This window comes from Lepidochelys kempii, chromosome 9 (assembly GCF_965140265.1).
Source record: "Lepidochelys kempii isolate rLepKem1 chromosome 9, rLepKem1.hap2, whole genome shotgun sequence".
NCBI classification, from domain to species: Eukaryota; Metazoa; Chordata; order Testudines; family Cheloniidae; genus Lepidochelys; species Lepidochelys kempii.
In genome coordinates, this window is record NC_133264.1 from 37470727 (window position 1) to 37614905 (window position 144179).

Sequence of the window (144179 nt, forward strand, 5' to 3'; positions counted from 1 at the left end):
TTTTCTCTCTGGTTTCATATCGCCGTGGCATCTGAATGCCTCACAACCAGTGATGTTATCCAATAATTCCTTGTCACAGAGAAAATTATACTTGTTACAGGGAGGGAAACTGAGGCACTAAGGAGCTGTTTTTCAGTTTCTGGCTCCCTACAACTGTACTTAACGACAGTGGAGCTCTAAGTGCTCAGTAACTGGAAGGTTCTAGTAAGTGAATTGTCCAAGGTCATCTGAGAAGTCTGACATCTGGGAATTGAACCCAAATCTCTTGCAGTTTGTACTGCAAGAGTTTATACCTTTCTTGCACCAGCAGTAAGTCTCCAGTCTATATACCCAGCTTCTTCTGCAAAAGATACTACATTTACTCTTAGCCACAGTATCCATTACACTAACTTAGCATTCATTGCCAAAGGAAACCACAGTTATGTGGTTTACTGCAATAGATTATTTTTCTGCCTCCCTTTGCTTGAATACCTCTCTCTGACACCATTGGAAGCCAATAACAAGGCGAAACTTTCAAACTGACGACTTTTAGAGAGGTTCAAAATTAGTTTGTCTCACTACTGATCCCAAACAATTATTGCTAGCACAGTCCACTGGTCATGGATAGAGCCTCTCTTCATTAGCTTTGAGCTCTGGCCATAAGTGGGAGCAAAACTGAGAAATGACTTGCAACTTCGGGAGGGAAGGATCTTGAAGATTCTGTATTTTGTACAGGTGAGAGACCCAACGTGCTGAGGGTTGAAGGTACAGACTTGTCTATAGAGTAGAACTGGTCAGAAAACATGAGATTGGGGGAGGGGGGGAGTTCAATTTTTTGTTTCTTTTTCCAGATAACTGTTAGCAGGCTGATCCCTTTTATAACACATTTAGAATTCAGTCAAGCAGCAGTAGCACCTAGGCAGCAAAATGATTGGCTCTTGTCAAGGTTAGGTGGCCAATGATGGGAACAAAACAGAAGAGGTCGTGGGCCTTCTTGCTTCTTAGACAATTCAACCTCCTTGTAACATGGGTTCTGGGAAGGAGTGTCTGCAGAGAAATTGTCAGCCAAAATTAAAGCTGAATTGTATTAGGAGATCACAGTCTGAGTAACCGAGGATTTACTATTGTCAACTGAGAGGCTTACCAATGGATCACAATATTTTACTGTTACCTGGGATTTCCAAGTGTTTAGACCAGTTTCCTGTCTTTGGTCTAAGTAAATACTCATTATCCAAACTCTGGAGAGGAGGATGTTACATTTTATTCCTTCTCAGTATATAATCCCCAAACTGACCAGTACAGTGCATATTTCTTTACCAGTTACCAGATACTAGTGCTGAGTATGAAAGAGCTAGAAAAATAAAGACAAACCTCTTCACAGAGAAAGGGAGCGTAGCAACACCTCATCATGCATTCCCCTTACTGCTAACATTACGGTAACTACCGTATTCATCAGAATACCTGCACTTAACATTTCATTTTCCTATCAGCTCTCATAATTCAGAGGCGGGTGTGTCATAAATATAAAGGGAAAGGTAAACACCTTTAAAATCCCTCCTGGCCAGAGGAAAAACCCTTTCACATGTAAAGGGTTAAGAAGCTAGGATAACCTTACTGGCACCTGACCAAAATGACCAATGAGGAGACAAGATACTTTCAAAGCTGGAGTGCGGGGAGAAACAAAGGCTCTCTCTGTCTGTGTGATGTTTTTGCTGGGAACAGAAAAGGAAGGGAGTCTTAGAACTTAGTAAGTAATCTAGCTAGATATGCGTTAGATTCTGTTTTGTTTAAATGGCTGATAAAATAGCTGTGCTGAATGGAATGGATATTCCTGTTTTTGTGTCTTTTTGTAACTTAAAAGGTTTTGCCTAGAGGGATTCTCTATGTTTTAATCTGATTACCCTGTAAGGTATTTACCATCCTGATTTTACAGAGGTGATTCTTTTACTTTTTCTTCTATTAAAATTCTTCTTTTCATTGTTCTTAAGATCCAAGGGTTTGGGTCTGTATTCACCTATGCAAATTGGTGAGGATTTTTATCAACCCTTCCCCAGGAAAGGGGGTGTAGGGCTTGGGGAGGATTTTGGGGGGAAAGACGTTTCCAAGCGGGCTCTTTCCCGATTATATATTTGTTAGACGCTTGGTGGTGGCAGCAAAATAAAGTCCAAGGGCAAAAGGTAAAATAGTTTGTACCTTGGGGAAGTTTTTACCTAAGCTGGTAAAAATAAGCTTAGGGGGTTTTCGTGCAGGTCCCCCACATCTGTACCCTAGAGTTCAGAGTGGGGAAGGAACCTTGACAGTGTGTATTTAATGTCTACTTAGAATGTTTTTCCCTCATCTATTACGAGGTCTGACTGACGTGCATTTATTTGTTTTTACAGGTGGAAGTGGGGATAATGAACTGATGGGGATAGCAAGAGGTTGGGATTCTTGGGTCTTATTCCCACTAACCTGCTGGATGACCTTTGGAAGGTGGCTCAGTTCAACCATCTATAAAACAAGTATACAACTTACTGCTCTGATGTCTTGTGAGGTTTAATAGTTGAGTTCCTCTGAAATTTGCTCTATATAGTAAGTGGGAGGAACTAGAAGTTATCTGATATATATCCCTCTACCCTAGTCTATGGTTACAACTACTATTTCTATTATGGATTAATGTCTACATTAAGGCAACTTCTGTCCTTGGGCAGTTTCTACTTTTGGATAGATGCCACTATTGTTTACAGTTTCAATGATTCTTAGCTTTGCCAAGGGGCGCTAAACAAGCACAACAGGAAATCAGAGAGCCAGGCTCTAGGTTCCTGCTTCACCTGGGAGACTGCTGTGCACATTACAGAGCTTCTTGTAAACTGGCAACCTCCCACCTCCACAAGTCATGTGACAGGAATCACCTCAGCCTAGTTGTCCTCTGGGAAGGATCACCAATCAGGATGGGTAGGGGAGGAATGGGGGACCATCACAGCCCTGTATGTGGAGTGACAGCCAGCATAGCTAAGGCTATATGGTAGGGGATTTGTGTAGAAATGTGTGTACACACACACACAGTGTCAGTTTACTTGTTTGTTTTTCTTCTCACTATCAAATACAGCGTTTGCTAACCCCCTTCCCCCGCCCCCTCATCCACACACACACACAGAAAATGTAGTTTGACAAAAGTAGGATTAAATTGGATTTTTGTGCAAGCAAACTCTGTACATGCAAATCTCCACCATCTTGTTATTCTCTCTTCCCCTTCTGGTTGGTTTGTGAAGCTCCCTCTAGTGCCTGTATATATTGCAAAAGAAAAGGAGTACTTGTGGCACCTTAGAGACTAACAAATTTATTTGAGCATGCATCCGATGAAGTGAGCTGTAGCTCATGAAAGCTTGTGCTCAAATAAATTGGTTAGTCTCTAAGGTGCCACCAGTACTCCTTTTCTTTTTGCGAATACAGACTAACACGGCTGCTACTCTGAAACCTGTATATATTGCATGTCCTAGCTTCCTCCCTATTCAGGGAGCATATGGCTTAGAACTAGAATGCAGACCAGGAATGTTGTTTCCCTTTCTTCCTTCCTCTTGTCCCCAAATCAATAAGGCGCTAGAATCCCCCTACCAGAAGAAAAGGTTGCTAATTTTGCATGTAGGTGGTAGAGAGAGTGGGCGGTTTGGGTCCATAAAGTGAGTTTACCCTTGGGCAGGGGTTCTCAAACTGTGGGACACAACCCTGTTTTAATGGGGTCGCCAAGGGTGGCTTAGACTTGCTGGGGCCCAGGGCCGAAGCCAAAGCCTGAGGGCTCCGGCTCTGAGTGGCAGGGCTCAGGTTACGGGCCACCTGCGTGGGGCTGAAGCCCTTTGGCTTTGGCCCCCCAGCCCCACCCAGGGCGATGGAGCTCTGGCAAGCTCAGGCTTCCGTCCCCCCTCCTGGGGTCATGTAACAATTTTTGTTGTCAGAAGGGGGTCGCAGTACAATGAAGTTTGAGACCCCTTGCCCTAGGGAACTGACAACAGTAAAATTTTTAAAAAAGATAACTAGTCAAACACATGTAGTATTCAGAATAGAGGGAACCATCCTGCTGGACCAGACCAAAGTATATGGTGGGAGGAAACCTCTTCCTACTCCCAGCTAGTGATCACCTTATGCCCAGATCTACTGAGACTTATAACCCATCTCCCAGCCTAGCGTCACCACGGAGACTAGATTTTGTTTCATTTGTATACACGGACCGAGCAATAGTCAGCAGGTGTAGTTCCACTATTAAATGTATATCAGAGATGAAAAACTGACAAATCAACTGAAAATGAACTTCCTACTGTGCAAAATCCATTTATCATAATTGCACTTACTGCTGAAATGGTGCACAGGGAGCGAGTGCTCTCTAGTAGCATGGATACAGCTTTATACATCAACACCTTAAACTGAACCTGGAAAAAAACGACAACACATGCTCCATACACAGACCACCCCTTGGTTGCAGCCAGCTGCTTTTTGCACTAGCTGAAATTTCCGAATAGGCCTCGGAGATAGCTCAGAGACATTTCCACTAATCTAAATACATAAAAAGTCATTTGTAGTTACTAATATTACTTAAAAGTCCTGGAGCAGTTGACTCCCAGATGGAAAATCTATAACTGGGGGATCTGGCCCCATCATCTCTGATAACAAGATTTTTAAAAGGATGGAGTTATCTCCTTCTCTCCATATGATAAATCTGACAATTATTGAACTTCACCTTGTAATTGCATATGCTCATTTAAAATCAGTGTGGCAATCCAGTGCCTGTGTGGAGCTACTTAAGGCAGTCATTACCAGTAATAGGAGCTTCTAATGCTCCCTTTCCTTACAAACCCATGGACGTCTGATTGGTGCCCTCCCATTTGTGATTTCACACAGGATGACAGCCACCACAAATATTTTGAAAATAACTTAGTAATCTTTAGCTGGCAGGACAAGAATGACAGTTTTCACACATCACACTGGCCACTCTGGCACTACGTTGTATAATCAGAGAAGCCAGCCTGTTCTCTAAGCCTATGAGAAACAATGCAACAGCTGAGAGCGAATTATTTTGAGACATAGTGTTGATGTAAAAATTGTATATGCACACACACACACACACACATATATATACACACCAAACATAAAAACCTAACTTCCCCAAAATGAGGCTTGCACTGCTAAAATCCTGGGTTCTGTGGCTAGTGATCCCTTTATCGATATATTTGTGCAGAACGGGCACAGTGAGGCAGGAAAAGTATCATGTATATGTACACAGAACATGTCTACACCACGGGCACCCCAGTGGCACAGCTGCAGCTATGGTGCCCTAGTGCTGTATTTTAGACACTTCCTAGGGTGACAGAATACTACCCTGACTGTTGGAAGCAAGGGTGACGGAAGAATTTTAGACTAGGGCAGGATTAGATCACCTTAACTAGATCACTCAGCGGTATGAATTTTTCACGCTCCTGAGTGATGTAGCTAGGTCAATCTAAATTTTAAATGTAGATTAGAGCGCTGAGGAAGCCAAGACATATTTGGTGCTATTGTTAAGAGCTAGGTTACACCTTAGTATGGGTTGAGTTAAAACTTCAATGAGACTGATGGGTAGGAACGCACCCTTCAATTAAGATAGTTGTAAGACCCATTTAAGGGGCTGACACCTAAAATAAGTCCTAACAGACTCTGCTGGGAAACTACCATCACTTGGGCTAAGGGTTTGACTAGGGATTGTGATCAGGTGGGGAGTGAGAGAGAGAAGCACAGGCAAAAAGCAAGAAAGCCACCAGTAGCCTATGAGCACAGTGTGACCCTGGGAAAATCTAGAGCGAGAGCTTTTGGGTCTGTTGTCTAAAGAGGCTTGGAGCTGTAAGCTAAGAAGCTGTTCCTTTTGTTCTTGGTTCCTCCTGTATTTGGAGAAGGTGGACTTTGTATATTCCTTGTAAATAAGATTGTATCAAAGGGAATACCAGACTCCATCAATTTCTACTTCCAACTGGAATATCCAAAATTTGACTAGTTACTCTGGTTGAAGTGCAGCCACACTATCTTTGGCAAGATTACCAGCAAGCAACAAAGCCATGTAGCACCATCTACAGAAGTAGTGTTTGCAGTGTGGGCATTTGTTGAGCAAGAACTAGACCTTCTATGTATGTCACCGAACAGTTATTAGACAATTTTTGTCCATCACAGCCAAATAACTGTGGATCTGAATCAGTGACACAAGGTATTAAACTCAGGTGTGTCTTAGGTCTGCCTGTGTTAGGAATCATCTCCCACCTCTAATGCCTGATATCCAATCACAGAGAAATAGCTGCATACTAGGAGAGTTTCTAAAGAAGGCCTCACTTCACAGTTGGTCACATACACTGCAGAGGACCATGTGAAGTCATAATAATGAGCATGTGTGTTAAACTGAGCAGTAGAGAGGGAGGGCAGGGAATGTGCAGGATCCTTTCCAAAATTATTTTTAAATAAAGAAAAGAGAAGTTTTTCTACTATTTTGATCCAATCCTTTTAAAAAAAAAAGATTTAGTACTTGGACTAATGGCTGCAATGTCTTACTGAGACACTGGAAAATCAGTACCACACAACAGAGACTGAATATTTTCACTTGATTGTGCCCAACAGCTGTGCAGGAAAAGAGCACATGTAGTTTGAGGAAGAGAGGGGATTTACTTGAGGCTATTTGGAACCCTATTATGGACTTTTTAGGTAACACAGTTGTTGATCCTGAGACATGTTTTTGTTTATTGCCACCATGTTCTTGGCTATAAATTGGCACTAACCTCATGCTGTTTTACACATGAGGGCTCATGCAGGGTTGATTGTGACTTGATACCACAATTGTAGAAGTGTTAAACCTCAATTATGCTTGGTTCTAAGTGGCATTTAAAATTGTTAGCTAGTGCTGTTTAATAAAAATAACCATAATCTAGACTAGTTATGCAGAGGGATTTTCTACTCTCTTACATTTAGGCCCACTATTAATCACTGCTACCATAATTAAAGGTTTGCACACCGAATTAAAAAAACATTTAATTTTCTGTGGCTAGCATATTTATGCGGTTTGGTAGGCTTTTTTAATTCTTCTTCCAATCTTTATTAACATCTTGCTGGGATAGTTGTAACTACAGAACATCTACATTAGTGACCATAACAGGTCTACTGTGGGAGATTATAGGTTTACTGCAGATGGAGGTGGCAATGGATTGCACAGGTCATGGTCACGTTTCAAACGGCAAGCCATTTCCCTGCTATATCAACCAATTTCAAAGATTAATAAAGATGTGTGGCAAGTTACAAAGTAAATAAAACCCACCAAGCTTTTGGAAATATATTTATTTTAAAGTTTGAGGCAAACCAGGTAGGACTTCTGGAAGAGAACAGTTTGTAGGGGTTGCATAAATCACAGGCAACTGAATGCTACAAAAAATAGAAATGTCCACATACTTTATAAATCCAAGCCTATATATATATAATAATAAAAGATTGATAGCAAAGAATAGCCACCGTTCAGAAAAGCAATATTTTAACTAAAACCATATGAAAGACCCAGCTAAACTTAAGCCACTTTTTGAGTCTAGTTGACTTAGTGTTATGAGTTAAGGAACTTCCACTTATTGTACCTTTTTTCTGCTTTAGTCCCTTCCACTATGACATGAAATAACACCTCCACAGGGCTTCAGATCTTTTGCCTTCATGCAGCCCTATATCATAAAATTCCTTTATTGGAAGGTGTTTTAAGGTACTTCTTGTGGTGTAGCGGTGAAGTGCAGCTTGATTTAGCTACAGTCTTCTATACATTTTGGTACTGAAGTGTTCATATTTACTAAACTGCTATTAAATTTTGGGTAGGCTGTGTGTGTGTACACAATTCTAAATTCAGTTAAACCACGGCCCTTATGAATCTAAAGAGAAGCACTGTATTTAAAATGTCAGCTTGTATCTCCTATTCTCCTGGAGTGGTTGCTAACTTTTTCTAAAAGCAAGAATTGCTTCCAAGTCTATTCAGTGGCGATCAGGGCAAAGCCATACTGTTTGAATACATTAATCTAAAACTAGCCAACCACTGGCCATTCGCCCTATTTACATTCTTCTTCTACATTTACTGCTGCTCACAAATTTAAAAAAAGCAGTGGCCAACAGGAAAGAGTGATGGCTCTACTTCTTATAAATTATCTAAGAAAAAGGCCCCCAGGCCATGCTTTCAGTTCTAAATGCAACAGTATAATGTGTAGGTTGGCACATTCATAATATGGGGGGGGAGAGTATAGGAGGAGTCAAGGTCCAGCAGCATTACCCATTTTTTTTTTTTAACCACAATCACAGCTGAACTTCTAGCAGCTTATTGGTGCAATCTGTAATACTTTTTAGTAGCCTGGAAGTCACAGCAGCAGCAGACACCCTTAACTATTAATGGTTAAGAACATGACTATTCTTGTGTACTAATGCAAGATACATAGAAGACAAATAATAGTGGAGCCTAGCATCAGAAATGTATGGCCATTGTATCAGTGTATTTTATGGTCACTTGAATATTAATACTCAGCACTTTCCATAATACACTTCAAACACTAATTAGTCCTCACAACATCCCTGTGAGGTAGGCAGACATTATTGTTGCACTTTTACAGATGGGGGAGCTGAGGCAAGGTGGATAAGTGACTTGCCCAAGAGGGGAATCCATGTCAGGTGCAATATTGATTCAGGAGAATGTGGCTCCCAGTTGTGTACTCACTTCCCTAGTTGAAGCATAGCCAAGCAGAATTTTCAGTAACACTTCAGTCACATTTTTGGTATGAAACACAAAAGAAAAAAAGTTACCGGTAGTTCTTTGAAAAATTCCAATAGGTAAAACAAGTCTTAACAAGGAAAGCTGTCTGTACGGAGAAGACGGATTATGTCAAGTAGCAAGGACAAAAAGTGTCATAAAATTTCAACATTTAACAATTAAGAGCAGTCACAAGGGAAACACACACATGTAACCTTATCTAGGTTTATGGTTTCTGTGCATGTTAATTCCCAAGGGCATCTATTCAGAGAGCCTGATATGTTAGTCAGCAGGACACTTCCACTGAATCCATGCCAGTTTTAAAGTGCAGCTTCATAGCAGCATCAGGCCCTACATCATTTCCAGCCATTTTGGTTTTGGCTAACCACCCACTTAGCCAGGCTTAATTCTTTCTGATCACTTCTAATTTCCTGCTACCTTCCCTCTGGATTTGCCCCCCTCAGCAACTTCTTCCTTTGGCTGCCCAATTACCCAGGAGAACACAATATTGAGCACTGATAGGCTGGAGAGTGAAGCTTTAATACAGTGGTTCTCAAACTTTTGTACTGGTGAACCCTTTCAAATAGCAAGCCTCCAAATGCAACTCCCCTTATAAATTAAACACTTGTTTATATATTTAACACCATTATAAATGCTGGAGGCAAAGTAGGGTTTGGGGTGGAGGCTGACAGCTTGCAACCCCCTGAGGGGTCCCGACCTCAGTTTGAGGACCCCTGCTTTAATACTAGATTGGCAGCTTCTTCCCCACATGAGGCCTCCTCAACCGTGCTGCACACACGTGCATGCTTTTTTTTCCCCCTCCTTAATAGTAGTATTTTCACTAACCCCAATTCCTGACCACTGTGGAGCTGGTTCTGTCCCTGCAGCAGAATTGCTCTCTCGCATCTGCTACACCCTACATGGCATGCATAAAATAGAATCCCTTACTTGAAGCGTGGGAGACCAGCAGGGATTGCAGATGCCATGAGGGGAACCTACCCTATCTCCAGCCATGTGACCATCCCCTGAGTGATGTTTCCAAAACGGAGGAGTGAAGGACTGAGGCTGAACCCTGAGTGACACAACACTGATACTGTAGCACGTGCTGACTTTTTGGAAAGTAAACAAAAGCCATATAAACAGGAGTTCTTGTTTTTGTACTCGTCATACTAACCACCTGGATCACAGATCTGTAGCTGTGGGTACAGACTAGCCAATAATTTCTAATCTTAAATTATTTACATTCAGTGATTCCTTGGGATATTCAATAGTAGGTATTTTACACCAATGCAGAAAGGTCAAATCTTTACCTTTGTGTAAATTTTTTTGTATCTCTAACATGGTTTTGCCGTAAATTATTTCTAACAATGCACTGCACTCATATTAATCCTAATAGCTCATGCAACAATGGGACAAGCACTGTAGCACTGAAGCCAACAGAAGAATATGTTATAAATTTGTAGGGCACTTCTATTTCCAGTCGTCGCCTGGCTTCTAGATCGTTGACCGAAACCTGGTACCTAGAACACAACACACGGAGGGCCATGCCTTTGATGAAATAACGTGTAACCAAGAGAATAAAAATCCCTACTAAGAACTTTGCCAGCACCACCATCATCATCTCACTGATTGGAGGAAAGCTGAGGAGGAGAAGACTTTTGTTGGGATAGTTTGGTGCTGCACATAGGTTATTTAACCAGAATCCTATGGTTGCTCCAGCTCCTGCACCAAGGACAGTAGTTGTGTCTGCTCGGGTAGGGCTGTAATTCTCTAGTTTGGGATAGTTGTAACATAGGAGAAGGGGCACAATTATAGAAAGTATAGGGCAGAATGGACTAGTTAACATCAAGTGGTCTATGATATCCCATGCAGGATATGTGAGTGCAATTAACGCAGCTGAAATCAGAGTTCCACCAATCACATCCTGTAAACACGGGAAATTAAAAAAAAAAAAAAAAAAAACCTTGTTAAAACATGGAAGTATAAACAAGTTATCAGACTATCAAGCCAATTTTTCAGTTCAAAAGTGGGGAGTAAATTAGGAAGGTGCAGTCTCTTTACATTTAAATTTCCTTTTTTATTTTTTAAATGTATACTCTAAGATTGAACACGCTATGTTTTTTTCCCCCAAAAATACAGTTAACTACGAAGTAAAGCAGTAATATAGTGAGAAACAGGAACATTAACAGCATCAAGTATCTTATTTTTTCAAATGAACATGTATCCTGTCCTTCCTCCTCCTTCCCCTCCCCCCCACACCAGTCCAGTGCACTAATAATGAATTACTTGCCAAAAAGAGAGGTAACAGAGTGTTCAGCTAAAAATGTGATCCGACTGGCTGCAATTCCCTCAGTGCTTCATAAGAGGTTATACAGCAAAACAGACCTTTTATCTTGGCCACATAAAGATTCTATCTACCCAAATTCCCACTGCAGTGTCAGTTGGCTAGTGTTTTTCACTTATTGCCCAATGATAAACTGCAGCATTTCAGTACTGGCTGAAGTCAAAACTGCTGACTTCCAAATTCATGCCTAAGTACTGAGCTAACTGCCATCCTATATGTTTTTAATAGACATTTCTGGTCTCCGCTGTGTAACAGGCCATCATCATAACTTCTGACAATCATCAGCAATTATTTTCTGAGTTTACTTTCTGTTAATTACAATTTTTCAGTTCATGATTTAACAACACTGCATTTAACTTTGTTATTCTGGACTCTTTTAGCACACTTCAGACATTGACACAACCCTGCAAAAGCCCGTTGGTTTGCACACTGCTTTTTAAACAAGGGAGATAGGAGAAGCGCTGTACAGGGCCAATGTACTCAGTGGGCAGAGCTTTGCAGGCCCTACATTCTAGAACACTGCTACAGGTGATCAGGATGAACCAGGTTGGCCACATTAATGCACATTTGAAGCCCCATTTCTTTAGATATGAAAGAAACCTTTCCCTGAGCAAAGGAATATATTAGCTAAACAAGTGTCCCTCTTTCAGGCTTAATTCATTGTTAAATGTAGTGTTGTGTAGCCAGAGTCAAGATCCTATGCTGAAGAGTGGATGTATAAACACAGATTAGATACACAGATTTATGAGAGACAAAACAAAGTATACATTGGCCCTGATCCTTCTTGTCTCACACATGTGAGTATTCCTCTTGACTTCAGAGAGGATTTTTTCCTCCTGAGTAGGATAAGCAAGATTTTACCCATTGTCAGGGTAGATAAAAATCAATGATCTTTAAAAAATAAAAAATAAAAAAAATCAGGTTTTTTTATTGCTTTTTTTCCCCTCAAAAAGCATTTTATCTAAAGATAGTTTTAATTAAGATACATTATCGCTCAAAGACATCTCATCAGGGAATAGGGATCATAAATTCTAATTCTATAGTATGAGACAATATATTCATGTAATGTTTAAGAAAAGTTTTGTAAATGAGTTCCAATAGTTCCTGGATTAGGGGACCCAATCTTATGGGGTTCCACAGGCTTCTGTATAGATTATTTAGGTTAATCTTTCTATCTACCCAATGGGATTCAGTGCTCAGGCTAGAAGATACAGTCAGAAATGCTTAGTTTTGCAGTTCTCAAACTATGGATTTGTGTCTCCAGAGGTAACATGCTTATTAACAGCAAAAATGTTTTAAAATAAATAAATAATATAGAGAGGTGAGAAATAACAGACCTATTGCCCCTCTGCAAATTTGTGTACGCAGAGTCAATCCCTTACCTCTTTCTAAAAGTGCAAAGTTTCAAAAAGTCCAATGAAGAGAAGATTGTTGGGGCGGAATAGATCTGGACAAGGAGAAGTCTGGATATAGAGGTGAGAAGCGAGGGAAGTATGCTTGTTTTGTTAAAATATTATGTTTGCCATTGAAGGAAAAAATTCAGAATACTTAATGTTATTTTAGTTAAATAAAACAATTTAAATATCCGTTTCATGATGTTTTCCTCCTAATATAGCATGGCAAGAAAATCCTCCAAATATTAATGATTAACCTGTTGTAGAAAACCATGATTAAATCGAGTCTTCCTGATTAGTGATTTAAACCATGATTTAAATCAATTTGATCTAAATCAAATCCACCCTGCCCCTTGTACACTTGCTTTTTGAGAGCCAGTTAACTTCTGATAATTAATTAAATGGGAGAAACTATTTGCATGACTTAGTTTCAGGATCTCTATTAAAACAAGTTTAAACAGCAGATTTCTATTAATTCAAACCTTTCCCCACCCATAATCCCAAAGCTAATTTCATTCCATGGCAAAAGGATTATGATTTCTTCTTTTGCACAAGCAGGAGAAAGGTTATATGGTTCCTTTAACAAAAGAAACTTTATATTAAATTTGAGGGGGGAAACAACTGCAGAGATATGAGACAATGTAAAATATTTAAATGATGCATTTCTCTAGTTTGGCTGGGCACAGGCTCCTTTAGGCAATAACAATGCATAAGAACTCTTCTTATAGCCGTAATTGAAGTCTGGATTGTTAGTTAATTGCCTGAGGCAAGACCATGGAGGTTAAAACCTAATTTATTAAGGGAAATAAATAAGCTGCTTTGAGGACTTTTATAAAACTGTTGTCAACAGTGATACTGGGAAAGGAGACACATGCTACCCTGTGACAAACACTCTTACTGAAGTTTTGCAGCCTGCTGCAGGTAGGAAGGTCAAAAGCAATACAGACATTATTTTCCTCATAAATACTGTTCTAGTATCATTATCTAGCTGAAGAACCTGCATAAATAGCGGACTCAGTGTAATACTGCAAAAGCGCGAGTCAAGTAAATACTAAAAATTCCCTGGTTTCACAAGATCATAACTTTCTGAAAAGTTCTTTACAATTGAAAATTTCTATGCTTGGTCATAGCCCATAGGTGAATTGTTTTTGAGCAAACTCCATTTAGAATCATCAAGGCTGGATTTTTTTTTTTCCAGAAATATTTTGTGACAAGCACATAACTCAAACATGGGTGAATGTTAGAGGCTGAGAATTTTCACATGCTAGGTTCCAAGCAAATTTGAAATTAAAAAAAAAATTATTCAAAGAATCATTTTTGCATATGCTCAGTACCAGTTTCCATTAAGTTTAGTATTACAATTACAAGAAAATTATGTAAATACATAATATTGATGTTGCTTACCAAGATGCAACTTGGCATTGCTGTTTTATTATCAAGGATCCACAGTAACTGTAAACTGTTATCAATAAAGGGATTATTAACACTTAATATGCTAATGCTCTACTTGATCTAGCATAGAAGGTCCTGGCCTGAGAATCAGGATGCCTGGGTTATATACCCAAGCTAGACTTACTGGGTGATTTTCCTCAAGATCACTTCACCTCTTCATGCCTCTTTCCCCTCCCATCCTTTGTCTGTCTTATGTATGTAGGATGTAAGCTGTTTGGGGCAGGGACTCTCATGTTTGTAAAGTACCCAGCACAACGTGGTCCCAATTTCTGTTGCTCAAAATATAGAATCTGATCCTGAAATCGCAGCGTTGTCTACTCTTGCAATTTTAGTCATCAGTTGTGCGACATTTAATGCTTGTCTAAAAACTCCAGCTCCTGGAGTCTTGGGATTGTTTTAGAATCTCAGCTTTCATTTAAAAAAAAATGTTTAGGAAAACAAAGCTTGGAAAAACCAGAAAGCAAATAAAAAGAATCCAACATTTGCTTTAAAAAAAACAAAACAAACAAAAAAAAACTACTCCTGACTTTTAAACCAATCATGATTTTTGGGCATGACTCATTATTTTTTTTTTAATACTTGGGGTTGGCAATACTGAAGCAACCAGAAAGTCACCAAAACCTCTCAGTAAATTCAGTGTTGTTGTTTTTAAATAGTTGTAGTTTAATGAATAGCCAAAAAGAGAATCAAGCATCAAAATCACTTATTGCTGTCAAAGCTCAAAAACTGAATGTACACAAATCCAAGTAAGTGGAGAGAAAATCACCAGAGGACCCCTTACAAACAGATCTTTTTATTAAACAACAATAATAAGTTAGACTTAAAGGTCTGAGTGAGTCTAGCTTGCCCGGGCTCAGAGAGTCTCAGTCGTGTCTGCATAGGGAATGATTAGTCACAGTACTTGTCTGTAAACATGCAATGACTTTCTGCATGGTAATAAACACACCTCTTTCTGAACCATTCAGTCACATTAGGGGTGCAAGTCTCTGCTCTAAAGCTGGTGCTTTGGACTGCTAGTAGAACGTGGTTGATAAACTCAGAAATATTGGCTGATGTTGCATTGTCTAATTAACCACACTCATAAACCTAACCAAGAGAATATTATTTACTCATTTGGAACACGGGGTTATTTCAGGCAGAGCTTTCATACTCAGATAACTATATATGCAACAACTGCAACCTACAGTGGTGCAAGCCTAATCTGAACAATAGATGCATGGGAAGTGGGGAAGGGCCTAATGTGGTATTGACTTTGGTAGCATTCATGCCATACGAAAATCTGTAAAACATTTGCAGTGAATAAACTTCACTTCCCTCCATCCCCCATCAAAAAGAGAGGCTATGATGTGACTTTAAAGGATGGCTATAGAAATCTTAATTCTCCTTCACCTTTTCCTCCTACATTCATTTTACTTGTAGTTTTTCTTTTATGAGTAAATGCAATTTATTTTTGTCTCTATTTGCCAACAGTTAACACTACATAGAAAGAAGAGGAGTACTTGTGGCACCTTAGAGACTAACCAATTTATTTGAGCATAAGTTTTCGTGAGCTACAGCTCACTTCATCTGCTGTGAGCTGTAGCTCACGAAAACTTATGTTCAAATAAATTGGTTAGTCGCTAAGGTGCCACAAGTACTCCTTTTCTTTTTGCGAATACAGACTAACATGGCTGCTACTCTGAAACTACATAGAAAGCGATCCCAGATACTAGATTTCAGGGGCTGAGAGGAAGGAAAGGAAGGTGCTGATGAAAAAGGGTTTAATTGGTTGCTTTAAAAAAACTGAGAGAAATACTGAATTCAATTTCTGCATTCAGGTGCTGGTCATTCTGTTCAGAGCACTCTTTTATTTAGAAATGTGCCTATACAAATGCCATATTTGATCAGCATCAAGCTGGGTGAAACACCATGGAAAAGAAATCTAAGTTTAAAGATCAATGAGATGCAAGGAGAAAAGTTATGCACCTGTTTGTGGCTCTTCATTAACCAAGACTGCCTTTAATTAGCTAATTAGTTACCTAAACTGCAAATATTAAGGCTTATTGGCACACTTAAATCCAAAAAGCTTCTTATACTTTCCAAGGTACATTTCTCCCCCAAATCCTTAGTGGTAACTTCAAGGAATACCTTTGTAAATCTGCATGTGGATTTATGTGAAGTCAGAGATTATTAATTCTTAAAGAATACAATGTAAAAAGGAAGGACTCAGCCTTAGGGGAAATAAGCATATGGTAAAATTCATCCATTTTGCATATGAATAGCTTCTCTTTCCAGTTAATACCTATTTTGCTACCTGCACTATATGATCACTAAAGACTACTTACATTTGGATAATAACTCCTGAACAGAGAACCTCTATTTACTGTGTTGATTAGTTAAAGTTTTTCCTTTGTGCACACTTTTATTCTGTCAGTCATTTCATAATGGAATAAAAGCTTTGTTTCTTATGGGAAACTAGATGAAAAAAATTTGGACTGAAATAATTTGGTATGCTGTACGATAGTGCATATACCAGATGTATTTTCTTCCAGTATACTTTTTTGGTGGGTTTAATTTTGTATGACTAACCTGAGATTTACCTACATGCGCATGTGCGTGTTCACACACACACACATACACACAATTACGGCATGACAGACAAGACTGAACTCCCTCTACAACGATTATAGAGATCTTAACTTGTACATGATTTTTCTGATTAACAAAGACAGTTTTAAATCTTGATCCCAAAGGCTAATAATACTGAGTAAAAAAAATTTTAAGCACCTGAGTAACTTAGAAGCCCAAGACTCATTGAAAGGTTCCTAAGTCCTTAAGTCATTTTTTGAAAATGGACCTTATGCTCCTAAATCATGTAGGTGCTTTTGAAAATATTACCTACAGTCAACAGGAATTTCTTCTAAATATGAGCAATAAACAAGTGAAGCTTATCATTCAAATACATTCTCTAAAAGCTCAACATTGTATATAAAAAGATGTTTATTACTATTTAGATTTTTTTTATTGGGCCAACTTCTATTGTGGGGGAGTGAGACTAGCTCTTGAGCTTACACAGAGCTCTTTTTCAGGTCTATCTTGGGGGGAGACCCATGTCTCAAGAAAGCCAATCCTATTTCATCTTGGGTATGCTTTTGCTTACTTTAATTCCTCTGATTGTTTTGTTTGGATATGACATTCTACCACACTGCTTGTCCCAAATTATTGAATAATATTTGCTACATACAAATATTGGACTGCCTTTCCACGGTGGGTGAAATGACCCATAGTTTGTATGTCAGTTTGTAAACCACTGAAAATCCCTTCAGGACTAATGGTGCTATCGGGGGGAAAAAAACCAAGATGTAACAGAGAATATAGGTGCATATTGTGGGATGCATATTACAGAACATAATCTGCTTCTTTTCTATGTCTTTGTAATTGTATAATCAGCAATAAATACATCAATCTTAGATCTATATTTCTTACACAAATTATTTACTTTGTTTTCAGAGGAAACTTTTTCAGAATTAAATAACAAATTACCTTTAGACTTTTCCTTATATACTGGCCAATATTTAGAATAGTATAAGATGATATTGCTTTTTAAATCATGACTGTATACATTGTGAACTGCAGTACTGATAACCTGTTGCAAGATTAAATGTGGCTCTCAAGTGACTGTCTGCTTCTACCATCTCATGTCGCTCCAGTGGTGCAACTGGTTAGTGTACAGTACTTATAAAACCGTACTTGACTGAGCAATGCTGAGGTTGTGAGTTTGAGCCTCACCTGGAGCAGGTGTTTTATGGGTATGGAATTCTCTGGCCTGTTCGGAGGAAGTCCAATGAATCCAAACAGGCAAGAGGGTCCCTCTGGCCTCAAAAATCAATGGACACTCACAAGGGGTGTGTGAGCTTTAAGCAATTAATGACTGTAAATAGCTTCCCTAGCTGCGTGTTTTGGGGGGGAGGGATAGCTCAGTGGTTTGAGCATTAGCCTGCTAAACCCAGGGTTGTGAGTTCAATCCTTGAGGGGGCCATTTGGGATCTGGGGCAAAAATTGGGGATTGGTCCTGCTTTGAGCAGGGGGTTGGACTAGATAACCTCCTGCGGTCCCTTCCAACCCTGATATTCTATGATTCTTGGAGACAGGAATGTATGCATTATGGTCAAGGGGAAACTGAGCTCTGCTCTGATCACTAATGCAAAATGGGTTAGTTTGATGCATTAGAAAATTCCCAATGCTGGCACTGAAGGGTTAAAAGGATGAAAGTCTTCCCACTGTGTACGTTTAGTGTTGTCTGTGATGTGATTCCTTATGCCTCTGTGTTATACTGTCCCACAAATGAAAGTCAGCATGCATAGTTTTCAAATCCTAGTAGATGTAGATGAATTTTGTCCCCTCCCCCACACCTATTCTACTGATCTTTAGACAGTGCACCAAGTCCTGTTTGCCTCACTCCTGCAAATGAAGTAAGTGATCAAGGATATCAGGAGTTGGCTCAGTTTTCAGGCACAGAATCTGGGGGAGATTTTCATAGATACCATTGGAGGTAGGCCCCAACTCCCATTGACTCTTGATTGGAGCACCTAATTGCCCTTTATGCCTTTTAAAACTTCCTCCTAATTATGGAATCTCTGCAGAAAAGTTAATCAAGAGTTTGGTTGTGCCTTTGAGTGACAGTTTCTCTGATTTACATACAGAACATCACTAATTCCTACTTTGCTAGTTCTTCACACCCTATAATTTGCAATCCCCCAAAAGAGTGGCATCTCCCCACTTCTCAACCAAGGTTCATTATTAGCAGATGTTGTAGAAGTTTCTCATAATAGTAGGGGTGCTGGAACAATTTGTATAGTGAGGGTGCTGAGGGCCATTGAACCAAACTTAAACCCTGTATATAATGGAAACCACTTCAAGACAGGAGGTGCAGCAGCACCTCCAGCACCCCTAATTCCAGCACCTATGCATATTAGTTAGGGCTTCTCTAGACTAACAAGCTACTCTAGTTAACTATACTAGTTAAAGCAGTACAACCCCCTAGAGTGTAAATTCAGTTATTAGTAAAAAGATGCTTTTACACCAGTATAGCTATTCCCATCCTGTATGGGGAATAACTATAATGGCGTAAGTCACCATAATCCACATTAGTCCTTTTGCAGGTATAACTATTTCAATAAAATAAACACACACACAAACCACCATGCTCCTAACCAAAATAGTTCTACCAGTAAAACTGCAAGTATACATCAGACCTTAGATTTCCTTACTTTTACAGCCTACAGTACAATGCATTTATTACATTGTGTGCTATTATTAAAACTCAAAGAAACCAAGTAAATCTCAGTGGTTTGAGCATTGGCCTGCTAAACCCAGGGTTGTGAGTTCAATCCTTGAGGGGGCCATTTAGGGATCTGGGGCAAAAATTGGGGATTGGTCCTGCTTTGAGCAGGGGGTTGGACTAGATGACGTCTTGAGGTCCCTTCCAACCCTGATATTCTATGATTCTATGAAATGCTGTGTTGCAATATTCTTGCTAATTTTTGTAAATTACATGTGTTCATTCACTTGCTAAATTTGAGGAAATTCAGTAAACCTCAGTGAATCAGCATGTTTTGTGTGAATATTTGCTTGAAGAAAATATTCATTTCCCTACAGATGTGTTCATGCACCTTCAGTGTTAGTTTTCCATCAATAGTCCAGTGGGAAATTTAGGTGGACAAAACCTTTGAGGGGAGTAAACTGAACTCAAATGTGATCATTTGTACCAGAAACCCGATTCTAAGAATTATTGTTTCTGCTTCCTGATGAACATAAAATGAGACCTGTGTCCAAACTTGGATGTCGAATACTGAATAATTGCACTGAACCACTTGAGGAGCAGTTTTCAGACAAAGTTATTCATAGAAATTTGGCAAATTGTTCTCAATATTTTACTCATTATCCCAGAAGAATCTTAAGTTGCACGTGGCCAGTTTGTGAACAGAAAGAGGTTATATTTATGAAATAATTATTCTATGTGAATTATTTCCTCAACTCCACTCACTCCCATGCCATTTTTAAGACGGTTTCAGAGTAACAGCCGTGTTAGTCTGTATTCGCAAAAAGAAAAGGAGGACTTGTGGCACCTTAGAGACTAACCAATTTATTTGAGCATAAGCTTTCGTTGGTTAGTCTCTAAGGTGCCACAAGTACTCCTTTTCTTTTTAAGACGAAGACTCTACGGAAATATGTTTCTCGCTGTTAAACTAAGGAGTTGGGGTTTAGAGGCAATCTGAGATAGGCACAAAGGGCTTTTTCTTTTTTACCCCAATTTAGAAAAGTCTCTTTCATTATCATGGAACACCAACGGAAATATGCTAAGAATTTTTACTGATTGACTTAGGGTCATCAGTTAAATCTAGACTGGAGACATCCTCTCTTTTTTTAAGACATTGTTTTGATCCAGTAAGGTTGGAAGGAAAGGTCAGGCCATATCTCATGGACAACCACCATTTTATTTATTTATTTACAATGCATCAAATTTATGTCTTCATTACAACTAATACAATTACTTTATTCATAATTCAGAATATACTTCATTACAACTAATACAATATTTCTTCATATACTATGAATGATGTATTATGCAAGTTGAAAATGTTTTCCATTCACTGAATTTCGTATTTAGAAAAGTGCTGCACATCTCTGCTAACTACATACCAATTACCATAAAGCTTCCTGTTATTATGGAGGCCACTAATGACTCCCTAATTAAGGTTTACATTGAGATGTGTACTTAACAGAAAAGTGCTATTTCCCATATGTCATAACCTAACTTAGCTCCACATACCCAAAGAGATTTAACTGAGTTCTGCCTGCACTGAAGGAACAGAAGTAAGTGTCCAGCATGCCTCACTGATTTGGCACTTCAGCACATTACATTTACCTCCTGACTAAATCAATCACTACTTAGTAGTTCTGGAATGCAATCGTGAAACTATCACACACACAATACTGTTACCTTGCTTAAGTACATTTCCTATCAATGCAATCACTGAATGGCCAGGACATCAACAATTAAATGGAGATTCACATTCACACCAACCTCCTCTCACCTGCCTTTTTGCCCAAACACTGTAATACCCAACATTCCACCAGGCTCCTCAGCTGCATGACACATTCTTTTTCAGTTACATATTTATCAGCCAACGTGCAAACATCCAGTTTCTCAAATGCACTCAAATACACAAGTTTAACCCCAAATTCAGCTACATTCAGATATCTCCCTAGAGGAAAATGTATAATGAGTCATTTGTACATGAAAAAGCATGTGGTCAGAATTCAGGTTGTGCATTTGTGTGTGGTTATGAGAAACTGGATGTGTGTATTACGGTTGGTTAGGTATTGGAATTCAAAGGGCGTGTCTTGTGGTGCTGGAGAGTGTGTTTTGGGGGCAGGTATGCACAGTGAGGTTGCTTTGGGTGGAAATATTGCTTAACTAACAATTTCCTGGATTTTTAATGATTGTGTTTGAGAAATGCATTTAGGAAAGTTTTTAAGTTGAAGTTCACAATGCTTTGTGCATGGGATAACCACAGTGACTAGTGCTGGCGCTCCTTCAGAAGTACTAGCTAGTGGCCTAGTCTACAGCCACCTTCTACTTAGTCAAACTGTTAATCAACAGAAAGTAGCTTATGGCCATGGGAGACAGAGCTTCATGGGAGCAGGACCAACAATATGGAAATCGCTAGCAGTTAAAATACCACTTACCTTTCCACATTCAGAGAGAAATGCCAATCCACCTTTTTGTCCTACTGTTCCTAGAAGTACCATTTATGCACTAAAAGAAAAGGAGGACTTGTGGCACCTTAGAGACTAACCAATTTATTTGAGCATGAGCTTTCCTGAGCTACAGCTCACTTCATCGGATGCACTGTCACTGCAATACTATTTCACACACCTAGATCTGTGTGTATGTAAAACATACCGTTTAAAATATATTTTTACATAAAACATTCCAACTTTCCCTCTGGTTGGTAGGGAAGGAAGCCAGAAATTGGCTTTTTTTATGGCTTACTCATAAGATGTGCTTAGATACTAAGGGGACGGCTGCCAGTAAAATGACACAGACAGAAGGACAGTATATCTTTACCCTTACCAGTACAGTGTGCATTCCAGTGTAAAGTCTGCTGAGACACACCAGAGTAGAAAATACAAATGCTGCCATTAGTCCTAGCACAAGTGGGTACTGTAGAAAGAAAGAGAAATGTTACCAGCATTCAGATTAAGTACATATACTGTCTGTCAGTACCTCAAATAAATTATCCAATGGCCATCACCCACATGGTAATCTAGAATCAGCTCTCGAGTTCTAACGTTCCAGAGAGCTAATGTGTGTCAGAGTTATGCATTCAGGTACTCTCAGGCTGAATGTTGGCAGCACTGTATCATGCTGAAAGCTACTTTATTACCTGTAGCCTGTGGAAGGTCTTAAGAGTCCATTTTCCCCCACTGGAAACTAGGCCTAATGATGGCATGAATGATAAGGCACCTGTAGTTTTTTTTTTTTTCTTAATGGGTGGGGGGGGCGGGATGGCTAGCCTAAAACTGTAATCCAGTTATTATAGCAGTCTAACCGGAATACCAAACTTTCTTTTGTCATTTAGGGTTTATATAAGGTTTATTCATTTTATTCTTTCTCAGAATGGCCTTACCAACATGGAATCAACTATTTTAAATTATTTGGTAAAGTATTTTCAGATTACAGAGAGGGGAGAAATGCTTGGTAGAGAACTAGGTTAATGTATTAGCCTTTCACGCCTTCATTCAAATCCTGGCTTAGGTCATCCATGAAAATGAGTCCGATGGCCTCATCTTAGCTCCAAGGGGACATTTGTCTGTATAACAAAAGTCATCACTCGATTGGCACAATTGACTCAGGAGAGTGCCATGACTGGATGGATGGTATGGGGTGATTGTAGGTCAGGTCAGAAATGCTTTTGCAGAGCTGTACGTTTGACAATCTATTTATGTGGCCTCATAGTAAATGTAGTATCCAAGACCCTCCTCTGGAAAGCTTGATCTGCACACACTGATCTGACTCCCTTTAATGCTGTTTTCCTTTCACTTTCCTGAGCCTCGGATTTATCTCCTACATAGAGTATTCCCAATTTATTCTCTCCTCCTCACGTAGTTTAGGGGCTGGTACAGATAAATAATCTATTATTGATGAAGGATTACTAATGATCAATTGCAGCTCTAGGTGACATCAAAGGAATGTACCAGCAGATATTTTCTAATAGAAACCATTTAAAAAGTTGCTTTATGGTGGTCTGTATTTTACAGCAAGTACAATACGGCTCTTCAGAAAAATGTAGGTTGCAATATTAGTGCACAAATTTATATATGGGGTGAAAATAAAGTACTGTAATGAATAAGGTAGTATGGATGTGTACTGCTGTCCTCTGCTGGGCAGGGTCAGAACTACCTAACTGGGTGCCTTGGCCCGGTACTGCTAAAAGATAAAGAAGTTTTCCTTTAGTTCCAGAAGTAGGGCTTAGCACAAGGGTGGGCAAAATACGGCCCCTGGGCTGGATCCAGCCCGTCTAACATTTCTGTCCGGCCTGCCATGACTAACTTTTCTGTTCAGCCTCTTCTGCCTCCTCGCGATCTCCGAGTCCGGGCCACTAAAAGTCCCAAGGCGCAGCAGGGCGCTCAGGCAGGATGCCTGCCTGCCACGGCCCCACGCCGCTCCTGGAAGTGGCCAGCTGCTGCTGGCACATCTCTGCGTGCCCCTGATGGGGTGGGAGGCAAGTCTACACGCTGCCCCCGCCCCCAGCACTGTCCTTACAGCTCCCATTGCCCAGAAACCGGCCAATGGGAGCTGCGGGGGTGGTGCTTGCGGGCATGGGCAGTGCACGGAGACCCACTGCCCTCTCCCCTCCAAGGGGTGCACAGAGACATTCCAGCAGCAGCCGGCCGCAGCCGCTTCTGGGAGTGGCATGGGGCCATAGCATGCAGGCAGCCAGCCTGAGCCCTTCTGTGCCACCAGCCAGGAGCCGCGTGTGGTAAGTGCCACCTGGTTAGAGCCTGCACCTTGCACCCCCTCCTACCCCCCCTCCCCTGCCCCAGGTCAGAACCTCCTCCTGCACCCGAACTCCCTCCCAGACCCTGCACCCCAATCCCCTGCCCCAGCTCGGTGCCCCTTTCTGCACCAAACTCCCTCCCAAAGCCCACACCCCTCACCCTCTCCTGCACCCCAACACTCTGTAGCAGCCCAGAGCTCCCTCCTGCACCCAGACTCCGCACCCTCTCCATTAATATAGTAGAAATGTGCGGCCCGCGACGACTTACCACAATTCATAGAGTGCCCCCCCTGTGAAAATTATTGCCCAACCCTGGTTTAGCAGGAGTAAGACCAGAGCTCTAGGCATGCTGTCATTATGCACTCCTTATAGCCATGTTATATACTATCGTGGCAAATGTGAAGTTCTAAGTGGTCCTAAATTTGCGACAGTTTCTTCATTTTTAAAGAACAGTAGCACATGGCCTGCTTTTCTAAGGTGCTGAGCTCGCACACCCCCTGGAAATTAATGGAATCTGCAGGTGTTCTGCAGCTTTGCCAATTGGGTCACTATACTAAGATTATGTCCTCAATAGAGCAAGAAGAAAGACATGTTGTGCCTCACGCTCACATTGATTGTACACCCTCACTAGGCACTATTCAAGTGAGTTTCTCTAGTTCTTGTCAATACATGGTAACAAGGAGAGGAAAATCCACACACAGCCTGACTCTTCAAACCTGAATTTCCCAATGAGTCTTTTTGATGAGGATTCTCCGAGTAGCCCACAATAATAGTGAGTGTGCAGTGAACTGGACAGTGTGACTTGCCCATCAGGTCTTGGTAATATTTTCCAATAGTACATTATAAAATATTTTAATATCTATTAATTTGTTAAGTGCAACAGGACTATTAAAGAGATTAAATTTTTAGAGGAATTTCACAAACATATTTCTTCTGCATCTGCCATTATCATTGTCAATGGCAGTAGAGAGCCCCTCTGCTGTCCATGGGACTCTGCAGTTCCTCATGTGCAATGTTGAGCTCTCTTAAAACACTACTCTGCAACTGATCCAGTGTAACTATTTCACTGTAACTGTACAATACAAGGCATACTTCATACCAGGACTGTTGTGAAGAGTTCCTTCTGTGTGATGAAGTGGTCAGTACCTAGTGAAAACACAGAACATTTCCCTGAAGCTTAACACAATTAACAAAATCCAACAATGACACTGAACTAGTGCCATCCCAGATGAGTTGGGAAATTTTCTACAACAGTTCTTGTCATATCTAGTATTAACCCACTACAACAATGGAAGGTAGGAGTGAGTGATGATGGAAGTATTGGTGGGTAAAAGCATTGGACCTTTTCATGGTTGCTGCAGTTCAATGGGATCAGACACATGCTTGTTCCTCCCTACCTTGTTTTGGTTTATTGTTGCAATACAAAATGTGAAGGAAATGGATGTAGCTGCCATGGCATGGGTGGATGGCATTCCATATTCTGCTCTCATTTCCAGCTTCACAACAGGAGGTGAATGAGGACGAGGCCATTTCAGGATGTCCTTAGTGACTTGGCCTATGTACATAGCAATCTGGGGGAAAACAGTGCACACAATTAGCTAAACCTGTTAAGGCGAGGGAATTCTCACTCCACTCACCCAAAGGCCTAATTTCAGTCTCAGCTATGTGGGCAACTATTACAGCATATAGTGTAAAATCCATTAGTTTGAGATCAGAATTTATCCCCTGAATAATTAAAGAGTACTTCATTATACTGGCACATGAGAGGAGCTGCAGTTTTACTGCACAGTGTTGTCACTGGATCAGATCTCGGATCAGAAAGATGTTACTCAGAAGAGGTACAGCATGGATAAGCAAATCACAGTTTGAGACAAGTGGTTCCCATCCTCCGGCATTTGTTTCCTCACCACTAACACATTATTAAACATTTATTTTAAATGTCAAGGTTTCTCCTCCTCCATTCACAACTACTCGACTCTGAGCAAACAGGCAGATTAGAGACTTCCTTATTACTTATTTTTCAGGCCCATGAAATTATCAGGTTTCATCTTTGAAATGTACACTGTAAAAAAAAAATAAACTGAATTAATTAAATTAAAATTAATTAAAATTAATTAAATTAAATTAAAACATTAAAATTAAATTGGTTCTCCGCAAGGATTAATTCCACCCTGATGTTTGGCATTTCTCAATTCTGCCAGCCCCACAATGTGGCATTTGAGGCACCCATAGGCATTGGTGGATATACTGTTTTAACATCCTTGGGTGGACGCAGCGGAGACAGCAGGATAGGCAGCACCATGTTTTCAAAGTTCCTCCTCCTGCCAGACTTCCCGGTAACAAACTGCTTTCATGCACTGCTTGGACAATTCCAAGTAACTGAGCCACTTTGTAATACCAGAAAGAGTTAGGTCAGGGAACTATTAATATGTTATTAACCACTGAAACACAGATGTTGTTTGAAAGATTTTTATTTATCAAAGGGAAGAAAAAAGTTATCCTCTCAAGCAGTTACTGCTTGTAAGCAGGTAGAAAGACTAAAAGAAAAGACATAGCTGTTGTCAGTGAAGTCCCCCATCTCCCCAGATGGATAGTATTTGTGATCAGAAAATAAAATAAGTTAACATAGCAGAAGACAAACATAGACTCCAACTTTGGGCTTCCACTCAGCCCATGGCCCTGGGTGCAATATGTGCTCTTCCCAAAAACAGGATTACAAGCTGCCACTCTTCAAGCCATCTGAGCATTTGTGTAAGAGGGAGAAGCTAAGCAGAAGTTAGTTCTTTATTCATTAAGGATCAGGTAGTGCTGCAACACCCTTTCCCAATTACAGTGATGGAAACCTGAAGGCCCTGTGCTCTCTGCACCTCTGACTATGAGGTTACTATATAAAACATTGCTTTTGAAATAAGTCTGCTTAGAATGTTGGTATGTCCTTTGCTGCCAGGTGTCAGCATTTTTAAAGAATGGAAAACAAGCTTTCTTTAGCCTTTTGCCATGAGGATGGTGCAGCTAGAGATATGCAAAGTAAGCCTCATAAAACAAAATAAAAACTCTCTACATAAAAATTAGATTCCACTGTGACTATCTATCATGGAAACTATTCAATTACCGTATAAGATGATTCTTTGTTCTGCTCTAGCACTGTGTGATGAGAAGTTTTCTTAAAAGCATAATTTTTTAAAACTGGTCTTGATCATGAAATATTTATAATAGTGCTAAGGTTGTTTTTATTTCATTTTCTATTTCAGAAGTGATTTCTCCTTATAAGGAGAGGCCTTGAGACTCAGGAATCTGCACTCAATCTACTTTTGAAAACAAAATCTGGCCTATACAAGGTAGCAATGAGACCAGACCATTATATGACCAAAATGTCATAACCAAACATCCCCTGAACTTCGGGGAAACAAAGTTCTGGGTCCTATCTCTGTTGGAGGGGACAGACCCTAGTAAAAATGATTCCCTTGAGGTTTTATATCATTTAACCCCTTTGTTGTCTCATGAATTTGTATATGTGGCCAATTTAACACCAACAATATGGCCCTACTGATCTTTTCCATTTCTCAGTAGCATTCTGGGAGTGGGTTTTAAACTGCAGTGTCCCAGACTGTTCACAGCATACTGTGGGTCAAAGGGAGAAAAAATCCTAGTGGATTTCTGTGGTTTAAAATTCTGTACCATTTCCAAGCAGAGATGCATTTCCATAAGCCAATTAAATTCCAGAACTAAAAGCAGAAATTATCTCTGATGGGTCGAGAAATATATTCCACTATTATTATGAAGCCTACTGTTTTTGGCATTAGCCTAGAGATAAGGCAGGGCAAGCCAGGCTGAGCTGGATTATTGTTGACATGAAAGCAGAGGTTGGAACTCCCATGCAAATGCTATATAATGAATGGAAGTAATTAAGTTTCATCGCTAATGTTTTTTAAATGGCAGCGTAAACTAGAAAACACGTCATGTTAAAATTTAAAAGCTCATGCTGCTACCACTATATATTAGGCAGTGGAAGGCTCACATTGAGCCTTTGGGTTTGTGCCCAAGAAGTCAATGTGCCTGTACTTCCTAGAAAAGTGTAATAAGGACAACACTGTATTGAGGGCAAAGATACTGCAAGTCTCCTTTAATCCAAGCTTTCTTTAGGAAGGTTGAGGGTGATGTGGGTAAGTCAAGATGGGGCAGAAGGGAACCTGGAGGCATGGGAGTGGTTGTACCAGGATAAAGATCTCGACAGTAGGGCACTTCATCTTCAATCCTTGACTTGACTCACTCGTTTTCAAAGTGTCTCAGAACCTGTGATGGCTGTGGAACAAGTTTAGCAGAGCTAGAGATGGCCACGACCATAGATCAAGTAATTGTGGGACTGGTTACGGTTACAAGGTCACAGGAAAGTTAAACAGGTTCCTTTGTGATTGGTTCACATCTAGAGAAGGCTGGGAATTGGTATTTCTGTGGCCGCTCTACAGATGTTGATCTTTTTTCACTCTAAATAGAACATGTTTGCTCCCACTTCCAGAAGCATCTCAGACTCCACACAAGGACAGCTCTTGTAAGAATTGTAGGTCAAGTTCTGTTCTTGGTTATACTGATATACGTCAGCAAAAGAACTTGACCAAGAGACAGTCAATCTGAAAAATATTCTACAGCAATGACCAGCTAATATAGATGAATGCAGCAAGATAGACACGTACAGTTGGTTTTACAATTAGAAAGTATACATCATAAGAGTAAGCTCTTTATATATTTTCTTAGGGCCTTCTTATGAATTTTCAACATATCTCCCAGTTGTCTTCACTAGACAAAATTAGGATGTTAGTGGGGCTGACTGTAAAACATTCCTACTGTTCCTGATCTTGCCTATGGCAAAACTTTGCCAATATCACAAGAATCTTTAGAATTTCTGTAAGTAAAATTCATTCCAGCAGACCCCACATGCCTGCAAAACTTTCCATCCAACAATCTCTCACGGAAAATCTGCCTACAGGCCCACACCTGAAAGTTTAGAAAGGAAAAAGGAGCAGGCTTTGAAAAGTTGGGTGAGAAGACAGAATTTGTCGTCATACAAATATACAGGAAAAGAATTAGCCAGAGCCACACAGAAAGAAACCTTTCCCCAAGCGAAGTATCATTTCCCTGCTTTGGTACTCCATTTTCATAGAATCATGGAATATCAGGGTTGGAAGGGACCTCAGGAGGTCATCTAGTCCGACCCCCTGCTCAAAGCAGCAGGACCAATCCCCAATTTTTGCCCCTTATCCCTAAATGGCCCCCTCGAAGATTGAACTCACAACACTGGGTTTAGCAGGCCAAAGCTCAAACCACTGAGCTATCCCTTCCCCCAAACTGTTTCTGCCCAGTTTCGAACTGGGGACCTTTCGCGTGTTAGGCAAACATGATAACCACTATGCTGTGGAAACTTGGCTAAACACTTTTGCTTCTTTCCTGTGTGGCTAGTGTTCAACACGTTGCTAGCGAACTATGGTTTTGGCTTTAACTGCTTTGCTCCTAAGTTTATTTCTAGGATGCACTCTGTTCTGTTCAATTTCTGAGTGATGCAGATCAAATGCATGTTTTTTTTTGTTTTTTTTTTCAGTTCTGGTGGAAAACATACAGGCAATTTCAGCATAAATCACTTTAATTTGCACATTAATAAATGTATTTTGTTTGTCTTGGCATGTGGAATTTTTCTGAACCTAAAGACTCCTCTTTTCCATTACTGAAGTAAGAAAATCAAGAAACATAATGGATTGTGCAAGACATAATTAAGTTGAGGAGACAGTTACAAAGCAATGCATGGGGATTTAAGTTGAGTGATTCATGAAATGTGGTGGGAGGAGCATGGCTAATTCCCTTTAGGTAGTTTTGAAAACTTAAGGAAGTGTATCTAAATGCAAGGTACCTCACAGTATGGAGCTGTTTTGCTTTTACAGCATGGTGTTTTTAACTCTTTCATGCCTGAATTATTTGCAAGTCAGGTTGGGATGCAAATTCCTAAGGAAAAATGGGTCTGCTGAGGTTAGTATAGAAACAATAGAGACTGGATGCTGGCAGGAGGGAGGTATGAGGAGCAGAAGGAACTCTGAGGCATCTGGGAAGTGAGAAGGTAGGATGGAGTCATGTCCAAGATCACAGTGGAAGGACTAAGGCAGCTAAGAGTTGGGCCAGGTGCATATTCAGAGGTAGAGGGGGAGGGTTGAGTGAGAGTCAGGCTTTTTTTTCCTTCTCTTTACATAGTAAGGCACACACAGCACAACTTCTCAGCGATGTCCTTAATTGCCTCCCTCACAGGGGTGTCATGGAGCCTCATTAATGCTTGTCATGTACTTGAGAGGAAGGATGAGTTTGTGGTGGAGGCGCTGGACTGAGACTCAGGAGATCTGAGATCATGTCTCCTTTCTGGCACAGATTCCCAACATGACCTTAGCCACATCTCTTAATCTTATCATGCCTCTGTTCCTTATCTGTACAATGGGGATAACATCTTTTCTGTATGAGTTTAAATTGTACACTCTTCCAGGCCGGGGCCAACTCTCACTCTATGTTGTCCAGTGAGTAGTACAAGGCCCCAGTCTATTATAATACCCCTCAAACTCCTACCCCTCCTTCTCCCAAATGGATCAGTTACAGCAGTGGTTCTCAAACTCTTGTATTGGTGACCCCTTTCACACAGCAGTCCTCTGAGTGTGCCCCACCTCCTTATATTTCAAAACACTTTTTAAATATATTTAATGCTATTATAAATGCGGGAGGTGAAGCAGGGTTTGGGGGTGGAGGTTGACAGCTGTGACCTCCTGTGTAATAACCTCACAACCCCCCTGAGGGGTCACGACCCTCAGTTTGAGAACCCCTAAGTTGCAGAATAGTAAAGAGCTGGGTTGAAGAAGAATATGTTGCAATTAGAAGAAAATAGATGGTCTAGCACACCTTGCAGGACTACTGTATTATTGGTAGCTTGTTCCATAGTCGAAGTCCGAAGGGATCATAACAATACCCTTGTTCTAGCTTTCAACAAGGGGCATCATGACTAGACGTGTACTTAGCACGGTTGGTGAAATGTCAAATGGTCTGGCATAGATCTTCACCGAAGCCTATGATTTAGCTTATGACTCCCATAATTGACAGAATGCCCTTCTACAGCTGCAATATTATAGCGTTTTATACTATTAGCACTGCATTTGTACATACTGCTGAGAAGGGGGCTGCTGAGGGTTACAGGAAAGAGGGTGGTTTTCTCCCTCCCCCCACACCCCCAAGTCAAAGTTTTTCATGTCCTTCTGTGAAAAGGAGTGCTCTGCTCTCTCCAAGCTACAATGCAGGTGTGAAGACACTGAGCATCACATTGCAATCATTTTATTTTCGTGAAGTCAAAGCATGTTCAGAGTGTTCTTACTGAACATTCATCTCTGCTATTTCAAAGCCAAATTTCTTCAAACTAGCTCACGCTCGCGCTCTCTCTCTCTCTCTCATCAGGACTATGCATGTATTAGGTCTGCACTTTTTTAAAATGAAAGCTGTTTGAACTGCGTGCAAGAAGTATAAAAAATTACTTAAGTGAAAGTTGTCCCCTTCACTTCCATTCCACACTGAGAATTCAAATAGCTGAACTAATTTAATCAAATGGTTTACTTCTGCATTGAGACAAGTATGTAAAATTTCAGCCCCAAAGGCAATTTTTAAAGTAAGTTATAAGCAGCTGAAAACAAGACTTCAGAATGGAGAAGCTTCTCAATGGTAACATTAGTCATTGGTGACAGTTGACAGCCCTGTGTTATGTGATACCTTTTATAACCCTGATGCATCAGGTGATTGAGACCAGGAAATAAAGTTTAGTTTCTTGTCAACACCTTTATTACATCAACCATAATTACAGTGTTACTACAGGGACATGACAAATCATTAAGAATCAACTAACTGCAGCTGACATTCTAGATCTGCATCATGAGTTTGTCTTCATGTCAAAAGGTGGTCAGCCTCCAAACCTACATTCTCTTGTGTGAGTTTGCAGCAAGGTCAGTGAGGGGAACCCAACCTGTGTGAGAGGAATACTTGAGAACTTCCCCTGGGGCCCAGAATTTCTGTTGGCGGGCCTGCTTGACAATGAGCAGCAACAACAAAAGGATAGTAACAGCAAGTCATGCGTCACCTCCAGCAGTCCCAGCCCCTTCATCTGAAACAGCCACATGACCAGCGTCAAGAACAGAATGAAACTCCACAGCAATTCGCATTTTTAAATAGTGATACAAAGAGTAAATCAGCCAGGATTTGAAATTTGCTTTGTTGTAGTCACATTAAGGTACTCTCCTCATCTATATCTGCGGACTTTCTTATCTGTGGATGTCCCATTCCTCCACCATTTGTTGGATCTCCCAAATATGGAGTGACCTAGTGGTCTACTCAACCCTTATGTGATATGATGAGACCCCAGGAAATGGTCTGCAGAATCATGCTGTTAGGCTTTTCAGATGGTGGTTTAAACACTGGCCTAATTCTGTCCCATTTGAAATCAATCAAACTCCCATTCACTTCAATGGAAGCAGAGTAGGACAATGATTAGCACTCTTGAAATTCCCTACCCTTAGAATTAAGCAGTGCTCTAGGCTTTCCATTAATGTCATTCCACACAAACAAACCTTGGCACTCACAAGATCCTCTGCTATTTTAAGAATTGCTACTTTAAAAAAAAAAGCCTAGTACTAGTTCTAACTAGTAACTGTGAGGTCTGTTGCAAAATACTCCCTATCTTTCAAAATTAGTAATCAAAACTAGTTCAAACACGGATAACGTAACCCACAATATACTATTTACTTTGACAGCTCTTGTTTTAATTCACAGGGCCTCAGTGCAATAGAAATGGTATTTTGTCTTCTGTAGAGATTATAAAGCCCCTGGAACTCCCTTTATTACATTGCTGCTAAAATGGGAGACATCACTGTATTTGCTTGTGAATTGCTGAGTGTGGGTTGTCAAGGCTTAACTCTGTTTTTATAAATGTATGTTACTCAAAAAGGCACTTATTTTGAATTTCTGTATAACACCCAACATATTTTCTAGACTGTATTAAATATGCATTTTTTGGGAAAATCCTGCCTTGAGATAACCTCACCCCACCCCCACCTTGATCTAATGGAGTAGGTACATTGTGTGGGAAGATAGGATGGACCCTTTGTGCATTGCAAGAAAGGAGGCCTGGAGAAGGCTGAGGGATCCATTACTGTGCAGAAGCACTGGTCAGTGCCACATTTTAAAGGGGGAAATGTAGTGGCTGAGAGAGCCATTGCAGCACCTTAATTTGCAGGAGCAGCTCTGTAGCATCTCCATAGCTTGAAAGGCAGAGGGTTCCTCCCATCCATGGGTGCCAGAGTTCTCCATTGTGCAGCTGGCTGCTTGACCTTTTATCCGGGACTAGTTTTACCACTTCTTATGAAGACAATAATGAGTGCATGTCTTTCCATCAATACTTACTTGTAGGTTTTTTTGTGTTTTCAGCATGTATATCAGTGTTGATTATCATTTCAGTCCTGCTTTATATAACCAAAAAAGGGTTTTCATGTATCTTAAGTTCATACTCAACTAAATGATCCTGCATTTTAAATAGTTCTCTCTCATATGTCACCATATCAGTCATTGCCTTTAACTGTTCTTCCTCTGCAGGATGCATGCAAATTGTATCGACACACAAGATATCCGTTAAATACCTCAATGAGTGGGAAGTGCTTTTGAGATCTACTACTTTTAAAAAGAAGCTATATAAGAGCTAGGTATTATTATATACACACTCCTACACACATATACAAAGTGTGTGTGTGTGTGTATACACACACGCATATGACATATGGTGTGGGAAGAGATAGGGAGTCTAAGCTCTCATCCCTCATATTGTTACGGTGGTTCCATAGAATCATCACAAAAGTCCCACTTGAGTAACTATTGAAGGGAAAAAGTCTGAGAATACAATAGAGAAAATAATTCATCTAGACAGTGGCTGGGTACCTTAATATAATAAGTGGCACTATTTTTGCAGCAGTTTCTTCTGTGAGAATATGTAATTTCCCATTTTACAATATTTGCACAGTAGTGCCAGGTTTCTGAAGTTGGTTGTTACATTTGCGAACTCTGGGGTGACTACATCTAATCCTAATCATTCTGTTGTGCAGGACATTATCCTGATATAAAAACAGCAACCTACTTCTAATTGAGGTCTCCAAAAAAATCTACTGTGAGAGCTTCGGTATGTGAGCTAGAAAGGTCCATTGTTCCTCAGATGTCTGAAGACTTGGCAGAGCACTTTGATCTATTTTTATACTCTGAAATATTCTTTTGCTGTCTAAAAAAGAAGCCAGAATGCATCCATTATATTTTATTTATTTTCAGCTTTCTATTTTGAGTTCTTATTATCTGAACTATTGATCCATTAATGAAAGTCAAGAGAATATCTGTGGGGTCAATGACATTGGTGAATTTTTCCTTGAGGCTTCTACTTACTCTGACTGCCTGACTTTGAACCTGTGGGTTTGCCTTTCTTTCTAAAGCATTTGTGTAGACTGGCACCAGAAATCCTGCATATCCACTCTCTTTCCTAGATTAACACACTGCTATTAGCAATCAGGCTGCTTTTGTTTTAACCTGACTGTTGTATCTGGACAGAAGTGACTTTAGAGCATCAAACACATTGGAGAGTGAAAATGTAAGGACTGGTGTCATTTGCAAGTGATATTTGCTACAAATAAGCTGGTTAAGAGAAGGAAAGGTAGAAAGACAAAACCTGTGAAAGCAGTCTTTATTTTTCAGATTTATAAAATGGATGTCTGACTCTAGGTGCACGAACAGAGATTAAAACAAAAATCTAGGATGCATTGCTTTACAGATCACCCTATCTAGCCTCCTCTGGCAAAAGCCTGAGTGAGTAGATGAACACTGTAACCCATACATTTAACTGCTTGATTCATTGAGAGGGAGATCTGAAATTGTGAAGAGACTAAGGGAGTATATTCTTTCAGGGGTATATCTGATTCCTTGTGCCAAGCCCAAGAACGAGGAGGGGTTGGCCTAAGGAGAAAGCCTAAGGTTGTAGACCTGTTCTGTTTTGTGGGTACACAGCTATTAGTCTCTGCACTGGCTACCGCCTACCTCCTCAGAAAGGGAATTGCTGGTGGATCCACTTAAGAGTAGATCCACTAAATCCCCAATCATCCGCCTTTCCGTCAGTTTACCCCCTACAGATCTCTAAAGAAACAAGCAAGGTGTCCTCGTGGACATGTTATCCATGATGCCTACATAAACCCTGGCATTCTCAGCCCCACCCCAGAGCCCACACCCCCAGCCAGAGCCCTCACCCCCTCTAACACCCCAGCCCCCTGAGCCAGCCCAGTGAAAATGAGCAAGTGATGATGGGGAGAACAAACAACGTGGGGGGAGGCCCTTGGAGAAGGGGCGGGGCATGGGCGGGGCTGCAGAGGAGGGGTAAGGCAGGGGACGGGGCAAGAGTGTTCAGTTTTGTGTGAGTAGAAAGCTGGCAACCCTACTTGGCATGAGGGTTTCCTGGTACAGTGATTTCCACAGACTGGCTACTGGATAAAGTAGTGCTTTCTTTTACATCAGTTCTAAATGAAATGCTTATTATTTTCATCAAAGCCACAGTCACCTCCAGAAAGTTAATTATAATTCACTATTCCCCCTTATTGATCGTACCAATTTTACACACAACTCCCACTTATTACTTCATTCCTCTCTCCCCATCTCACCTCTTCCTTGTTGCCCAAAGCTTTACCTCCTTTTTAAAGGATGATCAGAAACCAACGGTATTACTGAAACAAGGAGCAGCCTCAGACAACTGTGTACTGGTGTGCCATTTCCTCTAGCTCTTTTTAAACACGTGCCCTGTTACCTGCTTTTTATATGGGTGATTTGCAACAAAGAAACAGAGTGCCTGGCAGTTGCTACAACTGCTGAAGCCACATTTCTGCATCTCACCCTTATTCATTATCCAAGTTAAAATAAAAAGGCCTGGGAAAAGAATCAAAGTAGAAAAGAAGGGAAAGCACCATTAACTCTTCCAGTACCCTAACCTTTGTAATAAGCATGGAGTTATGAAATACGATTATTTCATAAGAGGGCTATTTATCACACATAGTAGTCACCATCTAGAGAGGCAGAGCAGCAACCTTTCCATGACCTTTTCGCAAAGAATCTTTTACCACGGCTAGCCAAGGGCTTCAGGGCAGTTAACCAGTTCAAACGGTGCAACTATTGCTCACGGTGTCTCTCTAGTTTCCCTATCCCTCTGTGAAAGGGTGAACTGCTTTAGGCATAACATTACAGCTTCTGATGAACAGAAGATAAAAAAGCAACCACCTTTTTAAGCTACATTCTTTCTTAGATTCCTTTATTTGTGAATCAGAGGTAATAGTTTAAGCAAACACTCTCAAGGGAGTGCAATATATAATCTGCTTCCTGTACACATTTATTATGTGCAGCACAGATAGCGAAGCCTATATAAAAGGTTAGCTGACACTGTCCATTACACAACCCTGTTTTCAGTTGCTTATAACTTTGTTGAACCATTTGGGGCGGAAGTCTTCCTTGCTGGGTGTTTCCCTCAGGTATTTTGGTTTTTGTTTGTTTGAAAAGTTTCAGCTAAAATGGTTCAATTTTTTCTAAGACTAAGTTTAGGACAAAATGTTTTTGCCCGTGGTTGCATGTGGGTTTTGGGTTGTTTTTTTTTAGAAAGTCTCCCAGCTCTTTTATTAAGAAACATTAGCACCTCTGTATTTTGGAGCAGGGACTTGAAATTTGACAGTGAGCTCCACCTCACCTACTCAAGATTTTCCTGCAACTAGACAGTAAAGGTGTGTCAACACCAGATCAGTTGCGTCATTCAGATAAACTGAAATTTTTCATCTGACGTTTAGCTCATGGTTGGTAAATGTCTTATTCCCCATATTTCCTCATAAAAGCATCAATTTTTTTTTTTAATTTTAAGAGGAGTAATTAAAGCTGCAAACTGTGGGCTGCTCATAAAATGGGAGATTTTTGTCTCAGAATACTCTCCCAGATACAGTGTCCATTCAGTACTTGGCCTTGTGGTAGAGCTGGAAACCTTAAATGGACACCCAATGCTGCATTGCAAAGGTAGACCCCCTTTAGTCTTTGAATAAGGCAAAAGTTCCTCTATGGCCCTCCAGCTCTAGTTCAGACAGCCTATTTTTCCTCCAGATAAAGGAGATATGATTCTGTGGACTGATTACTTCCATGCTGGACAGGGCTGTTCTGTCTTCAAGATGCTTGGAGAATTAGCTCCCTAAATAAGATGCATTTTCAATGAACTGGGATTATATATATTCCAAATATACAATATAGGAAATATTGCAATAGAGACAATATTGGCACCTAGAGGCCCTGGTTAAGAAAGGTGCCCCCACTGTATTGTGTGCTGTACACAGGTGTAATCAAAAGTCCTTGTCCCCAAAGCAGCTTACACATTAGGCAAACATGAGAATATAGTGGACAACTCAGAAATTCACATTACTGAAAATGAGTTAATTTGTTAATGCTCAGGGAAAAGTGCCAAGGTTTTCTAAACAGAGCTAAGATTTAACTATATACGAATGCTCCTAGCAAGAGATCTTGACCTTTGCCTAAGAAGTTCCTTGACAGGCTGAATACTGAGGGTCTGATTCTCTTGCTTACACTGGTTTTATTCTGATGTGGCTCCACTGACTTCAGTGATTACACAAATGTAAGTGAGAGGAGATAGAGTTGAAGGTGGGCTGGAAGAAGACCCCATCCCTGACTCAGGCTTACATTCTAACTTAGACCAATGATAGAGTTCAGATGCATTAGATCTTGGGTTTACCAGAAGACCTAAACTCAAAGTAGGTGAGATAACTGGTTTAGATATAAAAATAGTACTTTTTAACAATCTAAAAGAAATTTTTTTTTTTTAAAATACCCACTCTGAATACCTTTTTATTCCTTAGCTGAGAAAGAAGAAAAAGCAGGAGCTATTTTGTGATTGTGTGAAGGAAAGACAAAAATAGAACCCTTCTGCTAAGGAGACACTTGTAGCTGTTACACCCAAAGAGAAAGTACTGTCCCAGCTGTACATTTCCCAGCTGTACATTAGGGTCGAAGCCTAACCCCCTATAGACTATGAAAGCATTAACATTGTCTGCAAAAGGGCCAAGATTTCACCATAATGTCATAAACAAGCAGCCATTACTTTCTGTCCTTGACTTTCCGCAGGGTGTGTGTGGGGAATAGACTTTGGAAGATAAGAAAAAAATACACCTTTGCAATATTGCACTTCTAAATTATGTGTGCAAGGTCGGTCCATGACAAACAAAATAACCAACCCATTTAGAATCGAATATTTTCCCTCAGGTGCTTGGCTGGCTGGTTCTTGCTCATGGTCTAACTGACTGCCGTATGTGGAATTTTCCCTCAGGTTAGATTGGCAGGAATGTTGGGGTTTTTCCCTTTCTTCTCAAGCATGTGGGTATGCTTCACTTGCTGGGATTATTTTGGTATATCACTACTAATGCACCTTGGTCCCTCCTATTATCTGCCCATAGCACATAATAGGGTCCTGTAGGCTAGGGTGACCAGATGTCCTGATTTTATAGGGACAGTCCCAATTTTTGGGTCTTTTTCTTATATAGGCTCCTATGACCCCCTGTCCCAATTTTTCACATTTGCTGTCTGGTCACCCTACTGTGGGCAGAGGTGACAGTAAGCCGGTCTGGTCCAGTACAATGCACCGGTAAGAAAGTGCCAACTGTAGCAACAGGGCCGCTGATGAGGTAGGGGGAGGAAGGGGCAACTGCCCCAGGGCCCGGCGATATAAAAGGGCCCCGGGCTCTGGCAGCAATTTAAACGGCCAGAGCCCTGGGTCCTTTAAATCGCTGCCGAAGCCCCAGGTGGCATGGGCTGGACAGTGCTGAAGGGCTGGCTGGGGAATTTTGGCCCCAGCTCTGCCCCTTCTACCCAAGGCCCTGCCCCTTCCAGGGACCCAGAGACACCCCCCCTTGCCCCCGCACCTTGCCCAGGACCCCGGCCACCCTGCGTACCAGTAAGTCATTTAAATTACTTTCACCCTTGCCTGTGGGCTGTAATACTTTGGTCTCATTTCAGTTGTTGGGTTTAGTGTGCACTGTGCAGGTGGTGGCCGCCTGTGATATACAGAAGGTCAAACTAGATGATCTGGTGCTCCCTTCTGGCCTTAAATAAGTGACTCTAATTATTACTACATGTAATAAAGCAGGACAAAAGCCATTGTGAGAAGAGAATAAAAAAGCAGGATACCTTCCTGGTGTACTTTGTACAATTCCAAAGCTATATCTTACTAAATAACCCTCTAATGGAAATTTGGTTCTTTTGAGTTGTGCATCATTCAGTTGTTTCACTTTAAGAACATCTTAGTTGTGAATATGAAAGAGTAACTTATCCAGACAATGTTCTCTAACACAATTTACTCAAAATGAAGAATGTTTTTTAAAAATACAGTCAAACACTAACAAGCCTTGTGTTAAAAATAACTAAGTTTCAGATTTGCATTAGATTTGGATATGCTAGTTTTCTTTAGGACACACACACAAGCCATTCAAAACAAAAATGCAAGGAAACTACTGAAATCTGTTTAAACTCTGCAAGGAGTTTTAGTCTTTAATATGATTTCCGACCTGTCTGATCCAGCAGCGTTATTAAGCTACCTTGTCTTGGGGACCTCTGCATTTCAAACAAATTCCTCATTTAAACAAACTTTTCTTAAACAAAAACAGAAAAACCCCACCTCTTTTCATAGCCACTCAGATGAGAAATTTAAACAAAGATGAGGAGGGCTGGCCTGTAACTAGGTGGATTTAGTTTGTTTGTTCAAAGGGACAGACAGCTGAGACTAGGTTCTATGGAAATGTGCATGTGCAGATTTCTAGTCATCAAGACAGAGAGCCATTTTTCAGATTATAGTGGTAATTCCAAAGAACCAAAATTTATTTTCTGTGTGTGTGTGTCAAGGAGGGCAAAAATGGGAAACATCCCTTATTGTTTCACAGTGATTCTAAAAAGGCCAAACATTTTTGTTTGCAACATATCCCCTTGGGATTCTAAATTTAATATTTAACTAGATCCAAAGTAGAGTCTACTTGGAATCAGGAAAAAATCAAAAGAGGAAAGAGTGGCTCTGGCATGCTACTGTATAGCGAGAGCTTGTGAACGTTCCTATTTTTCTGTTCTTTGTTAATTTTAAGGCAGCATAGATCCAAAGTGAGAACTCACTCAAGTGCTTTGCAAGCAGAAGAATAATCTGGTTCAAGGGAGACTTTTCAGCAGAATTTTTAAAAGGGCTTTCTGTAGAGGATCCCCAAAATCAGACACTCAGACGACAAGCTGAATTTCCATAGGAGGATGTGGACGCTGCTGCTTTTTGAAAAATACTCACAGTAGTAGATACACAAGTTGTCTATCCACTCATGCTTAGCTGGGTGCTCAGACATTGGGCTTTTCACAGCCTCACTGGTATATGATTTCATTTGCAAATGAAATTTAGTGTGGATAAATGTAAAGTAATGCACATTGGAAAAAATAACCCCAACTATACATACAACATGATGGGGGCTAATTTAGCTACAACTAATCAGGAGAAAGATCTTGGAGTCATCGTGGATAGTTCTCTGAAGATGTCCGCGCAGTGTGCAGCAGCAGTCAAAAAAGCAAACGGGATGTTAAGGAATCATTAAAAAAGGGATAGAGAATAAGACGGAGAATATCTTATTGACCTTATATAAATCCATGGTACTCCCACATCTTGAATACTGCACACAGATTCACGGGGGAGGGATAGCTCAGTGGTTTGAGCATTGGCCTGCTACACCCAGGGTTGCGAGTTCAATCCTTGAGGGAGCCATTTAGAGGTCTGGGGCAAAATTTGGGGATTGGTCCTGCTTTGAGCAGGGGGTTGGACTAGATGACCTCCTGAGGTCCCTTCCAACCCTGATATTCTATGATTCTATGTGGTCCCCTCATCTCAAAAAAGATATACTGACATTAGAAAAGGTTCAGAAAAGGGCAACTAAAATGATTAGGGGTTTGGAACAGGTCCCATATGAGGAGAGATTAAACAGGTTAGGACTTTTCAGCTTGGAAAAGAGGAGACTAAGTGATAGAGGTTTCTAAAATCATGAGTGCTGTGGAGAAAGTGAATAAGGAAAAGTTATTTACTTATTCCCATATAAGAACTAGGGGCCATCAAATGAAATTAATAGGTAGCAGGTTTAAAACAAATAAAAGGAAGTTCTTCTTCACTCAGCGCATGGTCAACCTGTGAAACTCCTTGCCTGAAGAGGTTGTGAAGGTGAGGACTGTAACATGGTTTAAAAGAGAACTGGATAAATTCATGGAGGTTAAGTCCATTAATGGCTAAGGAATGGTGTCCCTAGCCCCTGTTTGTCAGAGGGTGGAGATGGATGGCAGGAGAGAGATCACTAGATCATTACCTGTTAGATTCACTCCATCTGGGGCACCTTGCATTGGCCACGGTTGGTAGACAGGATACTGGGCTGGATGGCCCTTTGGTCTGACCCAGTATGGCCATTCTTATGATATGTTCTCAAGGTACAAGTATTCTCCCCCACGTACCACGGTCTCCTTGTGGTACAAGCTCACCCATTGCTCCTATCGGGTGTCTGCACAATGCTATAACAGTCTCTCCAGCATCAGAATGGATAGAAAAGTGTCAGGGGGGTGTGCGTGTTTAAATGACATTAAGGCTGTGTCTACACTATGAGCCATGGGTGTGAGCTCCCCTGCTTGTGTACACATGCTCGTGCTCATCTTGTAGCCACAGGAGCATGGTCAGTGGCAGCAGAGACAGAGCTTAGCTGTGCTGAGCACAAACCCTCTGAAACCAGTGGGTATGTACTCGGCCCAGCTAAATTATGTCTCCACTGCTACTGTCTGTGCTACTGTGGCCATGCTGCTATTTATACTCCTGCTGGCTCGATGAGAGCTAGGGCAAGTACATATATATGAACAAGACAATCACAAGCAAACTCATAGTGTAGACCTGGCATAAAACGATTTCAGCCATTTGCTGTGCTGGAACATGACTGAGACTGAACATGAAGCAGATAAGGGTGGGGGGAGTTTCTGCACACTGATGCCAACATTTTCAAAAGCTTTGGCAGGATCAGAGAGTCACTTAGGAGGCTAAGTAAAAGTTGGATTCCCAAAAGACTTACAAACTAGCGCTTGACCACACTTAAGTTGCCTGAGCACACATACTGTTCAATGGGATTTTCAAAATTACTCCTACATTTTATATACAATAATGAGGCCTAGACACCCCAGTGTAGTGCGCATTTTAAAAAAGCAGGCTATTTTCAGACACTGCCAAACAGATGATGTCAGAAAGAATGAGGAGGAGCAGTACCTGGAAGAGCCCATGAGCAACCTTGGGATTTCCTGAAAATACTGTTTGGGCACCCATTTCTCAGACCACACCTCCACCCTGCCCCAGTGCTCAAGCCACTGGGTTCTTAGATTTGGACATGACCAATACCAGCTTTGAAAATTCCCTGGATTGCCACAAAGCCACTTCCCACACTTTTGAAAACTTCAAATTTCCACCTTACAGACCTAGAAATAAACTAGAGGGAAAATTCGGAAATAGGGAAGAGAACAGACAAAAGTCTTACTCTATAGATTATTAGATCGGTCTTTCCTTGGGTCCTCTTGAGAACAAACTGGGGTCTTACAAAGTCTTTAAAATTCAGTGGCAAAAAGTGATGTGCTACATTCATCCCTGGTGTATTTTGACTGGATTCAGTGGAGTTACACCCAACAATGAATCAAGCTCAACTTCAGGAGAAAGGCTATGTAAGTTATTGTAACACTGGTTTTGTATATTATCTGATCTCTCCCTCAAACTGAAAAATGCCAGCAGTTTGCAGCTCTGATGAAATAGTGACTTTTTGTTCCAAGAAACTCTTTCTTCTTTCTTAAAGAAAAACATAGCAGGAGCCTGTTCACCAAGGTCTGAATCTCTAGCAAACAGCTTGTTGCACCTTAACACGCTGGAAATGCAACATCAGGCACCTGTTGTATGAAGACAGATAAAGCATTATTTGCTTTAAGTGTGGGAACTTTCGTTGCACTTTCTACTGTGAACAGATAGTTAATTCCCAGCACTTGCAGAATCATTTCAAAGTAATACAAAGCCGGGGTTGGAAGATAATACTACTTCCATCTATGGATCACTTATTTTGGTCCCCAAGTACTATAGAAATTTAGTAGGTAACCCAAGCTTGGTACTACTTTATTTTCTTAGACTCTTCACTTCTTTGGGGCGCTCAAATTTCAAATATGGGCACCCAGGTGGTGCCCAAATATCTGAGTGGGATGCTCAGTACTGCCTTTCAGTATGCAAATGACTATTTACATGTGGTGTGAAGCACAGTTTTACACATCTAAATACAGGATTTGGATGTCCTGTCTGGGGACCTACATTTGAAAATTGGGCCCACAGTGTGAAGTGGCAGTGTTCATCAGTAGCAAACGCGGTTGCGTTTATCCGCTTGTGAAAGAGTCTTCCCCTGGAATGCTGAGGACACATTAATACACAATAAAATGTGTTGGCTTGGCAGAATCCAATTTTAATTTTTATAATTTTGCCAGATAATTCTGGTTTGTTTTAGAGGTTTTTTTTAAATGCATCAATTGTACACTTTCACAGTTGTACAAAATTATGGGTTTAAGCATTTTTTCTGATTTGTACCTTTTTCACAGTTGTGGGAAATTAAAGGTTGTGTGTGTGTGTGTGTGTGTAAAAATTATTATTTAATGATAGCAGATGGTGAGATTCAAAAAGTTTAAACTTTAACTGTTCAAACACAAATGTCAGCATCACGTGTCAAAATATACAAAGTAAACATCCTTAAATCAAACTACGTTCTCAAGCAGTGTTTTTCTTGCTTTTCCTATCTGTAAATCATCATCAATGGAAATATATATATTTGTCTGTGTATGGTGAAATTGGCATTTACTGACCAAAACTCTAATCCTTCCAAGCCAAAACATACCACAATGAAATCACAATTGATTAATAAATAAGTTTTCAAAGTGGTGCCCAAGAATCCAACAGCAGTAATGTCAATTGGAACCACGAATACAGTTAAAGTCCAGTTTGTTAATAAATATTTACCCTTAAAGTCAAAACACATCATTTACAAGTCTTGTAAATACCAACAGCTTTCAACTACTGTTCCATTGCAAGGCAACGTGTCATGCAAACGGTCTCATTAATTGAGAGAGAGAATCTTCTCCTACCCACCCACAAACCAGGGACCATGTCCTCTGATAGCATAAATCAGCACAGCCTCACTAACTTAAGCATACAACTTGATTTCATCTGCACTGATCAGGCTGTTATGGTTCGCTAATCATGGTAGCTATCTCAGTTGTTCAAGAATTGAATTGAGAGAGCTTCTTAATGTAGGCAAGGTCATAGTGGGATATTTTTTACTAATTTCACACGACTTGTACAAAATTCCCCAGATAAAAGCTCTGTAAAACTAGAAGTAAGATTGAATACTTATCTCTAACTTAAAGGTAAAACATTACAGGGATGGTTTAATTATTGCAAGCCCAAGCTTTACACACCCAAGCAATTCAGAGTTAACGCTAAAGCTAAAAGGAACATAAAAAGTTAAGGTATGGAAATGCACAATTAAGGCACCCGAACTTTTATTCTGTTTTCCACCTTCCTCCTCCCCTCTACCACTTTCTTTGGCACCCCAACATTCTCCTATCCCCACGTTCCATGATGCACACGCTGATTCCCCTCTCTCTCTCTTTCCTGTCTCCTGTATTCCTCTGTAGTTCTGGTGCAACAGGTGCTTTTTAAAAAGAAACATTTAGGATTAATGGTTACTTTTTGCTTTCAGTTATGAAGACTGACAAAAAAGCTTTTTCAACGAGTGCTCACAAATATTCTACAGAGAACTTCACACAGACTTGTCTTCACTCCCACTGAGAGCAATAGGAGACAGTAGCAGACTGAAAGAGGGCAATTCTGAATGAAATTCTTGCAAGAAACGAACATTAATCTTAATTCCCCTCTTCATCCCCCACTCACCCCTCTGAAATGTAGCCTATGCACAAGAGTTTAGTATACTGATCTGTATTGCTAGTCATGTTGCTTAATGCACTGCTTGAAAGTGCTCAGATACTAGTGATGAGGGCAGTATAAGAACCTACATACAGTAGAGATTCGGTTTGGCCGAGGGTTCAGAATCTGGGTTTGAAGTCAGACTGGGACTAATGGCTCAAGGGTCACATCTCTAAAATCTCATTAACTGTTTAAACATTATTTGAGACCCAAATTGCAGAAATATCTTGCAAGAAATACTCATCTTATGATATCTACATTGTTTTGGCCCACATCCAAATCAGATATAAAAAACAAGACCACCTGGTTTCAGGCATGTTCAGATGAGGGTTTTGAATCCAAACCCTCCTACATTTACCTAGGGATATAGTGGGTTTTTCCATCACTTGAACTCTAAATCAAGACTGGATAGCTTTCTAAGAGATGTATGCTAAAGTTCAAATAGAATTTATGGGCTTGATGCAGAAATTCTGGGTGAGGTTCTATGGCTTGTGTTTTGCAGGAGGCCAGACTAAACAATCACAGTGGTGCATCCTGATCTTGGAAGAAAATCTATTTTTTTCTATTAAATTAAATCTATTAAACTAAAGATTTTATCAGGAATTCAGATCTGAAGTATCAATCACAACCTCTTATTCTATGAAAAATAAGTAAGTTTGTTTTTAATGTGGTTTTTGTGGATATTTTTGTTCCAATTTGACATTAATGGTCTTTATTTAATTATCAGTTTATATAAATATGACGCAGGATTTTCATTTTTGGCAAGTCTGGTCCCAGTCTGCACTCCCAAGCCCCCCAGTCTCACACTGAACTGTGCCCCTTCTGAAACCTGATTCCATTTCTTCAGTTCTACTCATCAGAATACATACTGTATACTGATCAGGAAGGCCAGCTTGTTCCTCAAATGCCAGCTCTTCAGTAAATACCAGCTTATCTCTGTGACACAAAGGCAACCTCAAACACTCCCCTGGCAAAGTCCACATTGCTCACATATTCTGTGTACTTCCATAGGTGTCAACATACTACAGGGTCAGAAAGCGAATATAGTACACGCACACACACATATATATGCATTGTGTACGTTATTATACACCCACACAGGTGCACACACAACACAACAATAAAAAGTACTGGGGTAACTGTTAATCTTCCTTTGTTTTTTGTTTTGTTTAAATGTAATCTTAAGCATATTGAATGACAAGCAGGAGGGGAAAAGTGTAACAAAGTAGTTTCTTGATCTGTCTCTGAATATGTACCAATATGCAGTATTCGGTTGAGATAAATCAGCTGAGATAAAATAACTGTCCCAAACTTTCCCCTTATGAACTCAAACCTGTTGTGAGACTCAAAGACGTTCAAGCAGGTTTGTTTGACATGTCTGCTTCAGCCAGGAATTTAATCTCATGACAAATGCTGTTCAGATTTCCAGCCCAAACTGTGCGGATTCAAGAGAATTTGGATGAATCAGAGAAGGATTTTCAGGTTCTTAGAGCTTAAGGATGGGAATCAAGACACCTGGATTGTTTTCACAGCTCTTCCAGCCTCTTGCTAGGTAACTTTGAGCAAATAATTATCCCCATTTTAAAGAGAGAGGTAACACCTATGTATCTGATAGGATGCTGGTGATTAATGTTTGTCAAGTCTTTTGAGATCCTCTGGTGGGTGGTATTATAGCAGTGCAATGTATTGGTTTACCCTCCTAATGAATGATGGATTATTCAGATGGATGGGTGTTCAGCACAGTATCTAAACCTTACTGTCCTAGAGCATATTGCAGAATTCTTATTTTTTCCCACAGCCACCATCAGCCTCATTGTTAACTGACTGACTGAAAGAGGAGAATTTATATGGCTGCCCAGTAACAATTGGTGGAGCTGCCAGGAAGATTTTATCCCTCACTGGCATTCAACTATGATAAGTACTGTATGCTGTGATCGAGGATGACTTGTGATTAAAGCTGGTCAAAAAAAATAGGATGTGTCAGGAAATGTTCCAAATATGTCAGTCACTGTTGTTCTGCAGGTCTCAAAAAGGGACAATTTTTCATTTATTCAAAATTTTTCATGACAATTGTTGTTGAACATTTTTAGTTTAAAAAAATGTGTGTGTGTTCTTTCCTTCTTCCTTTATTGTCGCCGAAAAAGGGAGGGAAAAGAAAAAAGAAAACCTGAGGCCCAATTTTTTGTTTTTCCAATTTTGTTGAAAAAAAGGAAATCTCTTTAAAAATTTAACTTCTTTACAAAAAGATTCTATTTTTTATAAAAGGCTGTTTTTGATCACATAATATTCAGTTGTAAAATGTCAATCAGCTCCACTCTTGTGTAAAATGCAAGCTGTGTGGTTTCATCAACAGGGAGGCACTACTTACAAAAGAAACTGATGATGGTTTTGCAAGAACTTGATACTGTAGAGGCCAATAACACTACTGTTGCACTCTTCATTGGAAATCATGTACAATCTAATTAACTGAGACCTGGAACCGTCCAAGGGCAAAACTGAAAAACGATTCAGAGAAGCTACAGATCATTTCAATTTCTTAGCTAATGACTGATCCTGAATGTAACAAGCATAGGTTGGGCATAGAAGAGAAGATGAACGGATGGAACACAATTTTCAGGGCCTTCCATCTCCTCTCGCATTCAGAATTGAAGATGCCAACTTCTGCCCCATGACTGTATTTGGGAAGGAGGTTTCACCACAGATTGTTGCATCAAAATAGTGGGAAGTTTTGACAGTAAAATCATGAAAGACAAGACAATGGGATTTGAAACTGTCAGTTTTTAAAAGATCTGCACTCCTGCCAGTCAGCTCAACACCAATCGAGTCTGTTTGCTGCTCAGTCAGAATGGTTTGGTTAAAACTTTATAACAGGCCAAGTGCTGATGGGGATAGTAAGTAGGTAAAAATGTACCATTATCCAAGAGCAGATAGAAAAGACTGATAATTCTAACTAGTTAATAGGGCTGGAGTCTCAATTAGCATGTCTGTGTTTTACTTATAGAATTGAAAGTGTTTCATTTTGGCAACATATGCATTGTTTTTGTGGAACAAACAGGTGGACAAAGTGAATCACGTAGTATGTGTATTCTGCATTTCATTTAATAAAACATTCCTGTGCTTTTTTTCCCTACAACCAGGAATTTTTTTTTCTTTGGTCCAGTTGGGAAAAAAAGTAACAACCCTTGTATATCCCATTCCTCTAGACTACTGTATGCTACAGGAACAAGGACCCCTAGGACAGGTTATAAAGGCCATGGGTAGTGCAGTGAATGCTGTTTATTGTTCAAAGGCTGTATGGCTTCACAACAAACCATCCAGTTGCATTTGCCAAATGGAATATATAATAATGCTTAGTATTCATAGTCTTTAACTAAATATAATGAAAATGTTTAAAAATAAAAACCTGTGAAAATCCATATTTTAAGTGTAAGCTTCCTTTTTCCTTTCATTGCCAAAGCCACAATGTATCACTTAGAAGTCAGAAACAAGCAATAACGGTAGCCCGTACAACCTAGTATTCTGACCTTGAATTATCTCTTGAATTCCACAGGGCTAGACCTGGTCAATACTTGGATAGGACCTGGTTTTCTTTAAAAGTGTCCCATGAGGAGATGTTAGCAGTTCAGTAGGAATCACTCTTCCCTCTGAATATCAAACCAGTGCCTATGTGTGGAATTAGAAAGTATTGTGATGCTGGAAGTGTCATCTGCCAAGGGGAGCAGTGGGGACAAAAAAAAAACTTAACTGGCTTCAAGACTGAGCTTGATAAATTTATGGAGGGGATGGTAAGACAGGACTGTCTACCACTGCATGTGGCCCACTGGCAACTTCCAGGAGCAAAAATCTCCAACTGCCAGAGATGGGCCACTAGATGGGGAAGGCTATGGGTTACTACAACGTGCAGGAGGTCAGACTAGATTATCATGATGGTCCCTTCTGACCTTAAAGTCTGAGTCTATCTTTTGACTGAGATGTAAAAAAGAGGCACTAATTACTTATTACAAGATTCTATGGCACTTTTCCAAAAAGAGTGGGAGTATTCCTGACCAGAGCCCAACTCTAATTATATGCTGTCCACCTACTCCTAGTTCCAGTTGAAGAATTTATTGTCTATAATTATAAGCAAAGAATGGCTGTTATCTTCCACTCCCGAAATGGTTGGATTTTAGTGGAAGACATACATAAGGCATATTACTTCCGAAGATATTTTATGGTGCCTTTCATTCAAAAAATATCAGACAGCCATGATAAAGACATGGAGAATTCCCATCAGAAAGGGCTTAAATTATATCAGTAGTTCCCAAACTTTTCAGGGTTGCATCTTCCTTACTCCTGTCCACACACCCATCAGCCAAGGCCAGGAGCAGGGCCACAGCTCCTGGGGGGTGGAGTGGAGTGGGGAAACATGGATAGGGTAAGGGGGCCGAAGCTGGGGGCAGGTTTGCGGCCAGGAGCAGTCTGCAGCTGGGGGCCAAGGCTGCAGCCAGGGCCAGGCGCATGGCTGGGACCCCGGCTGGGGGCGGGGACAAAGCAGAGCTGGGAGCAGAACGAGGCTGGGTGATGCTCCCTCACTGCCCCCTGTGGGGGCTGGCCTGAGCCCTGCTGCACCATCCCCCCCCTCCCTGAATGTCCTTCCGTGTCCTTTTAGGGGGGTGCCCCCTAAAGTTTGGTGACCACTGCTATACATCACAGACAAGTTTTCACTGACACTAAATTTCTCCCAGGCTAGTCTGGATGAGTGGCCGGATCCACTAATCTGTCTGTAGGAGATACTACAGAAAATAGCTGGATAAAAAAAAACAAACCTCACCTGCAATTAACCAAACCATTCACAATGGTGAAATGTGAATTTCAGACCTGGTTCAGCGTCACACCCAATCCAGATAATACATTTCTCTAAAGCTACTAACCAAATTCTTAAATGCTCCACTTTCGTGTTTAAAATGAAAAGATGTCCCTCCCTCCACCCTGATCAGATTACTGCTGTACAAATAGGATTGTAGTATTACAAAGAAAGAATTAATATCAACAAAACTGCAGTTATTAATGGGTAACCAGGCACGTTGTTATTCTTGTATTAACTCTTGTTAGCACTAGCCTGCAACTGTACCACTGTGTTTTGTGTTTTTCAAACATCTTCAAAAGTTATCAGACTGAAAATGGAATTAAAGCCTGCTCATTTGGGGGTATGATCTTATACGGACCGTGCACCACTGGTCACTTAACTCTTTACCACCGACTTCAATGGACACAGAATCAGAGCCCTTATTCTTTGTCTGAAATGAGATTATGGATATTTCTTTATTCAAATCCAGGCTCTGGATTCCCATTTTTCATGCCTACACACTGGATTCTGCTAGCATGAGGAGTTGGATATGAAAAAGGTTAAGTGAAAGAGATAAGGGTAACAGAGAGAAAATACTGCTGTATAAACTGGAAGGTTCTTAGACAAATCTGTCATACTGAAAAAGGAATGTTTTCTAGCTAGTCCTGCTGGAGAGCCTGTAAAAAGGAAGCAAACTGGTTATCGAATGGGGGGAAAATAAACATTCAAAATGTAATACCTTTAATAACTGGGTTTTGAAACCTTCAAGATGGTGACATTTCTCCCCCATAATGATATCTACCTCTCTCAAACTTCCCACTACCGTTGCTTCATAAACCTATTGTAATGACTTATTCTGTTTTACATACCATGATATTTAACCACCTACATGACACATGTAGTGTCAATTAGAAACAACACGTTTCTCGGAATTTTTTCTTCATCTGGCTCTCTTGAGAGAACTGTCACCACGGTCTGCTTGCTCCAGCAGAGGTCACAACTACACAGCTCTGCTCTCAATGTGCACTCAGTCATATCTGATCTACTGTAGTGACTAAAACATGTTAAAATAGGTATGAACTGGAATCCTTCCCCTCCTGTACATCAGTAGAATTGCTTACCAGGTTTCCATTAGGGTCAGTAATTTATACCTGTGCAAAGCTTCTGGTGACAATGTGACTGCATGGATATAATAAACTTAATTTGGCCTCAAGAATCTTTATGATTAGTGATGATGGAAGAAGGAAAGAACCCATCTTGACTCTCAGATCCCAGGCTTTGTTTGATGTACTGGCAGTTTGAAAACAACACCAGGTTTTTGCTTGTTGACTGAGTACCCAAGACACAGAATCACTGAGTGAAAATAGACCTGGAGCTCCAAAATGCTATTTTTACAGCCACTTTTACTCATAGACCCCCACTCCTAGAGTGGATAAAACAGCAAAGAGAAGTATGCCAAGTATGAACATGGCAATAAGTAGGTCTTCACTCTTTGTGATCTTTGATTAAAATTTGTAGCCATATATGATTACAGAAGTATTTATCACGGTTGCTCTGGACAAAACACAAATAATTTGCAATGGGCTGTTGGTGACTGTGGTGACCACTAACTCAAAATCAAGATATCAGATAAGGCTTTATCCATAGCTAGAATCAGAACAAATTCAAAAGAGCAACATTAAAATGAAATCCAAATGATAATTTCAAGTTTTAAATTAACATCAGTAGCATACTGGGGGCTTGGGGTAGAGAGAAATAGCCAAATATTTTAGATCTCTCATTGCCACTTTGGGGATAGGGAGAGTGGATGCATTCTATCTTTTTCATAGCTTGTGGTCACCTCTCTTCCCAGCTGCAAGTGCAACCATACTTCCAAATAGGAGTGATACAAGGTTGATTATGTGTCTTTGAAACAGTGTAAAGAAAATCCTTTTGTAAAATTAGTTTGAAAAATTATACTTGTGCTTCTGGAAGCATAATTCATTTTACTTTAGTTTTTGATAAAAACAAGACAATCAAAAGCCAGAAGTTGATTATTATGGTGTTACAGTAATGGAATTAATAAATGTATTAATAATCACATCCGTACTTACACACCACATCATTATCAGCCTCCTCGACACATCATGATTGATGTTCCAGTAGGTGAATGGAAGGAATGTGATGTAAAAAATTTCTTCACCCAAGGCAGATGAAAACTTGAACAGGTAGTAGTAGAAATAATTCTTCACAACATATTTCTGTGCACAATCCTGAAAGTGAAATGTTTTTAGCATGTTTCAGTAAACTTATTGAATTAAATTGTTAGCAGTGCAATTGTCAAGGTTCCTTCTCCACTCTGAACTCTAGGGTACAGTGGGGACCTGCATGAAAGAGCCCCTAAAATTATTCTTACCAGCTTAGATTAAAAACTTCCCCAAGGTACAGACTTTGCCTTGTCCTTGAACCCTATGCTGCCACCACCAAGCGCGTTAAACAAAGAACAGGGAAAGAGCCCACTTGGAGACATCTTCCCCCAAAATATCCCCCCCAAACCCTACACCCCCTTTCCTGGGGAAGGCTTGATAAAAATCCTTACCAATTTGTACAGGTGAACACAGACTCAAACCTTTGGATATTAAGAACAATGAAAAATCAATCAGGTTCTTAAAAGAAGAATTTTAATTAAAGAAAAGGTAAAAGAATCACCTCTGTAAAATCAGGATGGTAAATACTTTACAGGGTAATCAGATTTAAAACATAGAGAATCCCTCTAGGCAAAACCTTAAGTTACAAAAAGGCACAAAAACAGGAATATACATTCCATTCAGCACAGCTTATTTTACCAGCCATTTAACAAAAGGAAATCTAATGCATTTCTAGCTAGATTACTTACTGACAGAGTTTTTGAGACTGCATTCCTGATCTGTTCCTGGCAAAAGCATCACACAGACAGACAGACCCTTTGTTTCCCCCATTCCAGCTTTGAAAGTATCTTGTTTCCTCATTGGTCATTTTGGTCAGGTGCCAGGGAGGTTATTTTAGCTTCTTAACCCCTTACAGGTGAAAGGGGTTTGCCTCTGGTCAGGAAAAATTTTACAGCACTGTATACAGAAAGGTGGTTACCCTTTCCTTTATTTTTATGACAGCAATTTAAACAACTAGGGCTACAAACCAGTTTGCAATTCAAACAGCAATTTGGTGCAGTGAGACTCCAGAACTGTAGGTTTAGTTTTTCATATTAAAGTGAATTTTATAACTAACTGATGCATAGATGAAATGTGTTTTCCCTCCTCCCACAGTCAGTTATGACAAGTGATATACAGGAAGACAATTAGACACACGCACGCGCAAAGGTTCAGACCTGGACTAGTCTCTGTTTTTGGAGGGTCAGACGTGGAACCCTCCTGGCCCTACATTTAGGGAGCTTATGCAGCTTTAGATAAAAGGAAGAACTATTGCTCTTGACAGAAGAATGTGATGAGAAAGCAAAACCCAAAGATCAAATAGAATAGTAAATAAAGCAACTTGTGTTTTTGCGCTTTGCCTCACTGCCTAAGGAGACTGGATTAACAGTTGCCTTTATACATCCTGAAATTTGCCCTAGGATAGCAAGTGGTATCCCTCCTTTATAAACCATTTTTTACTTTCAACCTCCATTTTTCCCCAACTCTCTTATCCAGAGGGCCACAAACTCTGCCTCTATCTCAACGGGGAATTAAGCAACTGTGGAAATAGCATATCCTCTCCACCATGTGAGGTCCTGACAAGACGCTGCAGTGGGACAAGAAGATTGACGTAACTTTTTAAAAACTCAGTAAATGCTGTGCTTCGTGACACAGGTAATTTATAAGCTAAATTGCTTAAATTTAACTTGATTCAACTTTTAAAAGGGCTGCATGAGCAGATTGCAAAATGAGGTGGGTATCTGTGAACCAAGGGTAAGAAATAGTTCTCCTATTGTTATGTGCTTTAATACTCCCTGTTTTTCATCCCTCTCCTATTTTTTGTATGTCAATACACAACATGATTCTACAGAACAAAACCTTCCAGAGCACCCATCTCTTATAGTAGGTTATTACCTGTAATTGCCCTTTGAAGATGTACATCTTTAATGTTTGTTTATTGTGGTAGTTCCTAAGGTCCAACCAAGAATGGGCCCCATTGTGCTAGGCACTATACGAACATGGAGTTGCAGATAGTCTCTGCCCTGAAGAGTTTACAATCTAACTACAACAGAGTGAGCAGGGGGAGGAAAGAGAACGTCAAGCAGAGTGAACAATGTGATGGTAAGCGTTCTATTAGTTCTACCATTTTTTTGGTAGGGAGATCAGTTAATGGAAAGAAAAGTGAAGGGAGAGGGGATGCTGAAGGGAAGTGAGCTGAGGGGGTGGCAGGGGAGTGTAGCTGAGATGAAGAGACTTTGGGGGAACAGGTGGGAGAGTTGGAGTAAACAGCCAATCAGGGCAGGGCAGAGAACACCCAATCAAAACTGAAATGCTCTGAACGTCCAGCTTTGGCTGCTCGTGCAGCTGCTCCTACCTGCTGAAGGAAGAACAGGAGGACTTGTGGCACCTTACAGACTAACAAATTTATTTGACCATAAGCTTTCGTGGGCTACAGCCCACTTCATCAGATGCATTCAGTGGAAAATACAGTAAGACTATTTTATATACACAGAGAACATGAAACAATGGGTATTACCATGCACACTATAATGAGAGTGATCAGTTAAAGGTGAGCTATTACCAGCAGAAGAGAGAAGGAAAAACAAAAACAAAAAAAAATTCTTTTGTAGTGATGATCAAGATGGGCCACTTCCACAAGTACTCCTGTTCTTTTTGCGGATACAGACTAACACGGCTGCTACTCTGAAACCTGTCCTACCTGCTGGAGTCTCTGCTTAGCTCCTCTCTGCATTTTTCCCCCCTAAGGCCATGTGGTGAGGGAGGAGGGGAGAGAGGGTTAGGCCCCACCTGACTGCTAGTTTCCCCAGAATGGGGGGATCCTCCACTGCACAGTTCTGGGTCTGGAGGGTGTTGGCTGAGGTGTGGCTGCTCAAGGCGATCTACCGCCCCAGGCAAAACATCAGTGTGCCACTCCCCTCCCACAGGCCTAGGGCAGCAGAAATTGGCCCAGCCACCTCTCCATTATGATGGTGGGACAGCTGAGCCAAATTTGAGTAAGCGGCATTGTGTCCTGACACACTGGGTCACACCGGGTCACACCACCATTCAAATAGTGCCCAGATGCCCCTCTGTCATGACAGAGAAAACCTATAATAAACAGCTTACATGTATGTCTAACTTATCAGGCCATCACCCGTCTTCCACATGGAGACCCTGATGGGACTTCTAGTACTACAGGCTCTGTCACAGGGCCTGTCACTTCGTCACAATCTTATGTCAGTTCTTACATTAAGTGTAAGTGACTCCCTCCCTAGGTCAGGGCAGTCGCTTTACATAGTTTCTAGTCCTTTGTCTGCTTGACCTCTTGACCCAGGTCACACTAGTATATGATATTCTCCCTATGCATAAAGCTTCCACAGGTTTATTACCTGTATTTTTTCCCATAGTTGGGATTTGCATTAATTATTCCTTGTTGTCTTTAGCTCCTACAGAAGCACTGTTTAGCTTTAGCTCACCCACTAACAATACAATCACAGACAAGCCCATAAAGATACACATAACTTATAAACTTGATACAGTAGTCTTTAAATGTAACATCTGTCATATCTCTCCACATAATCACTGAATATTTCATATTCCCAAAGCATTACATCTGTCACACATAGCATACAAAGCCCCTGACATTTGTCACCAAAACTAGCTTCCAAAAAAACTGAGGACTAAATTGATGATCTATTCGTGGATCTGAAATAATCATGCTATTCCCACTGCATGAAGATACAAGCCACTGGAAGGGAGAGGTCCACTAGGGGAAGCCCCTGATACTTCCTCAAACTCAGTCCACTGATGTCTCTCACTCCTAACTCTGTGGGAAACTGACAAACTAGCCACACTGCAAAACTCTGGAAATAAGACAGTGGACAGTGTAGTCTGGAGACTTATAACTTGTAAAAGAGACAATAAGCATAAAAAACAGATGGATGCACAGATTCATTTCAGCAGAATAACGGTCAAGTGTCAGATGTACCTTTTAAAAAAAATATCACCCACATCAGATGTGGCACATCAGGGAAATGACACAGACTGAGCAGGCAAAGATGTGAAGAGCTGGGTTAAAAATCTCATTCCTGACTGGAGGGAAATTAGATGTCAGAAGAGAGATAGTACATGAAAGGCACACAGACACTAAGATTGAGTCAAGTCACTACACAGTGTGTAAATGGAGTTGGGCAAGGGAGTAGATGCTATATCTGTGCAGCTGAACTCCACTTATGTTAAGGGATTAATCAATTATGTCTGAGCAGCCATCACCCACCTACACAAAGTAGGCTTAAACATCCATGCGGTTGTGAAATGGTATGAGGAGCAGTTTTCTGACAGTGACAAAAGCTAAATAATTTTTCAGTAGTAGAATTAGTTGAGAGGTTTCCAATGAAATTATTTTTCATCAGAAAATGCTGATTTGTCGAAACCAAAGATTTTGAAGAAACATACTAGTTTCAATGAACCTTTCATTGGGAAAGGTTTCTCAGAACCATGGTGGGGGTGGAAGGGGAAATGACAAAGACCAACCCCAGAACAGTCTATAGCCCAGTGGTGAGAGCACTCACTTGAGGTGTGGCCTATTGGCTTTTCTGGGGTAGGTCTCTCTCAATCTCTCCTGTTTGGAGCTGTTCCACTTTCTATTCATTTATTAAATCTGGGTCTTCCACACCCCACATAAGTGTCTTAATCACTGGGCTAGAGTCAGCCTCTCTTTCGCTCAATGAATAATTTACACAAAGTGGAACAGCTCAAACCTCAAATCTGTCAGCCACCCAAACACTCTCCTCATGGCTATGCCAGGCCCTGCTTTGCCTTGAAGGTTCATAATAGGTGCACTCCAGTCCCCAAGTCCGTTTGAAGCATACTTCTGTAGTATTCTGTTTCTTAGCTACTGAACACTCACAGAATTACGAGGTCAGCTGTCCTCAGGGGAACCATGTACCCACTGGCTTGAATGATCCAATTCAGGGTCAGCTCCTTATACAATACCACCGCATTGAGTCATATTTATAAGTTTATTATCAAAAAGATTTAAGACATAGTGAGTAAGGATAATGGAAACAGAAGGGGTTACATATAAAGTAAAATCATTGTATGATTCTTAAAGCTTTACTTTAACGGGCGAATCATTTGTCTAAAGAAGCATATCTCATCCCAAATGTCCTTTGCAGCATTTGCAACCAAGGCTGGTTGGGATCCCATTTTCATGAATGTACAGGCACTGTCCATTTACTTCCTTGGTGCAGAATTAGGGGGTGTCTCCTTGCCTTCTACTTTTATCACCAGAGTTCACAGTCTGCCCTCAGAGACAGCAGAGCCCATCACTTATTTTTCCTGCTGATTGCATATCCTCCTGTTGCTTAAGTCCCCACAGGTTAAACAACTAGGAAGCAGTTCAAAATTCAACTCTGGCAAAGATGCACCTTCTCAATAGCGTTTAGGCTGAGATTTTCAAAGCTCCTGTGGAATCTGGACACCCATTTCCCATTAATTTTAAAAAGGAATTAGGCAGCCAAATCCCTTTGTCTGCTTTGAAAATATCAGCAGGCCTTCAACAGGGGAGTGTGTGTTTACCTCAATTTACTGTGACAAAGCTCCTCTGCCGCCTTGGTGGATCCTGTGCTTTTTGGCAGATTTGCTTGCCTCAGAGGTTCACAGCAGCCCTCAGTTTGGCCACTTCTGCTGGAGTCTCAAACCCACCATTCACTCAGCTAACCTCATCACTGTTTTCCATTTCCCCCATGCCAGCCAATCTCTGCAGTACTCTGAAACCTACAGTCTCTGTTGTCCCACCCAGTGAGTCAGGGACAGGGCAGATCCCTTTCCAAATTAGGGCTTCCTTTCTAGTGTTTCCTCACAGACCAGGTCAACTCCTCTTACATCTAATCAGGAGTTGGGGGGGATGGAGGGAACCCAGGCCCACCCTCTACACTGGGTTCCAGCCCAGAGCCCTGTGGATAGCAACTGTCTACAATATTCCCTGTATCAGCTGCATGACAGTTACAACTCTCTAGGCTACTTCCCCAAGGCCTTCCCCTAGCACCTTCTTTATTCTCACTGCAGGATCTTCCACCTGATCATGCTTGTACTCTTCAGTCCTCCAGAAGCACACCCCCACACTAACTCATGGGAGGTCCTTTTTAAAGCAGGTGTTGTGATTAGCCTGCCTGCCATAATTGATTCTAGTAAGTTCTTAATTGGCTCCAGGTGTCTTAATTAGCTTGCATGTCTTAATTGGTTCTAGCAGGTTCCTGATTGCTTTAAGGCACTTCCTGCCCTGGTTACTCAGGGAACAAAAAACTATTCATCCAACAGCCAGTCCATTTGCTTTCTACTAGACTCCTATACCTTCCTGATCTGTGTCTGTCACATTACATAAAGTTGCAAACGGTCTTTGGACAGTGAGGGGGGAAGATAAGAAACAAGGAAAATCTGCATTTGAGCAAACAGAGGTAAGAAGAAACAGTGTTCATTCTCTTTCACTACTAGGAACCATGTTGCCTTCTTTTCTGTTTGAATAAACTTTGCTTTGAGGGGTAACCTTCAGGAAAATGCATCTCAAAGTGGGGCTGGACTAGAAAAGTGAGAGGCAAAACCATGCTAAGTTCTCTCTCCCTATTCATAGCTCTCTTTTCTCCTAAGAAGACAAAAGAAGTAGTCATTAGACTTTGGGAGCAGATCCTAGCCTGAGAGTTTGGTCAGCAGTGTTACTGGAAATATGGTAAGGGACTTCTCCTTGAACCAAGTCTAGAGTGTTATGTTTAGAAAGAGTTTAATCTTTATTTTCCTTGTAACCATTTCTGACTTTAATGCTTGATTTCTTCTACTCACTTGAAATCTCCCTCTCTCTGTAAATAAATGCACTTATTTTATTCTTTCATTAAAATTAATCCAGTGTTGTGACTTGTTTGGATAACTTCATTTAAGGTAAAAGCGGCCAAGAGTCCTGTGGCACCTTATAGACTAATAGAACGTAAGCTTCTGTGGGTGAATACCCACTTTGTCGGATGCATGTATTAAACATGCATTTAAGGTAGCAGACTGTTGTTATGTTGATGCCCTTAAAGGGGCAAGGGACTTAATACAACTGGACTGTCCAGGAGAGGGTTGGACAGTGCAAAGCTCACCTTTTTGAGGGGAAATCTGGGACTGGGAGTGTGCTGGGGGTCACCTGCACCTAGTAACCAAAGCTGATGGAAGCCAGAGAGTGGCTGGTGTTTACTGACAGGCGGCTAGAGTCAGAGCTTCTGGACCAGAGCTGTGGCTATATGCAGACACTCAGGGTGTGACCTGCACGTAGGTTGGGAACTACAACAGCAAAGCGGTGGGAGGCATCTCAGATTGCAGGGCAAGTGGGGAATCAACCCCTCACTGGTCTGGATTACATCCTGGAATGTTATGCAGCTGTAATTCTTTTAGTAATTGTCTGAGGATGATAGTAGCAAGAAACCTAAAGGAGCTGCATCCATTCAACTAACTCGTCTAAGAAAAGATCATTTATTTAAATTATCTTTAGATAGACAAGAGACAGAAAAGAAGAAGTCAGTGTTCTTGAAACACCAATTTGATGGGCTTATTCCCCCATGTATTAGTATTAGAAGTCATATATTAGTAACAGACATCTCCATAAGTAAACTTAACAGTTCTGCAGCACTGAATGAATTAAGGAAGAATCATGCTCAATATCTTGAGTCTAGTATGCCAATTAGAAACAACATGGACTAATTAGCAACTATGGTGCTTTGTGTCTAATATCATTAAACTGTATTTGGACATACTTATGCTTATCCCAAAAGAATCCTCACTCCTTAGTGTGCTCATTCTCCATTAAGCAACAATCTTTGTGTTAGGAATTGTGTGCTCATGTGTCTTAAATTGAAAATGAGCAGCACACTCCCAAGGTCAGTTATTCAATTCTTAAGAAATCAGATAAAGACTGTTGTAATTAAAGTTATTTAAAAATAGAACTGGCCCAAAAATGGAAACAGTTCTGTAAAAACTGTTGGTTTTATTGACTTCTCAGGATTTGAAGTGGATCCATTTGGGGAATTTTTTTTCATTATTCTTTCCTCATCCCCAGTAGAATCTGCTTGAGATATTTATTATGTCATTATCTCTCTCTCACTAACACTATAGAGTAGCATAGGGTGTAGGAACTTGTTACTCTGGACTGCACTGTTTGTTACTTTCCTTCATTTAGATACACTTTTTTCTTAAAATGTTTGTGTGATAGTTCTGGCATTCACACCTGTTTGCTTCCTAGGGAAATGGTAGCTTACAGTAACATGGTCTGTCATGAGTAGTAGTAGACTTGAACAAGCTTTGAGATTTATCACTTCATTAATACTTGATCTGCATTTCTCTGGTGGCCCCAGCAGTTTCAGCATAAATTAAGCTTTTAAAAAAATAGTTTCTAACCCTTATGGTTATGAAATACTCTGAGCATGGGAGGCCCATAAGCAAAATTAGATCAGTCCCTTTAAGAGGTGGAACCTCCTCACATTCATTTCCATAGGGTGCTAACTATGATAACATTTACTATTTCTTGACAATCATTTCAGAATAAAGCTGGGATCGTGGTAGGAGCTTTGGTAGAGCACAGTCCCCTTTTTACCCCCTGTCTAACCCTGGCATGGGATTTCTGTGGGAGCTAATCCCATTTTAAGACCGCTGAAGCACTTGAATCACTACTTTATACAGAAAGTTATTGCAATTAATTTCGGTGAACATTTACATTCTCTCATGTTCATAGCAGTTTATCCCTCCAACCTCTTCTTAAGAATAGTTCATTTAAATAATTTGTGAGTCTCCTGAGACAGTCTAAAAATTGTTTTTACTTAACCTACGGAAGTGATTTGATGTCTTTAATATTCTATGAGGTATGTTTTTAATAATTTAGCACACAGCCCACTTGGCTCAGGGAGGGAGAGGCATCCAGCTGAGTTGTAATTGGTTTTGTACAAATACCATGCACAAAAGTGTAGTGGAAATGGGAATTTTAAGAACACTTTTGGAAAGGGTTTGAGTATAATACCCCAGGACATAGTTCGATTTGAAAAAATCAACTCAGAAAACAAAATTGCACATTCATAAGATGCAGTGCTACCTGAATATGTAGCTCTGATTAAGTTAACCACATTTATAGGAACCAGTTAACCACTTGAGTCCTTCCTAATGCACTGGCAGGTAGGAGTGGGGAAAATGTACATTTATTTCTGGCTTCAGTGCAACACCAGGTAGCTACACTGATATGCTGATGTTCCAGTGGAACATCTTACCCTTCAGTATAATGTTACTAAATTCTGCTTCTAGCAAGAAGCGATGGCAGAAGTCTGCAGGGAAAGGATAAGAGACCAAACAAATTCCAGCAGAGCCACACTCAAACTATTACTATAGGCTATCAGGACACAGTTTTGTGTGCAAATGGTAAAATATATCCATCGTTTATAATTATAGACCAAATGTTATTTTTGTCCCTGTTCATTCAATATTTTCTCCCTAAGTTAAACGATTATAAATAAAACGAAGGCAGCTATTGGTAATGACAATTTGATAGTTTTCACCCCCCTCAAAATAAAGTCTGTCTTTTTCCATGGGAGTGAGGAGAAAATCTCTGCTATCCATGACTGTAACCCACCTGAAATGTATTATAGATGTAGTTTATTAAGGTGTGTCATGACTTGGGGAATCTATGTACAATTTATGAGTTCCTGTTGAAGATTCTGAACTCTGCATATATATCTTTGTCTATAAACTCCATTTTGAATAATGAGCTTGTCTGCCTTCTCCCTTGTCTTCTCATCTCCATGTTGGACTGAAATTCCAAGAGGGTAGTGACACAGGACTAACAATGAGGGTTGCTAAACCTTGATGATCCTCTATTCGCGTAGAAGCCTCTTTGGACAAAAAGTTGGCTACCACCCAGAAAAACCAGTCAGCTCAGGTGTGCTGATAACTAAGCAACAAATTGCCTGATGGGGACTGGCCACCTGAAGAAAAGGTTGATCAGCAGGTCACCTGACAAAGGGGACAAACAGTTATAAGAGAAGAAAGGGGTCTCTGACTAGCCATTTTAGAAAGAGAGGGAGAAGAGACCAGAAAGCTGGCTACAGGAGTAAGAGGTGAGTCACATTATTCCAAAGGAGAAGCTATATGCAGGAGGGAAGGGTGAGAGGAGAGATGCTGGACAATTTAAAAGACTCTGACCTGAGCCCCCAAAATGCTCAAGGGTGGTGAGGAAATAGAGACAAATGCATACAGGTGTTTTGTCTAGCTTTGTATATTTATTGTGATAGGGCCTTTACAAAGCCTGTATGTTATGTGCTTCAACTATCCCTGGAAAGGTAACTGGTAAATCCAAAACCTTGGAGCACTAGGGAAGGGTATACTTATGCTGGTGGGGAATCCAGCACTAGTGTCAGGGCCTAGGCAGCTGAACTGTGGTGTCTCAGCTCTGTGAAAGGGTGCTAGATGGAAAATCTGTCCCCTTAGTATGTGCCTAGAAACCCGGTGTCTCAGGCAGTTCCTGGATTCTGCTTGGGCTCAGGAAGCCTAAAAGTGCAAGAGTCCAATGTGGTAGGACCCAAATACAGCAGCCTAGTGAGTGTCCACCAGGCAAAGATTTACCAAGGCTGTGACAAGATGTAATGTAGCTGCCTACCTAAAATACTTCTGATCCAGGTGTCGGGGATATGGGTAAATTCTACATTGGGGGGGCGGGGGGAGAACAGAGCATAGTTTGCTTTCCAGATGAGGTTGCACTAATGGAAAGAAACATTTTTATTTGTCAATTGAGCAAGTCTAATTCAGACTCATTGATGCCTTTGTGAATAAGACTCCCTTTTCAGCCTAGAATAGAGCTTTATGTTCCATGTGACTGAGATTCAGTCAGCACAAATGAAGTGCACATACCCATCATTCAGGGTTAACCACATGGTTCAGGAAAAAATCCAAGCTGTGCTGTAGGCTCTCTCACCTTGTGGTCTGGCCAACCCCCTAAAGTCGTGAGCTCTACTGCCCCCTACTTTGTTTGGGTTTAGATATGCCCAAGATGTCAAAGCATTGTTCTATTTGTAACAATTGAAAAGTTCTTTTCAAATTAAAAATACAACTGTTTCCTGAATGTTTAGGACTTAAAAGCTAGACAAATGTGTAAAATCAGTTTCTCCTTTGCTTGCCAGCCAATGCTAAAGTTTTGTGTGTGCAAGTGGTAGCCTAGCCTGGGGAGGAGAAATACTGAACACTAAATGCAGCTCATAATGCTGTTTTATGCAATTGGCTTCAAATTCTTAGGCAGCATAACGATCGCCATTTACACTTGCTGTGAGATGTATTATCAAACTGAGCGAATAACTGATTTTTTCAGTTCAGAGGGGGAGTGTACCCAGCCCCCCAAAATCAGTTCAGTTAAACCATATATATCTTTATTTTTCTCACTAATATGAAAACAAATAGTTTACAGTTGAATGACACATTTTGCTCAAACCCAAAAAGAAAATTCAGTTTTTCATTTCATTTGGGGTATTTTTTTTAATTTAACTTTTTTTAACTGACCATTTTAGTAAGTTAAAACTATTTTGACTTAGAAAAAAATCATTTTCAGCCATATCTATTTGACAAATTCACAACTACCTTTGGTGCTCAAGGAAAAAAATGTATTTTTCAGCAAATTTATTATTCCCACCTTCCACCCCAAATCATCAGGTTCTAATTGTCAACAGTTGTAGCAGAAACGCACTATACTGAACTTAGATCTTGGCAGATAAATACCTTTCAGAGTTCATCCTGGCTTCTATACATGTTAATTAAAACGATTTTTAGTAGGGGGGGGTAGAGAATGTTAAATTTACAAAGGTTTTTCTTGTTTAACAGTGAGTTGAGGAGGGAAAACATGTATGGAAACACAGACACCTGTCTGAAATCCTGGAAATATGATAGAAATATAGTTTTAAGTGACCTAGCTGGAGTCTAAGTACTTTGGATGATTAAAATTTAGGATGGCTGGTCTAAGGGTCAACAACATTGAAGGACAACTTACTCTTTACACTGAAGCCTCCGCCCTGGTCTACACTATGGGGTTAGGTTGAATTTAGCCATGTTAGGTCTATTTTAAAATTAATGCAACCACACAACCAACCCTGTTCCGTTGACCTAAAAGGCTCTTAAAATCGACTTCTGTACTGCTCCCCGGAGAGGGGAGTACTACTAAAAATTGACTTTTCTGGGTCGAATTTGGGGTAGTGCAGATGCAATTGGCCTCCGGGAGCTATCCCAGGGTGTTCCAATGTGACCAATCTGGACAGCACTTTCAACTCCGATGCACTAGCCAGGTACAAAGAAAAAGCCCTGGGAAATTTTGAATTTCATTTCCTGTTTGGTCAGCATGGCGAGCTCAGCAGCACAAGTGACCATGCAGTCCCTCCAGAATTGCAAACGAGCTCCAGCATAGACCGAAAGGGAGACACTGAATCTGATTGCTGTATGGGGAGAAGAATCTGTGCAGGCTGAACTCCGATCAAAAAGAAGAAATGCTAATATACATGCCAAAATTGCACAGGGCATGGTGGAGAGAGGCTACAACGGGGACACACAGCAGTGCCACGTGAAAGTCAAGGAGCTCAGGCAAGCTTACCACAAGACAAAGGAGGCAAACTGTCACTCTGGGTCAGAGCCCCATATATGCTGCTTCTGTGATCAGCTGCATGGCATTCTAGGGGGGGACCCTACCACTACCCCACCACTGTCCGTGGACACGTGCAAGGGGGGAGTCTCACACCACAGGAAGGAGGATTTTGTGGAGGAGGAGGAGAATGCACAGCAGGCAAGCAGTGAATCCGTTCTCCTTGGCAGCCAAGGCCTTTTCATCATCCTGGAGCCAATACCCTCCCACAGCAGGATCCCTGACCCTGAAGCAGGAGAAAGGCAGCTCTGGTAAGTGCATATTTGTAACTACAGTACAGGGATTAAAAGCAATAGTGTTTTGCCCTGAAGAATCAGGATGCATTTGCACCCACTACAGCTACTGGAAAAGTCTGTTAACATGTCTGGGGATGGAGCAGGACTCCTCCAGGGACATCTCCATGAAGCTCTCCTGGAGGTACTCTGAAAGTCTTTGCAGAAGGTTTCAGGGGAGGGCTGCCTTATTTCATCCTTCACAGTAGGACACTTTACCACACCAAGACAGTAGCAAGTAGTCTGGAAACACTGCAGCACAAAGCATGGCAGCGAATGGTCCTGGGTTTTGGTCAGATTCAAGCAACATTTGGTATTTATCTTTCTGTGTTAGCCTCAGAGTGATATCATTCCTGGTCACCTGGTTGAAATAGGGGAATTTTTGTAAGGGAACAGTAAAAGGACCCCAATCATGCTGGGTTGTTTGTGCTTGGCTAAAAGGGATCGTCCCAGAGAATAGCCAGGCAGTGGGGTGGGGGGAGGTGTGTGCTGCACATCCACCCGGCAACCACAGCCCCCTCCTTTTTAAATGTAAAACCCAACCAGCATTGCTTGCTATGGAAAAGGATGGCCCTGCAGTTTGAAACCATTCCCACATGTTATGAAGGTGGAAGAAGCCAACCCTGCGTATCAAAAGGCTTACCATGGCTGCCTGGAAACTGAATTCTGTTGCCCAGCCATGTGTGATGTCACCATACTGACAGGTGCTCAATAAAAAAGGCAAAATGCAACCTTGTACCTAAAGCACATGTGCTGTCTGCTGTGAATTGCTTGATTCACAGTGAAAGTTTCCCTTTTGGTCTCAAATGTATCCTCTTAAATTTTATTCTCCCTTTATCTCCCTCCAGGTGCAAATGTTTCTATGCTCCCCCTATCATCTCCATCCCTGAGGTTATAGATTAGAAGGAGAAAAAAATGCACTCATGATGACATTTTCTGAGCTCATGCAGTCCTCCCACACTGATAGGACACAGCTTAATGCATGAAGGCATTCAGTGACAGAGGCTAGGAAAGCATTAAGTGAGCACAAAGAGCAGAGACAGGCTGTGATACTGAGCCTAACAGGGGAGAAAATGAACATGAAGTGTCTGTTGGTCTGCTCTTATTGGCTTTCCTGCAGCTCCCCCGCTGCATCTATTGTATAACTGCCTGCCCTCCTCCCCAAGTTTCATATCCTTCTCACCCAGAGACCCCAGAATGTGGTGGGGGAGAGGCTCTGGGCACCCAGCCACTGCACTCCAGAGGATGGCCCAAGCAACAGAAGGCTGTCATTCAAACAGTTTTGATTTGTAGTGTGGCTACAATAAGCAATGTGGCTGTGGCCTTGTCCTTCCCTCTTCCTGCACCCTACCCCACCTGGGCTACCTTGTCAGTTATCTCTACTTAATTAATAAAGAAAGAATGCATGGTTTCAAAACAATAGTGACTTTATTTCCTTTGCCAGCTGTGATCGAAGGGGGGGAGGGTGGTTGGCTTACAGGGAATTAAAATCAACAAAGGGGATGGGTTTGCAGCAGGGAGAAACACACACAGCTGTCAGACTGAAGCCTGGCCAGTCATGAAACTGGTTTTTAAAGCCTATCTGATGTGCAGCATGCCTAGCTGTGCTCTTCTAATCACCCTGGTGTCTGGCTGCTCAAAATCAGCCACCAGGCGATTTGCCTCAACCTCCCACCCCACCATAAATATCTTCCCCCTTACTCTCACAGATATTATAGAGCACACAGCAAGCAGCAACAACAATGAGAATGTTGCTTGTGCTGAGGTCTAACCTAGTCAGCAAACAGCGCCAGTGAGCTTTTAAACATCCAAAGGCACATTCTACCACCATTCTGCACTTGCCCAGCTTACAGTTGAACTGCTCCTTATTACCGTCCAGGCTGCCTGTGTATGGTTTCATGAGCCATAGGAGCAAGGGGTAGACTGGGTCCCCAAGGATAACTAGTGGCATTTCACCATCTCCAATGCTAATTTTCTGGTCTGGGAAGTAAGTCCCTTCTTGCATCTGCTCGAACAGCCCAGAGTTCCTAAACATGCACCTTTCTCAGCCCTCCCACACTGATATCTGTGATCCACTAGTGCTTGCAACCATTGAGAAGTACCCCTTGCAGTTTACATACTGATTGGCAAGGTGGTCTGGTGCCGAAATAGGGATATGTATTCCGTCTATTGCCCCACCACAGTTAGGGAACCCCATTGCAGCAAAGTCATCCAGTATGACTGGCACATTTCCCAGAGTCAGCGTTCCACTGTATCAACGAGTCCCACTGCCACCAGGATGTCCCAATTGCCACAGCCCATGCTTTCAGGAACATCTGCATCCCTGTCCTCATCACAATCATCCTTGTGCTGGCATCTGGCTGGAGCATCAATGGCTCCATGTCTAGTTGGCAGCCGGTATCAAGTGGAGTACCCCAAGGGTCGGTCCTGGGGCCGGTTTTGTTCAATATCTTCATAAATGATCTGGAGGATGGTGTGGATTGCACTCTCCGCAAATTTGCGGATGATACTAAACTGGGAGGAGTGGTAGATATGCTGGAGGGGAGGGATAGGATACAGAAGGACCTAGACAAATTGGAGGATTGGGCCAAAAGAAATCTGATGAGGTTCAATAAGGATAAGTGCAGGGTCCTGCACTTAGGACGGAAGAACCCAATGCACAGCTACAGACTAGGGACCGAATGGCTAGGCAGCAGTTCTGCGGAAAAGGACCTAGGGGTGACAGTGGATGAGAAGCTGGATATGAGTCAGCAGTGTGCCCTTGTTGCCAAGAAGGCCAATGGCATTTTGGGATGTATAAGTAGGGGCATAGCGAGCAGATCGAGGGATGTGATCGTTCCCCTCTATTCGACATTGGTGAGGCCTCATCTGGAGTACTGTGTCCAGTTTTGGGCCCCACACTTCAAGAAGGATGTGGATAAATTGGAGAGAGTCCAGCGAAGGGCAACAAAAATGATTAGGGGACTGGAACACATGAGTTATGAGGAGAGGCTGAGGGAGCTGGGCTTGTTTAGCCTGCAGAAGAGAAGAATGAGGGGGGATTTGATAGCTGCTTTCAACTACCTGAAAGGGGGTTCCAAAGAGGATGGCTCTAGACTGTTCTCAATGGTAGCAGATGACAGAACGAGGAGTAATGGTCTCAAGTTGCAGTGGGGGAGGTTTAGATTGGCTATTAGGAAAAACTTTTTCACTAAGAGGGTGGTGAAACACTGGAATGTGTTACCTAGGGAGGTGGTAGAATCTCCTTCCTTAGAGGTTTTTAAGGTCAGGCTTGACAAAGCCCTGGCTGGGATGATTTAACTGGGAATTGGTCCTGCTTTGAGCAGGGGGTTGGACTAGATGACCTTCTGGGGTCCCTTCCAACCCTGATATTCTATGATCTCTTAGCTCAGTTCTGCACATACTCCAGGATAATGTGTGAGGAGTTTACAATGCTCACAACAGCAGCGGTGAGCTGAGCAGGTTCCATGCTTCCTGTGGTATGGCATCTGCACAGGTAACCCAGGAAAAAAGGTCCAAAACGATTGTCTGCCATTGCTTTCATGGAAGGGAGGGAGGAGCGACTGATACCATGTACCCAAAACCACCCTTGACGATGTTTTTGCTCCATCAGGCATTAGGAGCTTAATCCAGAATTCCAATGGGCAACGGAGACTGCAGAAAAGCTATCCACAGTGCACTGCTCCATAAGTCAATGCTAGCCACAGTATCAAGGATACACTCCACCGACTTAACATACTTAGTGAGGACATACACAATCAACTGTATAAAACTGATTTCTAAAAATTAACTTCTACAAAATTGCCCTAATTTTGTAGTGTAGACATACCCTTCAGGAGACACTACTAGGAATTTGTGCAAAGGATTTTCAGATGCTTAGTTAACATTTGCCACTTCTTCATTCTTTGACTAGCAACAACATTAAGTTAAGTTTGAACCTAGCTTATAGTAAACCATTGCTTTGTGCTTACTACAAGAAGGCTGCTGCCATTTATCAACTTCATCCTATTATACAGTGTTTGGAGGCAGAAATCAATTGTATCCTCTCCCCTACAATATGAGACTCAAGTCACTTGATGACCATGAAAAAGTAATGAGATGACCCTGCATAGGTCATCTGCAGCTGGGCTCAGATCTCCGGATCTAAAAAAGAGACTCTGTTGCTAGAGCTAAGAAAACCAGGACTTTCAGCTCAAGAGCATAAATCATTATGTAGATTACAAGACAACTTGCTGTTTAGCAGTGAGACCAAATATTTAATGCCAAGAAAGATGCTGGACAGCTGAAAGTCTTACTATAGTCGGAGCTCGTATCATAACTTATAGTTATGTTTACCTAACAGTTCCCCAGGTAAGACCCCATTACAGTTACTTATACATTTTCCAGACTTTAACTATTCAGGCTGAAGTTTCCCATGCTGAGTGTCTGCCTTATGTAAGCGGGGGAATAGTCCCGCTATTGTGGGGAACTTTCCTGGCTTCTGTACTACCCCGGTGAAGTGGGCTAGCGAAAGGATCTGGGTCCTCGCTCCCACTTCCTTTACCCAGTGGCCTCCCTGCCCTTGAGGACTCCCCTTCCACTCTCCTGTCTGGCAGAGTCCTCGTAACCCCAACAAGGCTAGGCCCAGGATTCCTGGGGGGCTCGATCCCCAACCCTACTGTGGTCAGCTAGGACAGGGGCTAGGGTGTCCCCACTTCGGGGTACTCTCTCTGCCCTGGGCACTTCTCTGACCCACTGACCATTACATACAAGTTAAAGCAAATGCAAGTTATTTCATCAACAATTTATTTTAAAAAGAACAAGGGGAAATGGGAAAGGTTAAAGGAAACATCACCCCGCTCTGTGGCAGGGAACATCACAAACAGTGTCTCTGGAATGTCAGGGCACGTCACAGTCTGTTCCTTGTGGCTTTCTTCTCAGGCCCTGGTTGTGCTACAGGGATGCTGTGGGTTGGGCGCTTGCTCTGGCGGTGGCCACATGCTCTCAGGCTCTAAGTGGTAGGACCCTTCTTCCCAGCATCGCCCCTGCCCTGTCGGGGTTACGATCCAAGCCTGACCTGCAGAGCCTCTTGGCTGAGGCGTCTCCCTGTGCTGGGCCCGCTGCCCAGGGCCCCCCTCGCTCTCCCCAGCTGCTCACCGCACCCAGCTCCGGACTGCTCCAGCTCCACCACTCTGTCTCAGCACTGCTGCTGCTGCTCTGCCTCCAGCTCCCTGGGCTCTGGCTCTGGTTACTACAGCTCTGCTCCCAGGACAGGTCTGCTCTGCAGGCTGCTTCTGTGACTCTGCTCCCAGCACTGACCTGCTTCATGGGCTGCTTTTCTGGCCCCTCTGGCTCTGGTTGCTGCAGCTCTGCTCCCAGGGCAAGTCTGCTCTCTGGGCTGTGCCTCTGGCTTTGGGGCTGCAGCTCTGCTCCCAGAACAGGGTCTGCTCTCTCTGGATCTGGCACAGCTCTGCTCCCCAGCTCAGCTTGGGCCCCTGCTTTCTCCTTAGCTTGGCCCCACTCTGTCTGACCCAGGCAAATCCAGCTCACATGGAGGACGGGACCTTCCTGGCCTCCTGACTCCCTGATTAGCCTGCTCGCCCTGTCATTCAGGCTGATCTGGACCATTGGCCTCTCCCCATTGTTCCTGGGGGCTGTCAGTCTCAGAGTCCTGATTCCCCATCGACCCTTCCCCCTCTTTAATACTAGAAGCTAGAAACTAAAACACCCCCACTGAATGTTAGTAAGAGGGCAACAGTCCCTGACACTTAGGCTGAATGTTTTTGGAAAGTTTCTGCTAAAATGGTTCAGCTGTTTCAGAGAATGAGTCTAGGGAAATTGTTATGCCAAGGTGAAATTCTTACACAACCATTTCTTTGGACAGGATTCCAAAACTCCACACGCTAGAACAAGAACTCAAAATGTGGTGATGGGGAGGGTGTCAGGGAATATATCTTTTCATGTCCCATGAAAATCTACCCAAATTTAGCCAAGTTAGAAGCCCTTGAAAGAACTCTGTTCATACATAGTCAGTAAAGGCTTGTTAGAGAGTTTGGCAAAAAAATTTTGAGAGATTCCATCTGCTTAAAAGTGTGGGCTGAGCAAGCTTTCCCTGAAATTGATCTTCCTGGCTACCACAGGTTGCTATGGTGCTAGCCACAGCAACTGAGAGCAGGCAGACTCTCCCTTGTACTTTGTGCTGTCGGGTGAGGGGGGAGAGAGAGCGTGAGGGTGGCTAGGAGACAGGAAAAGCAGAAAACAGAAGCACAAATATTAACACCTAGAGCACACTCCCTACCAAAACCTGGAAATTCACCCAAGGCCCAACATTTCTATGTTCCTCTGCTGTGTCAGCAAATAATCTTGAAACCCCCTGGTAGTGTGTGTGAGTGCTGACCAGAAAACAAAAATGAAATTTTGTGAAAAACTCTTAAGGTTTTAACACATTTTTTTTTCAATGAAAAATTAAACTAGACTAATTTGTCTAAACTGAAACTTTTCACATAAATAATCTGTTTCAACAGGAAGGCTTCTCAGGTCCAAATTGGAATGTGTGGTCACACAGACACAGCCTCCAAGAGCAGCCAATAGCCCCGTGGCTAGGTTCAAGTCCTTGCTCTGTAAGGGTGGGTGTCTCTCTCTTTCTCTGAAATGCCATCTTGGACCAGAGGAGCCTTCCTGACACAAATTTTGTCCAAACGTAAGTGTCTGAAAAAAGTTTGTTTTGACAAATCAATATTTTCTAATGGAAAAAAAAGCTGAAGAGTTCCCAACCAGCTTTAGTGCCTGATCTACCCCACAGTCAGCCTACTACTTCTCCCAATTACTATGTTAGCACACATGGCAGAGGTCGGTGCTGTGGAGGTAAAGATCCAAACACTGTTAGTGACCCAGGTTCAGATTCTAGGCAATGGAATTCCTATTTTACTGTTTTTAAAGATTAGGAAATTAAATAAATAAACCCTAAATTAAAACATTCAGGTTGCAAAAAGAGGCACTCAAGATAGGAAATGCTAGAACTAAGGTTACCTGAATTCGGTCCTCCCTCTTTCAGTAGTAAAGAGTAAAGCTGAATACATGGAACTTTATTAAACCTTGTGGGCTATTCTAATCATGGTATTGAGTTAATTCCAGCCTAACTCCTTGCATTCCCTGTTCCACTGGTCCCCTCAATATCAGTCCCTTCAGGGAACATGGGCCTTCTGACTCCAGTTCCACTCATGATACAGCTTCCCTATTTTAGACAGTTTAATATCAACATTAAAGCAAATTATTGATGCCCAGATCCTACCCTCGTCCCTTTGGCCAGAGGCTGCTAGCACATAGCTGAGCTGGAGTCTAGTCTTCACCACAACACAGCTGGTTAAATAGTCTTTCAGATGGTCTGGTTTCCTGTTGAGGAGAATAAACTGGGAGTGACCTCTCCCAGGCTAGCAAACTCTTGGTGGAGTCTCTTCCCTCTCTGTGGAGGTGACCTCCAGATGATTCTCCATCTCTGTTCTGTGGTTATCTCTGTAGGCTTTCTCTGGGTGTTGGCTGCTGGTTTGTAAGTGTCTTCTGTTCCTTTAGATCACTTGTCCCTCTTGTACAGTCACCCTGTGAGAGCTGGCTGCCACTGCACCCCTCATGACTCACTGAATTCACTTCACTCCTCTTGGTGTTTTTTCAATGGCTGGATCCTCACAGGAATTCCTGTCTGCATGGCCAGTAGGTAAGGCTAAAATTTAATCATGGAAGTCACGGATTCCGTGATTTCAGCCAGCCCTGGCTGGGAGCTGCAGGGTCCCCTGCTGCCTTGGGCAGCAGGGGGAACCCTGCTGCTGCTCCCAGCGGGGGGAACCCTGCTGCTGTCTGGTGGGGAGACCCCCAGAGTGTCTGGCTGCTGTGGGGCGAAGGGGGAACCCCCACTTCCCCCTGCTGCTGCTCCTGGCAGTGGGAACTCCTGGAGCTCCTGGCTGCTGTGGGGGGCAGGGGGACCCCTGGAGGGGAGCCAGCAACGAAGGATGACCCTGGAGCTCCAAGCCCACCCACAGCTGTCCAGGCTCCTCCTTTTATTATGGATATCTTTAGAAAAAGTCAGAGACAGGTCACAGGCTTCCATGAATATTTCGTGGATTCCCCATGACCTGTCCATGACTTTTACTAAAAATATCCATGACAAAATCTTAGCCTTACCAGTAGGTCATTGGCTAACCTGTTGTACTTTAGCACATGCTTCCTCTGATTGTTCTCTATCTCCTCTGTGTTACCACCATCCTTCTGGCTGCAACAGGCCTCCTCATTCATAGCAGGGTTTTGGGGCTTCGTCACAGCAATGGACTATTTTAGAACTCCTGTGAGGGGGTATTCCTGTGTGCCAAAGATGCTCGCAAGCGATCTGAATCAGAAGAAACAGCCTTGTGTAACACTCTTAGCAGCTTTCACAGCTGATTCCACCTTGCCATTACTCTGAATATGCTGGGGAGGAGATGTGGTGGTCAAACTCCCATTTTCATGCAAATTCCTTGAATTCCTCCAAGGCAAATTGGGGTCCATTGTGGGTGAATACTGGACCCAGAATGTCATCTCTCTGTGGGCCTTCAGTTTCCCAAACACAAACTTACTTCCTGTATCAGGTAGGGCATCAAACTCCCAAAATTTTGAATAATAGTCCACTGTAATCATGGTAAATAAGTCCATTCTCATTTTCCCATAGCCAAGTGAACAGCCTATGTGGTAAGTCTTTCTGCTGGTAGTTATCACACAACTGGCAGGTTCAAACCCTTCTATCATGAAGTGGAGCTGTGTATTCATTCCTGGCCTGTAAACATACTCTTGAGCCCACATAAGACCACTGTCAATGCCCAGGGGCAAGGCACGTATTTTTTGCATTATCTCTTTATATGAGAGTCTGGGACAACAGCTCTGTCCTCAAAATATGGTTTGCATTCTGTACGCTCAGCTCATCTTTAGTTTGAAAATATAGTTCTGCTCCTACTGGTAGATGGCGTTTGTCTGCTGGCCACACTGCTAGTATCACTGTCTTGACTAGAAGTTAGATGTTCCTTTCCATAACTACTTCCACTTCCATCAGCTCACTGTTGAACTGGGAAATAGTGCAGCATGTCAATGGATTCCACGTCCTGATCTCCTTCCCACAACTCATGGATGCTGAATATGTATGTCCTACTCAGGGTGTCAACTACCACCAATTATCCTGGACAATATCTGAGCTTCACCTGGTTTAGGGCCAGAAGTGCATCAACATGTGCTGCAATCTCTGGAGCACTCAGAAGGGGCTTTCCCATGATCGTCTCCAGGGGTTTGTGATCTGATTGCACTAGTACTGGAGAACCATAGGTGTTCTGATAGAATCGCTCCTCTCCAAATGCCATAGTTCTATTGTTCAATCTCTGGTTTCAGAGTAGCAGCCGTGTTAGTCTGTATTCGCAAAAAGAAAAGGAGGACTTGTGGCACCTTAGAGACTAACCAATTTATTCCAGCATAAGCTTCCGTGAGCTACAGGAATGCATCCGATGAAATGAGCTGTAGCTCACGAAAGCTTATGCTCAAATAAATTGGTTAGTCTCTAAGGTGCCACTAGTACCCCTTTTCTTTTTGCCCAATCTCTGATAGGGCTCTGCCAGCATAAGTGGCCAACTGTTGCTGCAAAAGAGTTATGCCGGTCCTTTCTCCAATGCATCACACTTGAGTGTCAGTGGCTCTCCTGGCAGGCAGTACTTCAGGACAGGGGCATCCATCATCATTTGGGGCTGTTGGGGACCTGCCCAGTTCCAGTCAACATCTGTGAGCTGATGTATAGATAAGGCTACTGCAGCCAGGTGTTGGACTGAAAATTTATCATTCCTGTAAAGTGCTGTACCCCTTTTCACATACACTGGAGCTGGCATATCCGACTGCCTTCATCTTGTTGGGATCTGCTTTCAGTCCATCTGCTGTGAGCAGATGTCTAATGTATGTCACCTCATGCTGTTTGAGTTGCATTTTTTCTGGGTTGAAGTTTGTTTTTGTCCCTGCATTGCAGCACAAAAGCTTGTAGTTTTGTGTCATAGTCTTGTTCTGTTTCTGTATCATTGCTCCCTTCACCTTCAATGAGAGATATCATGTGCAACTATTTTTAGCACAGGCCGTACTTGAGTGCTTGAGCAAGTCTTCTCTGAAACACTTTTGCTGCTGGGCTTATGCCCATCAACATGCGCAGCCATTTGTAATGACCAAATGTTGCAAAGGTTGTCAGCATACTGGATTCTTTATCCACTCCTATATGCCAAAACCTATTCCTCACATCACAGACCGCAAAGACTCTAGCTTTGGAAAGTTCTATCAAAGTGCCATCAATTGTGCGCAGTGGATAATAGAATCTTTTCAAAATCCATTCAATGGCTTTGTGTCTACACAGATGCGTAACTTACCTGATGGCCTCTTTATCACCATGCTATCACCCAGGCTGTACTCTCCTATACAGATACTACAATACCCCAGCTCTGCAGACTTTCACATCCTGGATTACATAGTGTTGCTTGAATTTTATTCTGTAATAAGCATACAGTTTCTACTCTGGGGGTCTATGTCGAGTCACAGCTTTCCTTCAAGGCAACAGTCACCTTTGAAAACATCCCCATATGCATTGTCTCCATTGTCCATGGGACTTCCCTTTTCTCTACTTGCACTGCAGCTATAAAATTTGTATGGCTATATTCCCCAAGAAGGGTCCATGGTGCTTATCATCCACCACCACAAAGTTAAGTAGGTACTGTCTTATTTTTCAAGTTATTTACTATGAGGTCACATTTTCTCCAAATTTGTATGTAGCAGTCACTGTGTTCATAAGGCTCTTGCATAAGGCTTCATCCCTTCCCCTTTGGACTGGTATCTAGTGAAAAAACCTGCGTCCTTCCATAGCTTTGTTTTGCTTTGGAGAGCAATAGGTCCTCAGGGCTTCTAGGACTGAGGCAGTGGTGAGTTTCAGAGTGGTGCAGACCTCTCTGTCTTGTTCCCCAATAAGGCAAAGTAACAATTTTAGGTTCCTGGTATTATCTTGCAGCCTGGCCATGTCTACTTACAGCTCTAACTCCTCTTTCTACTGGGGTCCACTGCTGGGCTAGGTTTGTGTCTGCAAAATCCAGGGATCTAGAGGGCTTCAGACCAAGTCCCATAGCTCATGCTGCCAGCCGCTGCACTTCAGGGAATGAACAGTGTGACCATGTTTCACTCAGAGTAAGTCTGAATACAGGTTAAGCTGAACAAGTGGAACTTTTTTAAACCCCGTGTACTGCTCTGTCCATGTAGCTGACTTGCTTCCAGCCTAACTCCCACAGCCCCCACATTTTCTACTTTTCAATATTTTCTCCTCTTAATCAGTTCCGAGATTTTCCTTCATTTCTGGTTCTACCAGAAACCCCCCCACAAAACTCAGGACTTCAATGACAAATTCATCCCTGAGCATAGTTCTTTTAGATAGAAAATTGCCCATTGAACCAACATAAAAGCTAAATTTGGAGAAGTCTATAATAATATCTACTATCTCTTCTACCAGATCATGTGTCAGGCCAAGGACACAGCCTGTGCAACTAAGAACATCCTCCAGTGTGAAAACAAAGCTATTCAACAGCTTCTTTTTTTAATTGGTGATTAACTCAAACCAAAAGATTGCTATTAAGGAAGCCGTGCATATAAATAAATAAATAAAGCTGTGTATATTTTTGATAAGTGTAGAAGGTGCATCCCTCAGCCTCTTCAGAGGTATCCGTGTTTGGGGTCACAAAATTTGAACAACCTTGTCATAGACTGTAGGAAAGAGCATGGCAAAGAGGGGGATTTCCACATTCTTAAGCACCAACTGGAAGGCAGATGCTTGTTTTGGAAGGAACAAAAAGGAAGGGAAAGGAATTGAATGATTTATTTTCTCCCTACTTGCATTATTACTTCCTTATTGCACAAAAGAACTGTTCCTCTGTATTTTCATTAGAGAGGAAAACCAGGTTTGTCCCAGAGTCTGAAGGGTATCAAGGAGCCTACATTTGAAATGTTTTAGCAAGTCCTGTTTTCCTCATTCCTCACACTACTTCTGTTAAAGCCAAAACATCTGAGGAATGGAAAAAATCCTGTTTTAAGAAAAAATTAGATGGTGAAAATTTAAGCTATATGGAGAGAGATTACAGAATTAGACTAAAATTCCCATCCTCCCGATTTCAAGATATAGCCATCAGAAGAAATTTGTGAACTCAGTGTTGCTCTAGACGTCTAAAATGAAAAGATCACCAGCTGCATATTTGCACAGGAAAACTACTTGCCTCAGATGAGTGGTTCTCAATCTATTCTCTAGCAAGGTTCCCTCCCCCCACCCCCCACTCCCCGTCACGGGCCACCTTTAGGATTTATGGCGCCCTAGGCGGGATTATTAAACTGGTGTCCCTATGCCTGACTTGCTCTTAGCAACACAAACATAAGCTTACAGTATTGGAAAACTTGCCACATGCACTTTATTAAAAACAGTTTAACTTAATTAAGCACACTGTAATGCTGGTGGACTAGCACTAAAGAAGCAGTGCAATAGAAAAAATTCTGATTTATTGACAGAATGATGCAAATAATAAATTTTTTTTAATTTGTCAACATTTTATTGGAAATTTCTATGAAGAGGTATTGAAACAAGGATTTGTTTTTAATTAAGAGCGATCTTTCTGGCTTTTTTGGCTGCAAAAATCAGTAATAATGTCATCGTATGACAAAGACAAAGTGACGTCTTGTTCGATTGCAAGAATAGCAAGACCAGTCAATCATTCCTGACTCATTGTAGAACAGAGAGAGTTTTTAATGAGCTTTAGTTTTGAGAAACTCCGTTCTCCTGATGCTACTGTTATAGGAATTGTGAGTAGAATACAAGTGGCAATGTACACATTAGGATATATGTCAACAAGTTTGCTGATATGAATAAACTGTACAATGTCCATCACCGATTTTGCATGCGGCAACGTTGATGACAATGTACTCAATTCTTCGTACAGTTCAAGTCCATTTAAATCAAAACTATCACCGTGCTTCAGGAGGCTCTCTAGGTTCTTGCACTTCATTTGCTGCTCTTGTCTTCCTATTTCGTTGAATTTAGTTGTGTCATACAAAAATCCAAACTGTTCATGGTGTGCTCATAAGGTATTAAACCTTTCATCAACGGCAGATATTGCTTTAAAAATCACAACATTAAAAAATTCAACCTCAAATTTTTTTTCTGGATCATCTATGGGCTCATCTGCTTCTTCATATTCTGCTTGGCATTTTTTCCTTGAAACTCATGTCACGTTTGGACATGGAAATTTTGGTTCTACACAGAGAGCCTGTGCAAGCTCTCTTACTGTAACCTGTGCTTCTTTGAATCCATTTTCTCTGTATTTCACTAAAAAGTCTTGTGCTGTTTAGTAAGGTAAGTGTTGAATCAAGCTGCATCGTTGGACTCTGCATTATTTTGCTTACACTTGAGATTTTAACAAGAATGCCATACCAAATTACGACAGATGTTAGAAACTTGAAGCTGGATATTTCAGGGGCCAATGACTATGCTTCACTTTTAGCTTTTGGATCTCTGGCTTCTTCTGAAATAGCAACCAGTGCTTCATAAACTTCCTCAGATTGATATCTCAATGTTTTTGCACTTTCTACTCTGCTTTCCCAGTGTGTCTCAGATAGAGGCTTAATGGTAATACCACTGACATGTGTTTTGAATATTTGCCATTGTCGAGTGGAAGCTGAAAAGAGCACGTAAATGCGTTGCAGCAAACCAAAAAAAGAAATAGCTTCTACAGAAGACTTGGCTATATCACACACAATCAAATTAAGGCTGTGGCATACATACAACAAAAAAGGCTCGTGGATTTTTTGCCAGCAATCTAGCTTTCACGTCAGAAATGCATCCTCTCATATTGGCACCATTATCATAACCTTGTCCTCTAATGTTCGTTACGGACAATCCCATTCATTTTAGTTCATCAGGGAGAGCTTGAAGAAGTCCAAAACCTATAGTGTCGTCATCTTCTAAAAATGTGATAAATGATTCCTTGACTGTAATCTGTGCTGAATCACTAATGTCGACAAATCTCACTACTGACGACATCTGTTCTTGATGACTTCTGACCAGAGTGCAATCTAGAATTACGGCAAAATATTTTGCCAAAGTAACCAATAAAACAATTTTGTCTCTCACTTTATCACTCATTAGCATGATCAGTTCATTTTGAATTCTTGGTCCCAAATAGTGGTCATGTATTTCATTTTCAGTTACTCTTTGGAGAAGTTCACTCATCACCATGTCAAATTTTCCCAGCAGTTGTACAAGGCCCAAAAAATTGCCATTTTTGGACTGGAATAATTTCTCAACGCTTCCTCTAAAAGCAAGATTGTTTGTCGATAGATATTCAACAATAGATAATAGACATTCAAGAACACGACGCCAATGCTGCTTCTCTGACTCCAGCAATCTTTGATTTTGGACATCAAGAGTTGTCTGATTGTTTTAACCTTACACTCAGCTCAAACCATTTGTGCATACTTTCAATGTGGTGTTGTGCCTTTTCATGTTGCGGTAATACGTGACTAAGATTTTTCCAATCATTAATACCCATGGTTGCTATCTTAAAATTGCAACTATTGAAAAGCTTGCATGGGAAACAAAATATAGCATCCTTGCATTTAGAGTACCCAAGCCACCATCCGTTGACAATTGCACCATTAGAAAGTCTTTTGTAGTAATTGTTTTCTGTGAATTTCCTATTCAAGACCTTTTATTCTCCAGGGCCTTTCTCAAGTATAATGGCACAGAATTAGTTGTTTAAAAATTGCGGCCATGTGCCAGTGTTATCTATATCCCATGCTAGTACAGCTTCAACTGTTGTAATTTCTTGTTTTGTTTCCGCATCTGTTTCAAATGATTGTTCTGTGTATTGTTGCATTTCTTGAGCTTCGTCTGCATAAAAATGGTCTTCAGCAGTTACTTGATGATCTTGATCAACTTTGTTGTTTTCATGATGTACAAACTTAAGTATAGAACCCTTCTGTGCTTGTACAGCTAATCCTATTTCATCTTTCCATTTTCTTTTTTGCGACCTGGAAAGTTGTTTTTTGATACAACATAACTTATAAGGGTGTTTTTTAAAGAAATAACTGTTTAAATTATCAGATTTAAAATAACTAAATATAGTATAGTCGTGAGTCTGTGACCTTGCGCTAGTGTGAAGACACCTTACAAGGTGCTCCACCCTGACTGAGACACAGTAGCGTTGGAAACCCATGTCATTTTCACAAAGCCACTTTTTAGTTTTAAATGTATAGTGGGCATCAGTCTTAATGTTAGTTACAACTCTATATCCACCTTATACTGTAAATAGATCAATGGCATTATCCAGTTAAATAAGCTGGGTTTCCAAACAGTGGCAAAATATAACCCTAGTTTTACTCCCAGGTAAAGCACAAAGTGACCAAAATGAAGTCAGCACAGAATCATCTCATCTAGATTAAGGTAGCACAGAAATGTTACAGGAGTCCTATTTGTGCCTTATTTTTGTTTGGAAAGACATTCACAATAGCAGCACGTTTTGGGCATGGCCAGAAATACATGATAAATCACTGCCTCTAAAGTTCCATCAAAAACTGACATTTCCACAGCTCTAGCATGATCTGCTGCACCGATTCTTCACAAGGAAGTGTCCCTGGCCTTCTTAAACCCACATTAACTGTGTATTTACTTTATGACAAGTTGGACAAACATTGTGAAAACATAAGACATTGGCTGCCCAACCTCACTGACTCACTGGGAAAAAAAAAGCAAGAGAATCTTAGTACAACATGTGGTCACTCTACACACTAGTAAGGAGATGAGCATATTACAGTTGTTGGAGGGCTCTATTTAGCAGTAACAGGGCTATAGGAAAGCCAGTCAACATTTTTTGTTTCTCTGATGAAAACTGGCCCACTCCCTGCCCCAAACCAAACTTGTCACAAATAATTGTCAACAACTTAATTTTCTGTTTTTGGCTAAGATATTGATTTAAAAAAATATATTGAAATTGGATTCAGGATTGTTAGCAAGCATTTTTGGCAAACAAAGTTGTTAAATGAATCTAAATGGCAACACAGTACTGCTTTCATGCTTGGCTCACTCAGCGCCCCAGCCTGCTGGTCCAACAGCTGCAGTAGAGGAGGAGATAGGTGGGAAGCTGCAGTACCCCAAAATCCACCCCTTGGGGTGCAACAGCAAACCCTCAGGCCTGATCACACGCCAGTGGGCACCACCGCCAGCCCATGGTGAAGTTAGCACAGCATCTGATCTCAGGGACGGGGCACCCACGGAGCCACAGCAGCTCATCCTGTCCTGCGCAGCTCCCCTCCCCCCGCATGAGATGGATCACTGCCAGCCCAGGGGAGAGATGCGCTTCCCAGCTAGGGTGACCAGATGTCCTGATTTTATAGAGCCAGTCCCAATATTTGGGGCTTTGTCTTATATAGGTACCAATTACCCCCACCTCGGGTGATCAGACAGCAAGTGTGAAAAATCAGGACGGGCGGAGGGGGGTAATAGGAGCCTATATAAGAAAAAGACCCAAAAATTGGGATTGTCCCTATAAGAGTGGGACATCTGGTCACCCTACCCCAACCCCCATCCTGATTTTTCACACATGCTATCTGGCCCAGCCAGCTGCGTGTGACCATTCCAATCCTGGCCAAGGAGGTGAGTTACTGTCACTTTCATTCCTCAGCACGCAGCCAGTCAGCCCCCCCACCCCTCACCCAACCCAGCCCTGCCGGAGGGGAGGGGGGAGAGAGGGGTGCTCTGTGGGGGGGGGGAAGAGAAGAATGGACATTATGGGGGGCAACAAAGGATACTGCAGCCGCCGAGCCTGCCTCACCTCATGACAGGGGAGAGAGTCACACTCACAGGTGAGTTCCTCCTTTCCCCACCCCTATCCCCTCTCTTTCCCAGAGACCCCAGCAGCCAGTCTCCTCCCTCAGACTGTACTGCGTTCAGCTCTCTCTAGGACCCAGCAGCCCTGCTCTTACATGCTCCACTGCTTCCCATCTGTCCCGACTCCCATCACAGTGGTGTCATAACGGCTGCCTATTCTGCCTATGGCTAAGGACGGCCCTGCCTCCCGCCCACATACATTCTTCAATTCCTCTCATCTCATCAGCCCTTTGTTTTTATTTTGGTAGGGATTGAGAGGAAAGTTGACTGGTTTATTGTGGAGAGGTGTAAGGCTGCAAGTTACTTCAGGAGAGCCTGAGGAGGAATGCATATGCTCGCCTTTTCTAATATGTCCAGGTGTTTGCTATTTCTCAGTTTGTTGGCTTTTTGTGGATGACACAGTGCAACTGTGTAAGAGGATCATCATCATTCACTGGTAGAAAAACCAGCATGGAAGGCAAAGGTTCTGGGGTTGTTGGGGTTTTTATTTTTTTTAATACAGAAAGTTTTCTTAATGTTTGGCTTTAGAAGTCAATTCTAAGCTTGAAATTTCACTATGAAAGTTTGTCATTTGCTACCAACTATGATGTATATTTAGCCTATGGCTCAATTAATACTGTTCATTTGCCTATAGAACAAGGTTTCTATTTTCATGACAATTTGACAAGTGGCACAAGGCAGCAAGATTTCAGAGAAACAAACAAGGCAAAATTAGGTAGCTAATTTATTTCCTCCAGTGTAGTGCAACAAATTTTGTAAGTTCATTGATATGGGTGAGGGGAAAATGGGTTTCCTTTGCAGCTGAATTTAAAATCCTAAATCAAAATTTTCTAAGCTTGGACTAAGTAAAACTTGAACATGGTTTAAGAAGATGGTTATGGTCCCAGGTAGACTCTCCTCTACAAGGCAAAGCCATGTTATAACCAGCTTAGTGGACAGTGCTCTCATTTTAGCTGTGACAGTAGCATTGATGTGCATGAACTTCATCTACACTAAGAGAGTGATCCATTGTTGATGATGGTTGTAGATAGCAACATAGGTGCTGGAACTAGGGATGCTGCAGCTTGAACTGCAGTGGCTTGAAGTGGTTTCCATCAATAACAGGATTTAGAGTTTGGTTCAATAGCTCTCCGCACCCCCACTATAAAAACTGTTCCAGCACCACTGGAAGCCATTCCTTCCTTCACTCTTCTCAACATCATTAGTTGCTAGTGTAAACCAGGCCAAACTGATTCAAAAAGTTATAGGCAGTGTCCTTGAGGCCAGGAGAGCAGTAGTTTGAACCCACTGTCAGCACTGAGTCATCCTCCTACTATCTAGAGACCCTAATGATCTAGCAACACTGAAGAGAAGCTATTAGAACCACAAATTCAGGCACCTGAAAAGGTGGGTCGACCCTTCAAACCCAGGAGTGCTCCTAGCGACACAGTTCGGCCAATAACATTGAGTGCACCTTCTTCATCAAGGCTTAACAATACATCAATTCACTATACGTCAGCATGCTGCCAGGCTTCAGGAAAACTGGCACTGCAGGTGGACTGTTGTAACTGAACCTCCCAGTTCCCTCCCACAATGCTTAGAGCATTGTATCCTCTTCTCCATACAGCAGCTCCTTTCCCCTTTTAAACAGGCTACTCCTAACCAAGGAACTCTGTCATCACTGAACAGTGCTTATTGGAAACACACCACTGAATGCAATACAAATGTTTAATACATATTTTAATACAATATAACTGGACTGGTGAAAGCCATGGTATGGTCTTCTCCTGTAAAATGAAAGATGACACTGATTAGCCTCCTCTTACATACTACATAGAAGAGGGCAGGGAAGGAGAGAATGTAGTTTTATATTGCAATATTAAAAACTTATCTTAATATGAATCAGGATTGGTAGACATCAGGGAACTGACTGCAGCAATTTACACATCCCAGACACCTTTGAGAAAAACAACAGAAGAAACATAGCTGACCTCCAGTAAGACAAACAACAAAACTGTCACTAAACAATGACCTACACATGGTTGCTCCAGATAAACTAAACCATTTTTAAACCAGTGCAAATCCCTATAGGTAACTTTTTTTTAGGTTTAAAACTGGATTTAAATTTAGCTAGTGTAGGTAGATTTAAACATGCAAGCTACACAGAACCATTTTAAACAGGTATTTCCCACAAAGAGTTTTGCACCAGTTTAAGCTTATTGTCCTTCACAGATTTTAATTAAGCCTGGTGCAACTTGTGCATGTATAAACAAGGCTTAAGCAAAGCTACCCACCCAACCTTAAGAAATCCTAGACCTCAATCTTACCAGCAGGTGAGATTCTAGCACTCAGCAATCCTTCCCCATGCCCAAGATGAGTAGTAAGTGTCTTGTAGGGACCATCACCACATCTGGCAAAGAGAAGAGTAACTTGTTGGGGGTCAGATGACTTTCCCAGGAAGGTCCTTTTTCCTCTAGACCTGTCCTGTATAATCCACTTCTGTGAATCTCTGGAGTATGGGGGGAGAATGAGAAACCATTAACTCAGCTACAAGACAGAAAACATAAGCATAAAAGATTAAGATATTCAGTAAAATTACATAAAAATCAAGCAACTTACCTCCTCCACTAGCAATGCCTACTGTAATCATTGCCAGGATTCCAGGACTGCAGATTTGGCGTTAGGATGAGAAGACAATGGCCTCCAAGGACAGTAAAGAAGATGGGACTAGAACAGTGGCGGACTGTGATGAGTCCACCCTTCAGTAAGGTTTTAGATTATCAAACACTGGTAACAATGGCAAGCGTATGTCATGTTATGTGGCTGCAATGCATCTAGAATTAACAGATGTGCAATTTCTCCTAGCCATTCCAGCTATGGACAGATTTCATCTATACAAAGGTCAACTTACAAGACTCCTACCAAGAGTACATCTTTATCAGAGGTCAGCACTATATTCACTTTTTTAAAAAAAAAAAAAAGAGAGAGACAGGCTGATACCAATATGGAAACATTATACCAGTCAGGAGTCCTTTAGACAATTAATGTATCTACAGAGTAAATATAGATATCCTTCCGTAGTTCAATGAGATGCCCTTGAGCATCTGTTGAAATGTTAAGACATCAAAGCTAAGACAACATTTATTCAAACCATTTATTTGGGGAAATTTATATTTCTCACCTATCCCTAAATTATTGTTATAACTTAAAAGAAATGGAGGAAGAATATTTTATCTGATCTTATCTACAAAAGAAAGAATCATCCAGAAGTTGAGACACTATTGGTAAGCAAAGGGAACCTGTTTTAAAATGCAGTTATAGTTTGTCTAGAACCTCCATTTGATTAGGAATCTGAACACTTGCCAAAATAACATGGGGCAAGTTTTTTCAGTAATGGTTTTGTGTTAAACTGCCAAGGACTTCAGAAACTCTCATGACTAAACTCCCTAAAAGCAAAAAAATTCAGAAATGAAACCCCAGTGAGTCTGTTACACTAAAACCACAAAGATGTTCAGGAAATCAGGAAGTATTAAAGGATGGTTGGCCCCAGGTATAATCAAGACTAGGGGCAAGTCTACACTACAGCGCTACATTGGCACAGCTGCACTGCGATAGCGCATCTGGTGAAGACACGCTATGCCAACGAGAGAGCGTTCTCCCGTCGGATAATTACTCCACCTTGGCAAGAAGCAGAAGCTATGGCATTGGGAGAGCATCTCCTGCCCACAATAGTGCCAGCATGAACAGTGCAAAACTTGTGTAGCTTGGGGAAGGAACTTTCACATCCCTGAGCAACATAAATTAGATCAACTTACTCAGTAGCGTAGACCTGTCCCTAGGAAATATTTAAGCACCTCTATTACTAAAGGTCCTCATCTTTTCCAATCCCTTCCAAAGAGCACCTCGATCTTTAGGTGTTTATCCTCGTAAGGCTGGGAAGTACTATTAATCTCATTTTACAGATGGTGAGCTGATGTACCCCCCCGCCCCAAAAAAGTGACACTTGCGCAAAGTCTCACACAGACTGTAGCAAAGCAGGGAATTGAACCCTGGTCTTCTAAATTTCAGGATAGCATCCTAACCACCATGTTATCCTTCCTCTGCCTATGTCTGCAGAATCTGAACTAATAAGTCAGAGGTGTGAACTGATCCATTCATCTCAGTGTGTATTAACTCAGAAAACCAATTATTTTAAATGTCAACATTGTTATAACAACTTTCTCTGACAGTTAAAGTATTAACTATTTCTCTGTATTAACTATTTCTGGAAGGGAGGGTCCTATTATGAAGATTTGCATAATTTACTGTGACTGCAGACCATTTTGACACTACAAGCAAGAGGACTTGGAACAGTACCATGAGTGAGTCTTCCTGACCTTCCAATCAAGGAAGAGCCAAGCAGAGACCAATGGGGCATCTGAGGCCCTCCAAAGGGGAGCGGAGTTCAAGAAGCCTCTAGGAAGAAAAGCCATGTAGGGAGAAACAGCAAAACCCATGTATTTAGACCCCAATGAAAGGAAGCTGATCGCAAAGAACTAAGAGCATGAGTGAGCATACTTGGAATACTTGCACAATTTCATGTGGGTGAGTTTATTTTGTGAGCTGAGCTTGAAAGATTACAACTCCAAGTACACACCCTGCCTTTTCCTGAATGATCTGTAACAAATCCAATTTGATGCAATGGGAGACAACTGTACATGCACACTGCACCAGGCCCTTCTTGCACTTTTTCTGTGTGTAATACAAATGCATAAGACTAAATATGTGCATTGTAAATTTCAATCCTTCAGCGCTTTCCTTGCTTGGTCAAGACCAGAGAAAGCAAGGAAAGCACTACCTGTATACAGCCACACTCGCAATGGACAGAGCTGACTAAGGTAGAATAGTATCAGAGGGGTAGCCAAGTTAGTCTGTATCCACGGATGTAGTGGCTGGCTCACTACAAAAGCAATTTTTCCTCTCTTGGTATTGACACCTCCTCCTCAATTATTGGGAGTGGGCCACATCCACCCTGACTGAATTGACCTTGTCAACACTGGCTTTCCACTTGTAAAATAATTCCCTTCTCTTCATGTGCCAGTATATTTTTGCCTGTATCTGTAATTTTCACTCCATGCATCTGAAGAAGTGGGGTTTTTTACCCATAAAAGTTTATGCCCAAATAAATCTGTTAGTCTTTAAGGTGCCACTGGACTCCTCATTGTTTTTAAGGCAGACTAATTACACTTTGGGGTTAGCAGCATTGGTGTAGCTACTTCAATGGAGACCTCTAGTGAATTATCAGTCTGGCTTAGTGACCTTAGGACGTTCTTGCTGGCTGCAATCTAGAAGGGGGTCTAGAAGCGATGGGGGTGTCAACATCTCTCTATCACAATAATAGTTGGAGGGAGAGAACAGCCTTCTTAAAAATTAAGGTAATTCAGGCAACATCTCACCTCAGAATGCTGCTTTTACATTTAGAATTGGAATAAGAACTTACAAATAATTTCTTGAATTAGTATCCATAGTTAATGCTGTGCACCTCATTGACGCAGGCTTTGTTTTTAGTCAAGAAGACTTCACTCTGATTTTCACTTTAAAAATTCTCCTCTATATTTTGTCATCTATCCCCACTCTAGCTCTTTAGTTCCCTTTTCTGGCTATAACTATTAGGGATTGTGTAAACACAAATTTGTACTAGTTTAATTCAACCAATTTAGTTGAAGCAAACCCCTGTGCTGAGACACTTTTTTAACCAATTTTAAAATCAGTATCAACTTAAGGTTGCCCTTTATGAATTTACAGGAGCAAGCAAAACAGATATAAACCAGGTTTTGGCTGATGTGTCTACACAAAGTTGCGTTGATTTAGCTCAGTGTTTAAAAATCACACTTTTAGTTAAACTGGTGCAACTTTGTGTTTGAACCAAGTCTTTATTTACTTTCTGTTCTGTTCTCCCCACCCCACAGCTGATTAACACTTATCATATATCTATATATCAACACCTGTGGCTTTTTGACCTGTTAGACAACCTTTTAGTTACGGGGTCAGATCCTCTGCCATGTCAATGGAGTGATGCAAATTTACTTCAATGAAGTTATGCCAGTTCACAGCGTCTGAGGATCTGAACCATGTTATCTTTCTATCTCCTATGCAGAAACCAGCTATATTTATCTTCTTTCCCAACACCACTTTTTCTCTACAACATCCCCAGTACTTTGCCTTGTCATCCACCTTTCCCTCTTCTGACATGGTCTTATAAACTGACAAACTTGGCCATGCTCCTCAGATCAGATTTTCTTCAGAGCCTTAAAAAAAAAAAAAAAAATAGATAAAATGAAAACCAGACAAGTTTTATAAACAGCAGTATCCCTAGGTGATTTGAAGTTTCAGATTAATCAATAACCCAGTGATCTAAGCATGGACACTATTTCCCTTAGCGCCCCTCCTCTATTTGTGCTACGTTGATGACATCTTAATCATATGGACCCATGGAAAGGAGGCCCTTGTTGAAATCCAGGTGGAATTCTTCAATCTGTAGACCACCATCAACCTCAGCCTGGACCAGTCCACACAAGAGACCCACTTCCTGGACACTACAGTGCAAATAAGTGATGGCCACATAAACACTACCCTATACTGGAAATCTATTGACAGCTATACTTCCCTGAATGGATCCATTGTTTACAGCCAAGCCCTAAGAGACAACCGAATTTACTCCAATCCCTCAGACAGAGACAAACACCGACAAAATCTTCCTCAAGCATTCTTAAAACTATAATACCCACCTGGGGAAGTGAGGAAACAGATTTATAGAGCAAGACGGGTACCCAGAAGTCACCTACTACAGGACAGGCCCAACAGGGAAAATAACAGACCACCACTAGCTATCACATGCAGCCCCCAGCTAAAATCTCTCCAGCACATCAATGATCTTTTTAATGTTTCTCTCAGTGACTTATTCTTGTAGGTACAAGGTATACAGTGTCATTTCTTGACTCTTGTAGTCAGATATTAAATTGTATAATTTATATATTTATATATATACTTGTATAATTGTTGCACACTATTTTCTAAATTAAAATAAACTTTATACTTAGAATTTCTGTTTGCTAGGTCTGTTTATGCTAGTGACTTTCAAAAACAAGCATGAGTAACTGAATTTCACATTTGAAGTTGTACAGTCAGATTCTTTGTTGATTGCTACCTAGAGTTTAGATTTGCTTTCATAATTTGCTTTCTTGTGTCTATGCTGTTGTTTGTTGCCATGGACAGGGCTAATGTTATAATGTATGTATATGTATGTATGTGTGTGTGTATATATATATATATAGTATATATAGCAGTGACTTTTTGTACAGTTGAAACTAGAAAATGAGACCAGTGCTGTCTGTGTACAAACTACAAAACAGATGGAATGCTGACTGGCTATGTCTGAACAAATAGAAAGATTGTGGCACTTGCTGATGGTAGGATAGCCTCCTGAATAAACCTCAAATGTGGAAAAGTTGAAGGATGTACTAAAATGTAAAAACTTTCCCTGAAGTGCCACTTACTATTATGAATGTTTCCTGAAATTAAGGTGGAAATAGCGAGGAGTCTGGTGGCACCTTAAAGACAAACAGATTTATTTGGGCATAAGCTTTCGTGGGTAAAATCCCCACTTCACATGCATGGAGTGAAAACTATAGATGCAGGCATAAATATACTGACACATGAAGAGTAGGAAGTTACCATACAAGTGGAGAACCCGTGTTGACAAGGCCAGTTCAGTCAGGGTGGATGTGGTCCACTCCCAATAATTGATGAGGCGGTGTCAATACCAAGAGAGGGAAAATTGCTTTTGTAGTGAGCCAGCCACTCCCAGTCCCTATTCAAGCCCAAATTAATGGTGTTACATTTGCAAATGAATTGTAGCTCTGCAGTTTCTCTTTGAAATCTGTTTTTGAAGTTTTTTTTTGTTGAAGGATGGCTACTTTAAATCCACTGAATGCATCCGATGAAGTGAGCTGTAGCTCACAAAAGCTTACGCTCAAATAAATTTGTAGTCTCAAAGGTGCCACAGGTACTCCTTTTCTTTTTGCAAATATGGACTAACAGGGCTGCTACTCTGAAACCTACTTTAAATCTGTTATAGAATGTCCAGGAAAATGATCCTCTTTCGCTTTCATTTGAAATGTCATTTTCTAACTTTCTTGCTTTAAGTGACCCCACCCCTCCCTACAGTCCCTCAGTGCCTCTTTCTAAAGTTCCTAGGCTCCCAGTAAAGTTTCACACTTTTAAATCACGATGAATTTCTGCATCCACCTCCAAGAGAGTAAAGTACCCTCTAACAGCAAAAGGTTATTAAGGAATTCCCCGAGGGGTACACGCCCTCCCACTTTGGCCTGCGGAATAAAGGAGGGGGGAAGGAAGGCAGAGAACAAGATCACTGAAAACACCCCTCCTTCCCCAAGATTGCAAGAGAAATGAGGCAGGGAGGACAATGGAAGTCAATAAATATCCCAAAGCCACTGATGCACCAGGAAAAGGAGGGGAGGGAAATGGGAACTCCCCCCCATTTACCCCACCGGGGAAGTGGGGGCATAGGCGCGATGAGAAGACGCCGCCGCCGCTCGCTGCTGAGGCTGGGGCTGGGGTGGGGGCTTCCCTAGTCCTGGCTGGCGCGTTACCTGCGGCGGGGGGCTGCTCTTCACACCGTTGGCCTCTGGCAGCCGCTGTCTGGCGGGGCTGCCCCCGGGGCAGGTGTCCCGGGCCGGGAGATGGTCCCCACCGCCCGCGGTCCCCGCCAGCCCGTCGCCGGCTCCTTCCCCCGCGGCGGGGAAGAGCCCGCAGCAGCGCTGGAAGCGGGCGACAGGCTGGGAGCTGTGGAGGCTGCGGAGCACCCGGGCCATGCTCCAAGGACGCGAGCGCCCGAGCCGCCTGCGCGCTGCGGGAGCCCCGGCACTGGCAGCGCCCCAGGCCGGCGGCCGCGGGTCACTGAACAGGTGCAGCCGCCTGCCCCGGCCCCGGCTCCGCCCCGCGCAGGTGGGCCTCCCCCGCCTGGCTGCGTGGCTGCTTGCGGCTCCCCGCACCGCACGCCGGCACCGTGCGCCCCTCTGAGCCCCTGTCCCCGGCGCCATGGGGTGTGCGCGCCCCTCTGAGCCCGTCTCCCCCCCCAACCCCTCCCCCGGCACCATGGGGTGTGCGCGCCCCTCTGAGCCCGTCTCCCCCCCCCCAAACCCCTGTCCCCGGCGCCATGGGGTGTGCGCGCCCCTCTGAGCCCGTCTCCCCCCCCCAAACCCCTCCCCCGGCGCCATGGGGTGTGCGCGCCCCTCTGAGCCCGTCTTCCCCCCCCGAGTCCCCTCCCCCGGCGCCATGGGGTGTGCGCGCCCCTCTGAGCCCGTCTCCCCCCCCCCAAACCCCTGTCCCCGGCGCCATGGGGTGTGCGCGCCCCTCTGAGCCCGTCTTCCCCCCCCGAGTCCCCTCCCCCGGCGCCATGGGGTGTGCGCGCCCCTCTGAGCCCGTCTCCCCCCCCCCAAACCCCTGTCCCCGGCGCCATGGGGTGTGCGCGCCCCTCTGAGCCCGTCTTCCCCCCCCGAGTCCCCTCCCCCGGCGCCATGGGGTGTGCGCGCCCCTCTAAGCCCGTCTCCTCCCCCCGAAACCCCTCCCCCGGCACCATGGGGTGTGCGCGTCCCTCTGAGCCCGTCTCCCCCCCCGAGTCCCCTCCCCCGGCACCATGGGGTGTGTGCGCCCCTCTGAGCCCATCTCCCCCCCCCGAACCCCTCCCCCGGCACCATGGGGTGTGCGCGCCCCTCTGAGCCCGTCTCCCCCCCCTAGAAACCCCTCCCCCGGCACCATGGGGTGTGCGCGCCCCTCTGAGCCCGTCTCCCCCCCCCCGAAACCCCTCCCCCGGCACCATGGGGTGTGCGCGCCCCTCTGAGCCCCTGTACCCGGCACCATGGGGTGTGTGCGCCCCTCTGAGCCCATCTCCCCCCCGAAAACTCCCCCCCCCCGGCACCATGGGGTGTGCGCGCCCCTCTGAGCCCATCTCCCCCCCCGAAACCCCTCCCCCCGGCACCATGAGGTGTGCGTGCCCCTCTGAGCCCATCTCCCCCCCCGAAACCCTTCCCCCTAGCACCATGGGTCGTGTGTGGCCTGCCAAGCCTGTCTCATCCCCACCCCAGCAGGGGATGTGTGCGCCCTTCTGAGCCCATCTCCCCACCAAGACACACACCCCCTGGCACCAGGGTGTGCGCACCCCTCTGAGCCCATCTCCCCCCTGAATCACCTCCCCCTGCCACTGTGGGGTGTGTGTGCCCCTCTGAGTCCCTCTCCCCTGCACGGGGGTGTGTGTGCCCCTGTAAGCCCATCTCCCCCCTTCCCAAGTTCCCTCCCTCTGGCACCATGGGTTGTGTGTGCCCCACCGAGCCCATCTCACCCTCCACCCCAGCACTGGGGTGTGTGTGCCCCTCTAAGCCCATCTCCCCACCAAGACACACACCCCCTGGCCCGGGGGTGTGTGCACCCCTCTGAGCTCTTCTCCCAATGTGACACCCCACCCCCCACCACTGAGAGGATATGGGGAGTGGTTATAGGCAATTGTGCCAAAATTGAAGTCTTGTGTCCTGGTTGATTCATCGTTACACCTAGATGATTAGGTAGCATCAATAGTGGGGGGAAGCTGCCTTCTGGCTGTAACTTGCTAGATGTAACTCTTCCTGGCTGAGGACTTGGCCACAGCTATCCATGCTTTTGTCATGTCCAGACTAGATTATTGACACTCGCTCTATCTGGAACTGAACAAGGATGCAATGCAGAGGCTCTAGCTTGTATGGGAAGTAGTGTCTGCATTATTAATGGTACAAGCTGCTGTTAGCACACCACCCCGCTATCCCTTTTGAACTCCCAGACCGTTTCCATTGTTCAGCAAAACCTTTGGTCCTGATTTTCAAAGCTAACTACAGGTTGAAGACTGAGATACATGAGTGTCTATGCTTCTAATCATGACCTGCCAAGACAGCTGTGCTCTTCTGGGACTGTGCAGTTTACAAAGCTCCAGCTTGTTAGCTGGAGATAAAATATTTTTGTTCAAGGGAGTTTGGCTGTAGAACAATCTTCTAGAGGGGATCAGACTAATCTAGATCCTGACCACTTCCACTCTCAAAATCTTCATATTTGACAAAGCATTTCTACCACAACAGTGATTTAATATACAATACCCAAGCTGGGAGAGAAGAAGAGCATGAACCCCCTTGCATTTCACGGAGGAATTTACCTGAAATACACTTAGTGATGGATGTTATAGAAAAAACATAGGCAGCTGTGTGTGAAAGAGTCCCATGCCACACTCTGACCCAGTGTGTCTGCCTCACAAAAATATATCTGTACTCCACTTCTCAGCAGTCCTAGCACCTCTTCACCCCCACCACCAGATGTGCACTCTGCAACAATTCTGACACTGGCTGACAGCACTCTGGCCCCATTCTGACCTAGAGCAATCCCATCCCCATACAGGTATGTTAACCCCATCTTCCTCTGATATCCCAGTATCTCCCTCTCCCTGTACAGGCATGCAGATGTTGCAACTTGCACCCCACTCTGGGCCCAGCATTCACCCTTCTCTGCACATGTATATGCAACACATTCCAGCCTGGGCATCTCCTCCCTCAAACAGCTGTATGCAGGTCAGTATCCTTGTGCTCTGCACCAGTATAACATCACGTACATTACACCTAGGTCTGTCTATTCCCCACACTAGCCCAGGGAAATATTGAGGAGAGGGGTGTAGCCTAAAGCTAACCGGCAATTAGGCACTAAATCCCTTTGTGGATATTTGCAGCCTTGGTCAAATATTGTAGGTATAAATTTTCAGAAGAGGCCACTAATTTCGTGTGCTTCAGTTTCTGGGTTCCCAAAACGGAGACACTCAGGGTCTGATGTTTAGAGGCGCCGAGCCACCACAAATCCATCTGCAGTCACTTTTCAGGTAGAACTGCATTTTGAATAGTTTGTGTGTACTCATCTGCTCTCATGATTAAACAGTTCAGCTTATTTGTCAGCATGATTTCCCCTGGGACGACAGCATGGAGTTTCCCTTGCATCATGCAGAAACAGTTCACGCGAGCTTTAGGGTGCGGGACATCCATTCAGGCATTATTATGTGTAAAAGCAGGTGTTATGCAAATGATTTTTATGAAATGATCTTTGAGGCTGCATAATACTTTGGGTGCATTCATAAATACCTGGGAAAACTGTTTCCCACTGCCTTTTCTCTCTTTAGGACTCAGGAAACCTCTGTGGGGTGGAATATTTAACAAAAGAAATACATCTGTATTTCTCAATTCCAGATATAGGGCCAAATTCATCCCTGGAGTGACTTCAATAAAGCTGCAACAGAGATGAATTTGCCCCATATATTCTTTGACTGTTTCTTCATATTACAGGAAATATCCCCCAAGACAATCCATTCCCATTTTATCCATCAATATGAAAAACTACGTGAAAAGTTGTAAACATATTGGTTGCAAAGGGTGAAATCTCAGCCCCACTAAAGTCAGTGGAAATTTTGCCATTGACATCAATGAGGTCAGGATATCACCCAAACCTTGCAACAACAACAAGAACAAAAAGGAAACTATGTAATGACAGATAGATACAGAATAGTTTTTGGTATTGACAGAATGTGACTGGTGGGACAGTTTGCAACAGCTATTTCTTTTTAAAGATCTATTTTGCAGGCACAAAGCCTATATCTATCTGATCAGCCTGGCTAAGTATTTAAATTGTCTTTATCATAATATGTAAATGCGTCCGAATTATTTTCAAATAGAAATAATAATCCTGACATCCTTACCTGATTTTTGTTCAGTCTTTATTCAGGCAAAATGCCCCCTGAAATCAATGAGAGGCTTTCCTGAAGACAGCCAGCAGGATTTGACCCATGAAATTAAAGTTGAGTGAATGAGCTCATATAAGAATTGCCTCCAAACTTGTATCTTACCTTTGAACCTAAACTTTGTCTGGGCTAAAAAGTATTGGGCTAATATTTATTTATTTTTTTAAAATATTATTTTGCACTTCTGGTTTTAGCTAAAATACTGCAAGGAAGGCTATTGTTATGGTAGTTCAAGCTAGATGGAACCCAAGAGTTGCTGGATGTTTGTGCTTGTGGGAATTCCCGCATTATTTTGCTGCTGTTTTGTTTAGAAGCTTTTCATTTCAGTTCTTCTCTGGATGGTTGTGTTTGGCTAAGTAGCAGTACGACTAATTAGGCCACCCGAAAAGTGGCTCAGTAACTCCAGTGCAAACATGCGGTCTTCAAGAAATATAACTGGAGAACTATTAAAAAGAAAAAGAGAAAAATACATTTATGGGGCAGCTACAGAAAGCACAAGCCATTGAAGACCCTGGTAGGCACTGGAGAAAACAAACTGAAGATCCCTCAGGAAAATGCCTTGGGCGGGAGGGGGCAAGCTGCATTTATTTCCTTCCTACCTTTTCAGCATAAACTTTACTCAGAGTCTTTGCCAGCTACTCACTACGTTTTCCCAAGAAAGTTTGTGCCAAAGCTCTGCTTTGTTTTAGAAAATTTCAAGGTCAAGTTTACTATTGGTGTAAGTAAATGAATGTCTACCTTCCTCAGTTTCACCTTCTTATGCAAGCAGTGAATTTGGTCTGTCTGATCTTTGTCTATTTCAAAACAAGACATCACGCATCTTCTTTCCTTTGGGTGTTGGCTACAATTTAAAATAGAGGTGTAGTTAACTGCAGCCATAATTTTACACCCAAGTGCAACTGCAGGTGTAAAATTGTACTTGCAGTGCTGGAGGCCATTGCTGAAAATGGAGGCTGAAGGTGAAGGGCATAAGGGGAGACTAGCAACTAAAATCAGGCCTAAAATTTAGGGGTGTGTGTGTGTGTGGGGGGGTGTTTTCAAAAACTCTGTTAAAAATAATGTTTCCATTATTTTAGAATCATAGTGGATGCAATGTTTTGTTGCTAGTCAGTATTCTACTCTATTGTTTGTGACTGACACAAACATTGCAGGGGAATGCATGCATGCACACAAAGTCATGGGCCTGTGGTCCACAGCAGGAGCACCTCTGGCACTGGACTACAAAGGGGAGAGGAACTGATGCTGCCAGGAGATGTTCTCCCCTTTGAGTGGATGCAAAGAGGCACCATTGCTTTGCTCCCTCTCCAGGAAGTGGCTGGGTGGGTAGGAGGGGAACAGGAGCTTCTCTGGGAGTGGCCTCCCTTCCCAAGGGGTAGTGAAGAGGCATCACTACAGAAACCATAGTGACATGAGACCCATATAAGACTCCGGATAGATAGATACAAGCTGGGCCTTCCCCTGGGTGAGGTGGGGGGAATGAAGTGCATCCTCCTTCAAGTCAGTGCAGTATTGGAGTAACGGGGGAAATAACATGTGGGGTTGGGTATTAGGACTTGCAAGTGGTATGTGTTTATGGGTATCTCTGTATGTGTTTTATGTTGTGTGCAGGCAGAGAGGGAGGGGAAAGGCTGCCTGTATGAGTGCTGTGCATGTTGTGGTATGGAGAGCTTCCGTGTCTATGTGAGTGTTATGTTGTGTTGTACTGCCTGCATACAAAGGATGGCATTTGTGTGTGGTGTGGAGAGGCTTACCAGCGTGTAGGATGTGTTGTGTTTGTGTGTTGTGTGAGTGTGTTGTGTTTGGAGCGGAGTGCTGTTGAGGGAATGGTCAGAAACATAGGGTATGTCTACACTACGAAATTAGGTCGAATTTATAGAAGTCGGTTTTTTTGAAATCGGTTTTATATATTCGAGTGTGTGTGTCCCCACAGAAAATGCTCTAAGTGCATTAAGTGCATTAACTCGGCGGAGCGCTTCCACAGTACCGAGGCAAGCGTCGACTTCTGGAGCGTTGCACTGTGGGTAGCTATCCCACAGTTCCCGCAGTCTCCGCTGTCCATTGCAATTCTGGGTTGATATCCCAATGCCTGATGGGGCTAAAACATTGTCGCGGGTGGTTCTGGGTACATATCGTCAGGACCCCGTTCCCACCCTCCCTCCCCCCGTGAAAGCAAGGGCAGACAATCATTTCGCGCCTTTTTTGTCTGCTGCCAGCCAAAGATGTAAAGGATCGATGGAGTGGGTCAGAACAAGAAATAGACCAGATTTGTTTTGGACTCATTTTCCTCCTCCCCTGTCTAGATCACACTGCAGTCAGTCACAGAGAAGGCGCAGCGAGGTTAATCTAGCCATGTATCAATCAGAGGCCAGGCTAACCTCCTTGTTCCAATAACAACGATAACTTTGGTGCACCATTTCTTATTGGAACCCTCCGTGCAGTCCTGCCTGAAATACTCCTTGATGTACAGGCACACCCTTTGTTGATTTTAGCTCCCTGAAGCCAACCCTGTAAGCCGTGTCGTCAGTCACCCCTCCCTCCGTCAGAGCAACGGCAGACAATCGTTCCGCGCCTTCTTTCTGTGCGGATGCCATACCAAGGCAAGCATGGAGGCCGCTGAGCTCATTTTGGCAATTAGGAGCACATCAACCACCACACGCATTATCCAGCAGTATATGCAGCACCAGAACATGGCAACGCGATACCGGGCGAGGAGGCGACGTCAGCGCGGTCCCGTGAGTGATCAGGACATGGACACAGATTTCTCTGAAAGCATGGGCCCTGCCAATGCATGCATCATGGTGCTAATGGGGCAGGTTCATGCTGTGGAACGCCGATTCTGGGCTCAGGAAACAAGCACAGACTGGTGGGACCGCATAGTGTTGCAGGTCTGGGACGATTCCCAGTGGCTGCGAAACTTTCGCATGCGTAAGGGCACTTTCATGGAACTTTGTGACTTGCTTTCCCCTGCCCTGAAGCGCATGAATACCAGGATGAGAGCAGCCCTCACAGTTGAGAAGCGAGTGGCGATAGCCCTGTGGAAGCTTGCAACGCCAGATAGCTACCGGTCAGTTGGGAATCAATTTGGAGTGGGCAAATCTACTGTGGGGGCTGCTGTGATGCAAGTAGCTCACGCAATCAAAGATCTGCTGATATCAAGGGTAGTGACCCTGGGAAATGTGCAGGTCATAGTGGATGGCTTTGCTGCAATGGGATTCCCTAACTGTGGTGGGGCTATAGACGGAACCCATATCCCTATCTTGGCACCAGAGCACCAAGCCGGCGAGTACATAAACCGCAAGGGGTACTTTTCGATAGTGCTGCAAGCTCTGGTGGATCACAAGGGACGTTTCACCAACATCAACGTGGGATGGCCGGGAAAGGTGCATGACGCTCGCATCTTCAGGAACTCTGGTCTGTTTCAAAAGCTGCAGGAAGGGACTTTCTTCCCAGACCAGAAAATAACTGTTGGGGATGTTGAAATGCCTATATGTATCCTTGGGGACCCAGCCTACCCCTTAATGCCATGGCTCATGAAGCCGTACACAGGCAGCCTGGACAGTGGTCAGGAGCTGTTCAACTACAGGCTGAGCAAGTGCAGAATGGTGGTAGAATGTGCATTTGGACGTTTAAAGGCGCGCTGGCGCAGTTTACTGACTCGCTTAGACCTCAGCGAAACCAATATTCCCACTGTTATTACTGCTTGCTGTGTGCTCCACAATATCTGTGAGAGTAAGGGGGAGACGTTTATGGCGGGGTGGGAGATTGAGGCAAATCGCCTGGCTGCTGGTTACGCGCAGCCAGACACCAGGGCGGTTAGAAGAGCTCAGGAGGGCGCGGTACGCATCAGAGAAGCTTTGAAAACCAGTTTCATGACTGGCCAGGCTACAGTGTGAAAGTTCTGTTTGTTTCTCCTTGATGAAACCCCCCGCCCCTTGGTTCACTCTACTTCCCTGTAAGCTAACCACCCTCCCCTCCTCCCTTTAATCACCGCTTGCAGAGGCAATAAAGTCATTGCTGCTTCACAGTCATGCATTCGTTATTCATTCATCACACAAATAGGGGGATGACTACCAAGGTATCCCAGGAGGGGTGGTGGAGGAGGGAAGGAAAATGCCACACAGCACTTTAAGCACAGCACTTTAAAAGTTTACAACTTTAAAATTTATTGAATGACAGCCTTCTTTTTTTTGGGCAATCCTCTGTTGTGGAGTCGCTGGTTGGCCGGAGGCCCCCCCACCGCGTTCTTGGGCGTCTGGGTGTGGAGGCTATGGAACTTGGGGAGGAGGGCGGTTGGTTACAGAGGGGCAGCAGTGGCAGTCTGTGCTCCAGCTGCCTTTGCTGCAGCTCAACCATACACTGGAGCATTCTGGTTTGGTCCTGCAGCAGCCTCAGCATTGAATCCTGCCTCCTCTCATCACGCTGCCGCCACATTTGAGCTTCAGCCCTGTCTTCAGCCCGCCACTTACTCTCTTCAGCCCTCCACCTCTCCTCCCGGTCATTTTGTGCTTTCCTGCACTCTGACATTATTTGCCTCCACGCATTCGTCTAGTGCTCTGTCAGTGTGGGAGGACAGCATGAGCTCGGAGAACATTTCATCTCGAGTGCGTTTTTTTTTCTTTCTAAGCTTCACTAGCCTCTGGGAAGGAGAAGATCCTGTGATCATTGAAACACATGCAGCTGGTGGAGAAAAAAAAAGGGACAGCGGTATTTAAAAAGACACATTTTATAAAACAGTCGCTACACTCTTTCAGGGTAAACCTTGCTGTTAACATTACATACATAGCACATGTGCTTTCGTTACAAGGTCGCATTTTGCCTCCTCCCACCGCGTGACTACCCCCTCAACCCTCCCCCCTCCCCGTGGCTAACAGTGGGGAACATTTCTGTTCAGCCACAGGCAAACAGCACAGCAGGAATGGGCTATACTGAGTGTCCCTGAAGAAAAGCACCCTATTTCAACCAGGTGACCATGAATTATATCTCACTCTCCTGAGGATAACACAGAGAGAGAAAGAACGGATTTTGGTTGAATGCCAGCAAACATACACTGCAATGCTTTGTTCTACAGTGATTCCCGAGTATGTGTTACTGGCCTGGAGTGATAAAAGTGTCCTACCATGAAGGACGAAATAAGGCTGCCCTCCCCAGAAACCTTTTGCAAAGGCTTTAGGACTACATCTAGGAGAACCGCAAATGCCAGGGCAAAGTAATCCTTTCACATGCTTGCTTTTAAACCATGTATAGCATTTTAAAAGGTACACTCACCAGAGGTCCCTTCTCCGCCTGCTGGGTCCAGGAGGCAGCCTTGGGTGGGTTCGGGGGGTACTGGCTCCAGGTCTAGGGTGAGAAACAGTTCCTGGCTGTCGGGAAAACCGGTTTCTCCGCTTGCTTGCTGTGAGCTATCTACAACCTCCTCCTCCTCCTCATCTTCTTCGTCCCCAAAACCTGCTTCCGTATTGCCTCCATCTCCATTGAAGGAGTCAAACAACACGGCTGGGGTAGTGGTGGCTGAACCCCCTAAAATGGCATGCAGCTCATCATAGAAGCGGCATGTTTGGGGCTCTGACCCAGAGCGGCTGTTCGCCTCTCTGGTTTTCTGGTAGGCTTGCCTCAGCTCCTTCAGTTTCACGCGGCACTGCTTCGGGTCCCTGTTATGGCCTCTGTCCTTCATGCCCTGGGAGATTTTCACAAAGGTTTTGGCATTTCGAAAACTGGAACGGAGTTCTGATAGCACGGATTCCTCTCCCCAAACAGCGATCAGATCCCGTACCTCCCGTTCGGTCCATGCTGGAGCTCTTTTGCGATTCTGGGACTCCATCATGGTCACCTGTGCTGATGAGCTCTGCATGGTCACCTGCAGCTTGCCACGCTGGCCAAACAGGAAATGAGATTCAAAAGTTCGCGGTTCTTTTCCTGTCTACCTGGCCAGTGCATCTGAGTTGAGAGTGCTGTCCAGAGCGGTCAGAATGGAGCACTCTGGGATAGCTCCCGGAGGCCAATACCATCGAATTGTGTCCACTGTACCCCAAATTCGAGCTGGGAACGTCGATTTAAGCGCTAATCCACTTGTCAGGGGTGGAGTAAGGAAATCGATTTTAAGAGCCCTTTAAGTCGAAATAAAGGGCTTCACTGTGTGGACGGGTGCAGGTTTAAATCGATTTAACGCTGCTAAATTCGACCTAAAGTCCTAGTGTAGACCAGGGCATAGTGTGGCATGGGTTATAAACTTATTCAGAAAGAGGAAGTACAGTTTAGGAAAAAAATTGAGTGGTACAATTCATTTACCAATAAGCATTTTCTCCCATTCCTAACCCTAATGCGCAGCTCTGAACAGCTAATCTCCGAGTGCTCTAATAGATGGAGGGGAAGGTGTATGGCTTCCAGAGCAGGGCATGAACATCGACACTGGACATTTTCAGCATTTTTTCTACCATTGGTGTGACACCACTGCAGTTCTACTTGTGATAATGACAGTGGAAGTGCTAGTAAATACACTGGACTCGTGCAGTTTTGCTACTACGTTTTCTTTTGATAGACCAACAGTGGCAAAAATGCTAGCTAAAACCAGGCCCATGATGTCACTGTGCTGTTGTATGAGACAGAAATCACTACAGTGAGTAAATAAACTCTTTCCAGTTGCACAGAACTCAGCATATAAATAATTAATATTATGAACAAGGAGAAAGACAAATCCAGAATTTCAGTCTAAGTAGTAAGATAGGTAGGGAAAACTGGTTTTTAAAAATATGTCAGATTTTCAGAACTTTAGAGCACCCTCAACCTCCATTGAAATCAATGGGAGCTGCAGATATTCACACCTCCGACAAACAAGTCCTATGTGTAGGACTATCGGCCACCATCTCCAGTTTAAGCACTGTGTTCATTAGACCTGATCTAAACAGGGTTAAAAACGTGGTCAGATTTACAATGTTATTTAGGTACTTAAAGATGTCTAGTGGGAATTACAAAAGTGTCTAAGCAGGCTATGCTGTCATAGCCTATGTGCTAGACCATACACTAAGTAAATGTATTTTAGAGAAAAGCCTTGATAATGAAAACCTCACCAGTGCTGATTTTTCTGATGACGTAGCTCCGGTTTGTCAAATCAACAGCTGAGCTAGCTGCAGCACTTCACACCCTGGAAAGCTCATTGGCAAAATCTGGCCTGCATATTAATTGGGTAAATTCTTCCCATCAGTGATTTTGAACATCCTGCAGGCTCTAGCGTCTTAGTGGGTGATCACCCACTCGAGATGGTCAGTGATTTCGCCTCCCTCAGCTCTGCTGTTTATAAGATGGGCTGCATTGAGAAAAAACCTGAAGCCTGCATTGCAAACGTGCCATCAGTAATGGGGTGTCTCATCAAGAATGTTTTTTGTAAATCAAACACCTTGATAAATAGAGACAGCTGAGGATATATAATGCATCAGTGGTCAGTATCTGACTGAAAAATGCCCCCTTGCTGTCAAGATGAATGAAGAGATTCACTTTCTAAATAAACAGGTCCCACTCTCTCAGATGGTTGCCCAGTGCTCTCCAAGGGGTATGGTCGTCTGCTCCAAATGCCTACCAACTTCCCTGTGAGAATCATCTTTGACTTTGATCCAAGGAGAAAGCAGGATAGAAGACACACACCCCGGAAGACCTAAAACATGATAGCTGTGGATGACATCAACAGACACCTGTCCCTCACAGGAATTTTACTCTGTAACACACCAGATTTGACTTAGAACAGGACATCATGGAGTCACATAATTAGGGCCCTATCAAATTCAGGGTCCATTTTGGTCAATTTCATGGTCACAGGATTTTTAAAATAGTATATTTCATGATTTCAGCTATTTAAATCTGAAATTTCAGGGTGCTGTAATTGTAGGGATCCTGACCCAAAAAGACGCGTGTGTGTGTGTGTGGGGTGACAAGGTTATTGTAGGGGGTGGGTTGTGATACTGCTACCCTTCTGTGCTGCTGCTGATGGTGGTGCTGCCTTCAGAGCGGGGCAGCTGGAGAGCGGTTGCTGCTGGCCAGGAGCCCAGCTGTGAAGGCAGAGCCACCACCATCCGCAGCGCAGAAGTAAGGATGGCCTGGTCTGGTATTGCCACCCTTACTTCTGCACTGCTGTCTGCAGAACTGGGCCCTCAGTCAGCAGCCACCACCCTCTGGCCGCCCAGCTCTGAAGGCAGCGCAGAAGTAAGGGTGATAATACTGCGACCCTCCTAAAATAACCTTGAGATCCCCCCCTTCCCCCGCAACTCCCTTTTGGGTCAGGACCCCCAATTTAAGAAATTCTGACCTCCCCCATGAAATCTGTATAGTATAAGGTAAAAGTACAGTATAGTATAAGGTAAAAAGGCCAGATTTCATAGTCCGTGACAGGGTTTTTTCATGGCCATGAATTAGGTAGGGCCCTACACATAATGTATTCAGTGGCCTCTACACTGTCCAAGAGACAGTAGTAGAACTAACATAAGCCAGTTATGCGCCTTACCAGCTTAGACACTTTTGAAGATTCCATTATGCACCTATCTGCATCTTTGAGCACCTAAGTACCTTTATAAATTTGGCCCATGCTGGTTAAACTGGTTGTGGAAAGCAGTAGCCTATACACACAATGGCCCCCAATGTTGCTTACACCAGAGAATTTTTAAAAAAATATTTCTGATATAGACAGGATTGGAGATTTGTACACGGAACTCTTTTGCTGGAGCTCTGAAAGTTGTTGTTTCATCACTGTAAGATTTGCTCTTGTTTTTATTCTTTTTATTTATTCTTGTTCAAAGCAAGAGTAGGGATACTTTGTCCTTATTTTGGAAAAATCCTGTTTGGTGCTAAGTTCCTGCTAAGTCCCTCCAATTCCAACTGTCATCAATGGAATCTGAAGATGTGAAGCATTGAATAAATTGAGGGGGAAAAAATTTCAAGATTTGGTCCAGACTTCTCATGCATAGTACAAGATTGTCCATTATTTAGAAATGAAACTGCCTTCAAATGTATTAAAAACAATATCATGATGGAGAACTAAATCCATGGCAAGTCTGAAGTATTAAAAAGAAGTTAATGATATATTATCCAGATGCAAAGAAAACTTTTAAAACTGGAGAAACTACCTCTTTTTAGTACCTCAGTAGTACATAAATGGCCAGGCAGAGTTCAACTAAATATTCACAAGGAAAAATCACCTTTGGGCTGATAATAAGCATAAAAGATTAGAACTCAGTGGCTTACAAGAAACTACTTCCTTAACTATAGCTAGTGTCGTTAGTGTGATGCGATACAATTTTGCCTCCAGCATCAACAAAGCTAACAGCTTAGTACAAATTCCAGAACTGGGGCAGATAATGATGATGTAAGAACTCAGCTCAGTTTTCAAATACCAGCTTGAGCTTGCAGTCCTGGCAGTCAGACAAGTCTTGTTTTGACTTGTAAACTAAAAAACCCACAATATTTCAGGGAGAATAAATATGGATGCCAAGATGCTGTTTGCAGAGTCACATTTCAGACAGTAACCGTTTTATCAGAGACGATAGTCCTTTCTTATAAATATCAGCCAATATCCAATCCAACCAGCACCGTGTTCTCTGGATTCAGTAGCAAGCCTATAGTTTTTGGTTGGGTGAAACCTCACTGAAGCTGTTGGCCATAACAGCCCTCCATTTAAGATAGTCATAAGACATGATTAAGCTACTTTATGGAAATAGGTAACTGAAACAATAGGAGCACTGCTAAAAACACAGGCATGCGGCATGGCTTGAGTAGAAGTTGAACCATGTAGGCAAAGAAGTTTCCTTAGAGACTGATATGGCAACTGCAGAGGCTAGGGCATCGATTAGTAGTGGTGTGGGTGTGAGAGAGGGAGAGAAAAGCAGGGCAGAAGCACAAGAAAAAGTAGAAAGCCAAGGACACAGCCAGAACAAGCACTGGGAACATGGTCCTGAGGAAAGCCTAAAAAGAGAAAGCTTCTTGGGCTAAATGCTGGCTGGAAAGGGGCTTGGAACCGTGAACAAAGAAAGGGTCTCCTGCTGTTTTATTTCTGCTGTGTTCGGGGAAACAGGACTTTGTAAATAAGCAGGGTTGCATCAAAGAAATACTTAACTCCAACATCAGCTTCTTCTCCTAACTAAACAGCCCATTAGACCCTGAATTATGGCTCGCTGCTTGGATCAAAAAAGGGTAACACTATCAATTGTGCACAGAAGCAGTAGAATTGTAGATTTCCAAAATAAATAGTATAAACTAAAATATCTGGGGGTTCATCTGGACATGGACATGTGTGCTACAAATAGAGCAACAATCAGCTGATGTGCTTGACAGCAGGCCCGGATGAACAATGTACATCAGATGCCTTTGTTTAGCACTAGAGAAGAGGGCTCTTCTATATCTTTCCTGTCAGACACAGCATGCTGTGGAAAATTTGGCACTGTGGAGCTAGAGTGCACTAGTCTGGGCACCACAGACCTTCTTCTGAGGGGTTTTGGCCTTGACCAAAGATCATCCATTCATTCTTATCCTGAGTCAAAGGTCCAGATTCAAAAAGGAAGCAGCCTCACCAGCCCACATCTGCAATGTCCTGTTATCATAGGGCTGCTAGTTGGAATTCACTTCATGCTTTTGTGACTACGTCAAGCTTGCTAGTTTTGGGAAGGCAGTGCCGCAAGCACTGTTCAGCTAGCAACTCCACTGCTTCGTCATCTGATGAAACTTATTCCTAATGTTGAATTTAAGGCAATATTTTGAAAGAGCAGAATGTTCTTTTTCCTTACTCTGGAGAAATAGGCTGGTCCCTTTATGAACAAGCATTTTGAGGGATGTATACCCACCTTCACAACATGGTTAAAACAAATTTTCTCTCTGAGCTTTGTATCATATCTTTTCTTTCTCCTCAACTCTTCTGTATTTCAGAGCCCCACTGTTCATTTTTGAATCTTTCTTCCCACAGCTTGATAGTTTGTATCTTAAAAGTATTTACATGTCAAAAGAACATAAGATTTTATTATGTACTTTTATGACCACAAACCCTGAACACCGTTTTTATATGCCTATTATAGATTTCTTTGGTTTATATACCTGTTAGGCTATTAAGCACATACATTTTAGGTCTGCCAAATCTCCAACTAAAGTCAGCGCCAACACTCCCATTGAATTCAATGGGAATGGCATGGGGTCTTTAGTAGTTTATGCAGAAGAATTTTAGAGTTTATAAGATGAAAGATGGTGTTTAAAGTAGTGTGAAATTTAGTGGCTGCCATTCACATGGGAGTGTGAACCTCTGTATTTTCATCCTCATGTATTCACACTTCTTAAATGTAACTTTGAGCTTCTGATTTAAAGAAATCCAAATCTGAACAGAAAAAGTTGATGAAAAACAATTTTCTATGAAAAATATTTTCCATTTTTTGCCCAGCTCTGTCCAAATCTCAAAAACTAAACACAACCAGAACTATCAATGTTCACCTGGTTTTGCAGCATGACCATGGAAAATGTTCAGTTTTTCATGTATACGATGCAAAAACCATAAATAGGTCCAATTCTTGGTGAATCTCTTAACAAGATTGATCTCTGTTTTCAGCAGGTAATGACACAAAACCAGGTTGGTTTAGTAACAAAAGTCTTGCACAACTCTAATGGGTCTCAAACCTGCATACTCTGTGTTATGCTTTTTCTTAATAACAATAAGCAAATCCTTTCTGTCACAATGTCCTCTCTTTTAGATTAAGAGAAGAACAAAACAAGATAGGAATAAACTAAAATCATCATGATCGAGCAACAGAGTTTATGTCTCTCCTAAAACTGAACTGAACACAATGTGGCTGACTCTCTCTGCAAAAAGTAGAGTCCTTAAAAGTTTTAAAGGTAAACAGGAAGTAAATGTGTATTATATACATCAAACCTAAATCTTGCCTTGCAGGTAACATTCAGTGAACCCCAGTTCCTGATTTCCCCGGAGACATCTTTCTGCAGTATCTAGCCCCTATCACTGGACACTCACAGAAATTACCAAGTCCACTGCCTCCAAAGGGACAGAGCACACGCCAGTCTGTTAGGTTAGCTGAAGACCCCACTTTACTTTAATTCACAGCACTGAGATGGTCTATAGCAGTGTTTATCAACCTTTTTGATACCAGGGACCAGCTTGCTGCTTTCCTAAACTGTTTCAGGGAGATCTCAGGGACTGGTGCAGTCCATGGACTGGTCATTGAGAAACACTGGTCTATAATAAAACTAAGAATAAGTTTATTAATAAAGAACATAGATTTAAGTAATACTGAGCAAGAGAAAAAAGAGGCAGATACGGTTACAAACAAAACAAAAAATAACATGCTTTCTAGTGTCTAATACTTAATGCCAAAAATCTGCAATCTTTGCCTAAGAACCTTTCTCACTTACATCAAGCTATCAGCATCTCCAGTCCTTTAGGCTGGAGGATCCACCATTCACAGAATCAGAGGGCACTGATCCTTTTGTTCCCTGGGTGGTGGATAACAAAGGAGTCCCCTTTCTTCCCTCTTAAAGCCTTTGAAATGTATCCATTGGAAAGTAAGCCCAGACAATGTTCCTCTCCCCTGCTGCTTGTTTTTCAAGGTGTAGGTGCCAAACCCCTTCTTCATCCTCTGGTCAAATTGCTTCCTTTTTTGCCTTGATCACTTCGTTTACCTTAGATGCAAATGTACTTTCATTGTTCTTTGCTTGTAATCAAGTCATACCCTTTTCTCATCTGTCTGTTAGCTTGATCTGTGCCAGCAGGTAAATCCATATTCCTTTATCTAGAGCAGGTTTGTTTGTCAACTGCCTTCAGAACATATTTTAAGAACATATTTCCAGCACACAACCCATACATACATCACACAATGATATTCATAACCAGCATGTCACCAGATATCATATGATCCCTTACAAGACACTCTTTGCCTAAATATTCTGACAGTAGTTTGTTGGGTGTATCCTTTGCCAGTGGGCATAAAGGGGCTCTTCAGGTCACACCTCCCCACTGCCTGTTCAGGTTTGGCCCTGCCACCTCTCCATCATGATTCAAATTTGAGTGAGTGGTGTTGAGACCCAGGCACGTGCCTACGTTGCCTGTGCCTTAATCTGACCCTGAGTATAATAATTCTTGATATAGTTTTATTATAAATACACATTATGTATTTGGTTCCAAATTTTATTTTTAGGTAACATTGTTCCAAAAGCAGAGTGAATTGTAGAACACAGCGAGATGAAAGCATCTTCATGAATTGCTAACAGAGCATGCGTCAAAGCTTCTGCCTGCTGCAAATTTATCTGTCTTGGGTAGAAGTAATTAACTTTCCTGTTTGTAGTGTAAGTAACCAGATAATGCTATGTAATTGCTTATGATTTGCATTGCTTAAAATGGGATTGCTAATTTCCATTGATGATTAGCATAGCATTTAAATAATTACTCTTCACCAAATGATTTTAATTTTACAAGAAAGTTGGGATGGTTCAGTTTCACATAACTCTAATACAGAAATTCCTACACATTTTCTAAGAGTGTACAGCTATCCATAGGATGTTCTCAATGTTTGTGGGAAATAACATATGAATTTAATGACAGTGTCATAAGTAATTATTGTCTTATCCTCTAAGAGAAATACAGATAATTTTATGATTTTTGAAATGTCTCTAATAGCTACACCATCTGATTTGTTTCCAGTTTCTGTCCAATCCCACATCTTAACCTGTATCTCAGAAATCTCTTCCTGGATGTCTCAATCACATTCTAAGCTCAACCTGAGCTAAAACTGAGCTCCTTCTTGTTCCACCTTAGTCCTTTCCTCTTCCTCCTTTCTCCCTGATTTATAACCAGAGGATCATTTCCAACCTTCCTCTTTCATTCTCCCCACACATTCAAGTTGGAGCCAAATCATGCTCCTTCTCCCTCCATAACATCTTTCTCAATAGCTAAAACTCTCATTCATTTCCTGATCATTTCCTGCACTGACTATTGCAACCTCCTCCTGGCTGACTGTCTTGGCACCAATATTGCCCGTCTCTAGGCAGCAGCCAGCGACAACTTTTGTCTTGATGTGCTTGGAACCATGTGAAGTGATTCCTAAACTCTTTCTTTTAGTGGCTGTGATGTTGTCATTTAGGCAACTTGTCAGCACTCGAACTGCAGGGGAATACCACAGAAATGCTGTCTTGGTCAAGGCTAATCTCCTGGATTAGCTCCTTTAATAGTTCTAGGGCTTGGATTACACTCTCTGTGAGACTCTTGTGAGATGGAAGCAGGAGGATGGTATAAAGACAGTGGGAATTCAACCAGATCACAAACAGCTTGGACTAATTGCTTTTGTTTGCTGTGCAGTTAGGGGATATTGGAGAAGGAATTCTTGAAACGGGTGATCAGCTTCCAGCTAATCATAATCAAGTTCCCCATGAATGGTGGTTCTGATACTGCACCATTAACACAGAATTGCAGTGTGTGTGCGTGAAGGAGCTCAAGATGTACCCACGTGTTTGTTCTGTTGGCTCCATTCTCTCTGATCACCACATGGATGCTAATAAACTGCCATTTATTCAGCATGCTGAGAAATGCCTACAAAGTGACAGATCCTGGGCAGCTGCTATTGAAAGACACACAATGCAGCACCTCTTGTCTTCTTATGAGCTCTTGTCTTCCCAGAATGCCGTTAAATCCTGGAAAGGCCAGTGTTGCTTTGTGTCCGTATGCCAACAGTAAAGAAATAGCATTTTATGTGTGAAAGAGATCAAAGATAAAACATTGCTGGCAAAAATTTGTGGGAGGGGAGCTGCTAATGAAGATCCACTACTTTCACAAGCCCCACAAAAGTGTATGACTTCCACAATGGAAATAGGTTGGTTATCTACAGCCATTAACTCACCTGGAGCAGTGTAGATTTATTTTGTTCTGGGGAAGTCAGTTTCCTAAGGCCTCCATTGGGTTGCAGAATCTTCCATAGTTCTTTAAACTGGGTAAACCTCGGGTTTGATTACTATTCTGAAGATACGTTTCGAAGATACCTGCTTGTCTATGTCTCCCTCAGGCAACTCCATGTTTTATCTTGTGTTGCCCCTTATACTTGGGAAAATCATTCTGTCAGCATTGTATAGCTGTAACATTACCTGTTTTAAAATCCTCCTTAAAATCTATCTCTGCTGTGAGTCACTGTTGTCAAGCATTTGTTATCTGACACTTCTATTTCTCTGTTTAATTATGTCACCCTCCTTCCTTCTTCAACCTGTTTGTCTGTTTGACCACCAAATATATCCTGCTGGATACCTAGACTGTTAACTCTCTGGGGCAGAGACTGTCTTCTTTGTATGTGGCCTAGCACAATAGGGCCATGAACCTTGATTGAGGTTCCTAGGTGCTACCATAATATACATAAAAACTGTAATAAATAATAATGAATAATGCTGGATTTTTGCAAAGTATCTTGACAAATCTCAGGGTGCCTGATTTCTACATGGCTAATGTGGTACAGCCTGACACCAGGTTGCCCGGGGAGATTGTAGATATAAATGCTGTGCAGTCAACTTTTGCTGAAGAAGGCCCTGAAACTGCAAAAAATTCTATATGAAGCCACGTTGACTTACTGGGACACCGTGTGTGTGTGGGCATTCATCCATGCAGAGCTCTTTGCAGGATTGAAGACAGGCTCACAGGGCCTGATCTTTACTCTCTGCCAGAGTAATGTAAAGGGTTCTTAGTGTACATGAGAGTCAGACCCACAGAGAAGATCTCCCAAGCAATACTCTGCTTTTTTTTCTTTCACTGTGTACCAAGCAAAGTAGAAATAGAGAGCCTCACACAAAAAAACTACCTGGTTGACTTCTTTTGAATAGCGATTGACCAATCACAGGACTTGACAGGTATCACTGGCATATCATTGACTTATTTGTATTGCAGGTGAGCCCAGAGCTTAGACAAGATTTGGGTCCCACTTTGCAAGGTAGTATACAAACATAAAATAAAAAGAGTCACTGCTCCCAACAGCTGATTTAATTAGGAAAAAGATGTAACAAAATATAATTTTTTTCAAGATTGGGACCTACTAGCCTGCAAATATGCCCTTTGACCCTTGTATAAGCCACACAAAGGCAGGACTAAGTCCATAAACCAATTGGGCTGTTGAATTATTTTTTTACTCCAGCTTTTGTTTCTACTGTACGTATTACTTATCCTGATTTTGGAATGCAAAAGACATGTTTTTATTTTTATTTATAATTAATATTTTTTAAATGTTCGTGACTAATATTTTCATTTGTTCTGAAAATCTTTTACCAGCAATACTGTAATTCAGAGATTTTATTTTTTGTTTGCACACACAAGATTAGTGTAACTAATATTTTTAAATCAACCCAAAAAAACGTTCAGTTGATTCATTTAAATGAGAGAGCATCGCAGCGCTCTCTTTACTTTTCATTCTCAGAAAAACAGGCAGCTCTGAAGCAGCCCACATTACAGATGTCATCTTAAAACAGCCCATAGCTCAGTGACTTTCAGCTTTCTGTTATTTGCAACATTTGGACTTTCTTTGAAAAAAATTAAAATCCTCTTCAATGTCACTGATCCTGTTAAAAAAATCCCACATGTCAAAAATTTTTTTGAACACTGATAGACTATTTGGCAGTAAAAATTTTTTTTCATATATATGTAACGAAGGTACTGTAGGAAGAACTGGTCATTAGCAAGTCTAAAAATGTCAATCTTCGTCCATTAGAAACAACGTAGATCATCCAATTTGATTGTTCATAATAAAATATTAAATGAATCATACAACACAGTAAACCTTGTCTACGTTGGGAATTTGCCCTGATTCCAGCAAATGATAGCCAGCTAGCACTGTAGCTGGACTGATGCAGCCCACATATGTAGACAAGGAAAGCTGTGATTTTCATTGGTGTCAAGAATGAAACTAGGGTAAGTGCCAATGTTGCAAACTGCAGCTTTTCTTTTCTTTTCTACACTGGGGCTGCACCAGTGCACCTCTTTCAGTGGCTAACCATTGATTGCTGGAATTAGGGAAAATTCTCAATGTAGGCAAGGCCCAATATATTGCCTTCCTTTTCTAAACACAGTTTGCATAAAATGACATTACTCATACCTCTGTAATTAGTGGTTGAAGTAAAATAGAGGGAGGTAGGGGATTTCCTTGCCTCTTCCATCCCCCTCTCTGATAACTGGTCCTATAAGAGTTGTCTGTTATCCTTGGTTCATAAAGATACTTCCAAGGAGCAAATGTTTTGCCTTTGGAATGCATTTGCTTTCACCAAATGGCAGGTATTTTTAGGGTATTTGCTGGATAAAAAATACTACCAGATTCCACTTGCTGGAGCGTATCACCTCTCTAATGTGTAAATTCTATCTAAAGTTAAATAATGTCAGTAACAATCCTTATTTTTGATCATCATAGCAAAACTATTTTCTCTGTATCAAAATTTGGCATATCAGGTCTCTGCCAAGAGGCAATTTACTTTACTAAATCTGGGGTGATGGGAGCTGTTGCATCCTTTTTTAAAGAAGTATGAATGGTCACCATCTGCTTGCACCAGAGGGGAAGGGAATACGCTGGGCCAGTATGTATAGTATTGCATCCTGGCTTGTGACCCAGACAAGTCGATCCCGCACACACGCTGAAGAAGTGGGATTGCTCAATATCATGCTAGCACCACTAAACTTACAGAGCTATTGTCTATTCACAGCTGCCCTTCCAATGGTGCACACCAGGTAAGTGGGCTTGCTACCTATGTGATTTGCATTACATACCTGATATGTTGATATGACATGAAAACAAAGGGCTTGGAGTGTCAGTTGGCTGGTATATGGAAGACATTTATGGTATTATTCCCATTTATTTGTAGACAACTTTAAAAATAATTACAGGCATACATTCTTTGCAAAGACAGTGGCAGCAGCTGGAGAAGGAGCAAGGCTTTGAACCATGATTGCTCATCAGTCACCAGGTGAGCAGGGCTTTGATGGAAGTGGCCCCTTCCATCCTTTTGGTTCCTTTTAGTGGCTGGAGAGCAGCCACAGTGCCCCCAGGCAGATGGGCACTGATGAAAGAAGCACCCCTCAGCTGTTTCTTGCACTGACATCTACAAATTCAAGCCATGATTGAGACTCAAGGTCCAGATTCCTATTATAATGAATCTAGAAAGCCCCTTTGAATTTCAAACAGTTTTTGACAAGTTTCTGGTATCTTACTTGAAGTTTCAGATGTTCAAATAGATAAGACAAGTTTGTAAACATAAATAAACACTGAAATGCATTGGATCAATATTTTTGTGTAAAACAATATCTCTTGTTGAGATGTTAGAGGAGAAATGGCTCTAGGTTTAGAGTACGATATAGGGTCTTGTGGCAGAGGGATGAGAAAGGGCAGATTGGAAGGGGCTGAGAGGAAGGGTAGCTTCCAACACATTATGATAATCCTAAGGAATAATTTCCACACATTTGGTAATTTCCTCTTAGTCTGAAGGTCAGTCAATACAGACACATTAGAGTCACCAGGTGGCCAACTGAGGCAGGAGCACATGCAAGCTCAAACAGGCATGGGCTAGAGTAAGAGCAGAAGCAATAGGCATATTCCCAACAAGATAATGATGTTGAAGAAACTAGAGAGACTGTTTCCCTTAGGACCCTATATATCTGCTTTGGAATCACCTGGATGGGTCCTCACCTGGATTGGCTAAACCCTGGTTGGATCGCATGGGGCCTAACACAAGACATGCAGGTAATTGCCTCTGATGACTCATCACACTCTCTGGTTCAGGGATGACTAATCAGGCTTAAGCAGGTTCAGATACAGAGGTAACTCAGGGCTGGTCTACACTATGGTGGGAGATCGATCTAAGTTACGCAACTTCAGCTATATGAGTTACGTAGCTGAAGTTGATGTACTTAGATCTACTTACTGCGGTGTCTTCACGCGCTCTCCCATCGATTCCCCTTGTGCTTCTCATTGAGGTGGAGTACCGGAGTCGACGCTAGAGCGATCGGCGGTCGATTTATCTCATCTATATTAGACACAATAAATCAACCCCCACTGGATTGATTGCTGCCCCTCGATCTGGCCGGTAGTGTAGACATGTCCTCAGGTTTAAACAGGTTTGGGCTCAGAGGCATTACAAGTCTACAAAAGAGTCACATGCTGTGTCTCACAGTTTGGTATATGTGCTAATCCCTAAGAGGTTATCTGTGAGCTAACATGAACAATTAATTACCTCTTTCTTTTGTTGTGGTTGAGAAAATTGTTTAAAGGTTGTTTTTAAATCATTGCCATGCCAGATTTGTTTTCTACTGGTTTCACTATCTGCCTATTAATCTTAACCTTAATGCTGAATGGTACTTTAACCTGACCTCCCATTGTTTTCCTTAAGTTCTGCAAGTGAAAAAACCACTATGAGTGCATGGCCAGATCCTATACTCTAGATTTACACCTGTGTGAGTAACCCTAGTGACTTCAATGAATTTTTTGTGGGCCCAACTTGATGTCATTAGTGGCATAATTACCTCATATGCCCTTGCAGTTATTTGCACCCCCAAAATGCCAGGTGCTATGTGGGAGGATGTATATAAAACTCATGGACTAAATACTCTTCAAAGAAAATAATCTATAATTCAAGTCTAGGGTGTAGGAGACTCTCCCTGACTCTGCTGGGGCTACATCTTTTGCTAATTATTGGAGAATTTTTCTTTGTAACCTTAGAAACCTTAGTTTTCACTCCCATAAGAAAGTCATTCCAATTGTTAATTTGGTTTGTATTGGGGTATTTAATATCAAATCAAGCCTTTAGAAATAAGTTCCTGTTCCTCATTTCAGATATGAAATTTAGTAGGCTATTATAGCAGAGTATGCAAGGAATGTACACCAAGTCTCTGATCAGATGTCCTTCTCTGTCCAGAATTATAGTCATTCTTGGTGGGGGAAGGTTGAAAAGTTGTTCTGACATTTATTCTGGCAATTTGCTGCCCCTTATAATGTTGGGGTTTTGTTAGCTATGTCAGAGTTGCTAGGCTTGTCTAACAGAATCAGAAGCACATTGTTACTCTTGCTAAACATGTCTTGGTCTTATAAAGGGTTAAAAAAGGTTAAATTAGTAACTTCCATAAAAAAGTCATACACTTTTGTAAGGGTATGATAGGGTGTACCAGGCATTCACTGCCCCCTCCAGAAACCCAACAGCCTTCGTGCATCCTGGCCCCAGGAAGTGTCCCTTTAAGGAGAAGGGCAGCAAGTCTGGACCTCCAGGGGTTACCTAGCAAGGCCTCCCAGGGTCAGTTGCTGCTGGAACTAGTGACACTTGGTCCTCCAGAGACTAGAAGAGCTGGGAGGAGACAGACAGGGCCGTCCTTACTCACAAGCAAAGTACGCAGTTGCTTAGGGCACCAGAAAATTTGGGGCACCAAATTTCTTGGTGCTCTGCGCAGCTGCGTGCTGCTCCAGCCGCTGCTACGGCTCTTCCTCAGGGCCCCCATTCCTGCTCCGCCCCAACCCTGCCCCCACTCCCTTGAGCTCTGCAGCAGCACCGGGCCTGCACTTTCCAGTGGCGGGAAGTGCAGGGACCTGGGCCCAGCCGCGCTACTGATGAGTGCTGGGGGGTGGTTCCCCCCTGCCCGCAAGCCAGTCCCCCCATTCCCCTCCCCACAGAGGCCTGGGGCCCGGCCCCACCCTACCTCAGCCCTCCCCTCCCCTCCCCCCCCGGGGGGGGCTGCGTAGGGCCCCAGAATATCTGGGGATGGCCCAGCAGACTAGATAAAAAGGTGGGGCGGCTTCTATCAAGCGGCAGTTCTGGATGAAGCCAAGAGGAAGGACCTTCCCACTGCCTTAGCTCAGGGAGCCAGGTCTGGTCAAAGACTGAGTGCACTTTGCATTTAGGTCAGTGAGAGACTTTTGATTCATTTTGTGAACTGTAAGGCTCAGATGGGCAGTCCTGAGTTAAACATTAATTGGACTTCTGAAAATTGGGAGAGGCAGCGACAAAGGGGTGAAGCAGTGTTTTGTTAATAGTTATGTTTTATGGGGAGCAGCATGGTCTGGTGAATTGCCCAGTGGATTGGGAGACAGGCGATATGGGTTCTAGTCACAGCTCTGACATTGACCAGCAGTCTGAACTTGGGTCCCTCATTTCATCTCTCTGAGCCTCTGTTTCCACTCCCACCCTTTGTCTCTTTCTGTTAGAGCTCTCAAGGCAGGGATTGTCTCTTATTATGTTTGTACCATGCCTAGCACCATGGGCCTCTGATCTCAGTTGGGGCCTTTTTCATTATCATAATAATAATTTAAGATCAGTCACTGGAGAGTATCTCCACAGTAAATGGTTTATATATATCTTCTCCTGCTGGTCTTTTGTGATGTTTTGGGAGTGGCGATCAGGGGATTAATAAAGTTATATCAAGCCATTATCCTCTACTGATGAAAAGCACAATATAGGGGGTATTATTAGTAGTAGCAGTAGTTTGATCCATATCAAGGTGGTAGTGGCTGAGGGTATGTCTTTGCTGCATGGTTAACTCAGGCTTTTACCTGCGTTTTAGCCCAAGCCTCCCTACCGTGCGCACAGAAATACCTCTCAGGCAGGTTTGGAGAGGCTTTAAGCCTGAGCCAGCCTACCTGGTTGAGGGTGTGTGGGTTAGAACATGAGTTCTGGTTTAATTTGGGCTGCAACCTGCTCATCTTCGCAGTACAGATGCAGGTTAAATCATGTGGGTGCTGTTATTCCTCCCATGCCATTTCCACAGTTCCTGCACAAAGGACAGACAAGCTCTCCCACAACTGACTGGGAAAGAAGCCAAGGGTACATCTACCCAGCAAAAGAAGACCCGGGTCAACTGATTTGGGCTCGTGCTGTGCAGCTAAAAAAAGTCTGTGTAGATATTTGGGCTCAAGGTGGAGCCTGGGCTCTGAAACCCAGTGAGGAGGAGGGTCTTGGAACCCTGGCTCCAGCCTGATCCCGAACATCTACATTGCTATTTTTAGCCCCATAAGCCAGAGTCAGTTGACTCAGGTTCTGAGACTTGCTGCTTCAAGGGGGGAGAGGGTTGCTGAGTAGAAATAGCTCTAGAGTGTTTCAGCATGAAGAACTATGGGATACACCCCCAGACGTACGAGTGAGTGTAGAAACCATGAACACACCGTAATGTCAGTAGGGTTTTGGTGTGGGGATGCTTACCTCTGGGCTAGGCTAACCCAGGTGCTCAGGTCTATCACTCAGATTCACTGTGCAGTGAAGACATACCCGAAAGGTTATCACTGTCTGATGGTTGCTTCAAGGCAGAGGTGAAACCTTAGTGGTGAAGTTTCCACACCAGCATCATCACTGATACTTACTGGCACTCTTGTTGGCCAGCTCAGCAAAGGCTAAGGATGCCATGGGCATAGAGCATGAATCCTCTATTATGTCAGATCCTTCCAGGTCAGAGTATAGGGAGCCCAGCACGGTCAATCCCTGTGACCCTTCTCTTCTTTGGATAGACAGGATTTTAGTCTTCATGGTTGACCATCTTTTATTTTCTGTGGTCACTAAAAATGTGTTAAAAATAAAGCATTTCAGACATAGGCCTCAATTAACTAACCTCTCCATAATTATTTTGTGAGATATTTTCTAAAGCCCCTGTGTTCGCCTTTATGTGTGCGAACAGAAGGGAGTCAGCCCTTGTGGAGGACAATGCATTATAAGTAACTGCAGACAGTGTCAAAAGACATTTGAATGGCTTCCCCACAGGGTAATCCAGGAACAGCCACAGTGAGACAGGAGGGGCTGACAACATAGCTGGTGATAGGAGCTGTACTGTCCCTGGGCTGCAGGGACCTGGCATGGCAGTGCAGAGACTTCAACACTTGCCTTTGGAAGGTCCTGTAAGACCTGCAGACTTGCAGGAGAGGGACACACTCCCTAACCTTTTGGAGGTGGGGCAAATCCTGTGTCTTCATCCGACCTCACAACTGAAGAATCAGAAAAAACGCAGCCAGGTCAAACTTCTGTGTGTGTATGGGGGAGTGGAGGGGGGGTTCTCTATGCAGATGCTTGTAGAGTACAAAGATAGTGAACTTCTACAGTATAAAATAGGTTCTCAGAGGCTGATCCAAAGTCCATTACAGTCAAAGGAAAGACTCCCATAAACTTCAATACGCTTTAGATCAGGCACTCAATGCTTAATCCATTTAAAATAATTTTTTAATCTGGTATTTTTTAACACATTGGTTTTTTGGTGGGTGGACACGAAATTTTAAAAAACACAAACTGTCGTTTCAGGTCAAAACACAGCAATTGTAATTGTAATCCCTGACTAGATATGATAGTATGAGTGCAAAACCCCCTGAACCCTTCAATATTTTCTCTCTTTTGGACAAAATCTGGTTGAACATGTGTACATAATATTGTGGTCTGACTGGACAAAACATGTTTAAAAGAACTGTTTTAAAAAAACCCTCTGAATAAATATCTTGGGTAAAATCCTGGCCACACTGAAGTCAATGGCAAGACTCCCACTGACTTCAATGGGGCCAGGATTTCACCCCAAATATAATTCCTATCTTAGTTCAACATTGCTAATGGTGGGCAGTGATGATAATAATAGTTGACATTTATGCAGGGCCTTTCAAGCAAATCTCCCACAGTGCTGAACAAACTGCTCACAGGGATTACATATAGAACAGCCTCATGCAGCTGAGAAATGTAGGGAGTAGAGACTTCGATGGTGCCTGTGTGAAGAGCACTGAGACTCTGATCCTGCACCATCAAAGTCGATGAGACTTTGCCGTTGGCTTCAGTGAGTGCCAGTTCTAGCCCCTGAAGGATCAGGCCTAAATCAGTGCCAAAGTAGACACTTAAATGACTAAAAATTCAGGCACCTATGTTTGAAAATGGGCGTTATAATGATACCTAGCTCTTATCTAGTCCTTCTCATCAGTAGATCCCAACACGCTTTACAAAGGAGGTCAATATCTTGATCTACATTTTACAGACAGGAAAACTGAGGCACGGGCAGGTGAAGTGACTTGCCAAAACTTACCCAGTAGGCCAGTGGCAGAGCCAGTAATTAGACCCTGGATCTCCTAAGTCCCAGTCCAGTGCTCTATCCACGAAGCCACACTGACTTATTATTTTAGTGCTGACAGCTTCCTTGGTGCTGTACAAAACAAAGGGCTGGTCTACACTCAAATTTTGCTTCTGTTTAACTAAATTGTTTGAAATAACTTAATTAAATCAATGCAACCCCCAAGCATGTGGACTCAGTTATACTGATACAAAGGTGTTTCGATCCGTATAGTTTGTTTCAGTAAAAGCTATATTGACATAAATGCATGTATGTGAGTATAACTGCATCCATGTTAGAGAGTTATACCAAAGTAACTAAATTGTTTTTTCTACAGTTTTAGTTAAATCAGTACAAAAATTGAGTAGACCAACCCTAAGACAAACACATGGTTCCTTGCCTCAAGGAACTATTACTAAAAATGTATAGGCAAAACAATGCTTAGGGTCATATTAACTCCTTGCATTGTGTAGCTTAAGACAGTGCAACCCAGATTGCAGGTCTTCCTCCCCTGCCCCTCTTGCAAATTCTCCCAGTGATGGCTGCAGTCCACTTGAAACAATGGTTCTGAGAGGTGAATATTGCTCTGTAGCTCATTGGGATGTTAATTCTTGAACCTAAAGATGACAATCTAAATATCCGCATTGTTAACTATTCCACTGGCGACCAGTGTAGGAGAAATACTCAATTTATATGCTTATTCCACGGTTCCAAACTGCCCCTTGTGACATCTTCGGTGCCATAAACCAAAGCTTCCAAACCTTCCAGCGTCTTCCTCACAACTTTTGCAGTATAGTTGATATAAAAGCTGTGGCACACCGAACACTGTAAATGTAGGACAGTGTAAAAGAAATGGAACTGAATATAAAAAATTCCAAGGGTTACTGTAGTGACTGTGTTTATTGATTTCCATATTTAAATCAATAAACCTCGCCCTCCCCCATTTTAATGAAAGTGCTGCAGAATTTCCAGATTGATGTAGAAATAGGATGGCAGGGGTTGTCACTGAATTTAGGACCCACTTGCCGGGGAGCACGTGGGGCACTGGGTGTGTTGATAGTGAAGAGGAGAAGCTCAAATTTAATGCAGAAGAAAAGGGGAAACCAGTGTAGAAACCTTCAACAATGGAGGAGTGGAATGGTCAGAGTGGTGGGAAGAGTATGTCTCGGACTGGAGTGGAGCATGAAAGTTAATTGTGGATGTAATGGCTCAGCTGTTTAAAGGCTGTCTACACTATATGTTAGGAGTGTGATTCCCCTGCTTGTGTATGCTTACTCACGCTAGCACTCATTGAACTCGTGTGAGTATAAAGAACAGTGTAGCCATGGTAGCAGCATTGGAGACACAGCTGAGCCGTGCCTGAAAGTGGCAGGTATGTACTCAGCACAGCTCAGCCATGCCTTTACTGCCGTTACTCATGCTACCGCAGTTACACTGCCATTTATGCTAGGGCTAGCTCAGTGAGACCTAGTCCAAGTATGTGTACACAAGCAGGGAATCACACTCCGAGACCGTAGTTTAGATCTACTCTAGACAGCTTGGAAGGTTCCTAGTTTTAACACTAAGAGGGAAAAAAAGGTAATATTTTAAAGTTCATGAATGTGATGACTCTTCAGCTAGAGACAGGCCCAAGCCAAAACTTTGTATCTTTAAGAATCGTCCAGTTTTGAGGAAATTGAGATTTGGATCCAATTCTGAACTCTGCAGCTCAGATCTATCTCTATCCTTAAAACAGTCTGTCATGACTGAAACACTGGAGCCAACCATATTTTGTAACAATGAGCCAAGAAGTCAAACTTTGATACCGAGGTTTTACCTGTACCTGTTGCACTGGCAAAATCCACATTTGCACGTCTAACCCAGTTACTGCATGTGCAAATGGGTACTTATCTGGATGCGTGCACAAATTCTGGAGGAATAACTTGCTTCTAAAACACCCAGTTTAGCTTTAAGTAGCATTTGGATCTTTTAATCTGTTTGTGAGACAACTGATACAGAGCCATATTCAGCAGCTACAGTACAATAGACAGTTGTGGGGTAAGGATCAGGCTTATATAAGCATCATCTGTACTTGAATATCACAGTATTTCTCCTATTCAATTGAAGGAACCATAATGTTAATTTTTTTCAGAAATCTTGGAAAACTTGGGGAAATTCCAAAAGATTGGAGGACTGCCAGTGTAGTTCCAATATTTAAAAAGGATAAAAGGGATGAGCCAGGGAACTATAAACTGGTTACCCTTATGCTAGTCCCAGGTAAAATAATAGAACAGTTATTTCAGGACTCTAGCAACAAAGAATTAGAGGCTAATATATGATATAATAATAAAAATATAATTAATGCCAGTCGGCATGGTCTCTTGGTCTTGTCAAACTAATCTGTTCTCTTTTATTTTGAGAAATTTACAGGTGAGGTTGATAAAGATAACAGTGCTGATATAATATACTTGGATTTCTCCAAGGCATTAGTACCACATGGTATTTTGATTTTAAAATGTGCATTATAATAGCCCCTTCTGGCCTTAGATTCTGTAAAAGAGGGTTGACTATAATGGGGCTATTTGTATGTCTCAAAAGTAAGGCATGAAGTTAGTCTGAACTACTGCTAAATTAGGCCCCTAGACACTTGCCTTCCACTGATTGCAATAAAGGAAGTGTCTAAATCCCTTACACTGCAATTAAAATCTCAACCTCAGACTTTAAATGTCAAAGAGGGGTAACTGGGTAAAAATTAATGGAGGTCAGACTAGATGATCTAATTGTTCCTTCTGGCCTTAAACTCTGATATCTATGACTGACACATGGGATTGGGTATAAATGTAATCTTTTTTTTTCTTTACCTTCCCACCATAGAGTGCAAACATTATTGGAAATTAAAATTCTTTTCAGGAATACTGCATTCAGTATGCAGCATTTGCACTTGTTTTTGCAACAGCTCCAAAAGGGAAAAGGTAAGAAGGCACTTTAACAATAAATTATTCAGAAATACAATGTATTAAGTAAAATGTTAACGTGAAGAAGAAAGCAGAAGCTGATCTCTTAAAACTTGTGATATAATGACATGTCATGAAAAACAATACACAGTTTTGGTCAATCCTCAAAAGAGAGAAGAAACTGGATAGGAAGGGGAAATTCAGGTCTTCTTGCTTATGTAAATGAATTAGTTGTGTGAAAAGATGGAAGAGAAGAGTTCTTTGTTAAATATTTACCATGTGAGCCATGGGTTTACTTACTTAATGAAGCCTAGAAATGTAGAGAAAGGAATACAGTAAAAAATGTTTTTCCTTGATACTAAAATGTCATCTGTGCACTTTTGATATCACTGGAAAGAATTTTTAATCATTAAGGGTCTTATCTAAAGCAGACTGAAATCAATGGAAAAGCTCCCATTGACCTCAATGGGCTTTGCATCCGGCCCTAACTAAACTACTTAATTATTAAAATATTCTTTCATTTTTTATGAATTTTAATCAGTAAGAAGTTCAATTTATGAGACTGCCTGCTTTGTTAAAGTGAATGAAAATAGTTGTTGATTTTTTTCTCAATTTTTTTTGTTAGCATTTGTGTCATTTATGTGTCTGAAATAACAGATGTTACAGCACTTATTTTTACTACTGGCCCTCATACTGAATTGTTGAGACACCATACTGGATCTGATGTTACAGTCCTAATTCAGGATCAGTACACATGGATTTATCTCAGTGGAGATTTACCTGTGTCTGGGCTGGATCAGGTCCATTCCTGGGTCACGTGTTCATCAGCTAGCATTTGCTTCTTTCATATATAAAATAAGCCAGATATCAAACCTAATCTATTTTAATATGTCTATAATACAACAACATGGAGACTGTGTATAGCTAAAACAATTTAATGATAGATGATTGCTATGGGGATTTATGCCAACACAGGCTGGGTGGAAAATGTGACTTCTTTTATTACATTTTGGGACTGATTCACCAAATGCATTACTTCATTTTACACCAGTGTAACTCCACTGAGATCAATGGAGTTACCCAGCATAAAATTGGAGCAATGCACTAGTGAATCAGGCCCAACATTATAATTCAGTTCATCCAAGCTGCAGGATGAAAAATATTAAAGATTATTGCAAAGTGAACAATCTGTATTTCATTAAAAGTTGTTTGCCACTTTTGCTCAGAACTGATAACAAGATTTATGCTGAATAGCATCCAAAGCCTTAGACACTGGTTCAGCCAAATGTCAACTCGTCCTTTCCTGTAGATACTTAAATTTTTATTTTTTTCTTCAATTAATATATTTTGCCCCTAAGAACTGGTCTTAACAATCTGAAATCCCAAATAAAAAAAATGAATACTATAACTGAAACAGGGAAAGAGTGGAGAGCAAATCCAACTCTTTAGAAGGAAGAGAGGTTCTTGTAGTGCAAAATCTGAAACATTTTCACTATTGTTCAGAAAGAACACTATGGGGATGCAAGGTATGTGTGGATCTTTACAATTTTGTGAGAGAGGTTACTCACGATTGCTTTGACTCCAACAACACCCTTTCCTTTGATAGCATCAATGGAGCAGCAATAGGTGCATCTAGAAAAGCTATGCTCAAAAATGTAGAGAAATACTAACCTAGAAAAAGTAATAACATTCATTGGTGGATACAGGGATACAGTCACTCTTTGGATAGTCATGAGACATAAGAAATGATAATTTCCCATGGGTTGTCCTGTACCAGAGTATCCTTATACATACAAGGCAGGGAAGTAGAATTGGACTCGAGATACCCAGAGTGAAATTTTGACTACGTCAAAGTCAATGAGAGTTTTGCCATTGACTTCAGTGGAGTCAGGATTTCACCCCTCGGCTCAATTCCTGGCTCAGCCTCACAATTCTTGTTTGATCTTGGGCAAATTACTTAATCCATCCTGTCTCAGTTCCCTATTGGTAAACCAGGACTAGCACTTCTCTACCTCATAGAGGTGTTGTGAGGATAAAATCCATTAATGTCTGTGAGGTGCTAAGATGTTAGGGCGATAAAGACTAGATAAGTAAGCAAGCAGATAGATAAATATCTGAATTGCAGTATTTCTGTGTACCATGTTTTTTCTGAGCCCCGTAGCTCAGGGATGACTGCATTTCAGTGGTGTTGTGTGCATATAGTCCTTAATCTTGCAAACATTTCACACACATGTGTCTTTACATATGCGTATAGCCTCACTGACTTCAGTGGGGCTCTCATTTGTGTAACATTAAAACATGTGAGTGTCTTCAGGACTGGAGTCATAATTTGTAAAATATTTGGGTATTATATATATATATGTGTGTATATAAAAGATGTTTACTGTGTACCCATGAGTACTAATCTTAGAACCAGCCAAAATAAATTGAAGCAAAAGAACAAGGTAAGTGGAAGTTTGGCAATCATCTACATTAATTGCTTACTGTCACAGCGTGACTGAACCCTTTTAAGGAAGAGTGACTGTGTGACTGAACAGGTGCACCCTGATTAGGGGTCAGGGTAGCACCTGGGGCTAGGAGAGTACATAAGGAGTCTTGGTCAGTAGAAAGGAGAGACGAGTCAGAAGCAAGAAGGCTTGGATGGTGGAGACTCTGGAGCCAGAAGAAGGGCCAGGGAGTGGCCCTGTGGCCACTGTCCTGTATAAGCGGTAGAGAACTGGGAGAGAACCAGAGCTGAAGGAAGCCAAGGGGCTGCAGAACAGTAAAAAGGAAGTTTCCTGCAAGTCCCTGAGTGTGGGGAGAAGGAATGCCCAGGGGAGCAGCCTTGTGACTAGTGTCCTGGCCAAGGGCAGGCAGCTGGGAAAGGATCCAGGAGAGATCAAGGCTGGGGTGGGTAGACACTTTATGTGTAATTCATTTGTGTGTCTGAACTGTATTGCAGTGCACAGGGATACTTCCCTTCAGACTCAGACTGAAGAAGAGTTAAGCGTGATAAAAAACAAGAGAGCCAGAAGGGTTTGAGTTAAGACAGTTGTTCTCAACCAGGGATGCACGTACCCCTATGGGTACGGAGAGGTCTTCCAGTGGGTACATCAACTCATCTTGATATTTTCTTAGTTTTACAACAAGCTACATAAAAAGCACTAGCGAAGTCAGTGCAAACTAAAATTTCATACAACTTGTTTATACTGCTGTATATACTATTCACTGAAATGTAAGTACAAGATTTATATTCCAATTGATTTATTTTATAATTATATGGTAAAAATGAGAAAGTAAGCAATTTTTCAGTAATAGTGTACTCTGACACTTTTCAGAGTAGCAGCCGTGTTAGTCTGTATCCGTAAAAAGAAAAGGAGTGCTTGTGGCACCTTAGAGACTAACAAATTTGTTAGTCTCTAAGGTGCCACAAGTACTCCTTTTCTTGTGACACTTTTGTATTTTCTGTCTGATTTTGTAAGCAAGTAGTTTTTAAGTGAGGTGAAACTTGGGGGTACACAAGACAAATCAGCCTATTGAAAGGGGTACAGGAGTCTGGAAAGGTTGAGAGCCACTGAGTTAAGATATGCAGGGCCATCCTTAGGATTTATGAGGTCCTACGCAATATTATTCAACTGGTGCTCCTGTGCCCGACTTGCTCTTAGCAACACAAACATAAGCTTACAATATTGGAAAACTTACTGTATGCACTTTATTAAAACCAGTTTAAACAAATTAAGCACACTGTAATGCTGATGGACTATGTCGTACCCCCCCACACCCCCATTGCTGACACACCCCGAGCTTTGAATGGAGCAGATGCTGCAGCGGCCCGGGAGGGGAGGGATGAGGCAGCAAAGGATACCGAGCTGCCCTGTTGGTGGGGGGGATGGGGCAGGGGGAAGTGGCTCTTCAGTTGTTCGGTGGGGCCCCGGCCAAGGGGGCTTATCTGGAACAAGAAGCACCCACTGGTCAGGGTGTCCGTCCACTGGGTGCCGGTGCCGCCTCCTGCCCGGCATGGTCCGGGAACCCCATGTTCCCAGCCTCTGCATTCAAGTAATGGCAGGGCTGGGGCAGGCGCAAGGCAGGGAGCTGCATGCGCAGCACCCTCCCACCAGTGCTGCCCCAGGCCTGGCAGGGGCCTGAGAGTGCAGGGAGGTGGCGGGAGCCGCACCAAGGGAGAGCCCAGCTGTGTGCAGTGGCATGGCAACCAGAAAACCCCAGGCCTGCCGCAAAACCTCCCCTCCCACCCCTCGCACCCCCAAGCAGTACGAGCCTCTGGGGGGAGGAGGTGGGGCCAGAGCGGAGCTCCCCTCCGCCCCTGTCACTGGCAGAAGCCCTCAGCTGGAGACTTGCTGGTTGAGAGGAGCAAGTGGGCTGGGTGAGGAAAGGGGAGGAGAAGACAGCCCTGGGCCCACCAGCCGAGAGCAGTGGGGAGAGGGGCTGGGCTGGAGAGGAACCAGCACCTTGGCTGCGGTGTGCATGGAACATCGGGCCAGGCCAGCGCATGGCGCCCTCTTTGGCGGGCCACCCCGGGCACCCACCCCAGGCACCCGCCCCAACTGCCCACCCCAAAAAGGCCATCCCTGGTCCCAGTGGTGCCCTACGCAGCTGTGTATGCCTAAGGACAGTCCTGAAGATATGGGACTTTAGTTTATTCCTTTGAGATGTGTATAATAAATTATCCTGTGACAAGGGTTCACAGCCCAAGACTGTGTTTGGAGGGACTCTGAGAAGGGAGAAAACTGAGGTTGGATGCTTTGGGGCACTTTCCTGCTATCAGGGGCCCTTGAGGAGGGCTGGCATGTTATGCTTACCAATATCCTTGTTTAGATTAACATATGTACTAGTTATTGGGACGCTGGCAGCTCATGCCAAGGTCCTCATATTTCTACTGAACACTAACAGATGCATAGCTGGAATCAGACTTCTTCACTTGTGGGTTAATATTGATAAAGTAGAAAGTGTTTATAAGAAAGTGTTTTCACTCTATTAAATGCTTGTGAGTTGCTGCATGCATTAATCTGACTTATAATATTTGTGTTCCATATGGTAATGTAATATTTGAGTAATTGTATTGTGAGCCTCTGTGAGTGTATGAATCACCATACAGGAGAGGGACATTAACTAGTGTGAAAAGCTGCTCTTCTACAGAAATTGTTATGCCCCACCACAAAAAGGAGACCCATCAATACCAGATGGGCTCTGGTTGGATTTCACAACTGTAAACTCCTTACATCTGGATTGAGAAATAGTCAACAAAAGAACTGAAGACGCTTATTTTTCTGCTCTTCTCCACTTAAGATGAGTCATGCAAGTGGACTTCTCCCATCAGCTGAGTTTGCAGCTGAGAGCACCTGGTAGGAGGGGAATAAAAACCCCAAACCAAAGGAACTAAGCATGTCCATGCTGCTTGGACTCGGGAGAGGTAGGGGCAAGGTATTTCTAGGCATAAGCAAGAGATCCCCAGCTGCTTAGCCTGGGCTAGCCCTAAAAGTCAAAATAATGCTTGCTGATTATAGAAGCCTATATTACTTTTTGACACCTAAGACTGTAACTCATTAGTGTGTCTATGTTTGCTTGCTTCAACCTTGTAAATAACTCTAATTCCCTTTTTCTATTTAATAAATCTTCATATAGTTTACTATAGAATTAGTTAGGAGTGTCGGCTTTGGAGTGAGATCTAAAGCACAATTGACCTAGAGTAAGTCACTGGTCCTTTGAAATCAGGAATAACCTGAATACTGCTGTGATTCTTGATGTAAAGAGCCATCTACCACAGAGATATACTCAATTGGGTGAGAAGACAGACCAGAAAACCCAGGGGGACTGTCTGTGACTCCATGTTAAGGCTGTTAAAGATGACTGCTAGCAATTTGCATCCCTACATAGATGAATATCCCATAGCTCGTACACAGAGAGATATCAATAGCTAATGTGATTCTTCATGTTGCTTACATTTTTAATGTACTAATGGTCTGTGAGACTGCATGTCACAATAAGCATTGCTTAGACAGAATGTGTCTGTACATCATCATAGGGTTCACACTAGCAATCATTATAGCTAAGGTGAAGCTTTTACCCAGTGAATGCCTCTTTTCACTTGTTTTATCAAGATGTGAATTTTACATATTGCCCATTAGCTAATTAGCATTTCTTTCTGTTGATCTTATAATTATGCCCAAACTTCTCAATTTGTTCCATGTGTTTTTCAAGCCAGAGTTATAACAGGCTTTCCCAAGTTTTAGAGCGTGCATATCCTTATTAGGTGTAGCTTCAGTTGACCTCAAAGCAGATATAAATCAGATACGAGAAATCAGGACATATAGACGAAGGCCAAGCAGTTAAAACAAGAGAATGCAGAAGATAGATCTGGACTTCATTAAAACGTTTGATACAGTGCCTCAAAAAAATCTGATGTGAAAAATTAATTCAAAGTGACTTGGGTTTGAGCACTTTCAGATGGCTTGAAAATTAACTGAAAGAGAGTAATGCAAAATGACGATAATATCAAGCTGGTGGTGTCAAGGATGATTTTATTTACAACTGTATTACAGTTCTGGAAGAATGAAACAGTGCATTACTTGAATGTGTAGATAATACTAAACTGGGAGGTGTCAAAAACCACAGTTAGGAAGAAAACGGTATATGAGGAAACCATAAGAATAAAGATATTACAGGAAATAAATTGAGATTCACTGTAGGAAAAAATGTAGACCAATGCATCTGAGGGGAAATAATCCAAAACACAGATATTCATTAGGAGAGAGATGCAGCACTGGAAAAAACAATAATATTGAAAAAGACTTGAGGGTGATTGTGGATGGCAGATTAGCTCTGGGCCTGCAAATCAATATGGCATTTTAGAAAAGTGTGATTGTTGGGACACACATGGAAACAGCACACTGTGGACTATGAAAGCAATAATCTCTCCCTGTATTGCAGAAGGGAGACTGAACCTACAAGTCTGTAGAATTCAGTAAAGTGATTTTAAATTTACATTTTGAGGTAAATAAGCAAAGAATAGAGCTACTGTTTGGAGAATAATAATATGTAGCTGTTATATAGCTCCTTTCATCAGTAGAACTCCAAGTGTTTTACAAAGGTCAGTATCATTATTCCCATTTTACCAGTGGAGACACTGAGGCACAGAGGCACAAAATGACTTGTCCAAGATCACTCAACCAGCCAGAGCGAGCAACAGAAACAGAGAGAATGAGAAAGGTTAAAGGTTTAGAAAACACGCCTTTCATAGTGAAGGACTCAAGGAGCTCAAATCAAATTAAGGGGTAACTTGATTACAGACTATAAATACCTACATGGGAAACTAATACTTGATAATGGGCTCTTCAATCTAGCCGACAAAGATATAGCAAGATCTAATGGCTGGAAGTTGAAACTAGGAGAACTCAGACTGGCAATAAGGTGTCAATTTTTTTAAGTGAGGGTAATTAACCATTGGAACAATTTACCAAGTGTATGGTGGCTTCTTCATCACTGGCAATTTTTAAATCAAGGCTGGATGTTTGTTTAAAAGATATGCTCTACTTCAAAAGGAATTATTTTGGCGGAGTTCTATGGCCTGTATTATACAGCAGTTCAGGCAAGATGATCTCAGTGGTCCCTTCTGGCCTTGGAATCTTTAAGCCCAGATGTCCTGAGTACCAGTACAGTGTTACACTGCTTTATTCTTTATATTCAGCCTACGCTTTCCTCTACTAAATTTTATCCTATTACGCTATGACCACCTACTTTAAATAAGTTTCTCTCTCTTGGTTTCATCATTCAGATATGTGCTGAGAGTTTTCTAATCTGCCCTTATCATTTAGCAAATAATATCCACCTTTTGTTTTAATCTTCTCTGATAAATCAGTCCCTCTGAACAAGTAACAATGTATTTACCTCCCTCAATTCCCCCCATTTTGTACAAATCTTTCTGGTACTAAAATGTCCAGAACTACCAGCAGTATTGTGCATTCTAGAGAAACTAATTTGCCTATCATAATATAATAATTGAAGCCAGGGGAGTTACTCCAGGTTTACACAAAAGTAACAGGGCAAAATTTTGTTTAGTGAGACCTGTTAGACTGTGGAATATAACCTCATTGGAAGTGATGAAAGCATCATCATTTTGGGTAATTTTAAATGAGACCAGACAAAGCACTTGATGCTGTAATGCAATGGTAGAATGTGAAGAAGGAAACCTTCAAAGCTACTTTCATCTCCAGATTCCATGATGCATGAAATATCCTGCATTTCCAGCATTCATAAGGAAGGTGAATCATATTGCTCTGTATGTTCCTTGCAGCTCACCAAAAAGAAAACACTGTGTACTGGTAACCAAACGTTATTTAACAGAACAAAGCTGTATCTGCAATTGTACTCAACATCATACTAGCACTAATTAGCCTTAGTCAGAGCATAATGAATGATTTTCTAGAAAGCCAGATCAAACCTACTAATCCTAAATTGTACTTCTCACTGGAATACCTTTGACAGAATCAGTGCAACATCTTTTAACACAATTAAAGATTGTGAGAACTTATCCAGGATTCTCCATCATGAACATTCTTTTAGATTACTGGAGGTTCAAAGAACCACTGATGATTCTTCACATAATGCTAGGCAGTTAGTAAAATGGGTACTGCTAGTAAAGAATAGACCATTTGGCAGTCCATTTGGAATTTTGAAAGCTGATGGGAGGTACATTGGAGGAACAAAGAAGATAAATAAAAGTATATAAAAAGGCAAAATTATTTATTGTAGTAAATTTGCTACATGGCTCTTGTTAGTTGCATGAAATCCACACATATTTAAAAATGTAAATATCCATGATAGCTCCACAAAATATTAGATTTTTTTTTAAATCAATACAAACCACAAATTGTAAAAAGTGATAGCACTGCTTCCTCTGTATGAACATGGGCCAAATCACACTCCACTCACTCACACAAGTAGTGCCATTTAAGTCTATAATATTACATTCAAATGAGCATGGCAAAGAGGATTTGGTCCCATATTTGGTCCTGGCAGAAAATTATGTGAAGAGTGAGAAAATATATCCAGATCCAAATCTACTGACAGTGAGCTGAAGAAAAAAAATTTGGGCAACATAAGCTGAAACTGTCCTTGAACCAGACCCACACCCACAAACAAATCACACTTTCGTAGAGGATCCTCAGTAAAGGCACCTATATTAAGCCAAAAGATTGAAGTAAATGAAAGGCTAGTAATGTGCTATGGGGAAAAAATCCTATATAGGGGGTCTGAATATGCTCTTAGTTTAATGAATAACAAAAATCCCACTGACTTCAATGGGATTGGCCTCATAATTGCATTTCTAAAACATAAAAGAGTACAGTGAGAGAGCACAATTGTTTAAATACATGTCTCTAATCTGGTAGTCAGCTCCTGTTCTGACTCTGAAACAGTCCCATATCAGGGCTCAGTGCTGGTCTATTCATTAGATCTCAGTTCAATTCTAACAAAGAAAAACCTCCTTCAGAATCATCAGCAGTAGGGCATTTGTAAGAGATCATTATTTTCAAGAAGAGAGAAAACCCCACTCTCTCTTACTGCTCCAGCCTGGCGCTGGGCTTCCTAATTACAATCAAAAGGTTAAGCTGGCCTTGTGATCAGTGGGCTTTCGTCCTTGAACACAGAAATGAGCTCACAGCTGATCATGCAGAGACAACCGCTGGTGTATGAGTCTGTCTCTCCCCTGCCGCCCGAGCCTGTTCGGAGCAGGAACCCCGCATTACATCACCGGCTCGCTCGCTCGCTTCTCGGGAGGGAAGGAGCAAAGCGGCGACTCCGGGGGGCTGCTGCTGATGGTGAGAAGGGAGAGACTTAGGAGCCAGGGGGCGAGGAGGCTACTGCGGAGGGGCGGCCGCGCACGCAGGAGAGGCTGGAATCCCGCAGCTAGAGGAGGATGCAAGGGTTACGAGACATGCATTAAAGAAGAGGGCTAAGGGGGAGCCCAACCCCCACCCGGTCTAGCCGCCTCTCCCTTCGGCATCCTCCCATGCGACGGTGCCTGCACCCCAAGGGCAGCCGGGCAGCGAGCCGGGGGCTCCAGCTCCCCGGCTGAGCAGAGACAGGCCGGTGGGGGAGGGTCGAGCTTTTCTTTTTCGGTGGCGCTCCCTCCCTCCCCCGGCTGAGAAGATGTTATGGCCGAGCTGGCGGAGAAGGGCAGCGGCAGCCTAGGGGCGGCGGGCGGGCGGCAGCAGCAGGATGGGGGGGCGGCGGATGGCGGGGGGGCGGAGGAAGAGGCCCGGGCCGCCAACCCCCCTAACTACGAGGACTACGAGTGCAAGATCTGCTACAATTACTTCGACCTGGAGCGGCGCGCGCCCAAGCTGCTGGAGTGCCTGCACACCTTCTGCCAGGAGTGCCTGAGCCAGCTGCACCTGCGGGCCGCCCAGCGCCCCCCGCCCGCGCAGCCCGGCCCGCCGGGCGCTGCGCCGTGGCGGGCCGGGGCCAGCGGCACCATCTGCTGCCCGGTGTGCCGCCACCGCACCGCCCTGCCCGACCAGCGCGTGCACAGCCTGCCCGTCAACACCAAGCTGGCCGAGGCCTTCCCCCTGCAGCTGCGGGCCCGCGACCCGCTGCCCCAGGACAGCCTGCCGCCCGCGCCGCGCCCCGCCGCCGGCCCCCAGCCGCGCGCCGCGCCCCACGAGGCGGGCCCAGCCCCGCGGCCGCAGCGCCGCGGCCCGCGCTCCGCGGGCGGGGGCTACGAGAGCTGCCAGAGCTGCAAGCGGGCGGCGCTGAGCGCGGGCTGCGTGTGCGTGGTCTTCTCCTTCCTCTCCATGGTGGTGCTGCTCTTCACCGGCCTCATCTTCGTCAACCAGTACGGGGGGGAGCCGGGGCCCGGCGGCCCGGCCTCGCCCTCCCCCGTGGGGCCCATCTGCCTCTCGGTCGCCAGCATCCTCGCCCTCTTCTCCGTCGTGGTCACCTGGCTCATTTGCTGGCTCAAGTACCGACCCGAGGCGGGGGCCGGGGCGGCCCCCGGGAGCGGGACCCCCAGGGGGCGGGCTGCTGCTGCTGCAGGCGGCAGGAGGAGCCACACGTAGCGTTGGGGCCGCGGCCGCCTGTTGCTGCTCCTGCAGCTGCCGCCGCCGCCTGAGGTTGGGTGCCCCCCTCCCCCAGGGTGCGGGAAAGCGGGGGGCCTGGCGGGGTACTCGGCCCGGGCGTTTCCACCCACCTACGCGCTCGCCGGGTCGGGCCTGGTCCCCTCTCGTCCCGGGAGGTAAAGGGCGGGCGGGTGTGAGAGGAACGGGGACCACAGAGCCTCGGTGCATTGGCCTGGTCTCGTCCCTTCCACACACCCTGCACTCCTTATCGCCTCTCTGCCTCCACGGGGGAATACATGGAGCCCCTGGGGGTGGGGGGACCTGCTGGCCCTCCCTGCACTTGGCCTCTTCTGTGCACGTGGAGGACGCACCTTACCTTGTCTGTGCTCCACATTTGAGGAGGGACCCTGCAAGAGGCTTGAAGGAAGTGGGACCGTTGCACCTCAGTGCACTTGCCTTCTTTCCTACGTGCAGGGGGCACTTACCTGTGCTTCAGATTTGAGGGTGCAGGGCTGGGGTCTTGAGGAAGTGGGATCATTGTACCTCAATGCACTTGTCCTGCTACTTCCTCCACAAAAGTCATGAACACAGTTCTTGATCCCAATCTGTGGGTGTAAGGAAAGTCCTAGTCATGCAGAGAGGTGAAACCATTTTTCCAAATTCACTTGAACTGTTACCTGTTACTCACCACACATGCAAACTTCTTATGGCTCTCTCCCTTATGTTCCCAGCCTACGGGGAAAGACCATCGGTGGGAGAATTGGAGGAGATGGGTCAGTTATTTTCAACTCAATCCTGATATGCAAATCCTTCTTTGGGAGAGTAGGATCTTGTTAGTGGATAAGGATGCAGGGCCATCATTTTGAGTGGCAGTGTTGTCTAGTGGATAGAGCACAGACTGGGAGCCAGGCACTTCTGAATTCTAATCCTGGCCTTGCTGCTGATCTGCTAGGGGCCTTTGGGAAAGTGATTTAGCATCTCTGTATTGTGGTTTTCTCCTCTGTAAAATGGGAATAATAATTCTTATTTACCTATTTCAAAGGGAGTTGTGATGACTAATTAGTTAATGTTTGTAAAGCACTTTGAAAATATCAAGTGCTATATAAGTGCTAAGTATTATTTATTTTTCACTACATCAAGAAAGGGAGGATAATAGAAGGAATGCTATCTCAGCTCTATCATGGACAATTAATGAGTTTGAGATGAATGCATTGTGTACATGTATAGAGGGATGGGAGGGATGTATGATGGAGGGAGCAAACAAGGTGGGAGAATTAAGGCGTAAGATCTATCAGCTATCTTCTTGCCAACTGGAGGGGAAGATATATGTCTCTAACAGATATACAATGTCTTGGCATCTTGGGAAATTAGGAAAAGTCAAGGGGTAGGAAAGGGTCACACACCATTTCCCCACTTTTATGATTTATCAGCATACCCTTGTTTCTGTGCTTGCTAATGCAGAGGGGATGAAGCCGTTTATCAAAGAAAACTGGCTTACTGTTGCCCCCACCTGGAAGATAATTGAAGAGATGCATTGTTGTTGTTATGATCAGAATGAGATGACTGTGTTCATTGTATTTTGTACTTTCCCCTTTTTAACCGTAAAAAAAGGAACTACAGTACATGTACAAAAGAGCTGTCTTAAACTCCTGTCTTAAAGAGACTGCGCCAAAGTATCCCCACATGTATCGAATACACCTCTGTTCCCCCATATAAGAAAACAGCCTCTATAAAGCAAATGAGTTTTTGCCAGGCTCCTGAGTGGTTGTTTAAAATAGGCTTTGCTATTTCTTTTTTAGAGATGTTGTTGTGAGTAACTGAAACACTGTTTTGTGCATTTTAAACAGTTTACAGAAGGTGGTTTAATTAATAGAATATAGCTCTAAAACTGGGATGAGAGATTTCTGAGGCACAGAATAATGTTTGATTGGCCATTCATTAAACTTTTATATGGTGAAAGGAATCCTACATTAAAATATTGATTTTTTTTTCAACAGCACAGTAAAAGGGGAATATGATCGTATCATTTGCGTATTGATAATTAACCTTCAGTTATGATAGTTACAACTAGACATTGTTTTTCCCCCCTTCTTGATATGTTTCACTTCTGTATTATGAATTTCTCTAGAAGGCCAGGAGAACACTTTGTATATGTCAGGTTGGGGCTTTAATGCATTTCATATATGGTGAGATATTCATAATGGGAGATGAAAAATAATGCCATATAATTTCTTTTGTAATGTACAAAGGAGAGCACTCTATGTACGTACTATTGTATGTTGCAGGATAATTCATTTGGTGCCTGAATTTTTAAAAAAACTTAATTAGCTGTTATCTCTTATATCTGGAATGAGAAACTGCTTCTTCTTCCATATTTCTACATAGTACTGTATTGGAATGAAATGATAATTTTTGTGCTTAACAATTGGAGAATTTAAAGGTGGTTGTATATTATTCCCTGTGTATTTATGCAAGCTTTCTGCATGCTATCCTGACAAGTATTCTATTAATAGATCCTTACTTGACCACTTCTATTTATGACAAGTGAAAAGAAATGTATTGACTATTTAGGAGCAGAAAGCAGCAACTGAAGATTTGTTTTAAGTGTGATGTGTTTTATGACTGCACAAGTGATGTTTAGTGTGCATTGTCTTGATTATCACAAACCTGTAAAAATGTAGTATTTGTACAAAGATCTATTATAATGAAAGTATTTGATGAAAACCATACGTGATCTTTGTGTCACTTATATTCATAAACACATAAATTTGCACCAGCCTTTTCACACAACAGAAAATAAAAATGTTATGGGGAGATAAATTACTGGATTCTGTTCTGGCGCTGCTCTAACTTTCTGCATGACCTTGGTCAAGTTATTTAAGCCAGTATTTTCAAACTTGGATTAATAAATTAAGCAGCTAAATAAAAATATATCTTTTGAAAACTGAGCATAGCATTGACTTGAGTAGTAGATGTGGATACTTTGCACCTAAGAAATCAGACTACTTTTATTTAAGTTTCTGTATGATAATTGAGATGCCCAACTTCGGACACAAACATTTGAAAATTTTGGTTCTAACCTCTCTGTCCCTCAGTTAATCCATGTAAAATTGGATAGCAATACTTACCTCCCTAACTGGTGTTTATTCATTACACAGTTTAAAGTAATTTGAGATCCTGAGATACAAGGTGTTATAGGAGTGTGTAAAGCATTATAAATAATTTTAAGAATAAATGTATGTAAATTAGATGACATTTTCCCCAGTAATGTTTACTGAGGAAAAAATAAACAAGAATTTAAAATATATACATTCTTATGGATATCATATCCACTAATTTATAATTTAATTGTACATGTTTCTAGTGCAAATATAGCATTAGTTCATCAGTATTTTTATTAGTGAAGAACCAATAATGTTCACAGTTTTAAACAGTGTCATATTCTCCCAGTTGGAAGCATATGCTTCATCTCTGTATTTTCTATTCCTTCCACAAAATTATACACCTTCATGATTTTTCTGAGTCAAATTAAAATGGTATTGAAACACAGACAGTAGACCAGATCTATGTGAAAATTAGAGTAACTTCACTGATTTCAATAGTGTTACTCTGGATTTACACCATAGTAGCGAAGAACAGAATTCATCTATACAGTGATTGGATTCTGCTTGTTTTCTGGATTCTCTTGAAACTACAGATTACTTATGCTAAATCTAGCCTTGATCATATATCAGTTTAAAAAAATCAAGTAAAATTGTTGCTAAAGAAAATCCATGTAAGTATTGTGTCCAGTTCTGGTTGCCACATTTCAGGAAAGATGCGGACAAATTGGAGACGGTCCAGAGAAGAACAACAAAAATGATTAAAGGTCTATGAAGCATGACCTTTGAGGGAAGATTGAAAAAATTGGGTTTCTTTAGTCTGGAGAAGAGAAGACTGAGGGGGGACAAGATAACCGCTTTCGAGTATATAAAAGGTTGTTACAAGGAAGAGGGAGAAAAATTGTTCTCATTAACCTCTGAGGCTAGAATAAGAAGCAATGGGCTTACGTTGGAGCAAGGGTGGTTTAGACTGGACATTAGGAAAAACTTCCTAAATGTCACGGTAGTTAAGACTGGAATAAATTGCCTAGGGAGGTTGTAGAATCTCCATCATTGGGGATTTTTAAGAGCAAGTTAGACAAATACTTGTCAGGGATGGTCTAGATCATACTTAATCCTGTCTTGAGTGCAGGGGACTGGACTAAAAGACCTCTCAAGGTCCCTTCCAGTTCAATGATTCTAAGAGCTTTTGTTTTGGTCAACACAGCCAGAGGCCAGTGCAGTGGAAGATTTTCCTCTGAGTTGATAAAGTGTTGTAAAAGGTCTTGATTTTGCCTTCTTTCCTATCTAGGGTTTATGGTTGTAGTCATTACTTATGGAAAACTCTCACTGAAGTCGGTGGGGATGCAGGATTGTGTCCTCAAATAAACAGCACTTTTTTTTTTAAATTGGAAATGGATACTTTACATGTTAAATTTACAAGCTATAACGTTGTGTATGCTGTTTCCCTAGGTGTATGGGACTCTGTTTTGTAAGTTTTGGGGGCAGGATTAACCCTGACACTCTATCATAGAATCATAGAATATCAGGGTTGGAAGGAACCCCAGAAGGTCATCTAGTCCAACCCCCAAATCATGTCATAGAGTTGCTTCTTTTTATTTGAACCTTTCAGAATAACTCCATTCTAGCATCCCTCTTTATTTAAAGCACCATAACATTTGTAGCAAGTATTTGTTAGGCTGGGTTGGACCCCTTGGGAAGTCACCTGATGTGCTGAGATAACCACTGAGTCTACCTGTTCTGTGAGCGTGGGCCCCCTTTAACCTGTCTTGCTGAGCCATGCTCTTAAAACCTCCTCTAATATACACACATAGGCAGGGCCACACCCAGCTGCAGATCAGCTCCAGGAAGACTCATCTTAAAGGACTTGCTCCAGCACTCGGATGTCTACCTCTCTTGGAGTACAGACCCAAAAACATATTATATTTGCCTCTTCCCTCAATGTGGAAAAGGGTATGCACAATTTCCCCCCCACACCCAGTTAGAAATCACATAAACTGGGTTGTATTATAAACCAGAAATAAATTTATTAACTATAACAGGTGTATTTTAAGTAGTTGAGGAGGTAACAGACAGAACAAGGCAGATTACTAAGAAAAAAACAGAGCATGCAATCTAAGCTTAACTAAAGAAACTGGTTACATGTCAGTTCTCACGCTAAATGTGGTTCTAATAATCTTCACAGGCCAGACCCCCTTCCAGCCTGGGCCCAGTTCTTTCCCCTGTTCAGTCTTAGTTGTTTCCAGCTGTCATCTTGGGTGGGGTAGCTGAGGAGAACGGAGGACCTGGATTACCTCACTCCTAACCCTCAAATAGGATTTGTATAAGGCAGGAGTCCTTTGTTTCCTAGTTTGACCCCCCTTCCCTTCCAGTGGAAAGTTACAAGAAGTCCCAGGTAATGTTTTAGTATCAGGTAACGAGACCACCTGACTCTGTAGGGCCCCTTACTACTTTCAGGCTGTTACCTCACTTCTGTCTTATGGCCTCCTTCTCTCTACTGTTTAATTTAAAGCAAGCCACTTGACATTCAGGGCACATCTGCTTTTTCTCCATAACTGGAGCACTATTCACAATTTAGCCCATAAGAAATGCCAAGGAGAGGGGCTTAATTTGACTAATTGTCATTTTCACTCTTTTTGGCCTTATGCACTAACCACTTGGCTAATTATTTATATACAGTGGAACAGCTTCAGTAGGAGAGATTGAAACCCACACCAGAATATCCCATGTTCCTATAGTTAGGGCATTCACCTGAGAAATGGGAAACCCAAGTTCAGATCCCTATTCCACAGTAGGGGGAGGGAGACTGAACGTAGGTGTCCCACATCCTGGGTGAGAGCTCTAACCACTTGGCTAAGGATTCTAAGAGAGGCTGCTTCCTCTTCCTTCCTTTAACCCTCTCTTCCCACACTATTTTATGTGGGTTTAGGCATGCTCTGAAAGTGTCTACAGGATTGGGCCCTACAGACAAGAAAGGCAGGGGAACTCCTAGTTTGATGATCCCACTTAGGTGTCTGGGTGTCTAGGCTAAGGCAACTGTGCGCATGCTCACTGGCAGAAACTTACTGTAGGTACCTAGGGAAAATTAACCATGGAAATTCCAGCATCTAGGGATTTTAGAACCTCCAAGGTTAGGCAGCAGCTGAACAGAGGTTTTGAGAATCTCTGTGGTACCTAAACGTTGGACCTAAAGTGGCAGTTAGGATCTCAAGTACTTTTGTGATCTAACCCCAAAAGCTTCATTACCCACCCTCTGAAAATCAGGCCTCTTTAGGAGCATAGGAACTTCCTGGGTCACCAAATCTAGTCCCCTGTTATTGCATGCAACCCTGTCTTATAATCCTCATTTATACATTCATCAAACTCCATCTTAAAACTGGTTAATTGTTTTCCCCAATCTAATTCCTCTGATAGTTAGAACCCATCTAATTTTCAACCTGAATTTATTCATAGACAGGTTATACCCATTTGTACTTGGGCTAACATTGTCCTTCAGCTTCAATAGCTTTTTTCCCACCCTGGGGTTTACACCCTGATTTATAAAGAACGGTCATACCCCTTTTAGTCTGTGGCAAGGCTAAACAAGCCACACTCTTCCAGTTTCCTCTCATAAAGTAGGCTCTCCGTTTCCTTGATCATCCTAGTAGCTTTATTGGTACCAGTTCCAGTTTGAATTTATCTTTCCTGAACACGGGTACCCCCAAAATTGTACACAGATTTCCAGATGAGGTCTCATGAGTGCCTTGTATAGTAGCATTAATTCTTCCCTCTCTCTGTTGGAAATACCTTGCCTGATATGTCCTAGGCTTGCATTTGTCTTTTTCTTAGTAGCTTCATGTTGATGGCTCATAGCCATCCTGCCATCTACTAATACACCTAGGTCTCCCTCTTCCCCTGCCATTTCCAAGTGAACTCCCACCATATAGCAGGAGTTCTCAGTAGTCCCTAAATATGTGACCTTGCACTTCATAGTATTAAATTTCATCCCACTTCCATTATTCCTCTAAAAACCATCCAATTCTTGCTCTATATCAGTCTGATTTTCCACTGTATTGATGATACCTCCCAACTTTGTGTCATCACCAAATTTCATTAGCACACTCCTACTTTTTGTATCAACGTCATTAATGAAAATAAGATCGATCTTGAGGAACTCCCCTAGTAACCTCCCTCCAGACTGGTAGTTCACCTTTCAGCACAACCCATTTTCATCTCCTTTAGTTAGGTCCTTATACACCTTACTATTCTTGAACTAATCCCATCTTCTCCATCTTAAATAATAACTTACTATGTGGTACCATGTCAAATGCTTTACTGAAGTCCAAATAGATTAGATCTATTCATTTTTCCTGTCCAAAAAAATCTGTTATTTTATTAAAGAAAGATACAAAGTTAGTCTAACGTGCCCTATCTTTGTTAAACCCATGTTGCATTTTATCCTAATTTCTGTTTACCTTCATATCTTCAATTATTCCCTTCAAAATTTGTTCTAAAACTTTGTGTACTATTGAGATCAGCCTAATGGGTCTTTGGTTGCCCAAATCACCCTTTCCCCCCTTTCTTAAATATAGATATGGGGGGCATGGATCAGCGTTCATGTCACACTTCCTGTCAGTACCCGGCCTGGGTCGGGGAAGCTAATGATCCAACCAGCGGACCAAATTGAGTGACGAATCCTGATCACATGCTACCCAAGGAACTTTGCGCATACACTAAGAAGAGGAGTATAGGTATGATGTTAGTTATTCTCCAGTCATACAATACCACCCTCAAATTTATAATTTCCTACAAATAATTGCTACCAGACTTGCAATTTCATGGGCCAGTTCTTTTTGTATTCTGAGATTGAGATTATCCGGTCCCCCCCATCTCCCAATTTGAGCACATTAAACTCTTTGAATTTTGCTTACACCTTGTTTCCATTTCTGTACATTCATTCCTGTTAACCATTCTCCTGCTGCCCCCTCCACTCCTCATTGTCACCCTGATTGAAAACTGAGATAAAGTATTCATTTAGTTTTGGGACCATACATAGATTATCTTTAATCTTCACCTCTTCCTCACTGCACAGCGGCTCCACTTCTTTTCTTGTCCTTTAAAGTGTCTCATCTTGGGCAACCAAAATCACAAGTCACTTCTGAAAAATATTGGCTACATCTATGCTTTGGGAAATTATTAAACAACTATTTCCTTCCACTGATACAACTTCTTGTTTATAAATTTTGGGTCATAGTGTGTATTGTAAATCCATTTGCCTCTCACATTGATGTTCTTTCTTATTTTAAGGTCCATGTTGTCCTTTGTCAGCAAGTAGCGCTGTTTTGTCCAAAGTCAAAATTCCCAATGGAAGCAGGATTTTGTCTAAAACAGTATAAAATCTCTGCAGATTGAAATTATTGTATCTGACAAGTGATCAAAAAGATACAGAGCCACTTTCACATATATGGCCACCTTAATTAAACTCTCAAAAATACAAATTAATGTGCTTTCCCAGTTCTCTTGACTTGACTATCTTCTTACTGAAATCAATGAGAGCTTTGCCTATGTGCATACTGAAGAATATTGCCTGGATTCCTTCTGCTGACCTATAACAAATATATTCTAGATCACAGAAAGTCAATTTACATTGCTAAAATAATTGACTGCCATAAGACACCTAAATACGTATTTGTATTAACCCCAAGTCACTTTACCACATCAGACACAAGAGCAGGTCCCTACAGGTGGTTACACTATTGCATAATAAAAGCACACAGACACACCAACTGTATGCAGGTCCCTCTCATCCTACAAATATGAATGAGTCAGAAGATGTGGTTTCAGTGTACTTGTCCCTTCAACCAGTTACATCATGGTCACAATTTGTAGTGGTGCAGGGCCCTGAGCTGCCCCAAAACAATAGTCTGGTTTTATAATACAACAGGGTTGCAAATAGGGTGACCATATGTCCCGTTTTGGCTGGGACAGTCCCTTTTTAAAGCCCTGTCCTGGCCATCCTGGCTTTTTTTTTTTTTTTTTTTTTTCAAAAGTGGGCATTTGTCCCATTTGCTCTTACTGACTTAATCAGTTGGCAAGAGCAAATGGGAAAAATGCCCACTTTTGTCAAAAAAAGGGGGTGCAGTGCAAAGGAACATGCAGGGAGGAAGGGGTGGTGCCAGCCCCATGCAGGGGGGGAGGCAGGGCTTGAGTGAGCAATGACCCCAGCCTGGCATGGGGGGCAGGCAGGACTCGGATGAGCAGCAACCCTGTGCAGGGAGCAGAGCTCTGGAGAGCAGCTTGGGCTAGCCCTGTGTGGGGAAGAGGGGCTTGGACAAGCAGCTTACACCATCCCAGCTGGGGGAGGGGGGCACCTCAGGCCAGTCCCAGGGGGGAGGGAAAGGCTCAGGCCAGTCTTGCGTGGTGTCCCATTTTCCCTTTGGGAAATATGGTCACCCTAGTTGCAAATTGTAGTGCAGATTGGATCTTCATTATAACTGAGTTTCTTGACTTCCATGTTGTTATTTCAGCAGTCACACTGCAAATTCTCCTTCTTTCTGTTGTATTTGAGCCATTTAGAAATTGGCAATATTTGGAAGAGGTGGTCACAACAATGGCCATACAGCCCTCTGTATGTATCTAGGAAGATATATGTAGGCATGTATGACCTTTGATCCTTGATGCACAAATGATATTTATTGGTTTGCTTTAAAGAGATGGACAAAACCTGGGCCTCAGTTTGGTGGGTGTTTCCTGTTACAGTACCATGATATGAAACTGCCCCTGCAACTTTGGTGCAGAACTGGACCCAGGCTTATTTTTCAGATGTAGTTCAGATGCAGCGTCTCTTCAGCCCATCTGTCTCTCCTATTAACGTGTTGTGTCACAAAAACAAGAAAGATTTTATTTCTTTTCCCTTTAACTTTTTATATCCAGGAAAACCTCTGTACACCCATAGTACAATTTTTACATTTTATTTTCTTTGTTATTTACAATGGTTGAAATTTGCAAAAAATGTTTATTTGTGGGAATCTCAAGCAAGCAAAACTCCACACTGCCATACAGGGAGATCTATGTAAAGTTTATGTATACTATATAAAGGTATATAGGTATAATTAGGCCCATTATGACTTACAAAATGTGAAGGGAAAAGTTAACTTAGCTTTAGCTCCACGTTTTAAATACAACATTTTTGATTAGCTGGCAATATTTGTCCATGACAAATTATTTTTCTTGTATCAGTTGGAAACTCATTAAAAAAATTGGGTGGAATTACTTGAAATAATGATAATAAAAACCCTACTCTTACCTTTATTCAGGTAGTAAACAAGGTTACATTTTCAATACCCATTTACATCCTCTCTTACTGCAATAGACAAATGAAATGGGAAATGTGTTCCATGCTAGTGATGCTTCAAATGATTTCTACTTCACTGCTGAAGGAGAGGGAAGAGTAGGAGAGTTTTTAAGGTTAAGATCTATATAGGTATTTTTAAGGATAGCAATTTAGTCATGTTCCAACAGCAGTGGGTCAGATGTGTATCTTTTATCTTCACTCTGCAATATTGTTTTAAAACTTATGTAGCACAATCACGAAGTTCTTACTCCATTTTTACTCAGTCAGTGAGAGTTTTGCTATTGATATCAGTGGAAATTTTGATTGAGAAAGGATTAAGAATGTCAGAGTTTGACCCATATCCTGAGCGTCTGAATAATAGATTAATACATTTACCTGCCACTTTGGGAGTCTCCAGATTATATGCTGCTGTCTGAAAATAAATCTGAAAGCACTATCTTGAATAGACTCTCAATTCCTGGGGATAAGCATGGTGTTAAAATCTAAATGGAAGTATGCATCTCACAAAACCATGAAGTGGTTCATCGTCACTGGCAGCCTTGGCGCAAGGAATAGCAAATGAGCCATCAGGATGGAAGGGCCTTTGCAGAGAGAGCTGTGTTAGGAATCTTGTACTACATCTGTTCATATTATTCTTGACTCACACAAGCAATATTAGGTCAAGAGTCAGCAAAATACTAAAGCATATGATGAAATCAATCTCCACTCAACAAAGCACTTAAGCATCTGCTTAAGTTCCATTGAAGTTACCTACGTAGTTGTGCTTAGCTATCTTGTAGGATCAAGTCCTTAATTCCTTATAAAATTCACAACTTTCCAACCCCAACCTCCAGAAAGAATAACTGAGGCGTATTATATAAGGATGAAAAGTCTTACTGCCTATATAGTAAATGTGGTGTTTAGTATGTTCAAAAC

General features: G+C 42.4%; 2 protein-coding genes across 4 annotated transcripts; one reads left to right on the forward strand and one right to left on the reverse strand.

The window, feature by feature from the left end:
• Window positions 1-7284: 7284 nt before the first annotated feature.
• On the reverse strand, window positions 7285-90875 carry SGPP2 (sphingosine-1-phosphate phosphatase 2). 3 transcript variants are annotated; one of them, XM_073359951.1, is made up of 5 exons: window positions 90617-90875; window positions 52046-52204; window positions 25365-25538; window positions 22041-22130; window positions 7285-10655 (listed from the first exon to the last, which is right to left on the reverse strand). In XM_073359951.1, exons 1-5 carry the CDS (start codon window positions 90836-90838, stop codon window positions 10110-10112), a joined length of 1191 nt encoding a protein of 396 aa, XP_073216052.1. In that variant the 5' UTR covers window positions 90839-90875; the 3' UTR covers window positions 7285-10109. The 3 variants fall into 3 exon arrangements, with proteins under 3 accessions (XP_073216052.1, XP_073216053.1, XP_073216056.1); XM_073359952.1 differs by lacking the exon at window positions 52046-52204; XM_073359955.1 differs by lacking the exon at window positions 90617-90875 and having other exon boundaries at window positions 52050-52135.
• A 40531-nt stretch (window positions 90876-131406) lies between these two features.
• Window positions 131407-136137, forward strand: RNF228 (ring finger protein 228). The gene has a single exon (XM_073359956.1). It carries the CDS (start codon window positions 131928-131930, stop codon window positions 132828-132830), a length of 903 nt encoding a protein of 300 aa, XP_073216057.1. The 5' UTR covers window positions 131407-131927; the 3' UTR covers window positions 132831-136137.
• The last annotated feature ends 8042 nt before the right edge of the window (window positions 136138-144179 follow it).

Coding starts and splice junctions, on each gene's coding strand:
- SGPP2 (XM_073359951.1), bottom strand. CDS start 90,838: ATGGCCCGGGTGCTCCGCAGCCTCCACAGCTCCCAGCCTGTCGCCCGC. Junction 25,539..52,045: donor GGCTGATAATGATGTGGTGT/GTAAGTACGGAT, acceptor GTTTTCCCCCAG/ATTGCTATGTACATAGGCCA. Junction 10,656..22,040: donor CTGGAATGCACACTGTACTG/GTAAGGGTAAAG, acceptor CCGTGTTTACAG/GATGTGATTGGTGGAACTCT.
- RNF228 (XM_073359956.1), top strand. CDS start 131,928: ATGGCCGAGCTGGCGGAGAAGGGCAGCGGCAGCCTAGGGGCGGCGGGC.